This window comes from Cervus elaphus, chromosome 18 (assembly GCF_910594005.1).
Source record: "Cervus elaphus chromosome 18, mCerEla1.1, whole genome shotgun sequence".
NCBI classification, from domain to species: domain Eukaryota; kingdom Metazoa; phylum Chordata; class Mammalia; order Artiodactyla; family Cervidae; genus Cervus; species Cervus elaphus.
In genome coordinates, this window is record NC_057832.1 from 16,880,889 (window position 1) to 17,025,067 (window position 144,179).

The window sequence follows — 144,179 nt, forward strand, 5'->3', positions numbered from 1 at the left end:
GACCTGCATACAGACTTCTCAGGAGGCAGGTAAGGTAGCCTGGTATTCCCATCTCTAAGGATTTTCCACAGTTTGTTGTGGAAAAAACTTACACAATTATGATTTTATTTGAAATTTTAGACATTTGCTTGATTTTGATGAAGAAATACATAGCATCTGACTGAGGTTGAATACTTTGATGATTATATAACCAGGTCACATTTCACCAAATGAGTATAACAACATCTGGCTTCCATAAGTGCACTTTAGAAAACCAAGGGAAACTCAGTTGAAACAAAGACTCAGTAATAAAATAAGAGTTTGCCATTTTCATTTAGTTAAAAATCTCTTCTTTAGAAAAATTTTATTGGAATATAGATGTTTTGGGGAAGGAAATGGCAACCCACTCCAGTATTCTTGCCTGGGAAATCCCACGGACAGAGGATTCTGTTGGGCTTTAGTCCATGGGGTCGCAAAGAGTCAGACATAACTTGGCTACTAAAACAACAGTAACATAGTTGCTTTATAATGTTGTGCTAGCATCTGTGGTACAGCAAAGTGAATCAGTCATGTATTCATTTACACATATGCCCTCTTTTTTGGATTTCCTTCCCACTTAGATCACCACAGAGCCCTGAGTAGAGTTCCCTGTGCTATACAGTAGCTTCTCATCAACTCTGAATATTCATTGGAAGGACTGATGCTGAAGTTGAAGCTCCAATACTTTGGCCACCTGATGTGAACAGCCAACTCATTGGAAAAGACTCTGATGATGGGAAAGATTGAGGACAAGAGTAGAAGGGAGAGACAGAGGATGAGACGGTTGAATGGCATCACTGACTCAATGGACATGAGTTTGAGCAAACTTCAGGAGTTAGCGAAGGACAGGGAAACCTGGTGTGCTGCAGTCCATGAGATCACAAAGAGTCAGATAGGATTTAGTGACTGAACTATGAATGTATATATGTCAACCTCAACCCTAACCCCAACCCTAACTTCTTATGCAGAAAACACACTATGATTTTGGTAAAAAGAGCATTTTCAGTTCTAGTGCCTGAGCACCATTAGAAGAAAATTTGTTTTTGTTTATAGGTGGAGAGGACAGATGTTGGATGAACAGGAATAAAGAGAAAGAAAAAGGCCATCTCTGAACTGTAGAGATTGGAGCCAAGTTGGAAATATCAGCTGGTTTTGCCACAGCTACTGTACAGAACTCCACCCTGGCCTCACATGGTGACTTTATTCCTACTCACACACGTCAAGTGGGGAGCCTGGAGCCAAGAATCGAGGCCCAGTCTGGGAGACACCATGTTTCCTGGCAAGAAATTGGAGAGGTGATCAAGCCTGTCAGCTCTGCAGGGCTGTTGTGTTTAAGGCAGAAGTGCTGATACTACCTGGAAGTGACTTGTTTCCATGTGAACACGTGTACACACACATTTATATATACATTTTCTTTTTCTGACATAAAAAATACACTGGATAAAAGTCGATACTGGTTTGTTGATGCTATTAATTTTGGACCTTTTTTCATCCTTTATATCTCTACAGCACTGTTGAAACCATTTACGACAGATTGAGGCTTGAACCTGTGTGGCTGGGACTCAAACCCAGCCAAATCCCACAGCACCTGGTTTCAGGATCTAATGAAGCTCAGGTTCTTGATGTCTCACGGCAGAAAGAATTCAGTGAGAGACAAAATGATAGGGAAGAAGTGGCTTTATTCAGATACAGAGAGCACACTCCACAGACAGAGTGGGGCCATCGCAGAGGGTGAGTGCGGCCACAAAATGCGGCCTGGCTGGTTTTCACAGGCTGGGTAAGTTCGTATGCTAGTGAGTGGGAGGGCTGTTCAAAGTGCTCTTGGGAAGGGCAGAGATCCCCAGGATTTGGGCCACCGCCCACTCCTTGGCCTTTTAACAGTGCCTTGGAACTGTCCTGGGGCCTCTGGGTGTGCCATCTCACTTGCTGATCCAGGATCAAGGTCTAGTCCTGTCTGCCCTCTGGGCCCCATTTGATTCTCATCAGTTTATGTTGTGGCCTTGGGCTATGTCATTCTTTCAGAAGTTGTGCCCTGCCCCTTTCCCTCCTGTCACACTGTGATTAACACAAAAATATGTTATTAGTTGCTGAACACTGATGCTGTTGCTCCATTAAATTCACAGGTATTCTAATAAAGAAGTATTAGAAGCCACAATTCACATACATAGAAACTCAAGTGCAAGGTCTCCTGGATATGTCCAAGTCATACACCCACTAGAAGAAAGCAGCTTCAGCTTCTTCAGCGTTACTGAACGGGGCAGAGACTTGCATTACTGTGATACTGATGGTTTGCCTTGGACACGAACAGAGACCATTCTGTCGTTTTTGAGACTGCACTCAAGTACTGCATTTAGGACTCTTTTCTGACTATGATGGCTGCTCCTTTCCTTCTAATGGGTTCTTGCCCACAGTAGTAGAGAAATGGTCATCGGAGTTAAATGCACCCTTTCCAATCCATTTTAGTTTGCTGATTCCTAAAATGTCGATGTTCACTCTTGTCAAGAAGCTGAAGTCGAACAATTCTATGAAGACCTAAAAGACCTTCTAGAACTAACATCCAAAAAAGATGTCCTTTTCCTTATAGGGGACTATAATGCAAAAGTAGGAAGTCAAGAAATACCTGCAGTAACAGGCAAGTTTGGCCTTGGAGTACAGAATGAAACAGGGCAAAGGCTAATAGAGTTTTGCCAAGAGAACGCACTGGTCATAGCAAATACCCTCTTCCAACAACACAAGAGAAGACTCTACACATGGACTTCACCAGTTGGTCAATACTGAAATCAGATTGATTATATTCTTTGCAGCCAAAGATAGAGAAACTCTGTACAGTCAGCAAAAACAAGATGGGGAGCTGCCTGTGGCTCGGATCATGAACTCCTTATTGCAAATTCAGACTTAAATTGAAGAAAGTAGGAAAAACCACTAGACCACTCAGATATGACCTTAATCAAATCCCTTACGATTATACAGTGGAAGCGACAAATAGATTCAAGGGATTAGATCTGATAGACAGGATGCCTGAAGAACTATGGACAGAGGTTCATGACATTGTACAGGAGACAGGGATCAAGATCATCCCCAAGAGAAAGAAATGCAAAAAGGTAAAATGGTCATCTGAGGAGGCCTTACAAATAGCTATGGGAAGAAGAGAAGTGAAAGGCAAAGGAGAAAAAGAAAGATATACCCATTTGAATGCAGAGTTCCAAAGAATAGCAAGGAAAGATAAGAAAGTCTTCCTCAGTAATCAGTGCAAAGAAATAGAGGAAAAAAATAGAATGGGAAAGACTAGAGATCTCTTCAAGAAAATTAGAGATACCAATGGAATATTTCATGTAAAGATAGGCACAATAAAGGACAGAAATGGTATGGACCTAACAGAAGCAGAAGATATTAAGAAGAGGTGGCAAGAATACACAGAAGAACTGTACCAAAAAGATCTTCATGACCTAGATAAACACGGTGGTGTGATCACTCACCTAGATCAAGACATCCTGGAATGCAAAGTCAAGTAGGCCTTAGGAAGCATCACTACCAACAAAGCTAGTGGAGGTGATGGAATTCCACTTGAGCTATTTCAAATCCTAAGAGATGATGCTGTGAAAATGCCACACTGAATATGCCAGAAAATTTGGAAAACTCAGCAGTGACCACATGACTGGAAAAGGTCAGTTTTCATTCCAATCCCAAAGAAAGGCAATGCCAAAAAATGCTCAAACTGCTGTACAATTGCACACATCTCACGTGCTAGCAAAGTAATGCTCAAAATTCTCCACGCAAGGCTCAACAGTACATGAATCTTGAACTTATAAGTTCAAGCTGAATTTGTAAAAGGCAGAGGGACCAGAAATAAAATTACCAACATCCATTGGATCACTGAAAAAGCAAGAGAGTTCCAGAAAAACGTCTACTTCTGCTTTATTGACTACCCCAAAACTGTGACTGTGTGGATGACAACAAACTGTGGAAAGTTCTTCAAGAGATGGGAATACCAGACCACCTGACCTGCCTCTTGAGAAATCTGTATGCAGGTCAAGGAACAACAGTTAGGACCGGACATGGTACAACAGACTGGTTCCTAATTGGAAGTACGTCAAGGCTGTATATTGTCACCCTGCTTATTTAACCTATATGCAGAGTACATCATGAGAATTGCTGGACTGGATGAAGCACCAGTTGGAATCAAGATTGCTGGGAGAAATATCAATGACCTCAGATATGCAGATGGCACCACACTTATGGCAGAAAGTGGAAAAGAACTACAGACCCTCTTGATGAAAGTGAAAGAGGAGAGTGAAAAAGTTGGCTTAAAACTCAACATTCAGAAAACTAAGATCATGGCATCTGGTCCAATCACTTCATGGCAAATAGATGGGGAAACAATGGAAGCAGTGACAGTCTTTATTTTTGTGGTCTCCAAGATCACTGCAGATGGTGACTACAGACATGAAATTAAAAGACTCTTGCTCATTGGAAAAAAAGTTATGACCAACCCAGACAGCATATTAAAAAGGAGAGACATTACTTTGCCAACAAAGGTCTGTCTAGTCAAAGCTATGGTTTTTCCAGTAGTCATGTGTGGATGTGAAAGTTGGACTATGAAGAATTGGACTGAGTGCCGAAGAATTGATATTTTTGAACTGTGGTGTTGGAGAAGACTCTAGGAGTCCCTTGGACTGCAAGGAGATCCAACCAGTCCATCCTAAAAGAAATCAGCCCTGAATATTCATTGAAAGGACTGATGCTGAAGCTGAAACTCCAGTACTTTGCATCATCTGATTCGAAGAACTGACTCGTTGGAAAAGACCCTGATGCTGGGAAAGATTGAGGGCAGGAGGAGAAGGGGACGACAGAGGATGAGATGGTTGGATGGCATCACTGACACAACGGACATGAGTTTGAGCAAACTCCAGGAGTTGGTGATGGACAGAGAGACCTGGCGCGCTACAGTCCATGGGGTCGCAAAGATTTGGACCTGACTGAGTGGCTGAACTGAACTGAACTTAACTGAAGTGAGAAGAAAGCAATTCCCACCCCTACCCCACACTCCCCCCACCATGAGCTGGGGGAAGATTGTGACTACTGAGAGAGTCAATTCCTAGGCAGACTGATAAGAAGTCCAGGAGTCTGCAAGGAGAGAGGGGTCTGGGATTCTCAAGGAGGAAGAAAGGATAAACTTTTTTTTTCTCTACCTACCTTAGTCTTAGTCACATAAAATGTTTTTTTTTTTTTTTTTCTTAAGCCCAGAATTGATGATTACAGAACAAACAACTCAGTTTAAACTCTGTACTAAGGATTATATAACAACAATGTATCCTGCTTGAGGACAGTTTCTTCTTCCTGAAAACCTTCTTACTAATCCTAATATTTTAGAATATATATTAGGGGAGTGTGTCTGGTAGGATCTTTCTATTGTTAAGTTCTAATCCTGTTATCCTAAAATGTAAATTGTGGGAGTGGGTTTGGTAGAATTTTTACAACCTTGAGACATTCTATTGATTTATTGTAATAACTAATTTAAAAAGTATATAATTCCCTTACTAAAGATAGTGAGGGGGCACTCTCTGCCCCCCTTCTGATGTCGATGTCAGAATCTTTCTCTGTCCCTTTCACTGTAATAAAACTTCTGCCACACAAGAGCCCTGAGTGGTCAAGCCTGATCCCTGGTCCCGAAGCTAAATCTTCTTCAGCGATCACGAATCTGACTTCATTCACCGTAAGCTATCACTGTGATTTAGGGACATTGCCTATCTAAGCTCAGCTCACATAGGTCATCCTGACTGACTCACATAATGAGTGCCAATTAACGGAAGTCACAAATACTGGAGATCATCTTGAAAAAATTGATTTATTTCTATTGAAGTAGTTTCAGGTGGACAGCAAAGTGATTCAATTACACATACATATATATTTTTCCAGATTCTTTTCTTTTATAGATTATTATGAAACATTGAGTAGAATGCCCTGTATGGGCCTTAACTGGGAGCATGGGATTGGCTGAGTGTACCAGGTGAGAGGCCAGGACCCTTAACTCCTGACCTTTACTAATACATGACTTGCAAAGGCAATGGTCAAAAAGTTTTACAACCCATAAATCAACACCTGCAGGATACAAATTTTGAAGCATTGAAGTGATCAGAAGAGATGATTTCTTGGAAGAAAGTTGCCAGTGTGCTGGGAACCCCTTATCCCCATCACCTGCAACTGGAAAGTGGGAAGCACATTGCCAGTGTTTTAGGGCAAGGTTCCACAACCCCTGGGCAGTGGACTGGTACCAGTTTGCAGCCTGTTAGGATCTGGGCAGCACAGAAAGTGGTGAGCTGTCAGTGAGCCAAGCTTCTTTGCTTCTCCCTGTCCTTTCATTACCGCCTGAACCATTCCCCATCTCTCTCTAGCCCATGGAAAATTGTCTTCCGCAAAACGTGTCCCTGGTGCTAAAAAGGATGAGGACTGCTGTTTTAGGGGACACCGTGAACAGGTGTCAGACTCATGCCTGACAAATATCTTCAGACACGAGGCTTATTGAATGGGTTATGGGAGTTATGTTCTTATCATCAGAGAGTTACAGGAAAAATTCGAGGACCTATGATTGTTTCGCCCACATGACAAGGCTGGCCTGGCCTCAGATTGGGTCTGACTAGTCAGTGGAGAGAAGAGGAAGGTTAACCCGTGATTGTATCTATCGAGTTATTGCTACACTGCCATAGAGACTAGACACCCTTTTATCTCTCTGGCACCTCATCTTACTTTTCACCAGGTAAGGATATTAAATTAAGGATTTAGGATTAAATCTTTTAAATTAAAGGATATCCAAAGAATCATATCTTATCAATGATCTAAGTTCACAGATCAGTTCACTTCAGTTCAGTTGCTCCGTCATGTCCGACTCTTTGCAACACCATGGACTAAAAAGCAGAGACCTTACTTTGCTAAAAAAGGTTTGTTTAGTCAAGGATATGGTTTTTCCAGTGGTCATGTATGGATGTGAGAGTTGGACTATAAAGAAAACTGAGCACTGAAGAATGGATGCTTTTGAACTGTGGTGTTGGAGAAGACTCTTGAGAGTCCCTTGGACTGCAAGGAGATCCAATCAGTCCATACTAAAGGAAATCAGTCCTGAATATTCACTGGAAGGAAATTCGCAGATAGATCACAAATAAACCTACACTGGAGCTGTTACCCAACTAGGTTCGTTTTGCCCCACACGCAACATGCTGAGATACTGAGTCTCAAATGGGGTTTATTCACAATGTGGCCAAGGAGGAGAGGGGAAAACAAGTCTCAAATCTGCCTCCCCAAAGGGCTCAGAGTCTTCACAGGATAACGAATAAAGAAACAGCATGGTTCAAGTATGGGGTGCATGGGGAAAGGTGATTTTAAGAAGATATGGGAAAAGAATCTGAATAAGAATGTATGTATGTATGTACCAGTGAATTACTTTGCTGTACACTTGAAAAACTAACACAGCCTTATAAATCGACTATACTTTAATAAAAAATAAATTATATAAAATGGTGGGGTCTTTCATCCTGCAGGAGGTAGAAGGGGGCAGGATTAAAACCTCAGAGCCTTGGGTTGTTATCTAACTATACCTGGATTTTCATGTTTCAGAGGATCTATCAACTGTGTATCCATTTATTATCTAATTACCTTTTTTACCTGGTAGCTCAGACAGCAAAGAATCTGCCTGCAATGTGGGAGACCTGGGTTCTATCCCTGGATCAGGAAGATCCCCTGGAGAAGGAAATGGCAACCTACTTCAGTATTCTCGCCTGGAGAATTCCATGGACAGATGAGGCTGGCAGGCTACAGTCCATGGGGTCGCAAAGAATCGGACATGACTGAGTGACTAACACTACCTTTTTACCATCTTTTACAATGATATATGTATGACCTTGGAAGAAAGAGGTTTTGGAAAATTTAGTTCATTTTCAAAATTCTGAAAGCCTATTGTTTAGATTACACTACCATTTGGTACATATTATATAATTGTGTGTTGTAAACTGAGTCAAATTCATGACAGAAAATAAAATTGGGACTACTTGTTACCCAAACAGCAGTGTCGTCTTCAGTCAAATATTTCAGAAATAATGTAATACAAAGATATATTTTGGGAGTTTAGGGAATAGGCTCAATAAGACATAAAGGATGCACCAGTGAAGATGGGTACCCAAGTGGAGAGTTGAAACAAACCAGTGATTGAGAAAGAGGCATCAAGAAAGGGTGATAGTTACATCAGGTATTTAAGAAAGACAGAGACCAATATATCTGTGAAACACAGGGAAGGAAAGAGGAGACATGACAGAGAGGTGCCAGGCCTAGATTGTGCATGTCCTTGTAGACCTCTGCACAGCTTGGAAAGAAGAGCTAATGCAAGGTGTTAAGGATAGAAATGACTTGATCCAACTCCTTCTCTGGAGGCGTCACACTGGCTGTGCTGAGGATGGATGGGAGGGGCATGGGTTGAAACAGGAACTACGCACTATTAAGGTCACCTGACAAGGATTAGGATGTTCTGGATCAGGGTGCAAGCTCTGGAGGAAGGCAGAGGTGCTGGGAGTCGGGATGTATTTTGGATATGGAGCCCACACTATTCCCTCAGCCGATGGAGTCAGGAGCAAGTGAGAAAGAGAATGACTGATGACTCCAAGGTTTTTGTCATGATCAGTGGAAGGATGGGGCTGCCACCAAGTGAAATGGGGAAGTCTGAGGGGGAAGCATGTTTGAGAAGAAAAATTGGAATTTTTACCTCTGAACAGGCTGTTTTTGGTTTGTCTACTAGATAACTGCTGAAAATAGAAAATATTGGTCTATGAATCCAAGGTAAGAAAAAACACATAGTGGGAGAGGGAGGTGGGAGGGGGGATTGGGATGGGGAATACATGTAAATCCATGGCTGATTCATGTCAATGTATGACAAAAACCACTACAATATTGTAAAGTAATTAGCCTCCAACTAATAAAAATAAATGGAAAAAAAATAATGTGTTGTGTCAAAAAAAAACACACACACACATAGTGGATTCTGTGAATTATCAACATGAGCAGTATTACTCTAATTATAGAAGCAAAGTAAAATTTACAGAAAGGGGTTTAATCATACATGTATATTCAAATGAGCTTTTGAAATTGATGACATATGCAACTGTCAGAACCCAGATGATCACCTCATGACCTTTTGGGTCTTACCACCCTCCACAGAGGTAACATCCACCCTCAACTTCTAACAAAAGTGATAGATTTGCCTGTGTTTGCATACTTTCAGTACAGAATAGATTTGTATGTGTCTGGTTGCCTATGCTTAAATTTGTGCTTGTTGTAATCTCCACATTGGAGTTGCAGCTTTTTCATCTGCAGTAGTATTCTATTGAAAGAATATAACACAATTTACTTTTTCATTCTATGTTTGATGGACATTTTGGTGATTTCTGAATTTAGATTATTATGACTTCTATAGACGTTGTGTTTACGCTTTTTGGTGACTAGACACAATCACATATACATCTTTTATTGAAAATATAGCTAAGAGTAGAATGACTTGGGGTCATAGAGAAAGAGCATTGCTAATTTGAGGAGATATTGACAAAATCTACATTCAAATGGGTGTATCTTTCCTTTTCTCCTTTGTCTTTCACTTCTCTTCTTTTCTCAGCTATTTGTAAGGCCTCCTCAAATGATTTTGCTTTTTTGCGTTTCTTTCTCTTGGGGATGGTCTTGATCACTGACTCCTGTACAATATCACAAACCTCCATCCATAGTTCTTCAGGCACTCTGTCTATCAGATCTAATCCCTTGAATATATTTGTCACTTCCACTGTATAATCGTAAGGGATTTGATTAAGGTCATACCTGAATGGTCTAGTGCTTTTCCCTACTTTCTTCAATTTAAGTCTGAATTTTGCAATAAGGAGTTCATGATCTGAGCCACAGTCAGCTGCCAGTCTTTTTTTTTTTTTTTTTTGCTGACTGTACAGAACTTTTCCATCTTTGACTGCAAAGAATATAATCATTCTGATGCTTCATTTTGTACTCCAAGACCATATTTGCCTGTTACTCCAGGTATCTCTTGAATTCCTACTTTTGCTTTCCAGTCCCCTATGATGAAAAGGACATCTTTTTTGGGTGTTAGTTCTAGAAGGTCTTATAGGTCTTCATAGAACGGTTCAACTTCGGCTTCTTTAGCATTAACGGTTGGGGCATAGACCTGGATTACTGTGATATTGAATGGTTTGCCTTGGAAACAAACAGAAATCATTCTGTTGTTTTTGAAACTGTACCCAAGTATTGCATTTTGGATTCTTTTGTTAACTATGATGGCTACTCCATTTCTTCTAAGGGATTCTTGCCCACAGTAGTAGATATGGTCATCTGAGTTGAATTCCCCCATTCCAGTCCATTTTAGTTCACTGATTCCTAAAATGTCAATGTTTACTCTTGCCATCACCTGTTTTACCACTTCCAATTTACCTTGATTCATGGACCTTTGAATACAGAGTTCCAAAGAATTGCAAATAGAGACGAGAAAGCCTTCCTCAGTGATCACTATAAAGAAATAGAGGAAAACAATAGAATGGGAAAGACTAGAGATCTCTTCAAGAAAACTAGAGATACCAAGGCAAAATTTCATGCAAAGATGGGCACAATAAAGGACAGAAATGGTATGGACCTATCAGAAGCAGTAAATATTAAGAAGGGGAGGCAAGAATACACAGAAGAACTATACAAAAAAGATCTTCATGACCCAGATAAACACGGTGGTGTGATCACTCACCTAGATCAAGACATTCTGGAATGCAAAGTCAAGTGGGCCTTAGGAAGCATCACTATGAACAAAGCTAGTGGAGGTGATGGAATTCCAGTTGAGCTATTTCAAATCCTGAAAGATGATACTATTAAAGTGCCACACTCAACATGCCAGCAAATTTGAAAAATTCAGCAGTGGCCACAAGACTAGAAAAGGTCAGTTTTCATTCCAATCCCAAAGAAAGGCAATGCCAAAGAATGTTCAAACTACTGCACAATTGCACTCATCTCACACGCTAGCAAAGTAATGCTCAAAATTCTCCAAGCCAGGCTTCAACAGTATGTGAACTGTGAACTTCCAGATGTTCAAGCTGGATTTAGAAAAGGCAAAGGAACCAGAAATCAAATTGCCAACATCTGCTGGATCATCGAAAAAGCAAGAGAGTTTCCAAAAAATATCTACTTCTGCTTTGTTGACTATGCCAAAGTCTTAGACTGTGTGGATCACAACAAACTGTGGAAAGTTCTTCAAGAGATGGGAATACCAGACCACTTGACCTGCTTCCCGAGAAATCTGTAAGCAGGTCAAAAAGGAACAGTTACAATGGGACATGGAACAACAGACTGGTTCTAAATAGGAAAAGGAGTACCCTCAAGGTTACCTTGCTTATTTAACTTCGTGCAGAGTAGATCATGCAAAATACAGGCTGGATGAAGCATAAGCTTGAATCAAGATTGCTGGAAGAAATATCAATACCATCAGATACACAGATGACACCACCCTTATGGTAGAAAGTGAAGAAGAACTAAAGAGCCTCTTGATTAAAGTGAAAGATGAGAGTGAAAAAGTTGGCTTAAACCTCAACCTTCAGAAAACTAAGATTATAGAATCTGGTCCGATCATTTCATGGCACATAGATGGGGAAACAATGGAAACAGTGACAGACTTTAGTTTTTTGTGGGCTCCAAAATCACTGCGGATGGTGACTGCAGCCATGAAATTAAAAGACACTTGCTCCTTGGAAGAAAAGCTATGGCCAGTCTTGACAGCACATTAAAAAGCAAAGACATTACTTTGCCAACAAAGGTCCATCTGGTCAAGGCTATGGTTTTTCCAGTGGTCATGTATGGATGTGAGAGTTGGACCATAAAGAAAGCTGAGTGTTGAAGAATTGATGCTTTTGAACTGTGGTGTTGGAGAAGACTCTTGAGAGTCCCTTGGACTGCAAGGATATCAAACCAGTCCATCCTAAAGGAAATCAGCCTGAATATTCAATGGAACAACTGATGCTGAAGCTGAAGTTCCAATACTTTGGCCACCTGATGCAAAGAGCTGACTCATTAGAAAAGATACTGATGCTGGGAAAGACTGAGAGAAGAGGAGAAGGGGGTGACAGAGGATGAGATGGTTGGATGGCATCCCTGACTCGATGGACATGAGTTTGAGTAAGCTTCAGGAGTTGGTGATGGACAGAGAAGCCTGACATGTAGTCGCAGACTCGGACATGACTGAGTGACTGAACTGAACTGACTGACAGTTTTCCAAAGTGTTTTTACCAATTTATGATTGTCTGCCTTTTGAAACTTAGGTTTTCTAGCCAGAGCACAGTAATAGCTTATAATAGTTTAGTTTGCCTTTCCCTGACAACTAGTGACATTGAGCATTCTGTCACCTGTCATGTCCATATGGATATCCTCTGTTTTGAAGTGGATATCCTTATTTTTAAATATGATATTTTCCCCATTTTTATCCCATTGTCTGTCACCTTCTGGTTGATTTCTAAGTATTTTCTATATATTTTATGTAAATGCATTTTCAGAGTATTACAATTATTTTTCCTGTACCATGGTAGCTTACATTTTGCTTAATGGTTTTTCAATGAAAATAAATCCTGGATTTGAATGTATTCCTGTTTATTTTATTTTGCATGATGACTGGTGCTTTATATTTCCTGTATAAGACATTTCCCCTGCCCCCTTACTTCATGAAGATTGTCTTCTATCTCTTCCAAAATTATTATCATTTTACTTTTTACTTTTAGATTCATAAGCCACCTGGAATGCTATTCTGTAAGGAGTGAGGTACAATGTTAAAAAGGATTTTCTTTCTTTTATTTTTTATTTTGTTAAAAAGCAAAACTTAGCACCATTTAGATATATTTTCCTTCCTGAGGACCAGACTGTCACTTTTGTCAAAAACAGATTATCATATATTCATGGAGCTTTCTGTCTATTCTGGCCTCGGTCTTTTTTTCCAGCTTTGCACCAGGACAAGAGTGTCTCAGTCCTAACTTTACAGCATGCCTTATATCTGTATCTCAGTCCTCAAGTTCAGCTTTGATTCCATAGGATCATTTCTAATATTCTTGGCTCTTTGCATTTTCTTATGGTTATAGGATGACTTTGTGAACACTGATTTTTAAAAAACTTCTGTCACCTTGATAAAATGTACAGCTCAAGTTGAACTTGGTGATGTCTTTATAATATGCTTTTTCCAATCCATAGACATTTTACATTTTAAAATTTACTTAGTAAAACCTAAGTAGCCTTTAGCCTTTTAATTTTTGTTTGGAATCCTTACAGATTTTTAAATTTAATCTATTTATAAATGTGTGTAATGCTATTAATTAATACTCTTTTAATCAACTACAGATTACAGGTCAAGCACAGATCAGTTACAGAATTTAGTTACTTTACTAAATTCACTTATTAACCTAATAATTCAGTGGTGCTTTATTTTGGATTTTCTATATACATGATAATGTCTTCTGCAAATAATTATAGCTTTGTTTTGTATCTTTATACTTTCACCAGTATTTCCTACCTTGATATTGCACCTGATAACATCCAGTAAAATTAATAGTAGAACCATTTTTCTTTTTCTTCAGTCCAAAAATAAAGCTTCCAAAATTTTGTCTTGAACAAGATGTTGTCTACATTTTTTATTTCTTTGTAAATACTTCTTAACAGATCAAATGTTTCCATCTATTTTTAATTTTCTGAATTTTATTTCTAGCTCTTTCATTTTATCAAATGCATTATTCTGCAGCAATTAAGATGATCATACTTTTAAATTATTACATTGATTTATTCTTTTAATATTAAACCAACCTTGGAATATATACTGATTAATCATGATCTATTTATAGTTTTACACATGACTGAACTAGACTTGTTAATATCTTATTTTTTAACATCATATTTATGATAATGAGAGGCATTTTTCTGATTTTTTCCTTTCTTATAATGACTTTATCCAGACTTGATATCAAGTTTACACTAGGTGCTCCAAACAAATTAGGCTTTTTCTAGCTTTACATTCTCTTAGAAAAATTTGTAGGAATTCAAAAACAAAACTACCTGAACATGAGATTTTCTTTGTGGGAAGGTTTTAAATTAGAGACACCAAATCTTTGGTTGACATAGAACTATTGAAATTTTCCATCTATCCTGCATCTGATGGTTATGATTTGAGGTATAAGTATTATTCTAGCAATGCAGTGAGATTTGAGGTTTATTTGTGGTTCTGCCAGAGCTTGTAATACCTGACCTTAACAGGATAGAAAATCACTTGGTGACATTCAACGTTGACTTATAATTAAAAAAAAAAACACTCTGTAGGAACATGGGAATAAGAGACATTTCTGATCCTGATTTAACAATATAAATCTAGAAGAAAATGCCTGCAGTAAATAGCATCATTAATGCTGAATTTTTGAAGCATTAATTTAAGCTAAATACAAGGTGCCTACTCTCATTAAGTTTGTTCAATATTCTACTGAAAATCTTAGACAGTGCAGTTAGGAACCAAAAATACATTTATAAGTTTTGAAAAGGTAAAAAAATCACTGTGTCTATATTATTTATATTCTGCTTATGACAATAAACATCCCCAAAGTCTACAGATAATTATTAAGTATAAGAAGTGAGTTTAGGGAAATTAATGGACAAAGAGTTGTTAGGTAAAACAGATCATTTTTATCAATATAGCATAAACTTAAAACACATATAAGATATATATGCTTATAACATTTATAAAGTTTATAAAACAGAAATAATTATCTAGCAATAAATTTACCAAAATCACACAACCATTTGGAGAAATTGTAAAATATTATTGAAAGTCATCAGACACTTTAATAAAAGCAGAGATAAACCATGGTCATTCATAAGGAAACCTAGCATTGTAAACATTTCTTGTGCAAAAATTAATTTATATAGATTGTTTTCAACTTTTTTGATCTGTTTAGTCCTTTAGCCTCTGCAAAATTATTAAAGACTACAGAGAGCTTTTGTTTATGTGGACTGCATCTCTCAAAGTTGATTTTCTTATAAATGGAATTCAGAAAATTTTATGTATTTTTAGTTTATTTAAAATAACAAAATCATCAGACATAAACATAAATAGCACATATTAATATTTTATAAAAGAAAGCTGCTGTTTCCAAAACAGATATTATAATGAAGAGGGTGACCTCATTTCTCTATTTTTTTAAATATATATAATATCTGACAACAGTTAGCTAGATTATGGTCCTTATTTCTGTAGTCTGTTGTGATGTGTACATGAGTAGGAGAAAGGAGAATCTTGAGGATTCTCTACAAAGGTCTTGGGATGTCTAGTGTTCTTGGGCTCTACATTAAGAGCTGGTCTATATAATCAGTGCATTCTAAAATCCCAAGAAGTTTTGTATATCTGTGTGCATGTTTGTCAGGGGCAGTGGTGGTTATGTATAAGCCAAATAATATTTACTATAAATCTGTAATACTAGGGAAGACCTTCCTGAGTAGTATTTTAGTTCCTTCTTGATGCTATAACAAATTACCTTGAACTCAGTGCCTTAAAACAGTACAGATTAATCATCTCATAGCTCAGGGACAGAACACTGAAATGTCCTTACCTGGCTAGCATCCAGGTGTCCACAGGGCTGAGTTCCTTCCTGGAGGTGCTGAGGCAGATGTGTTTCCATGAACTTCCAACTTCCACAAGCCTCTGGTATTCTTGGCAGGTGCCTCCTTCCCATCCTCAAAGCCAAGGATGACTAGTCAAGTCTCTGAATTCCATCACTCCAACTGAGTTTCACTGCTCACATTTCCTTTTCTGGCTCTGATTCACCTAGGCAAGACTTTTGCTGAAGAAAACCCTTGTATTGAGCCCCAGATTACCCTGGAATCATCCAGGTAATCTCCCCAAGTCAACTCCTTAATTTAATCACTCCTGTAAAATTCACTTTGTAATAAAGATAAGATGATCAGATGTTCTGCAGATTAAGGTGCAGACATCTTTGGGTACCATTATTCTATCTATCAAAAATGAACACAGAAGTGAAAAAGAGTCACAGTAAAAGATAAACAAGGATCCAGAAACAGATCTATGCATATAAATGTATTTCATCTCTGATTGATTACATATAGCAGGGGGGTGTTATGCATATTTCAGTGAATATTTATATGAAATTTGTTATTCATATAAAATTAATTGGATTTGCATCATATCATACAAAACAAATCCTAGTAGGTTTAAAAAATTAAATGTAAAAATTAAAAAATTGATAAATTCAACTACATTAAATTAAAAACTACTCTTAAGCAAGTAGAATTACAAAGACAATAAAAATATAAGTCAAAAGCAGGAGAAGATATTTGTGACCAGTAAATGATTAGTATTGAAAATGCAGGAAAAAAATCATGATTTAGAAAGAAAAGATAAAAAACAAAAGCCCCACAAACCTAATACTAGCTAATTCTAGTGGTATGCTAATAAGCCAGCTTCAAATTAAAAAAAAATACAATAAAATAAAACACTGATTTTTAGCATTGATAATATTCCTGATTAAGTACTCCCAGTATTTACAGTATTTACATCAACAGCGGTTGATTTCAGGGTATCAGTTTGGCATCGTTCAGTGAGCTGTATGTGAACTGTTCCCTCTTACTAGGTTCACGAGTTATAGCACACTATAACACACAGCATCACTTGTTATAGCATCACCTCTTCACTCCATTTTATTGCAAACATAGCATTTTATTGTATGATATTCTGCAACCTGTTTATTCATTCATGCTTCGGGTTTAGGCTGTGTCTACATTTTTGCTGTTCTGAATAATGCTGCTATGAATATATGTGCACATAGACTTGTTTGCATACCCGTCTTCAGTTCTTTGGAGTATAGATGCAGGAGTTTAACTTCAGGGCACTATTGGACTTCCCAGGTGGTGTTAGTAAAGATCCCACCTGCCCATGCAGGTCAGACCTAAGAGATGCTGGTTCAATCCCTGCATGGGGAAGATCCTCTAGAGGAGAAAATGGTAACCTACTCCAGCATTCTTGCTTGGACAATCCCATGGACAGAGAAGCCTGGTAGACTGCAGTCCACAGGGTCACACAGAGTCGGACACAACTGAAGCGACTTAGCAAGCACGTGGTCCTCCTAGTGGCTTCCCGGATGGCACTAGTGTTAAAGAATCTGACTCCCAAAGCAGGAGCCTCCAGTTGGATCCCTGGGTCGGAAGATCCCTTGGAGAAGGAAATGGCAACCCACTCTAGTATCCTTACCTGCGAAATTCCATGGACAAAGGGGCCTGGCCGGCTATAGACCATGGGGTTGCAAAGAGTCAGATACCACTGAGGCGACTCAGCACGCGCACCTTTTTAATAATATAGCCTTCTAACGCGTGAACATGATGTGTTTTTGCATTTAATTAGATCTTGTTTAAGTTCTTTGAACAATGCTTTGAAAGTTCAGCGTAGAAGTTGGTAATTAAGAGGTGGTAAGCAGGTACATTTTGATACTGCAATTCTCTTTTATAAAAATTCATCAGTTTTTTTTTTTCATTAAGTATTCTTCTGGTTGTTGTAATGTTTGTTATCGGAATCCAAAGTGCTGAAAATATTGATTCTAGCATTTTATTTATTTTTGCTACTTATCCATTTGGTTTTTCTGGAAGAACAGTGTTTTGCAGTTTCCTATTCTGCCATTTTTGAATATGTCCCTCTAAAAAAATACTTTAAAGATGAATTCTATTATTACAATTATTTTTAAAAATTTTTTTTTTTCTTTCTTTATTTTTTGTTCAGACATATGGTTTGTAGGATTTTAGTTCCCTGACTAGGAATTGAACCTGGGCCAAAGTAGTGAAAACCAAGAATCCTAACACTAGGCCACCAGGGAACTCTCTGGTTCTCTTTCCTATTCCTTCCTTCTTGAATTACCTATTCAAGTCCTGTGCTCATTTTCTTTTCTTTTCTTTTTTTTTTAAAGGTCTTCATTGAATTTATTACAGTATTGCTTCTGTTTTATGGTTTTCTTTTCTTTTTTTTGGCCACATGGCATATGGGATCTTAACTCTGACCAGGGGTCAAACTTGCATCCCCTGCATTGGAAGGCAAAGTCTTAACCACTGGACTGCCAGGGAAGTCATCTGTGCTAACTTTCTATGAACATTTTGTAGTTAGCATATAAAGAATTCTTATCACTTACCTATTTTGGAAAAACGTTTCAGACTTTTTTGTACATCTTAAAAAGTTTTGCTTATGGTGAACATTTAAAATATAAGATTGTAACTATTAATATTACTCATTTTTCTTCTACGGTATTTGTCTCAAGTGTTATGATGCTTAGAAAGTCCTTCTCTCTCCCACCAGTTGCATATATTATTCTTTTACTTTCCTATTTTCAATTATATGAAAAGTGTGAAAGTGTTAGTAGCTAAGTCATACTCAACTCTTTGCGACCCCATGGACTATAGCCTGCCGGGCTCCTTTGTCCATGGAATTCTCCAGGCTAGAATTGTCCATGGAATTCTACCTACCATGAGGTGGGTAGCCATTCCCTTCTCCAGAATTATATGAAAACTTCAATCCAATTGCAAATTGATTTTCTGTATAGCATATGATATTGATCTAAGTTAATAGTTTTCTTTCAATTGCTTCTACAAGTCTGATTCCTATGTTCTAAAAGAAAAGAAAACACAAAAAACAGGGTCGATAAGCCATGTAGAATATTAACTTTATTATGTACTAACATTTTAGTTGCATCTTTTCTGAACAATTGATTCCATAATAATAATGTTTAAATTTCACACCATTTATATCTTTATAATGTGTTTAAGTATCTCTAATATCTGCTCTACTCCAAACCTTAGTATTCTTTATAAAAATTGTCTTCACCTTAAGAGTGGGTTTGTTCTCCCATATCCTTTTGTCTACATAACATATATATCTCTCCACTTAGAGTCTTTTCATAGTGACTGAAATGGAAATAATTTACAGAGAATTGCATATTCATAATTTGTTGTTGTTCAGTCATTAGATGGTGTTTGAGTCTTTGCGGCCCCATGAGCTACAGCACACCAGGCTTCCCTGTCCTTCACTGCCTCCTGGGGTTGGCTCAAATTCAGGTCCATTGAGTCGGTGATGCCATCTAACAGTCCCATTCTCTGCTGCTCCCTTCTCTTCTTGACTTCAGTCTTTCCAGCATCAGGATATTTTCCAATGAGTCAGCTCTACGCATCAGGTGGCCAAAGTATTGGAGCTTCAACATCAGCATCAGTCCTTCCAATGAATGTTCAGGGCTGATTTTCTTTAGGTTTGACTGTTTTGATCTCCTTGCTGTCCATGGGACTCTCAAGAGTCTTCTCCAGCACCGCAATTTGAAAGCATCAGTTCTTCAGGTTTAGCCTATTTTATGGTCCAACTCTAATATCCGTACATGACCACTGGAAAAACCATATCTTTGACTGTATCGACCTTTGTTGGCAAAGCAGTGTCTTTGTTATAGCTTTCCTTCCACGGAGCAAGCATCTTTTAATCTCATGGCTGCAGACACCACTTACGGTGATTTTGGAGCCCAGGAAAATAAAATCTGTCACTGTTTCCACTTTTTCTCCTTCTATTTGCCGTGAAGTGATGGGACTAGATGCCATGATTTTATATTCATAATAGAAAAGAAACAATTTGCTTTTGTTTAGACATTAAGTGCCATTTTAAATTATTTTAACAAGCAAATTCAAGAAAACATGGGAACTTCACATGCCTCATACATTCTTAAGGAATGTGGAAGTGAGCACAGGAAGCCCTGATTTGTAAACGTGAGTTTACGCTCTGCTACTCAGTGAGAACTAATTGTCTAAGTTCCGTGAGGCTCAGGTTTCTCAAAGGCAAATATAAGGTCTCAACTGGCAACCATAGGCAGCCATGAGTTTTCTTCTCTAATAAAGTTTATTATATGGTGATCAATATAATTCCCTGTTCCATAGAGTAGGTCCTTGTTTATTTTGTATATAGTAATGTGTATATGTTAATCCCAAACTCCTGATTTATCTCTTCCCTCTCCTCTTTGGTAACCACAAGTTTTTTGCTGTCTGTGAGTCTATTTCTGTTTTATGAGTGAGTTCATTTGTGTCATATTTTAATCCACATATAAGTGGTATCATATGGTATCTGCTTTTCTCTGTCTAGCTAACTTCACATAGTTTGATAATCTCTAGGTTCATCCATGTTACTGCAAATGGCAAATATTTTGGGTTTTTTTATGGTTGAGTAGTATTTCATTGTATATATGTACCGCATCTTCTTTCATTCATCTGTCAATGGGCATTTAGATTGTTTCAATGTCTTGGCTCTTGTGGAGTCCTGCAATAACAATGGGTTGCATGTATCTTTTCAAATCGTGGGGTTTTTGGATATAAACCTAGGAATGAAATTGCTGAGTCATATGGCAGTTCTATTTTTAGTTTTTTGAGGAACCTCCATGCTGTTCCCCATAGTTGGTTGCCCCAACTTACATTCCCACAAACAGTGAAGGTGGGCTCCTTTTCCTCCACACTCTCTCTAGCACTTAACCAGATTGATTTAGTATATAATTTATGTCAGAGAATGTTTTAGGCAAACATAATTTTAACAAGGAATATTCATATGGAATGTTGTGTAAAGTTGTTTGGTAAAACAAAATATGCTACGCAAATATAAGGCAATTTCAGACCTCTACAAATTAATTTAAGATCCTGACCTGTCGTATTTACTTCAGTTAAGTTCAGTCACTCAGTCATGTCTGATTCTTTGTGACTCCATGGACTGCAGCACGCCAGGTCTCCCTGTTTATCACCAACTCCCAGAGCTTACTCAAACTCATGTCCATCAAGTCGGTGATGTCATCCAACCATCTCATCCTCTGTCATCTCCTTCTCCTCCTGCCTTCAATCTTTCCCAGCATCAGGGTCTTTTTCAATGAGTCAGCTGTTCACATCAGGTGGCCAAGGTATTGGAGTTTCAGCTTCAGCATCAGTCTTTCCAATGAACACCCAGGACTGATCTCCTTTAGGATGGACAGGTTGGATCTTCTTGCAGTCCAAGGGACTCTCAAGAGTCTTCTCCAACACCACAGTTCAAAAGCATCAAGTCTTTGGCCCTCAGTTTTCTTTATAGTCCAACTCTCACATACATACACGACCACTGGAAAAAACATAGCTTTGACCAGATGGACCTTTGTTGGCAAAGTAACGTCTCTGCTTTTTAATATGCTGTCACATTTACTTGGTACAGGTTTAATGTGTAAAGATTTACTGTTTTTGAGGGTAAAGGGTATGAGGAATGTCTTCCTTGCCTTCCACGGCTTCCAATGAGGGGATAAATTCTCAGGGCACAGTTAGGAGTTAGCAGATTTTTGCAGAAAGAAAAAAAAAAAAAAAGACAAGAAAGGCTTTCTCCTTTTGGTCCTTCAGATACACTGCTGCTACTCCCTGTTGTGGTTTTTGCTTCTACTGTCCTCTGGAATCGCTCTGTGTGGTCAGAGGTATACTTTAAATGAAAGTTTTACAATAGGCAAAGACTGAATAGACAAACATTGAAAATAAGCATGCAAAATTAAAAATTCACTGTGATATTGTGTAAGCCTGAGTGTGTTTGTTGCTCAGTTGTGTCCAACTCTTTGCAACCCATGGATTGAGGCCTGCCAGTCTCCTTCGTCCATGGGATTTTCCAGGCAAGAATAATGCAGTGGGTTGCCGTTCCCTTCTTGGGGCAGCTCTTCCTGACCCAGGAAGATCTCCTACACTGCAGGCAGACTCTTTACCAATAGTGAATAATTATTAAAGATATATTGATGTTATATTATTCAGGCAAGAAACTCTATTAGAAAAGAGTAATCTTATGTTAGATTTTTTTTACATTAAAGTAAAAAATCAGTTTTATTTCTCAGTAGAACTACTTGTATAGGAAGCATTGCTGGTCTTTGACCTCCTTCTCAAATATTCTTTTTCATGGTTATATTTTCATTTTCTTGCTTTGGAAATATAAGTCATAACACTAATCAAGGAACATAGGCAGATTTGTGGTTACTTGAGGAGTCAAATATCCGTATTTACCAGAACTAAGAGTTTTTAATAAAGTTGGGCCTTGAAGCTTCAGTTTCTATGGAACCAAAATTTAATGATAGCAAACCAAATGCTGAGTCATTTACTTGAAAATATAAAAATATAGAAGATATACAGTGCTCATTTTATTATTAATTTTGTTACTCTGAAATAGATCTAGAAATTGTCATTTATCCTATTGCTTTTACTTATTTCCTAATAACTATAAATGAATAAGAATCAAGTGAAAATAGATCTGCATCTTTGATTCAAATGAAAAGATTTTGATTACTTTTTCCTGATCTTTCCCTGGAGTACTCACACAATTTGAATTAAGATTTACATGAAAATAAAAAAGAGACTGAGAAATAACCCCATGGAGTGAATTCCCTGCTTCCCACAGATTAGGGAACCACAGAGATGGCACCTACTACCTGCCAACTAGCTAAAAGGTCAAAATCCCCATTGTGAGCAGACAGGTACTGTGCAGATTTTCTCAGGCCAGCATGACTTGCAAATGAGGCTTCCTAGCAGATCAGGCTGAGTTATTCAACAGCTCTGCTAAGCAGGACTCCCTAAGGACAGAATTGCTTTTAAAGCTGAATCTGGCTTCTGGACCCCTACACTGAATTCCTTCTTGAAGCCAGAGTTTTGCGTGAAGTAGAAAAGAGCATAAATGCTTTGCTAAGTAAAGGGGGCCACGGTGGACTAATGCCCTCAAAACTGTGTGTCCAGACCTGGAGAGGGTAATGAGGAGTTTTACAGGTTTAATTCAAAGAGGGCCTAATCAGCTAGTGGAAATTCTTTTGACTGGTTGGTGGTGAGGTAATCAGGAATCAGTGTCATTAACCCTTTGGTTCCCACAGGTCTTGGGCCTACTTCCCTGTGGGCAACAGTTAACTTCTCCTACTTGGTGGGAGTTTCAGCTTCTGCAGAAGAGCTCAGAGGTATAGTTACGTGAACCCCTTGAGGGAGAACCAGGACCCTGCCCCAAGGCTGCCCTCCTGTTTCTTGGCTGCCCCTCCCTTGTCTCAGGATCCCTTCCTTTCCCTGATTAACTACTGTTTAAACCTGCTCACTGAAACTCGAGGCAGGTCCTGGAGGCTGAATAAAGCCTATTTTATATACTCAAGAAATGGGGGACCCAGAAAGTCTTTTGTGCCCAGGAGCCTCACGGGGCTCAGTTTCACTTTCCTTTCAAATATCTTCGGTGCTCATTTGAGACTAACGTGGAAAACAGGTTGAAATGGCCTCCCTAATATCTAACAGGATCACTCTTCTATCACTATTTTTTAAAATACTGGGTCTTTACATTTATATAAAATGTGTACTGCCTTGTAACCCACTCCCTTTGGTCATTTTGGTTTTGTTTTTCTTTCCAAACAACAAAAGTAGACAGGTGTAAGGGTGATGAGGCCCTGGTGGGACACGTCACACATCCCACCATACACACACACTCATATACACATGTAAGAAAACACTTAACAGAAAAATATTCTGAATTTCATTTATTATTGTATCTATACTGATCTCCAACACTTAGAGACTGTACAGAACTCAGAATTTTCCTCTGAAGAAAAGTGAAGGTGTTTGTAACTGTAGATGCATGTGTTGAGCCTGTGAGGTGCCAGGGGTCTGGGCAGAGGAAATGGTGGCCTGGCCACTTTCTCCCCGTGGCCACTTTGCAAGATGATCGGTGCATATGTGAGTAACCGGGGCAAAGACAGGGCAACGACCTGTGCCTGATCACCCTAGCTAGTGGAGAACTGAGCTGCATATTGTCTCATTTCAATGTTTAATCTCTGTTCATTGTATCACATCCTTCCCTTAAGGTTTTCACGACTTTGCTTATTTCTTTAATCTTCAGAAGAGCTCTCTATCATCCTGATTTTTTATATTAGCAAACTGAGTCTCAGAGCATTATGTACAATGTCTAAGACTAGTTCTTTTTTATTTTTTTTTAAGTTTTTTTTTTTTTTTGATGTGATCCATTTTTTAAAAGATTTTATTGAATTTGTTACAATATTGCTTCTGCTTTGGCTTTTGGCTACAAGGCATGTATGATCTTAACTCTCCAATTAGGGATTGAACCCACACCCCCTGCATTGGAAGGCCATGTCTTAACCTCTGGACCATCAGGGAAGTCCCCAAGACTTGTACTTTTTTAAGTTTGTTGATTCTAGATCTTTAGGTCTTTATACTACATACGCCATACATGTAGTATATGTTTTTAAAAATTAAAATCTGTACTCTTGAAAGATATACTAGGGCACGTTAAAATTTTTAAGTGTTTTTGAGCAAAATTCTATTTGAGTTGGACAGCCTCCAAGCTAACAGAATGGAGTACCAAGTTACTAAACAAAATGAAATGAGACAATTTAGGCAGAAGGGGGCAGAAACAAGGAAGCTATACTCAGTAAGAACAGTGTGTTAGTTGTGGCAGGGTCACCCTCCTTTAGGGGACAACAGTGGCCTGTGAGGCAGGTGACCCCATTTGTGTTCTTGGGGTGATCGTTGATTGGCTGATTTAAGGTTCCATTTCTGGGAGATCCAAACTTCAATTCAGTTAAGTCTCAGCTTTGTGACTCGGGGCTTAGTATAAGTGATTCTTCTGGGGGCCCTTTGTCCTGTTTGTTAACAGTCCAAAGATACTGATTAAGATTAAAAGGAAAATAACCAACACTCCCCCCCCCCAAAAAAAAAACACACAAAAATCAGGTTAATAGGAATCCAAAACAATTGCAGAATAGTGGGGACATAAAAATCATTGCATCCTTGCAAAGTGTTTGTACATAGGAGATGCTCAAAAAAGTTGATTAAAAAGTGGGAGGATGAATTTTTGATGTGAATTTTATTAAAAAAGCAAATTATCTAGATATAGCCATACAAGTTACTTTCCATCAATAAGTTAACATTTCCAGGTCAAGATCCTATAAGTTATACATAGAGCTACAAAAATGTGGTTGATTCATATGTCGTATCTTTGAACTCTAGTAGACAAAGCTGTATGCTGTGTTCAGAGTTTGGAGGAGAAGCAGTTTGCTCAGTTAATTTAGGAGCATTTCACAAGACATTTCCTTGTTAGCATTTTCCCGGGAGTCAGGCTTTGTTTTTCAATATTCGATCTACAAAAAATGCACATATTTTACAGTACATCATGATTCAGGAAGTATATTTTGAAAAAAATATAGAGTTACTTCTTTACAAGTTAATCTGCTTTTACTAAAGCTATGGGGAGGGAAAAATCATCTCACATTCCTTTCCAAATACAAGAATTAATTCATCATAGCCAAGGGTAATGTTTTGAAATTTGTTAACAATGTATCTGTCTCCTGAATGATTAGCATTGTGACCTGGTGAATCTGAAGAGAAGATTCTTAAGCCTTTTACCTTTTAAACATTATGTTTGCATTTATATTCATTTTAACATGATAGTTTGTTTATACAGTACTTTTACTTTTTGTTAGAATACAGGTTGAGGATTTTTTAAAAATACAGTTGAGGATCACACAAAACATTAAATTTTTTTATAATTAATCAAAAGTGAGCATTAGGTTATTGTTTTGTGCTGAATGGCTGACGTTAAGAGGAAATGTTTATATTATGAAAGCAGCTTGAGAAGCTAAAATTAGAAAGGTTGATAAGACAAAAACATTGAAAAATTATTCTGCTAGTTTTTCTTTCTGAAGAGCAAGCTTAATTGTTGGAAGATGACTGCAACTGTGTTCACCACAGTTAAGTAGATGACTTTAAGTCTTTCATTTATAACTCTGACAATAAAATTGAATGAAATATCAACTACCATATTTAGGATTTAATATGTGAGATAAAATGTTAAAGATAATGCCTCAGCAAGATTCAGAATGATGAGGTGCCTAGAATAGTCAAATTCATAGAGTAAGAAAGTACATTGGTAGATGCCAGGGGCCAGGGTGTGGGGAGGTGGGGAGTGCGGATGGGAAATCAGTGTTTAAGGGGGACAGAGTTTCAGTTTTGGAAGATGAAGAATTCAGGAGGTGGATGATGTTGACAGTTGCACAACAATGTAAGTGTACTTAATGCTACTATGATGTAAATGTAGTTAAAACTGTATGTTTTATATTACATGACTTTTACCACAATAAAAAAATTAAAAATTCAGGATGATGATAGAAAGAATAAAGGAGTAAGGAAACATTTTCATGTATACAATTGGGTCATAAGAATTCTTCTGTCATTCACAAGTTTGAAAATGAGTTAGAACCATAAGACGGGTTAATATTTAGAATGAAGATGCAGCAAGTCCCCTACATATGAGCAAGTTCCATTCTGAGAGCGTGTTTTTAAGTCTAGTTTATTTGTAAGTCCAACAAAGTTAGCCCAGGTACCCAACTAACACAATTGGCTATATAGCACTGTAATAGGTTTATAATACTTTTCACACAAATAATATGTACATAAAAACAAACACAAAACATAAAGGAAACATTTCTAATCTTACAGTACAGTATCTTGAAAAGTACAGTAGTATAGTACAATAGCTGGCGTACAGGGGCTGGCACCAAGTGAACAGACAAGAAGCAGACATGAAGTTAGTGACTGCAGGAGGAGGAGGAGGTGGGCGCTGGTGGAGCTGGAGGGCTGTCAGTGACCGGAGACGGAGGGCAAGAAGCAGCGTCGCTCACATCTGATGCTGATGGCACAGGCTCTGGTTCCTTGCTGGATTCAATTTTATCTACCCTCTCGAAAAAAGCAATCCAGTGATGTCTGGGTAGTAGCTCTTTCTTTTTTCTCTTTGTACTGAGAGATGAGCACTGGATTCATCCTGAACCCTGCAACCTTCATGTATTATTCTATGTTCAGGTCCTGTGCATCAGAAACAAACAGGGCCTCCTCAAATAAAGAAAATCTTGCCATTTCCTGCGTCGTGAAGCTCTTCTTAGTAGTACTGGCTACAACACCACTACTCTTAAGCTTGCTTCTGGACGTCCTGAGCTTGAAATAAAGACACTGTACTACTGTACTCTATATATAGGAATGCAAAGTACACTAAAGCACAACCACTTATACAGGTGCTTGCACATGACGATGTATGCCAGACACGTGAATTAATAAAAAAAAATCCAAAAGAACTGAGTTTGGTTCTCTTTCTTAAAGGATATTTATAGCAAGAAATATGAGTAGTTTTTTTTTTTTTTTGGATTCTTATTAAAATGATGACTTGAGCCAACACATTTTCCTTCTCTTTCTCAAGACCTCACTAAATCATAATTAGAAAGTATCTTGAGGCAGAGAGGCTGGGGGGCTGGAGAGGGAATTAGTCAGAAAATAAAAACTGTCAGTATTGATGGGGCAGAAGAATAGAAAAAGGGAGGAGAGGGAGAATCTTAAAAAAAAGCTCAAAGGAGACCAGATAGATCTGACAGCCAAGAGCAACATGTGATCTTTGGATTCTGCATTTGGGAGGAAAAAAACTATAAAGCTGTTAGTTTTATAATGGACAACACCTGAGTATGGCTTATATAGTAAATTAAAATATTGTATGAATCTTGGCAACTATGAGTTAAAAGCGAGATGATTGAATTGAAGTTATATGAGAACACTTCATTTGTCCTAGGAGTTATGTGCTTAAGTAATTAGGGGCAAAGTGATTTCACAATACATATTATGTTGTCTGCGTGCGTGTGTGTGTGTGTGTGTGTGTGTGTGTGTGTGTGTGTGTGTGTGTGTGTATAAAAGGAACATAGGGAGACAGAGAGACGGCAAGCTTGATAAAATAAACATTTCTGATGGAGGTTAGAGAATACAAGTTCTCACTGTGTTATGCTTGTAGATTTTATGAAAGTGTAGTAATTTCCAAAAACAAAACATAATAAAAACACAAAGATGATTGAGCAGCATAAAGAAAAACTGCTCAAAAAAGGAACTCAAAGGAAATAAAATATCCATGCCAGAAAATAATCACATGAGTGATAAACTATTTGACTCTTTAGTAAATACATTTAAATGGCTGTCATATAAGCACTGTTTATTGATTAAATTTTACTGGAAAGGTGTGTATGAAATAAGCAATGTAATAAAGTTAAGCTTTGTCTTTTAAATCAGGACATCAATAGATAACATCTAAAGCCGAAAAATCAAGCCATAGCATAAGAAGTGTACTATTTTGATGTTTGGATGCAACAATTTGGGGCTTCCCCAATGGCACAGAGGTTAAAGAATCCACCTGAAATGCAGGAGATTCAGAAGATCCAAGTTTGCTCCCTAAGCTGGGACGATTACCTGGAGGAGGGAATGGCAACACTCTAGTAGTCTTACCTGGTTAAGCCCATGCATGGACAGAGGAGCCTGGCGGGCTACAATCCATGGGGTGGGAAAGAATCGGACACAACTGAGCACACGCATGCACGTGTGCACTCACACACAGACACACACACACCAGTTTAGAAGAAATAGGAGCAGGGATCAGCACTGCCCTTGTGAATGACCCCTGGGGCAGGAATGCGCAGCGCTGCCTGTGTTTCACCACAAGCCTTTGAGGACAATGATCTTTCCTCTTAACTATGCGCGTGGAGGCCAGAGATTTAAATAATTACTTAAAACTAAAATAAGTTCTCTAGTACTTGAATTAAGCACATGTACATCATTACTGGAAGGATGTGGGGCACTCCATGGAACAACCAAGCCATGAGGAGGGCAGGAACCCTGCCTGAATATGATGTAAATTCACCATCTTCCTTCTCATTATAAAGGCGTTTACTCCACATGCCAGGAAGCACAACCTCTGAATTTCCTAAATTTACATCTTACAGCTTTAACTCAGGCACAAGTCCAAAAGTCCACAGAAACAGTCACCTGACTCAGACCAGGCTTCTACCCTTCCATCAATTCCCTGGGGGTCAGTAGGTGTGTGGAGACAAAGTTGCCTGTTTCTGAAGGAAATATGGTCCAGGAGGGTTGGGGGTCTGAGATTTCACCCCACTGGTTAGGCCACCATGGCCACCATCTCGCAGGTGCCAGAGAAAGAGGGGAAGGGACTAAGGGAATTATTACAGCGAGCTCAACTTTCTATTTTTTTTTAATAGTTATATTGAGATGGAATTAGTAAAAATAAAACGCCATATGATTCATTCATTTGACATGCACAATTCAAGGGTTTTCATGCATTCACAGATATTTGCAACCAGCATAGTCAATTTTGGAATATTTTCATCCCTTCTGAATTAAACCCTGAGCCCTCTGCTGTTGTTAGGGACCATGTTTGGGGATAGTCACTAAGTGTGGGGTGATGCGGGGAGGAACACGGCACTGGATCCATCAGGCCCAGTGTATTGAAGTGGGCTCTCTGAGCAGAGATTCTACATCAGTGTTGCAGCTTTGGGAGTTTGATTGATCGGTTGATTTGAACCTGGACCCAAAAGTGGTCCATAGTGAGCAAGTTATAACTGCTAGAGTGGCCTTTTCTTAATGTAGAGGAAGGGATTCCAAGTCTCAGAGAGAGCAGGATGTTAGGGAGGATTTGTCATTTAAGACCTGCTCCTCTACCCTGGGAGGGTCCAGGGAACAGCCTTCCACTGTGACTGTGAGAAATAAATTTGTGACTTCCGCCACCCTCCATCCTACATCCTCAAAGAGCTCTGTGATAGGTCTTTTATGTAGGAAAAAGTTCCAGATCTTACAGTTGAGAACTGCAAATGCAGTGGAGTAATTGGACCCCAGGTGGCAGGGGCCATGAGGTGGTGGACATACTCGACCACCAAAGGCAGGCATGGTCTCTGTGTGGACACTGAAGTCAAAACAGCAATCACAATGATTGATCAAACAGCGGCCCGAGGGTGCTGCTCTACTGATTGTGATACTGTTCCTAGAAGTGAAATAGAAAGCCTACTGAATTTTTATTTGAGTTGTATAAGCAGAAAAGTTCTAGGTCAAGGGACCAAAAGTATAACTTGAATCCTAAACACAGAGGGTTAAAATTCTGCAGACCCAGAACTCTTTGAATGAAGGGAGGTCAGGTCTCCCCCAGGAAGGACTCTCATGCACTGCCAAAAATGTATATTGTTAAACTTCTGTTTCAGCCTTCCCCAAAGGGACTTCCAGCCATTTATGAAGTAACTGTACATTGGTAAGAAGGGAATAATCAGAACTTTCAGGGGCTCCTGAACACTGGCTGGACTGATCTGAATTCCAAGAGAGCCAAAATGTCCCTGTGGCCCACCAGTTGGAGGAGGGACTTATTGGTGTCAGGCTTAACCCCCAGGGAGCCCAGGGAGCCCTACAACCCATCCTGTGGTTGTTTTCTCAGTCTCAGGATGCATTATTGGAATAGAAATGCTTAGCAGCTGGCAGCATCTTCACATTTGTTCCTTGACCTTTCAAGTGACAGATATTATGGTACAAAATGCCAAGTGGGAGCCCTGAGAATGGGCTCTACCCAAGAAAATACTGAACCAAAAGCAATGTCACATTTCTGGGGGGGTTGCAGAGATCAGTGCCCCCATCAGGAAATTGAAAGATGGAGAGGTGGCGATTCCCACCACATCCCCTTTTGACTCACCTATTTCAGCCTTGCAGAAGACAGATGGGTCTTGAGAGTGAACGTTGATTGTTGTTAGATTAATCAGGTGGTGACTTCCATTACAGCTGATGTAACAGTTGTTCTTGAACAAATTAACACACTCCCTGGTACCTGGGGTTTAGCTATTGACCTGCAAATACTTTTTTCTCCATACCTGTCAATAGGAAATATCTGAAGCAGTTTGCTTTCAGCTGGCAAGGCCAGCAATACACCCGCCCTGTCCTACTTCAGGGGAGTACCCACTCTGCAGGCCTATGTCATCATGTAATTTGCTGGAATCGTGATCAAATGTCCCTTTTACAAGATACCTTACTCATCCATTATGTGGTTGACATTATGCTGATCGGATTTAGCTGGCCAGAGTAGCAAGAAATGGGCCAGAAGGGTAGGAAGTACATCTGATGATAGCTCAAGGCATGCAGTGGTGTGGGGATACCCTTTTTAATGCAGAAGATAAGGGGTTGTCTCCAGCCTCTCCTACAACCAAAACAGAGGCAAAATACCCAGTGGGCCTCTTTGGATGCTAAAGGCAATCTATTCCTCTTTTGAGTGTGCTATTCTGGCCAATTATCATATAACATATAATGTTATCCTTTTATGACATAAGATGGCTGAACTTTATATCATAGTGTTTAAATATCACTAACTGTACATCATTATATGTCAGTTAGGGATATCAAAGAGAAAACATCTCTCAAAGATGTTACCTCCTTTGAGGAAGGGATTAGAGTTTTTGAGTGTATACAGGATTGTTATATCAAGTTTGGAAGATCTTTAATCTTGTTACTGTCTCTACTCAAACATTAAGTTTCATTTAAGGAGATGTGCATGGATACCAAGTTGACAAAGAGTATTCCTGTGATGATTAGCTTGATGGGTCAATTTGCCTGAGTCACAAGGCATTTGGTCAAATACTCTGTGTGTCTGGGGTGGTGGTTCTGATGATATTAATATTTGAATCAGTAGTCTGAGTAACGCAGACTGCACTTCCTAATGCAGACAGGCCTTGTCCAATCAGTTGAAGGACTGAATAAGACAAAAAGGCTGACCATCCTACAAGTAAGAGGGAACTACTTCAGCCTGACTGCCTTCAAGCTGAAACGTGAATTGTTGTTGTTGTTGTTTTTCTTTTTCCTACTTTTGGATTCAAATTGAAATATTGGCTCTTCCTTGGGTGTCCAGCCTTCTGGCATTTGGACTGGAACTTATACTGCTATTTATCCTGAGTCTCCAGTTGGCCCACTACAGACCTTGGACCACGTGGGCCAGCTCCTTACAATAGACATCGCTCTGTCTCTGTCTCTATATATCATTCTCCTCATGCTCAGTCACTAAGTCGTGTCCAGCTCTTTGTGACCCCATAGACTGTAGCCCACCAGGCTTCTCTGCCCATGGGGTTTTCCAGGCAAGAATACTGGAGTGGGCTGCCATGACCTCTTCCAGGGGATCTTCCCAACTCAGGGATTGAACCCATATCTCCTGTGTCTCCTGCATTGGCAGGCAAATTACCACTGAGCCACCTGGTAAACCACAATAACCTGCATGCCGCTGTGCTCTGCTCGGTCACTCAATTGAGTCCAATTCTTCGCTATTGCATGGACTGTACCCCGCCAGGCTCCTCTGTCCAGTGGGATTCTTCAGGCAATAATACTGGAATGGGTTGCCATGCCCTCCTCCAGGGGATTTTCCCAACCCAGGGATCAAATACACGTCTCCCGCATTGCAGGAAGATTCTTTACCATCTGAGCCACCAGGGAAGCCCAAGAATACTGGAGTGGGTAGCCTCTCCCTTCTCCAGAGGATCCTCCGGACCCAGGAATCAAACCAAGGTCTCCTGCATTGCAGGTGATCTTTACCAGCTGAGCTACCAGGGAAGCCCAATAACATGCATATATATCCATATATACTCCTCCATTCATTTATTTATTCATGTCTTCTATGTAGAGGACATGCAAATTTTTATTCAGAATTATTCTTAGGTACTCGATCTTGATTGATGAATTTGTAAATGATTTTCTTTTTCTAATTTCAGATCTAATGCTTTAAAAAGCTGATATAATGGATATATCATTATATCTATTATATATACATATATATATATATATATGCATACATTTATGCATATAATATAGAGATGGGAACACCAGACCACCTTACCTGTCTCCTAAAAAACCTATATGCAGGTTAAGAAGTAACAGTTGGAACCTGACATGGAACAATGGAGAAAGGAGAAACGGAAAAAATTGGAAAGGAGAACAAGGCTGTATATTGTAACACTATTTATTTAACTTCTATGTAGATTAGTACATCATGCAAAATGCTGGACTGGATGAATCACAAGCTAGAATCAGGATTGCCGGGAAAAATAATAACCTCAGATATGCAGATGATTCCACCCTAATGGTAGAAAGTGAAGAGGAACTAAAGAGCCTCTTGATGAGGTGAAAGAGGAGAGCGAAAAACTTGGCTTAAAACCCAATATTCAAAAAACTAAGATCATGGCATCTTCTTCCATCACTTCATGGCAAATAGGGGAAAAAGCAGAAACAGTGACAGATTTTCTTGTCTTCCAATATCACTGTGCACAGTGATTGTAACCATGAAATTAAAAGATGCTTGCTCCTTGGAAGAAAATCTATGACAAACCTAGTTAATAAGTTAATTTATACCATTAAGCCTTTTCCAAAGAACTAACTCATAGCTTTGTTGATTTTTCAACGTTCTCATTTTTCTACTAATTTTTACTCTTACTTCTGTGTTTCCTTTCTTCTACTTTAATTGAATTTAATTTGTTATTTATAAATTAGCTTATGTGATCTTTCAGCTTTTTAGAAAATTACTGTTTAATTTTCACACTTTTAGAACTCTCCTAGTTTTCCTTTGGTTATGGATTTCTATCTGCTTTACTTCCACTGTAGCCAGAAAAAAACCCTCACTTTATTTCAATCATTTGAAACCTGTTGTAACTTGCTATAAGGCAAAAAAAATGACTAGTTAGTAAATATTTTATTTTTACTTGAAAAGAATGTGCTTTCTGCAGTTATTCGTTGAAGTGTTCTACATATATTGAGTCAATAAAGTTTGCTAAATCTATTCTTTATTGTTTCAAGAATCGATTTGCTTCTTAGCTTGTTGTATTTCTGAGATAAGTATGTTACATTTTTGAGTGATGATTATGGATTTTCTCATTCTACTTTACATATTTTCAAGCCATGTTAATAGTGGTGGGAATTTTAAGATTGCCATATTTTCCTATTTAATTGATAGGCTTAGTACTATGACTTAAAATTATTTATATTGATCTAATTATACCAACTTTTTTTGGTAGTTCAGCTGGTAAAAGAATCCTCCTGCAATGCAGGAGACCCCAGTTCCATTATTGGGTCAGGAAGTTCCCCTAAAGAAGGGAATGGCTACCCACTCCAGTATTCTTGCCTGGAGAATTCCATGGACAGAGGAGCCTGGCGGGCTACAGCCCATGGGTCACAAAGAGTCGGACATGACTGATTGACTTAAACTTTTACCATTTGACTAATGTTAGTGCAAAATAACCTTTTTCAAACTTTATTTAAATGTATCTTTTTTGAATATCATATTGTCAGGTTTTATTTTTTAATGTAGGTTATTGTCTTTTAACTGGAGTTTTTTTTATGTTTGAGTTTACTGTAATTACTATTATCATTGAATTTAAGTCTACCATCTCACTATTTTTACGGTCATATAAGCCATTGTTGCAGAAAGTCTAAATAGCATTCATTTTTTAAATAATTTTAAGAGAATATCACCCAGGGGTACAAAATTCCTTTGCAGTTGACAGAAAGACACAGCTTCTCCATTCATCCCCATCAGGGGCCCACCTGAAAGACTGCCATCTTTTTCTACTTTGGTCTGCTCTGGGTTCTGATAGTAAAAGCGAAAGGCATTCAGTCGTGTCTGACTCTGCGACTGCATGGCCTGTACAGCCCACGGAATTCTCTGACTCACTCCCATCCTGAGATCTGGCGCTCTGCGAGTCTTGATTCAGTGCTTCTGTGTTTTCTCTATTCCCTCCCCTGGATGGCTCCTGAGTTCTAACTGCTGCTCACCAGAATTGTGAAGACACAAAGCTCTCTGCTCTGCTGGTTATTCCTTGTCCAGGCTTATTTGCTTCATGACCTGGGAAGATGCAAGTGCCAACACTTCACGGAGAAAACTGGGGGTGAGTGTTGCCGTCACTTCTTCCCCTCCTTCTGCCTGGGATCCCAGCCCCTCGCCAACGATCTGCCTTAAGAGTCCAGTGCCAGTGTGTTTTCTATTCTGCTTTTATGAGATTCCCCAGAGCTCCCAGAGATACTGCGACTTACCTGCCACTTCTGGATGCTCTCCTTACACCAAGAATTGCACATGATCAAAGGAACAAACAGTAGACAAAATGCTTCCTTTCTGTCCACATCTTTGCTTCTTAGGTCCTGGGTGGTTTGGAAGTACTCCAATATTTCAAACAGATGTTTGAAAGTCTTATCATGCCCATGTATCATGCTCAACAGGACTAGTGGTCACAGCATCAAGTTAGCATAGAATTCTTCTTGTGGTTTAGTGTTCATTTTTCTTATCGGTCATGAGTTTGAGCACCCTTCACATGTTCATTTGTCATCCATGTACCTTCTTTTTTGGTGCAAAAGTTCAATATTTCTTGTCTATTTTTCTCTTGGGTTATTGGTCTTTGATGACTAGTTTTATAGAAGTGATCCGTATGTTCTGGACATAGCCGCTGATGGTTGTGTGACTGGTAAATATATTCTCCCAGTCTTTGGCCTGTCATTTCTCTCTCTTAATGATGGATTTTGAATAACTAACTTTCTTAATTTTAGTGAAGTCAGTTTATATTTTTCCTCATGATTTCCTCAAAGAAAGGCAACACCAAAGAATGCTCAAATGACCACACAATTGCACTCAGCTTACACTCTAGTAAAGTAATGCTCAAAATTCTCCAAGCCAGGCTTCAACAGTACAAGAACCGTGAACTTCCAGATGTTTAAACTGGCTTCAGAAAAGGCAGAGGAACCAGAGATCAAATTGCCAACATCTGTTGGATCATTGAAAAAGCAAGAGAGTTCCAGAAAAGCATCTATTTCTGCTTTATTGACTATGCCAAAGCCTTTGACCGTGTGGATCACAATAAACTGTGGAAAATTCTTAAAGAGATAGGAATACCAGACCACCTGACCTGCCTCTTGAGAAATCTGTATGCAGGTCAGGAAGCAACAGTTAGAACTGGACATGGAACAACAGACTGGTTCCAAATAGGGAAAGGAGTACATCAAGGCTATATATTGTCACCCTGCTTATTTAACTTTTATGCAGTGTACATCATGAGAAATGCTGGACTGGATGAAGCACAAGCTGGAATCAAGATTGCTGGGAGAAATATCAATAACCTCAGATACGCAGATGACAACACCCTTATGGCAGAAAGTGAAGAAGAACTAAAGAGCCTCTTGATGAAAGTGAAAGAGGAAAGTGAAAAAGTTGGCTTAAAACTCAACATTCAGAAAACTAAGCTCATGGCATCTGGTCCCATCACTTCATGGCAAATAGATGAGGAAACAATGGAAACAATGACAGACTTTATTTTTGGGGAGCTCCAAAATCACTGCAAATGGTGACTGCAGCCATGAAATTAAAAGACACTTATTCCTTGGGAGAAAAGTGATCGCCAACCTAGACAACATATTAAAAAGCAGAGACATTACTTTGCCAACAAAGGTCCGTCTAGTCAAGGCTATGGTTTTTTCAGTAGTTATGTATGGATGTGAGAGTTGGACTATAAAGAAAGCTGAGCGTGGAAGAATTGATGTTTTTGAACTGTGGTGTTGGAGAAGACTCTTGAGAGTCCCTTGGACTGCAAGGAGATCCAACCAGTACATCCTAAAGGAAGTCAGTCCTGAATATTCATTGGAAGGACTGATGCTAAAGCTGAAACTCCAATACTTTGGCCACCTGATGCAAAGAACTCACTCATTTGAAAAGACCCTGATGCTGGGAAAGATTGAAGGTGGGAAAAGGGGATGACAGAGGATGAGATGGTTGGATGGCATCACTGACTCAATGGACATGAGTTTGAGTTGGTGATGGACAGGGAGGCCTGGCGTGCTGCAGTCTGTGGGGTCACAAAGATTTGGACACAACTGAGGAACTGAAATGTATGGAACTGAGCATTTCCTCTCTTGGCACCCAGGGAATATTTCCCTATGCCAAGATTTCAGAGATTTTAAAAAACATTTCAAAGAATTTTTAGTGTTTTGGAATTCACATTTAGATTTAAAATCCATTCATATCTATCTTCTTATCGTGTGAACTATATATCAATTTTCATTAGTTTCTATGTCCAACTGACTGGATAACATTGACAAAAAAAATATTTCCTCAATTTCTCTATTATCTTATTTTGTTTTCTATATCTGCCTTATAATTGCCTTAGAAATTAAAACTATCCTCCTGATTTACCACCCGCTGCTTCATACACATCCTAGTGGGAATTTTCTTGAGATTATACTGAATGTTAGTTTAATTTATAAAATACTGTCACCTTTACAACACAGATCCTTCTAATCTGTGAACAGAGTATACTCCTCCATTTCTTAGATCATCTTAAATTTTGCTCAACTCCTTTTATAGGGCAATGTGCAAACAACAGCAAGATTTGGTTAGATTTATTGACGTTTATTTGAGCTTTTCATGCTATTTAAATGTATAATTCTAAAAGGTCTATGCATGTAATGACAGTTTACCCTTTTCAATATTCATATTAATTTTCTTGACATTGGGCAAGGGCTTTCAGCACATATTAAATAGAGTAGTGATGTCAATATTTTTGCCTTATTCCTCCTAATCTCTTAGGAAAAGTTTCAATCATTATTTTACATTTTCAAAGTGAATAAAAATCTGCTAATATATTAGGTTTAAATTGTATGCTGTCTGTGTCAATAACACGAATCCAATAGAGAAATGTCTGATACAAAGTGACATTAGTTCCTTCTCATTTTTATACCTCATCAAATGCCTTTATTAGATTCTTAAGTTATTCTATAGTCCCAATGTATATTTTGATTCTTTTCCCCCAAATCCTATAACTTTGCCTTGTTTAACTTTGGACAGTTTTCTTCTCCAGTTTATAATTGTTTATTTTAGCTTTGCCCTCATGGTTCTACTGTCTAGAATTTCTTTAACCTATGAGTAATTTTTTCTCGCTTTATTTTCTGCATCATAGCTTCAAGTATCTACCTGAGTAAAGGTGTGATAAATAGAATTTATCTGTTCTGGCATGTGTAAATATATCTTTATCTTGGCTTCAGAATGTGGGTTGTTCGGGTGAAGAATCCTATGTTATAAGTTATGTTTCCTGAGAATTTACACACTCCTCCTGTGTGTTCTAACACACAGAGCCGCTGGTAAAATAATTGAAGTTAGGCAGCCATTTAGTCCTTTGGGGTGACCCATTTTGTTTCCAGGAAATTTGCAGGATTTTCTCTCCATCTTTTATGGTTTATAATTTCATAGTTATAAGTACATAATTACTGTACTCATTAGGAAATTTCCATCAAAAACTTCTATGTTTCAGCTCTGAAAAACTATCTTCTATAACACCTTTAATAATTTATTCTACCCCATTTGCCATGTTGTCTCCTTTTGGGAATCTTATTAATCAGATGATAACACCAGATCAATTCTATTTGGGTTATTTTATTTTTAAAAGAAAAATTTTATTTGACAATTTATATTTACAGCTATTGTAAAGATAGCACAGAGTTTCTGAATATCTTGCACATGGATCCCCCGTGCTTAACATCATGAGATATTATGGTATATTTATCAGAAGCCATGAACCAAAATTGATATATTAAATAAATCTATCATTTACACTAGGGTTCACTCTATGTTGTCCCATTCTATGGGTGCTCAAATATATAATAGGTTTTTGTTAAATTTTTTTTTTTTTTAGTATTTTCTTATTTTCTGGTTCTACAAGATCCTCTACGTAATCATCAATGAAAATGGCAGAGTAAGGGGCTGCAAGTCAATCCCTCTACAAAACAATGAATAAACTGGCAAAATCTATTAGTATAAACCCTCAGATCTTTAGAACTCAATCAAAGTGTTATAGCAATCAGGAGAACACAAAGAAGGAAGAACAAGAACAGCAAACAAGCCGTGTATAAAGCAGGGAGCTTGTAGTGTTTCAGCTGAGGTGGGGCAGGCCGTCTCTCCAAGGCTCAGTGTGGCTTTGAAAACGGCCACCCGTGTTTTAGTGCATGAAGCTGTCACTTAATAGAGCAGAGCAGACCTTCTTCTCAAAATACTGTTGTTATTTATCTTGACCTCAGGCGTCCTTGTAGAACTGTTTGTTTCAAGAGACCTGCCTTTATTTTGTATCACTCAGGACTTTCCCAGGCTGATTCATCTATCCAGGGATATTTGTTTGAAACATTTAAAGGAAAATGTATTAGCTGCTGCCACCTGGGGATAGCAGTAGTTAATTTATAGGGAAAAGGAGCCTACCTGTAAAATTTTGGAGGAAATGCCGGGGGACGAGAAGCTCTGGGAAATAAAAGCTTTGAAAAGCTCCCACCTTTGCCTGGAAACTGGAGGATGGTGAAGTCTCAGGCTGTGCGTGCACCTGGGGGGATCTGAGAAGCCCTCGTGTGCTGAGTCATGGCTCTTCGTGTGCAAGAGGGAGGGCTAAGGCAGGGACGCAAACTGCTGACTTGAGTGTTGAAGGCGGCCAGACGCACATGGATGTGAAGTCGCTCCGTCGTGTGTGACTCTGCGATTCCATGGAGTGTAGCTTACCAGCCTCCTCTGTCCATGGAATTTTCCAGGTGAAAATACTGGGGTGAGTTGCTATTTCCTTCTCCAGGGCATCTTCCTGACCCGGGGAACCCACAGCCATCCCTGTGAAACCTGGGATTTTTTTTTTTTCTGTTAGATTTTTTCATGTGTTTCAGGAAATTCTGTCAAACACCCAGCTGACCTGTAAGCTAATAGAGACCTCAGTGGCCACATGTGACAAAGAATACAGGTTTTACAAAGCTAGGTCATAAAAGTTACTAAATAAACAGATACTAAGTCTTGTAACCAACAACATCCTCTGGTGAGAAGGTAGAATTTTATTTCTAGAACTGGCACATTAACAATATCCAAAATGTCTAGTTTTCAGCAATTTCTTTTATCATATAGTGATTTAATTTTCTTTTTAACAAATTTTATTGAAGTATAGTTGATTTGCAATGTTGTGTTAATTTTGGCTATATAGCAAAGTGATTCAGGTCTATATAAATATATATACTATTTCATACTCTTTTCCACTATGGTTTACCTCAGAATATTTAATATAGTTTTCTGTGCCACACAGTAGGACTAATTGTTTATCCTTTCTATATATAATAGTTAGCATCTGCTAACCCCAAACGCCCAGTCCCTTCCTCTTGCACCCCTCTTCTTGGCAATCACAAATCTGTTTTCTATGTTTGTGAGTCTGTTTCTAATTTTTAACAAATTTTTTGAAGCATTCAAAGAAACAAGAAAAACATGGCCGATGCACAGAAAAAAAATGAATAGAAGCTGTCCTTGATGAAGCCCAGATATGGATTTATTAGACATGAACTTTGTGAACTGTCTTAAATATTCACAAAAAACTAAAGCAGTTATGGATAAAGAGTTTTAAAAAGTTAGGAAAATGATGTTTTCCCAAAAGAACAATATCAATAAAGAGATAGAAATTACATAAAAGAAACCAAATAACAGTTTTGGAGTTGGAAAGTAGTATAACTTAAATGAAAAATTCACTAGAAGGATTCATAATAGATTTAAGCAAGCAGAAGGAAGAAACAGTGAATTTGAAGAAAGGTCAATAGAGATTAGTAGGCCTGAGAAGCAGAAAGAAATAGTACAGCAAAAGCAAATAGGGCCCATCCCTATGGGATGACATTAAATACACCAATGTACATATAATTGTAATCTCAAAAAGAGAAGAGTGCAAGAGGCTGAAAGACTATTTTAAAAAAATAATGGTCAAAACTTCCCAAATTTGCAAGGCTGTTGCCCAAGTTAAATCCTGTAGTTAATAACGGAGTCCATCAGGACTGCCTGATGAAAGCTCAGTACAGTAAGTCCCCAACATACACGCCTTCAAGTTGTGAACTTTCAAAGATGTGAACACACATCTGGTTCCAGCAAGGAACCAGAGCCTATGCCATCCATGTCAGGGGTGAGTGTAATTGCAGCTTGCCCCCTGCCTCCTCTTACTAACCATTCTTCAGTTCTGCCACCTCCCACATCCTCTGTCCTCCAGTCTGTAACTCTTCTGGCCTGAAATTCGCTCAATGCCAGCCCCTGTATGTCAGCTATCGTCCTACACTACTGTACTTTTAAAAATAATTACTGTATGATTAAAAATGTTTTCTTTATTTCTGTGTTTGTCTGTCATGTATTATTTACGTGAAAAGTATTACAACCCTATTCCAGTACGGTACCGTATAGCCGATTGCGTTAGTTGGGTATCTAGGCTAACTTTGTTGGACTTAGGACTTTCTAATGGGCTCTTGAAATGGAGCTCATTCATATGCAGAGGACTTCCTGGACAAGCTCTGGACCCTGAGCCCAGGGGGGCTTCCTGACTGGTGATCACGTGGCCACAGCGGGGTGCGGGTGGGGAGAAGCACCCCGATCTCACGGAGAAGGCGCAGAGGTTCCGGGTTCAGAGTCCTCCCGGAACTCACATTGCGTGTCTCCCATTTGACTGGTCCTGTGTGTGTGTGTGTGAGCTAAGTCGTTTTAGCTGTATCTGATTCTTGGCGACCCCATGGACTGTAGCCCTCCAGCCCTCTGTCCATGGGATTTTCCAGGCAAGAATACTGGAGTGGGTTGCCACGCCCTCCTCCAGGGGATCTTCCTGACCCAGGGATCGATCCCATCTCTCTGATGTCGCCTGCATTAGCGGGCAAGTTCTTTAGCACCAGTGCCGCCTGGGAAGCCCTGACTTGGATCCTTTATAGCAAAGCTGCAGTCATACATACGGTACTTACCTGGATTCTGTGAATTGTTCCAGCTAATTGTCAAACCTGAGGGGGTTGTAGAAACTCCGTGGAATTGGTTTCGTTGGTCAGAAGTGTGAGTGGCTTCACGATCCCTAAATTTCTGGCCACAGTCTGAAGTGAGGTCAGTCTTGTGAGGGAGCTGTGGGAAACCCTTGGGTCTAGAGCCGCTGGTCAGCAGTATGAGTGGGCTGGAGATCGCGGAGCTTGTAGCATCTGAAGTGAAGGCAGTCTTATTGATTAGGTCCTTTACACTGTAGGGTCTGACACTAATTACGGGGGGTTAGAACTGGAATTGTGTTAAAGCAGTGCATCATGCTAACCACTAGGAGAAAAAATAGCATGAGAAATAAGGACAGCATCAAATGGAATACTAGAAAATATCTAAAGACACAACACACACACAAATCAATTAAAACACACATAATGTAGTGGAGGAATTAAGGGTGTAAGTCAGAGAAAGCAAACAGCTAATTGACAGAAGTAAGCACTTCCTTTTTAGTAATTACATTAAATGAAAAAAAAAACGGATTAGGTATTTCAATTAAAAATGCAGAATGTGGCAGAAGTTATTAAAAAAAAAAAAAACCATAACACAAATATATGTTATCTAAAAGAGATTCATGTTAGGTCCAAAGACACAAATAGCTTGACAGGACAAGAGATATTTAAGTCTGTAAGTAAAATCCTGGATTGTCTGTTTCTCCTTTGATTCTACTTTTTCCTTCAGATATCTTTAAGCACTGATGATAGGCATAGATGCATTTACAGTTGGTCTGTTGTGGGGGGGACTATTTAATTACTACAACAGCCTTCTTTGTCGGTAATAATTTTCTGTTGGTTCCTTCTGGTTTTTTGTCCCAGTCTTTTTCTCTCTGCTCACTGCTGAATTATTTGTATAAATCTGGGTTGTCATTTCTTTCCTTTCAGCAATTAAAGAATATCCTTTCTCCCCTCTGGTTGCCATGTTTTCTGATGGAAATATGCAATCATTTGAACAGTTGTTCTCTACAGGAAATGTAATTTATTTTAATCTGGCTGCTGTCAAAATCTTCCTTTATCTTTAATTTCCAACAGGCTGATTGGTGGGTTCCTTTGTGTGATTTCTCTTTGAGGTTCTTTGGCTTTGGAAATACAGGTTTGACTTATATTGATAGTTACATCTCTCCCATCTCCACCTCTATCTGCTGGATCCTTGTGTCTAAATTTCCCTTTTTTTTTTTTAAATGATGTCACTTATCCCTGGACATTTTTAGAGAAGCTTCAGGTTTACAATGAACTAATAGGGAGATACAGACACTTCCTACATACCCCTGGACCCTCACAAGAATAGACTCCTTCATTATCAACATTACTAATTAATCACCATCATCATGGATGATTTTTTTTTTTTTTTACCAAGGATGAATCTACATTAACACATCTTAATCACACAAAGTACATAGTTTACTTTAGGGTTCAGTGTTGGGGGTGTGTATTCTACATGTTTGGGTGTATAATGACATATATCCATCAGTAAAAGATAATACAGAGTATTTCCATTGTTCCAAAGATCCTCTGGGCTCTGCCAATTCATCTCTCCTCCTCTCCACTGCTGACAACTACTAATCTTTTTTCACTTGTCTCCACTGCTTCACCTTTTCCAGAATGTTAGGTAGGTGTAACTGTACAGTATGCAGCCTTTTAAGATTGGTTTCTTTCACTTAGTGATATGGATTTAAGTTCCTTCCATGTTTTCCCATGCTTTGATAGACCATTTCTTTTGAGTGGTGAATAATATTCCACTCTCTGGATGGGCTGCAACTTATTTATCCACTCACACACCAAAGAAAATGTTGGTTGTTTCCAAGTTTGGACAATTGTGACTAATATGAACATCCATATGCACATTTTTGTGCGGACATAAGTTTTCAACTCCTTTGAGTAAATATCAATGGGTGCAATTGCTTGATTGTATGGCAAGCATATGATAGTTTTGTAAGAAATAACCAACTGTCCTTCAAAATAACTGTACCATTTTGTACTCTTCTGAGCAATTTTAAAGATGGCAGAGTAGAAGGATGTGCACTCATCTTCTCCTGCAAGAACTCCAAAATTGTAACTCACTGCTGAACAATCATTGACAGGAGAATGTTGGATTTCACCAAAAAAAAGATGCCCCATGTTCAAGGGCAAAGGAGAAGTCCCAACAATATAGTTGAAGGGGCGAAATCACATTTAGAATCAAACCCAATCTACCTGCCAGAGATGGTCAGAGGGCTCAGACAAAACCTTGTGGGCACCATGAACCAGAGACCCCACAGAGACTGAGTCAGACCTGCCTTTGAGTGTTTGACTGTTTCCTGCAGAGGCATGGGTCAGCAGTGGCCTGCTGCAGAGACAGGGGCTCTGGCTGCAGCAGACCTGAGTCATGCAGCATGTGGCATAAGCATCTTGGAGGAGGTATCCATTAGCCCTGCCACAGAGCTGCCTAGGAGACGACCCACAAAACAATTACACCAAAGAAATTCCCACACTGTTAAGAGAGTTCTAGGACCCACAGCAGTTTTCCAAATCTGGGGATCCAGCAAAGGGACTGAGAACCCCAAAGGAATTTGACTTTGGAGGCCAGTAGGAACTGAACTGAGGATTTGGTTACAGAACTTCCACAGGACTGGGGAAACAGACACTTGGAGGGCACAAACAAAACCTTATGTGCAGCAGGACCGAGGAGAAAGGAGCAGTGTCCCCATAAGAGACTGAGCAAGACTTGCCTGTGAGTGTCCAGGAGTCTCCAGTGGAGGCATGGGGTGACAGTGGCCTGCTGCAGGGTCATTGGCACTGAATACAACAGTGAGTGCACAAGTCCTTTTGAAGGAGGTCGCCCTTACCTTCATTAAGCTTACCATAGTTTGGCCTCAGGCCCAACAACAGGGAGGGAACACAGCCTCACCCATCAAAAGAAATGTGGATTAAAGATTTTCTGAGCATGGCCCTGCCCATTAAAACAAGACCTAGTTTCCCCCACAGTCAGTCTCTCCATCAGGAAGATCCCATATACTTTTATCCTTATCCATCAGAGGGCAAACAGAATGAAAATCACAATCACAGAAAACTAACCAAACTAATCACATGGACCACAACCTGGTCTAACTCAATGAAACTATGAGCCATGCTGTGTAGGGCCACCCAAGATGGATGGGTCATGGTGGAGAGGTCTGACAAAATATGGTCCACTGGAGAAGGGGATGGCAAACCACTTCAGTATTCTTGCCTTGAGAACCCCATGAACAGTATGAAAAAGATAGGACACTGAAAGATGAACTCCCCAGGTCAATAGGTGCCCAATATGTGACTGGAGAAGAGTGGAGAAATAACTCCAGAAAGAATGAAGAGGCAGAGCCAAAGCAAAAACAACACCCAGTTGTGCGTGTGACTGGTGATGGAAGTAGCGTCCAATGCTGTGATGAATAATGTTGCATAGGAACCAGGAACGTTAGGTTCATGGATCAAGGTAAATTGGAAGTGGTGAAACAGGAGATGGCCAGAGTGAACATTGACACTTTAGGAATCAGTGAACTAAAATGGACTGGAATGGGTGAATTCAACTCACATGACCATTATATCTACTACTGTGGGCAAGAATCCCCTAGAAGAAATGGAGTAGCCCTCATAGTCAACAAAAGAATGTGAAATGCAGTACTTGGGTTCAATCTCAAAAACGACAGGATGATCTCTGTTCAAAATTCCAAGGCAAACCATTCATTATCACAGTAATCCAAGTTTATGCCCCAACCGGCAATGCTGAAGAAGCTGTAGTTGAACAGTTCTGCAAAGACCTACAAGACCTCCTAGAACTAACACCAAAAAAAAAAAAAAAAAAATCCTTAACATCATAGGGGGCTGGAATGAAAGTAGGGAGTCAAGAGATACCTGGAGTAACAGGTAAATTAAGCCTTGGAGTACAAAACGGAGCAGGGCAAAGGCTAACAGTGTTTTGCCAAGAGAACGCACTGGTCATAGCAAACAGCCTCTTCCAACAACACAAGAGATGACTCTACACATGGACATCACTAGATGGGCAATATTGAAATCAGGTTTATTATATTATTTGCAGCCAAAGATGGAGAAGTTCTATACAGTCAGCAAAAACAAGACCAGGGGCTGACTGTGGCTCAGATCATGAACGCTTTATTGCAAAATTCAAACTTAAATCGAAGAAAACAGGAAAGCCCCTAGACCATTCAAGTATGACCTAAATCAAATCCCTTATGATTATATAGTGGAAGTGAGAAAGAGATTCAAGGGATTAGGTCTGATAGACAGAATGCGTGAAGAACTACGGATGGAGATTCATGATATTGTACAGGAGGCAGTGATGAAGACCATCCCCAAGAAAAAGAAATGCAAAAAGGCAAAAGGGTTGTTTGAGGAGGTCTTACAAATAGCTGAGAAAAGAGAAGTGAAAGGCAAAGGAGAAAAGAAAGATATACCCATTTGAATGCAGAGTTCCAAAGAATAGCAAGGAGAGATAAGAAAGCCTTCCTCAGTGATCAATGCAAAGATAGAGGGAAAAAATAGAAAGGGAAAGACTAGAGATTTCTTCAAGAAAATTAAAGATACCTAGGGAATATTTCATGCAAAGATGAGCACAATGAAGGACAGAAATGGGAGGGACCTAACAGAAGCAGAAGATATTAAGAAGAGGTGGCAAGAATACACAGAAGAACTATGCAAAAAATGATCTTAAAGACCTGGATAACCATGATGGTGTGATCACTCACCTAGAGCCAGACATCCTGGAACATGAAGTCAAGTGGGCCTTAGGAAGCATCACTATCAACAAAGATAGTGGAGGTAATGGAACTCCAGTTGAACTATTTCAAATCCTAAAGATGATGTTGTGAAAGTGCTGCACTCAATAAGCCAGCAAATTTGGAAAACTCAGCAGTGGCCACAGGACTGGAAAAGGTCAGTTTTCATTCCAATCCCAAAGAAAGGCAATGCCAAAGAATGTTCAAATACCACACAATTGCACTCATCTCACATGCCAACAAAGTAAAATTAAAAATTGTCCAAGCCAGGTTTCAGCAGTACGCAAATCAAAAACTTCCAGATGTTCAAACTGGATTTAGAAAAAGCAGAAGAACCAGAGACCAAATTACCAACATCAGCTGGATCATTGAAAAAGCAAGAGTTCCAGAAAAATATCTACTGCTTTATGGACTATGCCAAAGTCTTTGTGTGGATCACAGCAAACTGTGGAAAATTCTTAAAGAGATGGGAATACCAGACCACTTTATCTGCCTCCTGAGAAATCTGTATGTAGGTCAAGAAGCAACAGTTGGAACCGTTGGACATGTAACAATTGACCAGTTCCAAATTGGGAAAGGAGTATGTCAAGGCTGTATATTATCACCCTGCTTATTTAACTTATATGCAAAGTACATCATGCGAAATGTCTGGCTGGATGAAGCACCAGCTTGAATCAAGATTGCAGGGAGAAATATCAATAACCTCAGATACACAGAAGACACCATCCTTATGATAGAAAATGAAGAGGAACTAAGGAGCCTCTTGATGAAAATCAAAGAGGAGACTAAAAAAGCTGGCTTAAAACTCAACATTCAAAAAACTAAGATCATGGCATACAATCCCATCACTTCATAGCAAATAGATGGGGACAAAATGGAAACAGTGACAAACTTTATTTTCTTGGGCTCCAAATTACTGCAGATGGTGACTGCAGCCATGAAATTTATAATAGATGCTTGCTCCTTGGAAGGAAAGCTATCACTAAGCTAGACAGCATATTAAAAATCAGAGACATTATCTTGCTGACAAAGGTCTGTCTAGTGAAACCTATGGTTTTTCCAGTAGTCATGTATGGATGTGAGAGTTGGACTATAAAGAAAGCTGAGCACTGAAGAACTGATGTTTTTGAACTGTGGTATTGGATAAGGCTCTTGAGAGTCTCTTGGACTCCAAAGAGATCCAACAAGTCCATCCTAAAGGATATCAGTCCTGAATATTCATTGGAAGGACTAATACTGAAGCTGAAGGTCCAATAATTTGGCCACCTGATGCGAAGAACTGACTCATTTGAAAAGACCCTGATGCTGGGAAAGATTGAGGGCAGGAGGAAAAGGGGACAATGGAGGATGAGATGGTTGGATGGCATCACTGACACGATAGACTTGAGTTTGAGCAATCTCCTGGTATTGGTGATGGATAGGGAAGCCTCGTGTGCTGCAGTCCATGGGGTTGCAAAGAGTCGAACACGACTGAGTGAATGGACTGAACTGAACTGAACTAAGCAATGGATGAGAGCTCTTATTTTCCAGCATTTGGTGTTGTCAGTATTCCAGGTTTTCCAGATTTTGAATATTCTAAAAGGTGTATAGTGATAACTCACTGTTGTTTTAAATTGCATTCCCTTGATGACATCATATGTGGAGGATCTTTCCATGTGCTATCTGCCTTTTGAATATCTCCTTTGGTGAGGTGTCTGTTAGTTGTTTTTGGCCTACTTTAAAATTGTTTTTAAGAGAAATATAGTTGATTTACAATGTCGTGTTAGTTTCAATTGTATAGCAGCATGATTCAGCTCTTTTTCAGATTCTTTCCCCTTATACATTATTGCAAAATATCGAGTATAGTTCCCCGTGCTCTCCCGTAGGTCTTTGTTGGTTATCTACTTTATACATGGTAGTGTGTATCTGCTAGTTCCATACTCCTAATCCATTCCTTCTTCCCACCTTTCTTCTTTAGGAACCATGAGTTTGTTTTCTATGTCTGTGGATGTTTTGTAAATAAGTTCATTTGTATCATTTTTTGATTCCACATACAATTTATATCATGATATTTGCCTTTTTCTCTGACTTACTTCACTTAGGATAATGATCTCTTGATCCATTCATGTTGCTGCAAATGGTATTATTTCATTCTTTTTTATAGTTGAGCAATATTCCATTGTATATATATATACCACACCTTCTTTATTCATTCCTCTGTCAATGGACACTTAGGTTGCTTCCATGTCTTGACTATTTTTAGTAGGGTCATTCATTCCCTGATTATTGAGTTTTAAGAGTGTTTTACATTTTGAATAGCAGTCCTTCTATCACCAAGTCCATCTTAGGGATGTCTTTTGTAAATATTTTCTGCTAGTTGATGGTTTGTCTCCTCATTCTCCTGACACTTTCTTTCAGAGTAGAAGTCTTTTATTTTAATAAAGCCAAGCTTGTTAATAGTTTTGTGGATTTTGATTCTGGGATTGTATCTAAAAGGCATCACCATCTCCAAGGTCATCTATGTTTCTTCCACATTGTCTCCAGGGACTTTCTCTAACATACCTTGTAATACAAAATTTTTGGTGGTGAGTTGTTTCAGCTACTACATAATTGAAACTTAGTTAATTTACCTTTGTTTCTGAAAGATATTTTCGGAGATAATTCTGAAGTTTCTTTCTGTCTTAGAATTTTAAAAATGTTGCGCCGCTCTCTTGCTCTCTTCTCACTCGCTTTGTTTCTGAAAATCCTGCCATCTCCCACACCCCACCTGTACCTCTGGCTACTTCATAATTTTCTCTTTATCGCTGATTTCAAGCACTTTGATTATGATGCATCTTGGTGTAGTTTTCTATATATTTCTTATGCTTGAGTTTTGTTGATTTTCTTGGAGTTGTGGGTATATAACTCTCATCCAATTTGAAGTAATTCTGCTCATAGATTTTTTCAAATATTTTCTCTACCCCTGTCCTTTCTTCGTGGGCTTCAATTACATGCATATTAGGCTACTGAAAGATGTGTCATAGCTTACAAATGTTTTTTTTTACATTGTTTTAAACTATTATTTCTCTCTCTTTCATATTGGATAATTTTTATTGCTATGTTTCCACATTCACTAATTTTTCTATCTGTGATATCCACTCCACTGTTAATCCAATTTGGTATGCTTTTTTTTTAATCCACAAAGTGCAATTTTCAGACCTAGAAGTTTGAAACAAATATTTTATATTTTCCATTTCTTTGCTTAACTTTATAACATATAGAATAAAGTCAAAATATCTGTGTAGATCCTTGTCTATTGATTCTGACATCTGTCAGATGTGTTTGAATTGATTTTTCTCCTCATTATAAACTACATCTAAAAATTTCTTTTCATACTTACTAATATTCAATTGGATGTTAGAAATGATAAATATTACCTTGTTTTATGATGCTTATTTTTGTATTCCCACATGTGTTTTCAAACTGGGATCAGGGATATAATTAAGTTACTTGGAAACAGTATAATCTTTTCAGATCTAGTTTTTAATAATTGCTAGGTGGGACCACACTCTCAGAGGAGGGAGAAGGATTCTCCACTCCCAAACGAGATGCATCTGGGTGCTCTTCCTGCTGTCCCATGAACCTGCTTGGCATCACACACTGTTCCCTCTCATGGTCTCAGCAGCTTCTTTCCCCAGACTAGGGTATTTTTCTCAAACCACATGTGGTCAGCACTGAGGGGAATACTCACAAGTGTGGCTTCTGGAGTTCTTTCTTCATGCAGCTCTCTCTTCCACATACTCTCTTACAAAAGAGAGACCTCAGGAGGTCTCTCTTGAGTCCCGACTCTTCCTTTAACTCAGAAAGTTTGCTGGACTTGGTCTGCCTCTGCCTAACCTTTACCTTTTCTCCCAAGATCACTGGGCTACTGTGATGCTCACATCAGTACTTAAACATCTTTAGGGGTCACTGCCCTTTGATGCCTCATGTCTAAGGTCTTGAAACCACTGTTTAACTTTTGTCCAGGATTTTTTCACTTCAGGAGGAACATTAAATCCTCTCTCTGTTATTTCACTTGGATTGAAAGTGTCTCCCTGATTTCTTCTTATTAAAATTGTAGTTTTACATTGCTGATCAGATTTGCTTATCTTTCTACAACACACACACAGAGGACAATATTTCTACCTATGGGGAGTTGTCAACACCCTTCATGAAGGTTGCTAAAGTGATACCTATCAGGGTTCTTGGCCTTCCCAAATCAATAGAAATCGATCAGAGACCAGACAAGAACAGACAGGAAATTCAAGCAGGGGTTTATGGGGGGCTCTGTTGCAGCAGAGCAGGGAGCGAGAACAAGTATCCCTACTGGCTCCCCGAAAGGAGGATGGTGAGCTGTTCCTTACAGGGGGTGAGGATAGGGGTGTGTCCAGGGGTTGGGCTGAAGGGATGACTTAAGTGGCCACCCCTTAGGTGGTGGTGCTGTACAAGGAACATGCACAGTACCCTGATCTTGCTCTGGTTCTTCAGAAGTGGCAGTTGGGCTTTTTGCTCTTTTTGTATTTTGTTGTCCATAATTTGTCCCCACTGCACATGCACACTGTTATTTTTAGTCTCTCATAGTTTCTTTGTATTTTGTTGCTGGATGAGATATTTATCCAGGTGCAAGCACTGAAGCAAAAGATCCAGGTCCCAGGTCCCAGCCCGATTCAAAAACACTTTGTGGATTACATACACATCTTCTGAGCATTCATGCATTTTCCTCAGTGCCTACATACCCTTTGAAATGGTGAGTTTATACCTAATTTTAAGTCTCAGTTTAAATAATCTCTTTCTGGAAAACTTCAATGACTGTCAAAATGAATTAGGTGGTCTCCTTTATAAAATTCACACCCCCCTGAGCTTTCTCTGGCACGCCACGAATCACACTGAATTGTCATTGCTTGCTTAATTTTCCATCTAAACATTAAACTGTGATTTTTATCACTAGTGTGGCTGGGAATTTTCACTAATGCAGTCTGCTCACCTAGCGCAATTTATAAAGCATGACAAAAGTTCAGAAATACTTCTTGAATCCGTGGATGTCTGAGAAGTGTTTCTTTCTTTCTTTTTTTTTATTTGAAACATTACAAGTATGTCCCTACCCAAGAAGTAAACTTTGCCACATAGTTTAATGCTTGGAGGTGTCAGTAAAAACCTTAATTCACTCAACTGTATGCTTCAGTTCAGTTCAGTTCATTTCAGTCGCTCAGTCGTGTCTTTTGTGACCCCATGAATCGCAGCACACCAGGCCTCCCTGTCCATCACCAACTCCCAGAGTTTACTCAAACTCATGCCTATCGAGTTGGTGATGCCATCCAGTCATCTCATCCTCTGTCCCACCCTTCTCCTCCTGCCCTCAATCCCTCCCAGCATCAGGGTCTTTTCCAATGAGTCAGCTCTTCGCATGAGGTGGCCAAAGTATTGGAGTTTCAGCTTCAGCATCAGTCCTTCCAAGGAAAACCCAGGACTGATCTCCTTTAGGATGGACTGGTTGGATCTCCTTGCAGTCCAAGAGACTCCCAAGAGTCTTTTCCAACACCACAGTTCAAAAGCATCAATTTTTTGGCACTCAGCTTTCTTCACAGTCCAACTCTCACATCCTTACATGACCACTGGAAAAACCATAGCCTTGACTAGATGGACCTTTGTTGGCAAAGTAATGTCTCTGCTTTTTAATATGCTGTCTAGGTTGGTCATAACTTTCCTTCCAAGGAGTAAGCGTCTTTTAATTTCATGGCTGCAGTCACCATCTGCAGTGATTTTGGAGCCCCCCAAAATAAAGTCTGACCCTGTTTCCACTGTCTCCTCATCTATTTCCCATGAGGTGATGGGACCAGATGCCATGATCTTAGTTTTCTGAATGTTAAGCTTTAAGCCAACGTTTTCACTCTCCTCTTTCACTTTCATCAAAAGAACTGTGTGCTTAAAAAGCCATTTTTGGAATTGAGCAAAATCAACTGATTGAGTCCTTAACATTCACACTCACACTATTGGACAACATAATTTTTTAGCCTTTTTCCTAATTAACCCTTTCAAAGCTCCGAAGAAACTGACTAAGCATTTAGGAGGCAGAGTTTATTTTTATGTTTTAGTCCACATTGGATGATTCAGCTGGAAATCAACTAATTCAATCACTGTACTTTAAATGAATATAGGCTCTGATTTCTGGATGATGTTATTATAAATACCAACCAAATACAGAGTGAGTCATAATATTTCCAAGGTATTTAAGCAATCAAGTCCCAGAGGCAGCAGGAAGGAAAGTTATGTGATATAATGCATCCAGGACACAGTTGTTATTGAAAATGTGATTTCTACTTCAGTGGTGCATTTTGAGGATGCTAAAAAAGTTGCAGTGAAAGTTTAAGAAAATAATCACATATTCTGAAGGTCAATAATAGACAGAACAGATTCTTTTAAATAAATGCAAGGATGTAAAATTGATCCTCAGCATAGCAGAAGTGTCATGTCAGTACATACGCACTAAAAGCATGCTGGGTGCTTGTGCTGTGTCTGCATCTACATGTTGACTGGTATGGATGATTGGCTGATAGAAGGCCACTTCCAAGTTCAAAGAGGGGTTGAATAAACACTAAGTCCCTTTCAGATATTCTTATTTCAGGACTGAAACTGCCAAAAGGTAATCCTGCTTTAACTGAGTAACTCTAACAAGGCAGTTAGTATCATATTTAACTTAAAATCAGGAAACATCATACAGAGTTATGACGTTCAAAATCACGTATGCCTATTTTACAAAATAAGCCTCATCATTCATTTTGGCCATAATGGATACATTTTTTAGTTTACTTTTAACAGGCAAACATAGGGAAGCTGCCTTAAAACAGAGCCACTGGAGAATTTGGAAGTTTAGAGGATACTGCTATAGATACCGACCCACCTCCCCACCTCCACCCCACTGCAAGCCTGTTGAACGGTTATGGGTGCAGCCATGGTCTTGGAACTTTACTTAGAGCTCCTTAGAGCTCCTTTACTGGAAGCTTCTCAGGAAGTTGACTGTGGAGATGCTAGAGGACCAGTCAGTCAAAGGAAGAAAGGCCTCCAAAGACAGATTTTAAGGATTTCTGAGAAGTTTCAGTCATACATATGCTTTTTTCCCTTTCTGTGTAATTTGAGTTTTAGTAGTTAAGATTTCACAGTATAATGGAAATAGCAAACTTTCTCAAGCTCCAGCCTCTATCCTATATATCTCTGATTAAGAGTGACAAGAAAAGGTTGTTTTTAATTTTGTCATTCCCAAGTGACAAATGTAGCAGCTTTCGTATCCAATGCATCACCTTGAATTCCCCTTCCTAGACTGCATCCAATCTTCCTATTACTCATAGCCGTAGACTTTCTATAGCAAGCCAGCCCATTTGAACACTTACAAGCCTTGCAACTTATGGATAAGCCAAGTGAAAGTCATGTCCAATGGGATGGGCCAGAAACCTTGAGGGATAAATGAGGAGAATTCTAAGAGCAGAGTGCAAGGGAAAATGCTAACAGAAAGGTAACTCTGAAGCTAATGAAAGAAAATATGGACAGAGCTCTCAGATGAAGGAATTAGATGACATTCATCCCAAACGCCACTGAGAAAATGGCACTTGTCCAATTGCTGAAATCTCAGATATGGCGACTTTGTCTTGCCAGTGGCCACTTGTGTGGTGCATCAGAAAGACATGTGAATAAAAAGCCATGTTTGTAAAATGAGCTCTGCTTTGCCCTGAATTCCAGTGGTTTATCCTAGATGGCATGGAAAACTTGTTTTGACTAGCTGGTGATCTGGTGACTTAAACTACCAAGAACAAGATAAGAGACTCTTTGAGCCTCCTTTTTAAAAAATTAAATTTTATGGGAGTATAGTTGTTTTGTGATGTTGTGTTAGTCTCTGCTATACAGGAAAGCGAATCAGCTATATGTTTACATATTTTCCCTCTGATCTGGATTTCCTTCCCACGCAGGTCATCACAGAGCGTTGAGTAGAGTTCCCTGAGTGATTATAGCAGGTTCTCATTAGTTATCCATTTTATACACAGTATCAATTTGTTCTATGTCTATATCCCAGTTTTGGTCTGTAGGATCTGAGTATTCTGAGGATGAAGCTAAATGCCTGTATGGAAAAGCATGGCAATCAAAAGGTGAAAGACAAGGTTGACCTCAGAGACTTAGAACAGAGTCAGTCTCTTCTGCCCACGGAGAGGCCCCTCGAAGCAGATGAATGCCACACCTCCCTCTTGGAAAGACGGCAGGAGGTGATGAGGAGACCTCAAGGGTTAGAGTCATCCTCCATTGTTCAGAATCTTGCGCCTCACACCCTGAATGAATAAAATATTTTCTCTCAACCTGAATTTCCACATGATGTGTAGGACAGAGTCGTCTTTGAATCCTGCTCAAAACCTTCAAGTCTGTTTTGTCACTTTGTTATGTTCAAAAAGATGATATGTGACTTTCATGCTAAAGTAAAATAAGCAACTGTCAGAGATTTTGCTCAACTCATGAATTAATGAGGGGAATATGGATGAGGTAAATACCAGTTCAGATAGCATTTGAGAATCAAGATATATAAAGGTAATTTAGCTGATGACTGGATAAAGCAACACAAGTTAATTTGTGGCTGTAAGTCACACTACTTAGGGTCATACATGTTCCATTGGAGAGAAATTATTTACAACTGCAGTGGATAAAAACCTACAAGTTATTCTCTGCCCTTGCTTGCATGTATGCTAAGTTGCTTTAGTCACGTCCAACTCTTTGCAACCCCATGGGCTGTAGCCTGCCAGGTTCCTCTGTCCATGGGATTCTACAGGCAAGAACACTAGAGTGGGTTGCCATGCCCTCCTCCAGGGGATGGTCTTTGACCCAGGGATTGAACTTGTGTCTCTTACGACTCCTACACTGGTAGACGAGTTGTTTAGCACCAGCTAAAGTGGAAAGCCCTTACTCAGTCGTGTCCGACTTTGTGACCCCACTGACTGTCCTCTGTCCATGGAATTCTCCAGGCAAGCATACAGGAGTGGGTAGCCATTCCCTTCTCCAGCTTCTGCCCTTATGAAATCATAAAGCAACCCATTGTTAGAAAGGCAACACCAGTCAAGCACTGAAGAATATCCAGATATATCTTTTGCCTATTTTCAAGTGTCTGATGACTTTTCTGATGACTTAGGTATAACCATTCAGTTTGGAAGCTTGCACATGGTGGAGGCAGCCCCAGGGACCACAAGACAGTAGGTTATGTGCTGACCCTCACAAACTGTTTATTCCTCAACACGTAAGCTCACCTCCATTGGTGAGGGGACTGTGCCTCAGAGAAGTGAGGCAACTTATTCATAGATTCTTTGGGTTGGGAAAGATAGGGTTCTAATTGAAGAAAAATCTTTCCAATTCCAGAGTCCTAAGTGTCCTCGATCACAACCTCCTGCTTCTCCTCAGGAGATGTGTTCTTTCATCCTATGTGACATTCATCTGGAGAATTTCCCTTGGATCCTGCATGATTTGGAGCATCCTTACCTTGTACTCGGCCTATGTTCTTGTTCAAATTGATGCTGACCTTCTAAACACTCTAACCCTCAGCTTTTGCTTATCTTGGAGGAGAATTCAAGTATTCTACCCAAGCTTCCTTCACTCCGCTGCCTCAGGGAAATCTTCTGGGAAGTAAGAGGTGACGGAACTGCTCCAGAAGTGAAAGCAAGTTGACCTGGGGACACATCCCTGTAATTGCTGTATTGGTGAATGCAGTATAGTGTCTGCTAGGTGGAGGTGAGTCATCGATGGGATGTGTTTAGCTGTTTAGCATGGCTCAGGATAAACACACCTGGGACTATGGATGTTTAAGGCATAACAGCCTGAAAAATGCCACGCAAGCTAGATGTTCAGTTCAGCTCAGTTGCTCAGTCGTGTCTGACTCTTTGTGATCCCATGAATCGCAGCACATCAGGCCTCCCTGTCCATCACCAACTCCCAGAGTTTACTCAAATTCATGTCCATCGAGTCGGTGATGCCATCCAGGCATCTCATCCTCTGTCACCCCTTCTCCTCCTGCCCTCAATCCCTCCCAGCATCAGGGTCTTTTCCAATGAGTCAGCTCTTCGCATGAGGTGGCCAAAGTATTGGAGTTTCAGCTTCAGCATCAGTCCTTCCAACGAATACCCAGGACTGATCCCCTTTAGGATGGACTGGTTGGATCTCCTTGCAGTCCAAGGGACTCTCAAGCGTCTTCTTCAACACCACAGTTCAAAAGCATCAATTCTTCAGTGCTCAGCTTTCTTCACAGTCCAACTCTCACATCCATACATGACCACTGGAAAAACCATAGCCTTGACTAGACGGATCTTTGTTGGCAAAGTAATGACTCTGCTTTTCAGTATGCTGGCTAGACTGGTCATAACTTTCCTTCCAAGGAGTAAGCATCTTTTAATTTCATGGTCACAATCACCACCTGCAGTGATTTTGGAGCCCAGAAAAATAAAGTCTGACCCTGTTTCCACTGTTTCCCCATCTATTTCCCATAAAGTGATGGGACCAGATGCCATGATCTTAGTTTTCTGAATGTTGAGCTTTAAGCCAACTTTTTCACTCTCCTCTTTCACTTTCATCAAGAGGCTTTTTAGTTCCTCTTCACTTTTGTCATAAGGGTGGTGTCATCTGCATGTTTGAGGTTACTAATATTTCTCCCCGAAATCTTGATTCCAGCCTGTGCCTCTTCCAGTCCAGCATTTCTCATGATGTACTCTGCATATGAGTTAAATAAGCAGGGTGATAATATACAGCCTTGACATACTCCTTTTCCTTTTTGGAGCCAGTCTGTTGTTCCATGTCCAGTTCTAACTGTTGCTTCCTGACCTGCATATAGGTTTCTCAAGAGGCATGTCAGGTGGCCTGGTATTCCCATCTCTTTCAGAATTTTCCACAGTTTATTGTAATCCACACGGTCAAAGGCTTCGGCATAGTCAATAAAGCAGAAACAGATGTTTTTCTAGAACTCTCTTGTTTTTTTGATGATCCAGCAGATTTAGCAATTTGATCTCTGGTTCCTCTGCCTTTCTCAAACCTTTTCTTGAACATCTGGAAGTTCACGGTTCACGTATTGCTGAAGCCTGGCTTGGAGAATTTTGAGCATTACTTTACTAGTGTGTGAGATGCGTGCATTTGTGCGGTAGTTTGAGCATTCTTTGGGATTGCCTTTCTTTGGGATTGGAATGAAAATTGACCTTTTCCAGTCCTGTGGCCACTGCTGAGTTTTCCAAATTTGCTCGCATATTGAGTGTGGCACTTTCACAGCATCATCTTTCAGGATTTGAAATAGCTCAACTGGAATTCTATCATATCCACTAGCTTTGTTCATAGTGATGCTTTCTAAGGCCCACTTGACTTCACATTCCAGGATGTCTGGCTCTAGGTGAGTAATCACACTATCGTGATTGTCTGGGTCCTGAAGATCTTTTTTGTACAGTTCTTCTGTGTATTCTTGCCACCTCTTCTTAATATCTTCTGCTTTTATTAGGTCCAAACCATTTCTGTCCTTTATCGAACCCATCTTTGCATGAAATGTTCCCTTGGTATCTCTAATTTTCTTGAAGAGATCTCTAGTCTTTCCCATTCTGTTGTTTTCCTCTATTTCTTTGCATTGATCGCTGAGGAACACTTTCTTATCTCTCCTTGCTATTCTTTGGATCTCTGCATTCAAATGGGAATATCTTTCCTTTTCGCCTTTGCTTTTTGCTTCTCTTCTTTTCACAGCTATTTGTAAGGCCTCCTCAGACAACCATTTTGCCTTTTTGCATTTCTTTTCCATGGGGATGGTCTTGATCCCTGTCTCCTGTACAATGTCACGAACCTCGATCCATAGTTCATCAGGCACTCTATCAGATCTAGTCCCTTAAATCTATTTCTCCCTTTCACTGTATAGTCATAAGGGATTTGATTTAGGTCATACCTGAATGGTCTAGTGGTTTTCCCTACTTTCTTCAATTTAAGTATGAATTTGGCAATAGGGAGTTCATGATCTGAGCTGTAGTCAGCTCCTGGTCTTGTTTTTGCTGACTGTATAGAGCTTCTCCATCTTTGGCTGCAAAGAGTATAATCAATCTGATATCAGTGGTGGCCATCTGGTGATGTCCATGTGTAGAGTCTTCTCTTGTGTTGTTGGAATAGAGTATTTGCTATGACCAGTGCATTCTCTTGGCAAAACTCTATTAGCCTTTGTCCTGCTTCATTCTGTACTCCAAGACCAAATTTGCCTGTTACTCCAGGTCTTTCTTGACTTCCTACTTTTGCATTCCAGTCCCCTGTAATGAAAAAGACATCTTTTTTGGGCATTAGTTCTAAAAGGTCTTGTAGGTCTTCATAGAACCGTTCATCTTCAGCTTCTTCAGCGTTACTGGTTGGGGCATAGGCTGGATTACCATGATATCCAATGGTTTGCCTTGGAATTGAACAAAGATCATTCTGTCATTTTTGACAGTGCATCCAAGTACTGCATTTCGAACTTTTTTGTTGACCATGATGGCTACTCCATTTCTTCTAAGGGATTCCTGCCCACAGTAGTAGATATAATGGTCATCTGAGTTAAATTCACCCATTCCAGTCCATTTTAGTTTGCTGATTCCTAGAATGTCGACATTCACTCTTGCCATCTCCTGTTTGACCACTTCCAATTTGCCTTGGACCTAACATTCCAGGTTCCTATGTGATATTGCTCTTTATAGCATCGAACACTACTTCTATCACCAGTCACAGCCACAACTGGGTATTGTTTTTGCTTTGGCTGTATCCCTTCATTCTTTCTGGAGTTATTTCTCCTCTGATCTCCAGTAACATATTGGGCACCTACTGACCTGGGGAGTTCATCTTTCAGTATCCTATCATTTTGCCTTCTCATACTGTTCATGGGGTTCTCAAGGCAAGAATACTGAAGTGGTTTGCCATTCCCTTCTCCAGTGGACCACATTCTGTCAGACCTCTCCACCATGACCCATCCATCTTGGGTGGCCCCACACGGCACGGCTTAGTTTCATTGAATTAGACAAGGCTGTGGTCCTGTGATCAGATCGGCTAGTTTTCTGTGAATATGGTTTCAGTGTGTCTGCCCTCTGATGCCCTCTCACAACACCTACTGTCTTACTTGGGTTTCTCTTACCTTGGACGTGGGGTATCTCTTTACAGTTGCTCCAGCAAAGTGTAGCCGCTGCTCCTTACCTTGGATGTGGGGTTGCTCAATAGTTAGCTATAAATAAATTAAGTGTAAATTGAAAATATTTCATAACTCAGATATCTCCCATTGGCCTATGAATGGAGCCACTTATATTATTTAGAGCCAACACATGTTAAATGGGCCAAGTGTATCCAACCTGCTGAGAAGAGATTTAGAGACTTGTGGTGACAGTCTCAGACTGATTTCTTCTTCACTTGCCTCCTGGTTACTTGCCTGTCCCCTTGAAATTATGGATGGCATTGATGCTGGGAAAGAATGCAGTTTGTCTGAGTCTTATTTGACAACCCTATGCTCACTTATCTCAACCATTTTCTGGATTTGGCTCAGGAGTCTTTGGGTCCACCATGCACAGTTGTGTATGCTGGGTACTGCACAACTCTAGACAGGCCTCTACGGCTGTAGTCTGTGCACAGTCCACTCTGCGCAGTGCAGTGGGTCACTGTGTAGGGTGCATCCCTGGTAGACCAAGGGAAAGGACTAGGCTATAGAAGTCCCATATTACTCATTTCCTTTGCCATTTTATAACAATTCAGGAAAAATGTCACATTAACAAGAAAAGTGCTTAAAATATGAAATTAACTCGGTTGCATGATGTGATATGTGCAACAAGTTATGGTTCTTGTGGGAAACTCTGTAATTGAATTATAAAATGTGTTATGTTTAATGTTTTCACATGAAGAATCACTTTTATTAGGGATAATTCCATTCTGGGGAAACTCACTAATAGGTTCATTACCTGCCTCCATCAGTTTCTGAGACAAATCATATGCTACTGAAAAAGCATTGATAACAAAGAAGAATGTCATACAAGGAACAATAAATACCAGCATTATCTGAAAGGGGACAGCTCCTGATGTGAACAGTAAGTCAGTACTTTTTTTTTTTTTTAATGCGGAGGCCAGAGAGAACACATTTTAGATTTTCAGGTTCAAAGTATCTGTCGCAACTACTCACCTCTGCCTGTGTAGTGAAGCAGTTGTGGACAAGACAGATATGAACAGTCATTCCATGAACTCTTTGCTTATAAAAATAGGCAACTTGTTGGTTTTTTGAATGCTAGTCTAGATCAAAGTGTGTATCTGCTGATAGAAGGCCAAGTCAGAACCTAAGGAGCTGGGGATAGGTTTCAACTTACAGGGGTTACTCATGGGGTTGCTCAAGTCACGTATATGTAGACAAACGGAAATTTCTAAACCCCATGGGTTCTACACTGTGCCGGGAGGACGACTCTGAAACTGTCTTGGGCCTCTGAGCAGACAGTAGTTTGCTGGGGTAATATCAGACGTCACCTTGGGGCGTGTTCCATCCTATCTTTGTAAGTCTTACATGGCATTAGAGAACAGAGCCCATGTTCTACTTACCTTAAATCCCTTTGAAAGGTCAGTGTTTCATTTTATCTTGTTGACTGTTGAGTGTGTGTGTGTGTGTGTGTGTGTGTGTGTGAGTGTGTATGTCAAATCCAGTTCATTAAAGTGGTGCTTGTCAGAACACTGGGGGTGAAGACGTAGATTTGGGGGCTCCCGGGGATCTGGCACTATGGTTGTTCCTAGCAAGTGGCAGGAGGTAGACCTCTCATGGGGAGATTCTGGAGATTGATCCAGAAACAAATGATCATCCAGAGTCTTTGGGCCTGAGCTGGAAGTCTAGGTCCCAGAGATAAGCAGCAAGTCTCCTTCAAAGAAAGGAGAAATGTACTTTACAAAGTTTACAAAGAAATGTAAATGAAGGTAGAATTAAGATTCAGAAATAGGGAAGAAGTAGATCAAAGGGCTCCTGCTTGAAGACAAGAGAAGATGCTCAGTATAGATGGCAAACATGTCTTGGTGTTTGTAATTTTTTAAATTCATGTGTGTGCATGGTGAACATAAAAGTATAGGAGTTATATCCTTAAAGAAGGGTGTTTGTGGCTTGAGAATAACAGTCAAGACATTATAATAACAAGGTTCTTCATTTCCAAGTGTCTTCTATTTCTTTTCGTTAGTTTTTATTATCTTGCTTTACAGTTGCAGAATGGGTTTTAACAGTGGAATGAGTTCATGTAGAGCACAGAGGTTATTTAAAACTAACAGGACACTCAGCCTCTTTAATTCACAGTTGTTCTCGGCCCCTTTGCCTGTCACAAATCTGGCCTGACGTCCACTTCTATGCAACTGATATAAGTGCAGTGTCTTCAGCCCCTTACACATGGACAATGGTAACAGCTACACACGTGTTGCCAGGTAAAGCATATTTTCTCTCCCTTGCATGATCCACGTTACCACATGTTGTCATCAGCTTTCAGGTGTCTTAATTCAAATTTTTATGGTCTTTTTGTCTACTTTAGCACAAGTAATAGAGTGATAACCAACTTTTTTTTTTTTTCTGAATGGGAAAATTCTACATTATGCTTTGTTTTAATGTGATGAGTAGCAATTCAGATCCGTTCCAGAATTTCAGTTGATAAGCATTCTTAAGGGAAAAAAAATTAGCTTAAAAATGTGAACTCATCTGGCTTCCCAGAATGACTTTCAAATGAAAAGCACTTCCTCTGAGTAATTGGAGAGCTGTTGTGGTCTTCAAGAAGTAGCAGGAGTCGAGGCAAAAATGAGAAAGCCTCAATACTTCCAGGGGAGCTTAGGTCAGGGAACACAGGCTGAGGGTCAAATTGTTGTGCATAACGTGCTTTCTACACAAATTCCTTCCCATAGAATTTGGGTTATGCGAAGAGTACAAGTGTCATCTGAGGAGGCCAGCTGTCTTCCTAGGCTCTGCCATTTATAGCAGCCCCATGATCTGGATTCTGGTTCCCAGCTTTGCAGTTTCAGCAGTTTACATTTTAAAGACACCCCGAGTTGATCACATGCAGGAAGAAAAACAAATGCTGAGCAAGTACCAAGAGTCTGGTTTATAAACCAGAGGCCCATCTGTCAAATGAGACCAGGAGATGGGAGTTATACCTTCCCAGATATAGGGGAGCTAGGTCTCCTATCAGACAGAACCTTCTCTCCTATCTAGAAAGCTGGCTTGCTTGTCCTATGAATGTGGAATCACAGAAATACAAATAGCGGATATCAATATTAACCAAGTAGCTACCATATGTTGGGTGTGGTATAAATGTTTTATATTTCAGATCTTATTAAAACTCCTAATGACCTATAAGTTAGGTTCTATTACCATCTTTGATTTCTAAAGAGAAAACAGGCTTTCCCAGCCAGAAGTGTCCTAGCTAGTGAGTGGTGGGCTTGGATTACTCCGTGCAGTCTGGCTTCAGATGCTCTTAGCCTTTTTTTTTTTTCCATTTATTTTTATTAGTTGGAGGCTAATTATTTTACAATATTGTAGTGGGTTTTGTCATACATTGACATGAATCAGCCATGGATTTACATGTATTCCCCATCCCGATCCCCCCTCCCACCTCCCTCTCCACCTGATTCCTCTGGGTCTTCCCAGTGCACCAGGCCCGAGAACTTGTCTCATGCATCCACCCTGGGCCGGTGATCTGTTTCACCTTAGATAATATACATGTTTCGATGCTGTTCTCTCGAAACATCCCACCCTCGCCTTCTCCCACAGAGTCCCAAAGTCTGTTCTGTACATCTGTGTCTCTTTTTCTGTTTTGCATATAGGGTTATCATTACCATCTTTCTAAATCCCATATATATATGTTAGTATGCTGTAATGTTCTTTATCTTTCTCACTTACTTCACTCTGTATAATGGGCTCCATTTTCATCCATCTCATTAGAACTGATTCAAATGAATTCTTTTTAATGGCTGAGTAATATTCCATGGTGTATATGTATCACAGCTTCCTTATCCATTCATCTGCTGATGGGCATCTAGGTTGCTTCCATGTCCTGGCTATTATAAACAGTGCTGCAATGAACATTGGGGTGCATGTGTCTCTTTCAGATCTGGTTTCCTCGGTGTGTATGCCCAGAAGTGGGATTGCTGGGTCATATGGCATAAATCACAGGAGGATCTTCTATGACCCACCTCCCAGAATATTGGAAATAAAAGCAAAAATAAACAAATGGGACCTAATGAAACTTAAAAGCTTTTGCACAACAAAGGAAATTATAAGCAAGGTGAAAAGACAGCCCTCAGATTGGGAGAAAATAATAGCAAACGAAGCAACAGACAAAGGATTAATCTCAAAAATATACAAGCAACTCCTGAAGCTCAATTCCAGAAAAATAAATGACCCAATCAAAGAATGGGCCAAAGAACTAAACAGACATTTCTCCAAAGAAGACATACAGATGGCTAACAAACACACAAAAAGATGCTCAACATCACTCATTATCAGAGAAATGCAAATCAAAACCACAATGAGGTACCATTATACGCCAGTCAGGATGGCTGCTATCCAAAAGTCTGCAAGCAATAAATGCTGGAGAGGGTGTGGAGAAAAGGGAACCCTCTTACACTGTTGGTGGGAATGCAAACTAGTACAGCCGCTATGGAGAACAGTGTGGAGATTTCTTAAAAAACTGGAAATAGAACTGCTCTTAGCCTTTTAAAAATTATTTTTTATTTAAGTAAAGTTGATTTACAACTGTTGTGTTAATTTCTGCTGTTCAGCAAAATGATGCAGTTATACATAAATCTACATTCTTTTTCATTTTACTTTTCACTGCTGTTTATCACGGGATGTTGAGTATAGTTCCCTGTGCTGTACAGAAGGACGTTTTTCTTTGCCCAGTCTATAGATAATACCTTACCAGACCCACTCAGCCTTTAATACTACTGCAGGTCCGCACAGACACCAAACCTCCGGTGTGACACTTAATGAGATTCTCTTCTGTATTCACCAGACCAGGTGAGGTGTGGAGTCCTAACTGCACTTTAAGATGATCTCTGGTTCAATCATTTGGAAATCACACATTTTCCAGTAAAGACAATACCATTTCATATACATAATTTGTTCAGTTCATTTAATGCAAATGAATTCAGCTTTAATTGAATGTATGTTAAGTGTTGAAAATCTGCTATACGATATTTCATCAGATTTGCACAAAAACCCAATCATTTTCTTTTGACATGTAAAAAATTTATGCTCAGATAGCTTGGTTAATTTTTTCCAAAATTAACAAACTGTGTTACAAAATATCAGAAGGAAACCTTTGGAAAACAGAAAAACCTGGTTCCAATCAAGTTGCTGCCTCCTTGATGCTGGGTGATTTATAACCATGGAGGTAATATCAAAACCTCACAGAGGTGTCATCAGGACAGAAGGTGATTATTCATATGAAAGTGCTTTTTAAACACTAGACAGTTATTCCCAGAAAAACAGCTGAAGAAAAATGATGCTGCCATTTTGGCCTGTTGGCCATCATTCAAAACCAAGAAGGATGAGAATGAGGAATTCAAACTCCGTCTTCAACAGTACTAGGAAACATCCATAATCCTGAAACACTACCTATGAGGATAGACTGGCGAGTGGACTGAAGTTCAGGCAGGGCAGTGGGAGGTGCCAAACCCACAGAACAGGACAAAGTGCAGAGTCCTGTCCTTCTAGGAAACAGAGTGGCTGGCTACAGAGAGAGCCTCTCCTCTTAGGCTTGGTGCTGTGGGCTGGGAGAAGAACGGGGTTTACACAGCTCAGCCATCCTTATGGGCTCCCAAGAGTTTCTGCCATGCTGCACCATCTTCCACGCAGACTCTGCAAATGCTGGATCCTGGAAGCCCTATATTCTCTGTGAATAATGATCAAAAAAGAGTCAAGAGGTGCATCCATGGTGTCGTGTGTCACCACTTTACTCCTTTTTCTGTCTTTACTGGAAAACGTGTGGTCCTTTTATATATTGGTCTTTTTATATGTTGATGGGGATTGACTGGGCATGGGGTCTCCTTGGAGGGTGATGAAGATGTTCTGGAATCAGAAAAAGGTGCAGTTGTCCAACTTTGTGAGTGTACTAATACCATGGACTTGTACACATCAAAATGGTTAATTTTGTATTGTGTGAATTTCGCCTCAAAACAATTGAGGGTATAAGATCAGTATTATGATGATCAAAAGCAACAGACAAGAAAAACACATGCCAAAACCCCAGTACAATGATAACAAAAATGCAGAACAAACTGTTGACAGAAAACTATTCACCAGGAACAATGCCTTGAGGAAAAAAAGTGATAACATATTTTGCCGTGAATTCAAAGATTTCAGCTAATAATTATGACTGAGACTAAAATATTAATGACGCCTATTATTAAAGCCATGCAAAATATTTTGGTTATGTAGAAATTAAAATGGTGTAATATAATGATGGCCAGGGATGGTCAGAAACCAGTGGGCATACTGATCTGATTTTCCCACTTTCTTCCCTATAAGAGAAATCTTGCTACCAGAAGAGACATTTTTGCCGTGAGTTCAAACTTTTCAGCTAATTAACCCCATTAAAAACAGATTTTGTAAAGACAAAAGAGCTAGCAGAGAAGATATTACCTAACAGAGTTCAGGAAACAATGAAATTCCCGAAAGTCAAAAGTCAACTTGTGAAAAGTCTACCATGTATTGAATAAATATGCTGATCAAGCAAAGTCAGATAACTAGAATATCTGAATGGATATAATTGTACCAGTCAGGGATTCTAGGACTGGTAAAAAACAACAAAAAACCCAAGAAACTAGACTTCCAATGCTGTAGGAGTTCAACAAAAACTCCAGGAAAACAGACTCCTATAGACTTAATTAAGACAGACCGCAGATGAGTCTTACACATTTGGCTAAGAATTTTTAGATGCCACTAATCTAGAAGAGTAGATGGTATATTTACCTTGAAAATTCACTGTGAGAGAGTGGATCTATGTATTTAAAGATAATTAGAAGTCAGATTTCAAATATATTCCCCGGTGGTACAAACAAAACTTTGAAACACACACACACACCAAAATATGGCATCCAAAAACAACTTGTTGAGATTTTACCTGAAAGTAGGAGAAATTGCACAAGACAACAGATATTTGGGTCCAAACTATTAATGGAACCTATTATCAAGGTCACCCAAAATATTTTGCTTACATACAAAATAAAATGGTGTTTAATAGCAATGGCCAGAGATCGTCAGAAACCTGTGGGCACACTACTCTGCCTTTCTCATTTTTCTCTCTGCAGGAGGGATCCTGCCACCAGGAGAGAAATTTTCAAAATTAGGCCTTGGCATAAATGACATATGGAATGATATAAAAACCTACATAGATACTGTTTGGCCAAATAGTTGGACCTCAGTGATCCTGAAGCATAAGGATCAGGCAGAGGGCTATGTATCACTAATTACAGTGTTCTTTAGGAGGCAGAGAGTCTATAAATAAAAGCTAAAATGTAGGGAGGAATGTACGAAGTTGGGCAAAGTTAGTAGATTCTTCTCAAATAGCAGGTAGTGCAAAAACAAATTTTTAAGTGACCTGACTGATTGTGTGAGAACAGAAATAGACCTTGATCCCCTAAAGAAAACCAGTTATTACACTGGCGTGTCAAAAAATTAAAGAGCAAATATTTAACCCAGCAAAGGAGAAAGTGAGTTACAAGTAAAGGCTCGGGCTTCAGTGGGTATGCAATTGCAAGTGAGGATAAAGTTAATTAAATTGTTCGATGATGTAGAAGGTGTGAAAAATCAAACTTCCAGGTTTTTAGTAGGACCTTAAAGACATGGACAACCAGAGGAATACATCATATGAAACGATTAAGTCTTCATTCAAAAGGAATATTGTGTGAAGAGAGAATGCCATCAAACAGCTGGTCAAAGAAGTTGACTAAAGCTATGGCTGGACAAGGTGAAATAAAATGGAATAGATAACCCACATGTAGGAGTTCATAAATGAAGCAGAATAAAAAAAAAAATAGAAAAGTAAATCTGTGATGCTAAGATAAATTATCAAATACACCTAGAAGTAACTCTGGAGGATAGTAAAAATGATCACACATGGCATTCCTATTAGACTATAATGAACTAATTATACTTGGCACTGGACTTCAGATAATAGGAAGTAACTTCTACTGTAGAAGTAACTGGATTAAACTTGGAAGGAAGGTTTATGGATATACGCAGTAAGGAATGATTCCTGCAAGTGATTTCTTGCCTTAAAATCACCACAAACGTGGTCTAAGAAACTGTGAAAGCCTTACTTTTCCAGATGAAAAGCAACCCCTGGCCCCAATCAACATGAAGTGTTGGAATATAAATGAAGTTATGAATACGATGAGAAAGGAGCAAAGGTAATATCATCCCAGTGAACAGACAAACTGGCAATACTAAGAGGAAGTCTGGATTGTCCCCAAGTTATCTTTTTCTACCATAAGACAATTCTTTTTTCTGAAGAAATGAAGTGAGTGTATGAAATAGCCTCCTCCTCACTTATATCAAGGAAGGAAACAGTGTACATAATAAGATGAGCATCCTAGAGGAGGAAATCCCAGAAAATATTAGGGAATACTGAATACGCAAATGATTAAAGAGTCCTGACAAAGATATAGACTGAGTGTAATGGGTGAATTTACTTCGCCTTCATTTTGATTACTGGAAAGACTAGATAAAATTAAAATCATTTTGATATTGCTGGCTTAATCAAATATATTCTTTTTCTAGGTACAATGACAGTAATGTTGATAATGACAGGCAGGAGAGAGAACTTTTAAACTCCACAGATAGAAAGCATGTGCTGTGTGTGGTCCATTAGCAAATTTAGATGGAAAGGAAAATTGATCTAACAGAGATGATCATGACACCCCACTATTAAAGATGTGCTGCCAAGAACTGTATTGCAGTCTAATTTGTATATGCAAAGTTACCCATGTAAAATGCCACTTAGTGGTTTTAGGTATACTTACAGTATGCCAATGCAGCAGATGTAGGAGACAAAGGTTTGATCCCTGGGTCGGAGGAAGATCCCCTGGAGGAGGTCATGGCAACCCACTCCAGTATTCTTGCCTGGAGGAACCCATGGCAGGCTACAGTTCATAGAGTCGCACAGAGTTGGACATGACTGAAGTGACATAGCAGGCAGGCAGACAGTATGCAACCCTTCTCATAATCTAAGTTCAGAATATTCTCATCATCCCTTAAAGAACCTTTTGCCTGTTAACAGTCACTGCCTGTTCCCCCTTGTTGTGCCCTGCATCCCCTCCCTCAGCCCCAGGTAAACATTACTCTATTTTACTTCTATGGATTTGCCTACTGTGGATATTTAATATAAATAAAATCATATAGTATGTGATCCTTTGACACCGACTTTTTTCACTTTGAATGATATTCTCAAGACCCATCTATGATGCAGCATGTATCATCTCTCCAATCCTTTTCATTGCTGAAATTATTCTGTTCTATGAATGTTCCACAATTTGTTTACCCAGGCATCAGTTAAAGGTGTGTATTCGAGGCTGTACATCTTCCAAAGCTTTAACAATACAAAAGAGTCTAACACTTTACTCCCAGGATGTGCCAGTAAATAATCTTCATTGTATGATAATATAATAGGACTTAAGGATGAGATGTGTTGGTGTGGGTTATGTTATGTGGAACTGAATCTCATAACACTCTCTCACTCTACATGTTAATTTACATATATAAATATGTAAGTATATATGTATATAAATATGCATTTGTTGTATTTAAAACTGAATTTTCCACCAAAAACTATAACATTGCTGATAAACATGCTTTTCTGTTGTTGTCTGTTGTTTAGTCGCTAAGCCGTGTCTGACTATTTGTGACCCCATAGACTGTGATATACCTGGTTTCTTTGTCCTTTATTATCTCTTGGAGTTTTCTCAGATTCATGTTCATCATGTTGGTGATGCAATCAAACCATCTCATCCTCTGCCACCCGCTTCTCCTTTTGCCTTCAATCTTTCCCAACATCAGGGTCTTTTCCATTGAGTTGACTCTTCTCATTAGGTGGCCAAAGTATTGGAGCTTCAGCTTCAGCATCAGTCCTTCCAATGAATATTCAGGGTTGAATATTCATGCTTTTTTCTGTTTGAATCAGTCAACTCAAAGTTGTCCATGAGTTGTCATAAATGTGCTTTGGAAAATACAGACAGATTCTGGAATGTATTGCTAAATATTTGTATACCTTTTAACGAGTCATAAACCCAATTGTGCAGTGAATTACACAGCACTGGACAAGAGCAACTCTGTGACTGTAGCAACTGTGGGCCAATGGAATGCACTTAAGGAGCCTGGGACCCCTTCGGTCAGTGTGTGAGCCCAGCCTTTCTCACTGTGCTGGAACCTTGGATCCCTGTATCTCCCAGTGTGCTGGGCTGGCTGCAGGGAGCCACATGCTGACCACAAGATGGTTTTAACCCCTCATGATGACATCCATCATGTGGGGCCAAGTAGATGGCTGATAATGAGAAGTGGGAAGTAGACTTTTATAGTGCACATAATTTTGTATATTTTGCACTTTTCTATGAACATGCAATATATTTTATTTTGAGTGTCTATTTCAGGTCATAAAAAGTAACATAAGTTAATTAAATATTGAAGCAAACCAAATTTCAAGAACATTTCCCATCCTGGTGTTAAGAACTGAATGGGCGTTAGCATAATATTTAATTTTTTCTTTAACCAGTTTGGGTGGCAACAATTTTATGGGAACAACTTGGACCCTAGAATCAGAGAATCCTAGATGTAGATCCCAAATGTATTGCATAACCTTGGGTAAGTTTTAATATCTCTGAAACTTTCTTTCTTTCTTTTTTTTAACCTTGTAAAATGAAGACAATGATTCCTACTGTAGATGGTTGTTGTGAGGCATAAGTGTATGAATCGTTACAGTACAATGTCTGATACACAACTGATAATCACTAGACTATGGGATTTTCATATTCACTGTTAAAATGAAAAGTTTAAGTTCCACTGATCAGGAGAAAGACTTAAAGTTTGAGGTAACAAGAAAAAGTGACTTGAAGACAGCAGGTGATAACAGGGTAAGTGAAGAAGCTTTTTCAGTCAAGGGAAGAAAGCTGTTTAGAGATCAGTATGCGCTTGGGATTCCATGGTGGCTCAAATGTTAAAGAATCTGCCTGCAATGCAGGAGACCCAGGTTCAGTCCCCAGGTCAGGAAGATCCTCTGGAGGGAGGCATGGCAACTTGCCTGGAGAATCCCATGGACAGAGGAGCCTGGCAGGCTTCAATCCATGGGGTTGCAAAGAGTTCCGTGTGACTATGTGACTTTCCCTTTTTCATGCACTAGGAAGATGAGATGTACAATGCTAGTCAGGAAGGAGCATATGTTTCCTCTTAGGAGTTTCGGGTTATATTTCTTTGTTAGTTTGTTGGTATAGCAGCTTCCTGTCCCTGTCCTGATATGATGCTTTTAATTACACCCAAGGCTGTCCTGTGACAAAAGAGGAGTTCCGTTCTTTGGATTGATGTTCAGTGTTCACCTGGCTAAAAACTGTTGCTGATGGATGTTCTTAGATGACCTGAACAAGAGACAATATGCCAGAGTGACTTTGGGAGCATGCAACCAGGGTGATGGACCTAGTTGTCATTGTGAACTGTACTGTCCCTTTATGAGATGGAGAAATGAGCTCAAAGGAAACCTGTGAAGGTTTGTCAGAGGGTTCAGTCCATTATGTGAATGTCGGTAAACTTGATGGGTTCCCACAGATCTCTTGGGAGTTCATTTTTTGTCATCCTTTTTTCTTGGTTTTCCTCAGATTACATGATCTCAATTTGCCTGTTTCCTGACTCTTCTGCATATTCAAATTTCCTGTTAAATCTCTCTAATTTCAGTCATTGAACTTTTTAGTTCCACAATTTCCATTTTGTTGTTGTTGTTGTGATTTCTATCTCTTTATTGAGATTTTGTTTGGTGAGACATCATCTTAGTCTGTTTTCAAGTTTTGAGCATATTAAAGACAGTTGCTTCAAAGTTTTTGTCTGATAATTCCAATATCTGGGTTCCCTCATGGGTAGTTTCCATCAGTTTATTTTTTTCCTGTGATTGGGTAATACTTCATTGTTTATGTCCATGCCTTGTATTTTTTGGTTGAGAAGTGAACATTTTCAACTTTATATGGTGACTCTAGCAATAAGCTTTTCCCTCTCCTGATGCTGCTTGATGTGGGTTGTTGTTTGCTTGTTTGGTGGGTTTTCTGAACTAATGTCATAAAGACTGTATCCTTCATCTGGAATGGGCACTGAAGCCTCTGTTCCATTAGCTAAGTGGTCCTTGAGTTTTTGACAGAAATACCTCAAGCCAAAAGTGAAATACTGATCCCAGCTTTGCAACTTGTCTTTGCAAATGTGGACACTCCTTCTGCATTTGGTCTGACAACTTACAGCTCAGTTTCAGCCTTCACGTATTGATTGTACAAAGCTCAATCGCTGGCCAGAGGTGAAAGCTTGGTGTATTTTCTGTATCCAGCCTTGGGTTCACATCTGGTCTTCTAGATTCCCTTGTATATTTGTTGTTGTTGTTCAGTTGCTCAATCATGTGTGACTCTTTGCGACCCAGGACTGCAGCACACCAGGGTTTCCTGTCCTTCACCATCTCCCGAAGCTTGCTCAAACTCATGTCCATTGAGTCAGTGATGCTATCCAACCATCTTATCCTCTTTTGGAAGCTTATCAGAGTCCTTGTCTCTAGTGAATCTCCTTTTCTAGCCTGTCCATATGAGTTTTTGGTCTGTCTACTGCTTGTCTGTCATCCTTTGCCCAGGTGACTTTCACTTTTGCTGTATTCATTTTTAAATATTTTCAGCCAGTACCACCTGGGAAGCCATTATAACCTGAGAAGGTTCTGAAGGCAAGTCCTTGCCCTGATCCATCTGGTGGCCTCACACAGGGAAAACCACAAAACGTCAGTTCTTCAAGGCCAAGGTCCATCTGTCACCCCATGGCATCTGGAATCTGCACCAGGAATTCAGTCACCGTCTCCATGACCACCACTTAGCAGAGGAGTGAGGGACAGCACATGGCAAAGCTAGGATGCCACAGTGCTGTCTTACAGAATTTCAGCAGTTGCTATCTTTATTGCATCCTGCTGATTGCCACAAATTTATATTAGACTGCTGAGTTTTAAAAAAGTTGCCTCCGACAGTTTTGCCAGCTTAATCACTGCTTTGTGGAGGCAGTTTCGGGATTTCCAGTTTTGCCGTTTTGAGCAATGCTGCTCTCTATGTGCCATCTTTTAAAGCCACTCTAGACCTTAACAACTCCATGGTCCATTTCAGTGAGTCCATTCAAGGAAAAGTTTAATTTCCAACCTGATTTTCCAAACTCTTTGACCCTTAATTTTGCCCCACTCTCCCACCTCATCTCACTTTCTTCTAATATTCCTTCTGTTATTACATTTGAACAAATATACTGTGAATTTCACAATTTATAGTTTTTCTCATGTGGGTTTTTTTTTTTTTTGCACAGAATGCCTTTTCTCACTTAATATTTGTTTAATATGAATTTAATGATCCACATGTTCAAAAGTGACCTTTTCTTGGAAGTATCTCCTGGTAGTAAGTTTAGGCATATAATAATTCCTCCCTCTGTTTTTCTTCTTTTGTGCAGGATTTTGTATGTTAGAAAAGCAAATAACCACATTCCAGTGGAACAGATAACCGTGAAGATTGCTGTTCATTGTCTTGTATTACACTGACCTCCTTTGCATTTGACCCACGAATCTTATGTTAAAATTTTGTTATCAATCTCCTCAAACATTCTTTGGATTGGTTTTAATCTTTTATATGTTTCCTCGTTAATTAGTAGATTGAATAGAATTTTTATATGTTCCTTTTATGTTTCTATATGATTTTATATTTTATATAAAAGTGTAAAATGATATTATATGAGACAATTTTATGTGAGATCATAATTTGACCCCTTAAAATGGTAATTTTATAGTTTTTGAGGTACTATGAATTGTCCAAGCACTTTCACTTGACCTGTTGTTGAAGAATTGAACTTCATGGTTAGTAAAAGCTCAAGCATATAATTTTTAGACTCCCTGAGAAAATCCCAAATGGCAATTGAAATTTAACTTTACTGACTAGCTAAAACTTTTTGCCTTACATGTTTATGTTTTTGTTTTGCTTTTGAGTTTACACAGTCAATAAATTATACCATTAAAAGTGCATTTTGGGAACTTATGTTTATGGACTAATCATTTGGTGATGTCTGATATGTGATGGATGATGGTGTTGGTGGTTATTTGCTAAGTCATGTCTTACTCTTTTGACCCCCAAGGACTGTAGCCCACAAGACTCCTCTGTCCATGGGATTTCCCAAGCAAGAATATTGGAGTGGGTTGCCATTTCCTTCTCCAGGGACTCTTTCTGACCCAGAGACTGAACTCAGATCTTTTGCCATGCAGTCGATCTCCTGCTTTGCAGCAGATTACCGACTGAGCCACCAGAGGAGCCCACGTGATGGATCATTAGTAACGATTAAGCATGAGGTGGTAGAGAATCTAGTTTGTTTTCTTGCTTAATATTTGTTTATTTATAAGATCAAGTCAATTAAGAGTTATATACTCAGTTTAAAGGACAGCATGCTTTTGAGATCTGAACTGGTGAGTTTTTTAATATGTATTTATTGGCTGTGCTTGGTCTTTGTTGCAGAGCACAGGCTCTCTGCTGCTGAGGCAGGCTTTCTCTAGCTGCAGTGAGTGGTGGCTACTCTCTAACTAGTGTGTGGGCTTCTCGTTGCAGGGCTTTTCTTTTTGTAGAGAACAGCCCCTGAGGCATAAGCTCAGTAGTTGTGGCCCACAGGCTTAGTTTCCCCGTGACATGCAGAATCTTCCTGGCCCAGGAATCGAACCCATGTCCCATGCATTAGCAGGCAGATTCTTAAGCTCTTGATCACCAAGGAAGCCCCATGGCCTGGTGAATTTTTATGTTTCTATGTCTAATTTTGTGCTGTGGCTATGATATACCCCTGAAGATCTAAGCCCTTGGTGTATCTGATGTCCATGTGGTTGTAAATAGGAATAGCCTTTATCTCTCATGGGTGAGTATAAAATATTTTCTTAACTCTAGAAGCTATTAATAAAGTAGATTTTGTCTATTGAATCAGAGAAACACTGTTCTTATTGGTTTATGTAGAAAAATAAGAGCCTCATTATTTTTTCCGTCTTATACATAGTATACAGCACAGGGAACTCAGTTGTCTGTGGTGACCTAATGGGAGGCAAATGACAAAAGAGTAGACACATGTATAAGTGTGGCTGACTCACTTTGCTGTACGGAAGGAACTAGCACAACATTGCAAAGCAATTATACTCTACAAATTTAAAAAAAGAAAAAGAAGGACCTATAGAAATCAGATTTTCCCAAATTTTACAGAGTTAGAAAACTGAACTTCTGTCACTTTAAAATTTCTAGATCAGAAATATTTTAAATATCCAAATTTAGGGGACTTCACAGATGGTCCAGTGTTTGAGAATCTGCTTTCTGAGGCAGGAGACATGGGTTCGATCCCTGGTCAGGGAGCTGAGTTCCCTCATGCTAAAGGGACAACTAAGCCCTTGCACCACAAGCGCCGAGTCGATGCCCCACAATTAGTGACACCTGTGTGCCACAACGAAGAACTGGTGCAGCCAAATAAAAAGATACATATTTCTTAAAAACGAAAAAAAATCCAAATTTACATACTTAAGTTGAGGCATTCACAAATCAACTTGTTTAATACTCTGAATTAAAAACAAGAAACAGTTTTTTGTGATTTGCCTATGATAAAACAGCAAATTCATTTTACTATGTTGAGTTTGCTTTCATATAAAGATAATAGTTAATCATTACTTCTTCAATTTCTTATGTTGGTTTACTAATCAAATGAGATAACATTACTCCTCAGTTCAGTTCAGTTCAGATGCTCAGTCGTGTCCGACTCTTTGCAACCCCATGGACTGCAGTACATCAGGCTTCCCTGTCCATCATCAACTCCCAGAGCTTGCTCAACTCATTTCCATCGAGTCAGTGATGCCATCCAACCATCTCATCCTCTGTTGTCCTCTTCTCCTCTTGCCTTCAATCTTTCCCAACATCAGGGTCTTTTCCAATGAGTCAGTCAGTCGAAGGGACTCTCATGAGTCTTCTCCGACACCACAGTTCAAAAGTATCAATTCTTCAGCGCTCAGCTTTCTTTATAGTCCACCTCTCACATCCATACATGACTACTGGAAAAACCATAGCATGACTAGATGGACCTTTTGTTGGCAAAGTAATGTCTCTGTTTTTCAATATGCTGTCTAGGTTGGTCACAGCTTTTATTCCAAGGAGCAAGTGTCTTTTAATTTCATGGCTGCAGTCACCATCTGCAGTGATTTTGGAGCCCATAAAAATAAAATCTCTCACTGTTTCCTTTATTTCCCCATCTATTTGCCATGAAGTGATGGGACCAGATGCCATAATCTTCATTTTTTGAATGTTGAGTTTTAGTCCAGCTTTTTCACTCTCCTCTTAAACTTTCATCAAGAGGTTCTTTAGTTCTTCACTTTCTGACATTAGGGTGGTGTTGTCTGTGTATCTGAAGTTATTGATATTTCTTAATTAAGAAATTAAGATATTTCTTAATCTTGATTCCAGCTTGTGCTTCATCCAGCCCAGCATTCCTCATGATGTACTCTGCATAGAAATTAAATAAGCAGGGTGACAATATACAGCCTTGACGTATTCCTTTCCCAATTTGGAATCAGTCTGTTGTTCCATGTCCGGTTCTAACTGTTGCTTCTTGAGCTGCATACAGATTTCTCAGGAGGTAGGTAAGGTGGTCTGATATTCCCCTCTCTTTAAGAATTTCCCACAGTTTCTTGTGATCCACACAGCCAAAGGCTTTGGAGTAGTCAATAAAGCAGAAGTAGATGTTTTTCTGGCAGTCTCTTGCAGAACAATACGCCTAGATACATTTTAATTTGTTAAAAATTATAATTTACACTTGACTAAACTGAATGAAAATTTTTATCGGTGTGTTAATATTAGCTATTATGTCTAATTAATTATGAATTTCAAGATCTTTAGGAACTGTCTGCCCTATACTGATATTGAACTGAGTTAATTAATGAATATTTTAGGATACTTAGATTATTTCTCTATATGATTGATGCTGGCATATTGATCAATTAACACAACTTAAGCTTATGTACTTTTGTTTTTCTTATTATATTTTATATACAGTCTTTGTGGGTCAAGTTGACTTTTTTTTATTTAAGTAGTCATCAAAGGCATATATGTGGCTGCATAAAACTTTTGTACTTTGATAAAACGCATATAAGTGACAGATTGTCCTCTATTATCTTCTTCCTAGTTTTATCTGTGGTAGAGAAAATTTTACTTTGGGTAATAACTTTTATTTATATAGAGAACTGAGTTTTTAAGTAGTATGACTGTGGCTGAAAAATACAGTTTCTTATCCAGGATCATGTATGCACTTTTGTTTTCCATTAAAATAAGGAGAATAGCTTTTTCCAATGCAATAGTAGTTTGCTACAGAATATAAACCAAGAAGAAAAACTTGAGGAAGTTTAACAGGTTGTAAAAGTTTTGAGGACAGTGAATTTTATTTTCATAGTTTTATAATATGTGAGTCTGAAAATAAACTATCAAATGTGTTAGAAATGTTTGCATTTTTTTGTTTTCTAAATTTTTTCATTGTGCACCTATAAAAAGGCCCTAGTGATATGTTTGTGTACCTACTTTCTGTGGTATGCTATTATTATGGCAAAAATATTCATCAAATCTTTGTTCTATATTGTATGTACAAACTACATAATTTTGCTTTCTTTAATCTTTACTAAAATAATACATTGATACCAGGCTTCCCTGGTGGCTCAGACAGTAAAGAATCTGTGTGCAGTGCAGGAGACATGAGTACAAACCCTGGATTGGGAAGATCCCCTAGAAAAGGGAATGACTACCCACTCCAGTAACCTTGCCTAGAGAATTCCATGGACAGAGGAGCCTGGCGAGCTACACTTCATGGGGTTACAAAGAGTCAGACAGGACTGAGCGACTTTCACTTTCAGGTTTTCATCATAATACATTGGTAAGAGCTATTCAGTCTTGTTATCAAACAGATTTCTGCTTTCCTCTCATGCTTGTCTGGGGCTCTTCTGTGTATTATAAGCCAAAACTTTTAAATTTGTGAAACTCTAGCTACCAACTAAAATTTAAAGACAGGATTGCTGGAGCCCTGTGGAAGGGAACTGCCAGGGATTCTGAACTTCTGATGCTGCTTCAAAAAAATACACAGTAGAATCTATTTATTAAGTTAATTTGCTAAATATAATTTACTTAGAGAATTTTCAGAATGAGCTAGCCAGGATGTCCCAGTAGCAGCAGAGGTACCTCATGAAAGCAGACTATTGACCCCAAATCAAGAAAAATAACTAGTTTCATGTAACTGAATGAACTGATGAAGGAAATTTAATTATAGCTATTTGCTTGGAGTGTTACTGATGCATTTTAAGAGCTTTATTGAGATGTGACTTACATACCTGAGCTTGAGTTATCTCTTTAGATTCGTCTCTTTCTAGACATTTGATATAAATGAAATTGTACACTGTGTGGCCTTTTGTTTTTGGATTCTTTCACTTTGCATGTTTTGAGGCTCATCCATGTTGTATTATGTTATTAGTAGCAACAGTTTTTCTGTTGTTTGATAATAATCCACTTACGTACATAGGCCACATTTTTTTTTTTTAAATCTATCATCCGAGTGATAGACATTTGAGTTTTTTTCCACATTTTGACTGTCATGAATACACAAGACTTCATGTAGCTATGTATTTCCATTTTCCTTCAATAAATACCTAGAAATGGAATTACTGGATTGTATTATATGCTCATTTTTTAAAGAAATCGCCGAACAGTTTTTTCCTAAAGTGGAAATAACATTGTATGTGGCAAAGGGTTTCAGCTTCTCCACACGATCCAGAACACTTGGTGGGTGGATCTGTTTGATAACATTCTTCTAGTTCAAGTGTCACGGTGTCTCATTCGGTTGGAATTTACGTGCCTAATGACTTGTGACACAGAGAACAGAAGACTAAGTGACTGGAATAGTGAAAACAACTTTGAGATAAAAAAAGAAGATAGGTGGAGGAATCACATCACCCAATTTTAGGACTTAACTCTACAGCTGAAGCAAGTAAACCAGTGTGACTTGACAGAGGGCAAAACACATAGAACAAAGGAACAGACAGAAAATCTAGGAGGAGACTTAACATGACCCAGTGGTTTTGAGAAATTTGCAAGAGCCACTTACTGGGGTTGGAGCAATTGGACAAAATAGGATAAAAAAATCTCAGTGCAATTTTCACACTTTCTTAAAATTCACTGAAAATGGATTATAGGTCTAAGTGTGAAACACTACAAAAACTTCACAAGAGAACAAAGGAGAAAATATCTGTGAACAAGTTTAGACAAAGGGTTCTTAGATGTGATTCCCAAAACCCATAAAGGAAAATAAATTATAACTTAGGCTGCATCAAAATGAGAATCTTTCGCTCTGTGAGACACTGTAAGAAAATGAAAGTCATGGACTAGAAGAAATTATTTGAAAATTGCATCATCAGGCAAGGAATTTTCACCTAGAATACATAATGACCATGCTAAATTCAATGGTAAGAAAACAAACAGTCCAATTACAAAATTTCCCCTACTACACTTAAGTGACACTTGAACAAAGAAGATACATAAACAGTAGATGAGCACATGAAAACATGCTCAACATAATAAGCCATTAGGTTAAGTGTGATTTAAAATCATTGTCAGTTAGCATGCACATGCATTAGAAGGGCCAAACAAAACAAAACAGAGCAAATCAAAAGAACAGTTATAAAACCTAAGGAGAATGTGGAGAATTGGGTCTTCCACGGCCACCCACCCACCCCACTGTTTTTTCAGAAACATCAAATCATACAGTCACTCCAGAAAGTAATTTAGAATTTTCTATAAAACAAAATTAAACTAAGCTCATCATATGATATAGCAATCACATGCCTAGGTATTTATTTTAGAGAAATGAAAACTTAAGTTCCTTTAAAAACCTGCCTATGAATGTTTATAAGCATCTATATATGTAATAATCAAAAACTGGAAATGACCTAAATGTTTTTCAGTGGGTGAACAGATAAAGAAAGTGTGGTATCTTCCTACAAAGGAATACCACTCTGCATTAATAAGAGAACAAGCTATGATACACTTAACAACTTTTATGGATCTCAGAGGCATTATTCTGAGGGAGCAAAACCAATATAAAAGGTTAGATGCTATATGATTCAATTGATACAAGATTCTCAAAATCACAAAAGTGTACCGAGCAGAGCAGTAATTTTGTCAGGAATTGGGGAAAGAAGCAGAAGATGTGGCCATAATGGGTAGCACTGGAAGATTTCTTTGTGGTTACTGAACAGTTTTGTTTTGGCTGTGATGGTATTTCCATGAATCTATCAATGTAATCAAACTCCATAGAACTATACACAACAGTGACATGAAAGTTGCTCTGTCGTGTCCAACTCTTTGTGACCCCATGGCCTATACAGTCCAAGGAATTCTCCAGGCCAGACTGGAGTGGGTAGCCTTTCCCTCCTCCAGGGGATTTTCCCAACCCAGGGATCGAACCCAGGTCTCCTGAATTACAGGTGGATTCTTTACCAGCTGAGCCACAAGGGAGGCCACAAGGGAATACATAACAGAGTTCTATGGAATTTCCAGTCAATCCTAAGGGAAATCAACCCTGAATAGTCATTGGAAGTACTGATTCTGAAGCTGAAGTTCCAATATTTTGAGCACCTGATACGAAGAGCCATCTCACGAGTAAAGGCCCTGATGATGGGAAAGATTGAAGGCAGGAGGAGAAGGGGACAACAGAGGATGAGATGGTTGAATGGCATTGCCGATTCGATGGACATGAGTTTGAGCAGTTTGGGGAGATGGTGAAGGACAGGAAAGCCTGCCATGCTGCAATCCATGGGGTCACAAAGAGTCGGATATAACTGAGCAACAGAACAACAACAACATACACACAGAGACTTACAAAAGAAAATGAGCACATGCAAAACATGATAAATCTGAATAAAATGTGTCATCTGCTTAATTGTGTCATGCCACTATCAATTTCCTGGTTTTCATAATAGACTAGATTTATGTAAAGTGATGATGCTGTTAAAGTTGCTGCACTCAATATGTCAGCAAATTTGGAAAACTCAGCAGTGGAAACAGGACTGGAAAAGTCAGTTTTCATTCCAATTTCCAAGAAAGGCAATGCCAAAGTATGTTCAAACTACTGCACGATTGCACTCATTTCACATGCTAGCAAGGAAATGCTCAAAATCCTTCTAGCTAGGCTTCAAAAATACGTGATCTAAGAACTTCCAGATGTACAACATGGATGTAGAAAAGGCAGAGGAACCAGGGATCAAATTGCCAACTTCCACAGGAACATAAGAAAAGGCAAGAATTCCATAGAAAACATCTACTTCTGCTTCATTGACTACAATAAAGCCTTTGACTGTGGGGATCACAACAAACTGTTGTAAGTTTTTAGAGATAGAAATACCAGACCACCTAGAAGGAAATGGCAACCTACTCCAGTATTCTTGCCTGAAAAATCCCATGGATGGAGGAGCCTGGTGGGCTAGAGTCCATGGGGTCACAAAGAGTCAGACACGACTGAGCGACTTCACTTTACCTGCCTCATGAGAAACCTGTATGCAGTTCAAGAAGCAACAGTTAGAACAGGACAGGGGACAACCAATGGACTAACTCAAAATTGGGAAAGGAGTATGTCAAGGCTGTTTATTGTCACCCTGCTTATTTAACTTACATGCAGAGTAGGTTTTGTGAAATGCCAGGCTGAATGAATCACAAGCTGGAATCAAGATTGCTGGGAGAAATATCAACAACCTCAGCTATGCAGATGATACCAGTCTAATGGCAGACACTGAAGAGAAACTAAAGAGCCTCTTGATGAGGGTGAAAAAGGACAGTGAAAAAGCTGGCTTAATACTCAACATTTGTAAAACTAAGATCATGGCATCCAGTCCCATCACTTCATAGCAAATAGATGAGGAAAAAGTGGAAACAGTGGCAAATTTTATTTTCTTGGTTTCCAAAATCACTGAAGATGGTGACTGCAGCCATGAAATTAAAAGATGCTTGCTCTTTGGAAGAAAAGCTGTGACAAATCTAGACAGAATCTTAAAAAGCAGAGACATCATTTTGCTGACAAAGGTCCATATAGTCAAAGCCATCATTTTTTCAGTAGTCATGTACGAATATGAGAGTTGGACCATAAAGAAGTCTGAGTCCAAAGAATTGATGCTATCAAATTGTGGTACTGGAGAAGGCTCTTGAGAGTCTCTTGGACTGCAGGGAGTTCAAACCAATCAGTTGTAAATGAAATCAACCTTGAATATTCATGGGAAGAACTGATGCTGAAGCTGAAGCTCCAATATTTTGGCCATCTGATATGAATAGCTCACTCTTTGGAAAAGACCCTGATGCTGGGAAAGATTGAAGGCATTAGGAGAAGGGGATGACAGAGGATGAGATGGTTGGATGGCATCACCAACTCAATAGACACGACTTTGAGCAAACTCCGGGAGACAGTGAAGGACAGAGAAGCCTGAAATACTGCAGTTCATGGCATCTCAAAGAGTCAGCCACAGCTTAGCAACTGAACAACAACATGTAAAGCACTGCCTTTAGCAATAAGTTTACAGACTTCTTTCTACTTTTTTTTTTTTTTTTTGGTATCTTCTTGTGAATGTACTATTATTTCAAAATAAAAAGTTAAAAGAAAGAAAAATCTTTTAATAAAAATGTTAGCTATTTTTTCTAGTGTGGTAACATAGTAAATTTTAGTGTGGAGATGTATTTCAATTTTTCTGTATTAGATATATATATTTTTTACAGTAAGATTGAGTTGGTGAGAAAAATAAAAGAAAGCACCATTTGCCAAAGAAATGAGCAAATGTAACTCTGGTTCACGAATCAGTGTTTTTTGAGATTAATTTCTAGGAATTTATCTTCTGAATTCAAATTTTCTACAATATACTCTATTTCTTGTTGCAGTTTTTTAAGCTCATTTCAGAAAACTTTATCATTTAGTTTTGAAATATCTCTTTGAGCTAAATCATCTTCTAGAAGATGCCAAAATTCAGCAGGTTAACACTATTTCAGCCGAGGAGACATGTGACAAGGTGTTTTCTCTCTGAAGCCTTGGGAATTTAGCTTATGGATTGTAGACTGAACTTTATTCTCCTTTTTCGTTGCTGAACTCTCCTCCATTTTCCCAAACTGAAGCCTCCTCAAGAGTGATACTTTCCAGGTTTTCCTAAGTAACCAACTGGAAGAAAAGTGAAGAGGAGTCCTTTGTCTGTTTTTTTGAGGGCATGATTACTAATTTATAGTGAAGGATTTCTAAGACTGTGCATGCGTGCTAAGTCACTTCAGTCTTGTCTGACTCTTTTGTGACCCTGTGGACTATAGCCCACCAGGCTTCTCTGTCCGTGGGATCCTCAAGTCAAGAATGCTGGAGTGGGTTACCATGCCCTTCTCCAAAGGCTTCCCTATGCCTGCTTATACAAAGCTTATTTTAGTTTGAAAAGAATGGAAACAGGTTTCTACATATCTAGATCCCTGGGCCAATTGCAAATTAAGGATATTTAATGCCACTCTTCCCTCAGGTCTCCAGCAACTCTTTCTGCGTGGAGTGGGAGGAGGGGGTGTATAGACGGGAGATTCAGGAGAGGACCCTCAGGGTTAAGAGCAGTCTTAGATCTCTGATGATAGGGGTGGGGCTAGGCCCCTCAGAGAGAAGACATTTTTGTCCCAGACTGAAGGGTATCGCTTGATGGCCTATGTCATCCCCTCCACCCAGGGTCCAGTCTGTTTCCTGTATTTTCCTGTCTTGGTGGGTCTGGCGCTTAAGTGAGAGGCTGTCTTGTCTTTTGTGGAGCTTTTTAAAAAATTAATTAGTTAATTATTAATTTGGTTACATTGAGTCTGATTTGTGACATTGGGGGATCTTCATTGTATCCTGCAGGATCTTTATCCCAGCTCAGGGATTCTAGTTGTGGCACACAGGCTTCAGTAGTTGTGACTTAGTTGATTCGCAGCATGAGGAATCTTAGTTCCCTGACCAGGGATTGAACCCATGGCCACTGAATTGCAACGCAGATTTGTATCCACTAGACCACTAGGTAAGTCCCCTTCATGGAGTTTTAGAACCATCATTTCAAAGAGGGATGAGGAAGTGATCCCAAAGGGAAGTCTTCAAGAACCTGCTGTTCCCTACAAAACACTGTTGTCCATCATAGGGCTTTGCCAGCAAGAAGCACAGCCCTGTCTGCATCTAAAGCTCAAGATTGCCTGCTGAGGGTCCAAAAGCCCGTGTCTATCCACCAAAGCCCAGTTTTATCCACTAGGTTTGTTCCAGTGGAATAGCGTTTTTCTTTACTAAGGTCTTTCCCATGAGAACAGTATCCCTGAAACTTGAGGTTTGTTAATGAAATATTTCCAAAACTCAGATTCCATACATGTATTTTATACGTGAAACAAGCTAACTGTTGGTTACATGTGTGGTGAAGAAACAAGACCATGGCTAAGATGCTGTGCCTGCAGATGCCCGGTTCTGTCCTGGGCTCGGGATGGGGTGTGGCGCTGCCGGGCAGTTTAACCACCCTGGAAATGTTGCCGCACTTCAGCCCAGAAGGACTGACCACCGTCAGCAAAGCAGTCCTTTTGCTGAATGGAGGCTGACCTCACCTCTAATCTCTGAAGAGACTTGGTTTTTCTCTTGAGTCATTTGCCCTGTAACCACACCTTAATATTAGCTGTGAAAGGAAGCTGGAGGAAAAGCTCCCAAACAATAAAAGTGGCATTTCCAGTTAATATCTCAAACAAAATTTACTCACTTTCCTTCGCTTAACAACCTGACAGTAATAAGGTAGACTGAAAACCGGCATAATTCCAGTTCAGTAAAAGTCAAAGACAGAGACTAAGTGGGGTGTTAAGGCTGTAACAGTCAGACCTGTTTTTTAATTGCTTTTATTTCTATACAGTCTTTAAAGGTTACTTTCCATTTATAGTTATTGAAAAATACTGGCTATATTCCCAGTGTTGTATACATCTTTGAGTTAATCTCACACCCAATAGCTTTTACCTCCCCCACCTCTATATTGCACCCGCCACCCACTGCTAATCACGTTTGTTCTCTATATCTGTGAGTTTGCTTCTTTTATATTATATTCACTATTTTTTTGTATTTTTAAGATTCTGCATATGTGATATCACACAATATTTGTCTTTCTTTGTCTGATTTATTTCACTAAAGCATAATGCCTTCAAGTCTATCCATGTTGCTGAAATATTCCGTGGTATATATAAACCATATCTTTATCCATTTATCTGTCAATGGACAATTAGTTTGCTTCCATATCTTGACAATTATAAATAATACTTCTATGAAATTGAGGTGCACGTATCTTTTCAAATCACTGGACATTTTTTAGATATATACCCAGCAGTGGAACTTCTGAGTCATAAGGTAACTGTTTTTAATTTCTTGAGATGTTTCCATACTGTTTTCCAAGTGACTGTGCTAAATTAACATTCCCACCAACAGTGCAGGAGTGTCCCCTTTTCTCCATATCCTAGCCAACATTTGTTATTTGTAGACTTTTTAATGGCAGGCATTCTGACTGATGTGAGGTGATAACTTATTGTGGTGTTGAGTTGTATTTCTCTGATGATTAGTAATGTTGAGCATCTTTTCACATATCTGTTGGCCATCTGCATTTCCTCTTTGGAAAAAAATGTCCATTCAGTTCTCTTGTCCATTTCAGAGATGGTTTTGAGGGTGGGGAAGCTGAGGATGCATGAAACCTCTGTAGATGGCCTATAAAAGTGAATTGAGGAAACTCTCTACATCAACAAGCTGTACCTAGTTTGGAAAATCAGCTTGGACTGTGCTGGGTATCTTTCAACCTTCTTTGATATGGAAGCTGGGATGGAAGATGTAAATGATAGTCATGGCATGTGTTAAAAAGCAAGAAGTCAGGTTGTCAGTATGAGAAAGTTGGGGAGATAAAGATGGGTGACAATCAGTTCTATAGCTCATTATACTGTTCAGCTGGAAAGAGATAAATGTTACATCCCTACCTGAATGACTTAATGAGCCTTGTTGGTGGCCATACATGGGTTTAACTGGCCTAAAACAGACACATAACTGGGATCAATGAGAAAGGTTTAGAGAAGAAATCTAAGATGTCTACTAATAAATGCACTTTCCTATTTGTGCCTTAGATTATACTTAAAAAAAAAAATAGCTACCCAAGAAAGAATAATATTCATCCAAATCAGTAACTAGTGTGGGATCTATGTGAAGAACATATTTATGCAAGTTGAATCATGAAGAATCAGCACTGTGGTTTCCTCCAGGACACAAGCAGACCAGAACTCTCCCCACAGAGGATCCAGTAAATTCCAGATACTCAAATATCAGGTACATTTATAGAAATGAACCCTAATAAACATGACTTTATGCCAGAAAGGCATGGCATCCCAGAGAGAATAACCCCAAAGTATAGCAAAGTATTTAATACTGTGATGGATCAGAAGGTTAGAGTAGAAACTTCCATAGACATGTCATGTAATGAAATTGTCAGATATACATAAAACAGAAGTTCTAGGGGAAGACAAAGTGGAGAAAGGGACAGACACTCTAGAAAGTGCTTGATTTTAATGACTGAAAAATTATGATTCTCAAGTTTGAAGAAACACAGTAAATGCTGAATGGATTAGTGTAAAGGTAATCTATACCTAGAAATATCATGGACTGCCAATGGACCACTACAAGCAATAAAAGTCTTAAGGACGTCCACAGTCTTTAAACAAACAAAAAGCAGTGGGACACCAAAGCCAACAAAAATGATTACATTCTTCTCAAAGGAAAATAATGCCTGATTAATATAATGATATTTTCAAAGTGATGAGGGAAAATATTTACCATTTTGGAATCTGTGCCCTCCTAAAGTATGACTCAAGAGTGAGGATGGAATAAGGGCTTTCCCAATGTTGAGGAGTCTATAATCCCATTCACATGCTGTGCAGGATAACATTTACTCAAATTCAGCATTCATTCCCAGCCTTCTTTTTTTCCCTTTGGTTTTAAAAGTTGCACATATAAAAATGTCTGCAAAAGTTAAAAACTATTTTTTCATAAATCCCTGGGAGCTGGCACTCTGGATGCAATGTCAATTGTGCTGAGATCTACTCACCTGAAATCTTCAAAGAAGAAGAGATGAGAGTCACTTGCCTGTCAGACCTCCAGGGCATGATGCTTGAAGAGGCTATGTTCATCCACATACACCCTGAGTGACAAACTCCAGGTTGTGGGGATGGTTTTGTGAGTAACCAAAGCAGCCCTATCCTGACATCTAGGTGGTGGTGGTCATGGTGAGCTCTCAACTTATTTCAGATCTTCATTACAACTGTCCTAGATTCTGTTGACCGATGGTATGACTATCTCATGTTACTGTCAAATTTTAGAATTCTGTGAGCCATGGGGAGTGAATCTTATAGTCACAACAAACAAATTATCGGATTAGAAGAGAAAAGAAAGAGAAAGGCACTCAACTAAATTAATAAAATCTTGCAGAATTCACTTTGGCTGTCTGAGTCATGTTTTACTCATATTGTCAACAAATACAATAAAGAAAACATCTACTAAATGCACACTACTTACATAAAATAGAATTGATGCTTTTGAACTGTGATGTTGGAGAAGACTCTTGAGAGTCCCTTGGACAGCAAGGGGATCAAATCAGTCCATCCTAAAGGAAATCAGTCCTGAATATTCATTGGAAGGACTGATGCTGAAGCTGAAACTTTAATACTTTGGCCACCTGATGTGAAGAACTGACTCATTGGAAAAGACCCGGTTGCTGGGAAAGCTTGAGGGCAGGAGGAGAAGGGGACAACAGAGGATGAGATGGTTGGATGGCATCACTGACTAGATGGACATGAGTTTGAGCAAGCTCTGGGAGTTGGTGATGGACAGGGAGGCTGGTGTGCTGCAGTCCATGGGGTTGCACAGAGTCGGACATGATGGAGCAACAGAACTGATGACTGAACTGATATAAAATAGATAACCAACAAGGACCTGCTGTATAGCATAAGAAACTATACTCAATATTCTCTAATAACCTATAAGGGAAAAGAATCTGAGAAAAGAATATATATATATGTATAACTGAACCATTTTGCTGAACCCCTGAAAGTAGCACAATATTGTAAATCTACTATACTTCAATAAAAAATTTTTAAAAAACAGATGTAATTTAGCATGTATATACACCAGGGTGTGCCCCAAAGCTTGTGCCATATACTGGTATACATGAACTCAAGGTATCTTCTGAAATTAAAGTCTATGATTTCAACGGCTCTGATGTATCATTTTATGAAACTGCTTTACCAATGTTCTTATTTTACTCCTCTGCTGCCAAATTAATTTGTTATTTCTTCTGCTGAAGCTGATAATTGGAAGGATGTCTTTCTTTTGAACTTCTGAGACATAAACTGTATTTCTTAAGTCACTTGTGGATGCTTTTGAAAGGTAACATCATCAAATTATAAACTGAGTAGAAATCATATAAAAATAAAAACAGCAGTGTTCCTCCTTTATACTATGTCTTACTTTATCTATTTTACTCAAAAGAGGAATAAAGCCTTTTGGAATGAAATGGCAAGCTGCATCTCTTTTCACTGCAAATTTTTCACTGCAAAATTCTACGCTATCATTTCTTCTCAGGATTTTTATCATTTTTTTTGTTGTTGTTGTTGGAATGGGTCCCACTGACTTTCAACAGTCATGGGTATTCATAATCTCCTCGGAGGGAAGATTCACTTCTGAAAAATCACTATCATTATTCCAGCATCAAACCATGTCAGGCTCAGAATTACCAACTAGCACATTTTTCCCAGGTTCATTCTTTGCTCTTCTCCACAGTCCCATCTCCAAATTACCTGTACTTTTAACCTGGGATGTGGTGAAACCATCAGGAAACAATTTACCATTTGCTTCTTTCATGAGATCTGGAAGAAACCATTGCAGGGGAAGAGAGGTATCAGAGTTGAAGTTGTTTTTCGTGTGTGTAGTTTCTTTGTTTCAGCTGAGTTAAGATGAGGAGCTGAGGATCTGGATCTGAGGACTTTTCCTTGGGAGACAGAGCCTGCTCTGGGAAACTGGTATTTGGGGATAAATGGATCAAGGCAGGGGAATGGACAGAGGTTTGCCGAGAGATTTGTTAACAAATCATTGTGTGACAGTCCATAATTAGTTATTGATATATGTGAATCTATAGCTTCCCTGGAGGCTCAGCAGTAAAGAATCTGCCTACAGCGCAGGAGATGCAGGAGACAGGAGTTTGATCCCTGAGTTGGGAAGATCCCCTGGAGAAGGGCATGGCATGCGGTCAGGGTTACAAAGAGTTGGACATGATTGAAATGACTGAACGCACACACACACACAAGGTATTTGATTGAGCCTCACCATAGTCATTTGAAATGGACGTTGTCCAAATTTTATACTTGGAAAAGCCTGAAAGAAATTTAAGAACTTGTCCAGGTAAGCTGTGGGGCCTGGCATTTTAGCCTAGGTTTGCGTTGCTTGTTCTGTATTGATAGGAATGGAATCCCCAGTATGCAGACCCAGAGTTTAACAAATCCTGTGGAAGATGCAACTTGTGGGTTGTCTCTGGAAGTCATTCATGTCCAAAAATAAAAACAAGAAGTGAAAACTTAAACAACCACAACAATGAAGACATCTACCACTGCTGCTGCCACTAGACAGTGGAAAATTAAGCTGGAAGTAAGCTGTGCCTCGGTTGTAAAAATACAGCTTTCCTTAAAGAGAAACCTTTGTCCTCAGCTCCTGTGGGGTGGTCTCTCGGCCCTGTGATATCCTGCCTGGTTTGTATGTTTCCTTGGGGTCTCTGGTCCCTAAACAGTGTAACACTGATTTATAATGCAGGTTTGGACCATCTACATTTTAGGCATCTTTTCCTTCTTTTTGGCTACTACTCTAATCTGTGTTCTTTGGCTACAACAAAACCGTGACTGTAGGTACACCACTTTTCTGAGTTCTTTGTTTTCTAGCAAGTATCAAATTTAAAGGAGATAGTGAGACATCATCCTGAAAGTTTATCCGGCTGGTCTGAAATGAAGTGGCCCTTTGGGCCCCTACCCCAATCCCAGTCCCTCGCTGGCTGGACTGTGAGGACTGTTCCTTCACGTGTTGTTTCATTTCACTGCTGCTGCTGAGGCTCACTGTGGCTTCCTCTTCTTCTTCTTCTTTTTTTTTTTTTGGCATTCTTGCAACTGGAGGAAAGTTGCCCCAGTGGTTCTGAGGCTAAATGTACCCCCAACATGTGGGTTGAGCATGTATCTTGGTCTTTTTACAGCTTTCTCTATTCTTCAGAGCCCTAGGAGAGAAGTAGGAAAAGTGAATCGAAATACACTAAATGAAATACTCTTGATCAATGAACACATGAAGATACTTTAAGCCACGGGCATCCAGTACTTAGCATTGAGGCAGCTCACGTCATGGCTACAGCCTGGTCATCATGCAGTTACCTTCTTCCACCTGCTGAGGGTTTTAGTATCTGTAAGACAGCTCAAAGGACATAGCTCAGAATATCATCTACAACTCTTGAGGAGGAACTAAAGGTCCTTGACTTTGCTTAATGACTAAACAATCATTATTTTGTCCTGTCGGCTTGCCTTTGCTTCTGCATTTTATTTATTTTTTTTCCATTTATCTTTATTAATTGGATGCTAATTACTTTACAATATTATAGTGGTTTTTGTCATACATTGACATGAATCAGCCATGGATTTACATGTATTCCCCATCCCGATCCCCCCTCCCACCTCCCTCTCTACCTGATTCCTCTGGGTCTTCCCAGCACACCAGGCCCAAGAACTTGTCTCATGCATCCAGCCTGGGCTGGTGATCTGTTTCACCCTTGAAAATATACATGTTTCGATGCTGTTCTCTCGAAACATCTCCCACAGAGTCCAAAAGTCTGTTCTGTAAATCTGTGTCTCTTTTTCTGTTTTGCATATAGGGTTATCATTACCATCTTTCTAAATTCCATATATATGTGTTAGTATACTGTATTGGTCTTTATCTTTCTGGCTTACTTCACTCTGTATAATGGGCTCCATTTTCATCCATCTCATTAGAACTGATTCAAATGAATTCTTTTTAATGGCTGAGTAATATTCCATGGTGTATATGCACCACAGCTTCCTTATCCATTCGTCTGCTGATGGGCATCTAGGTTGCTTCCATGTCCTGGCTATTAAAAACAGTGCTGCGATGAACATTGGGGTGCACGTGTCTCTTTCAGATCTGGTTTCCTCACTATGTATGCCCAGCAGTGGGATTGCTGGGTCATATGGCTGTTCTAATTCCAGTTTTTTAAGAAATCTCCACACTGTTCTCCATAGTGGCTGTACTAGTTTGCATTCCCACCAACAGTGTAGTAGTGTTCCCTTTTCTCCACACCCTCTCCAGCATTTATTGCTTGTAGACTTTTGGATAGCAGCCATCCTGACTGGCGTTTAATGGTACCTCATTGTGGTTTTGATTTGCATTTCTCTGATAATGAGTGATGTTGAGCATCTTTTCATGTGTTTGTTAGCCATCTGTATGTCTTCTTTGGAGAAATGTCTGTTTAGTTCTTTGGCCCATTTTTTGATTGGGTCATTTATTTTCTGGAATTGAGCTGCAGGAGTTGCTTGTATATTTTTGAGATTAGTCCTTTGTTGCTTCATTTGCTATTATTTTCTTCCAATCTGAGGGCTGTCTTTTCACCTTGCTTATAGTTTCCTTTGTTGTGCAAAAGCTTTTAAGTTTCATTAGGTCCCGTTTGTTTATTTTTGCTTTTATTTCCAATATTCTGGGAGGTGGGTCATAGAGGATCCTGCTGTGATTTATGTCGGAGAGTGTTTTGCCTATCTTCTCCTCTAGGAGTTTTACAGTTTCTGGTCTTACATTTAGATCTTTAATCCATTTTGAGTTTATTTTTGTGTATGGTGTTAGAAAGTGTTCTAGTTTCATTCTTTTACAAGTGGTTGACCAATTTTCCCAGCACCACTTGTTAAAGAGGTTGTTTTTTTCCATTGTATATTCTTGCCTCCTTTGTCGAAGATAAGTTGTACATAGGTTTGTGGATTTATCTCTGGGCTTTCTATTCTGTTCCATTGATCTATATTTCTGTCTTTGTGCCAGTACCATACTGTCTTGATGACTGTGGCTTTGTAGTAGAGTCTGAAGTCAGGCAGGTTGATTCCTCCAGTTCCATTCTTCTTTCTCAAGATTACTTTGGCTATTCGAGGTTTTTTGTATTTCCATACAAATTGTGAAATTCTTTGTTCTAGTTCTGTGAAAAATACCGTTGGTAGCTTGATAGGGATTGCATTGAATCTATAGATTGCTTTGGGTAGTATAGTCATTTTGACAATATTGATTCTTCCAATCCATGAACACGGTATGTTTCTCCATCTGTTTGTGTCCTCTTTGATTTCTTTCATCAGTGTTTTATAGTTTTCTATGTATAGGTCTTTTGTTTCTTTAGGTAGATATTCTCCAAAGTATTTTATTCTTTTTGTTGCAATGGTGAATGGAATTGTTTCCTTAATATCGCTTTCTGTTTTCTCATTGTTAGAGTATAGGAATGCAAGGGATTTCTGTGTGTTAATTTTATATCCTGCAACTTTACTGTATTCATTGATTAGCTCTAGTAATTTTCTGGAAGAGTCTGTAGGGTTTTCTATGTAGAGGATCATGTCATCTGCAAACAGCGAGAGTTTCACTTCTTCTTTTCCTATCTGGATTCCTTTTACTTCTTTTTCTGCTCTGATTGCTGTGGCCAAAACTTCCAAAACTATGTTGAATAGTAGTGGTGAGAGAGGGCACCCTTGTCTTGCTCCTGATTTCAGGGGAAATGCTTTCAATTTTTTACCATTGAGGGTGATGCCTGCTGTGGGTTTGTCATATATAGCTTTTATTATGTTGAGGTATGTTCCTTTGATTCCTGCTTTCTGGAGAGTTTTAATCATAAATGGGTGTTGAATTTTGTCAAAGGCTTTTTCTGCATCTATTGAGATAATCATATGGTTTTTATCTTTCAATTTGTTAATGTGGTATATTACATTGATTGATTTGTGGATATTAAAAAATCCTTGCATTCCTGGGATAAAGCCCACTTGGTCATGATGCATGATCTTTTTAATATGTTGTTGGATTCTGTTTGCTAGAATATTGTTAAGGATTTTTGCATCTATGTTCATCAGTGATATTGGCCTGTAGTTTTCTTTTTTTGTGGCATCTTTGTCTGGTTTTGGAATTAGGGTGCTGGTGGCCTCATAGAATGAGTTTGGAAGTTTGCCTTCTTCTGCAATTTTCTGGGAGAGCTTGAGTAAGATAGGTGTTAGCTCTTCTCTAAATTTTTGGTAGAATTCAGCTGTGAAGCCATCTGGTCCTGGGCTTTTGTTTGCTGGAAGATTTCTGATTACAGTTTCGATTTCCTTGCTTGTGATGGGTCTGTTAAGATCTTCTATTTCTTTCTGGTCCAGTTTTGGAAAGTTATACTTTTCTAAGAATTTGGCCATTTCTTCCAAGTTGTCCATTTTATTGGTATAGAGCTGCTGGTAGTAGTCTCTTATGATCCTTTGTATTTCAGTGTTGTCTCTCGTGATCTCTCCATTTTCATTTCTAATTTTGTTAATTTGGTTCTTCTCCCTTTGTTTCTTAATGAGTCTTGCTAATGGTTTGTGAATTTTGTTTATTTTTTCAAAAAACCAGCTTTTAGCTTTGTTGATTTTTGCTATGGTCTCTTTAGTTTCTTTTGCATTTATTTCTGCCCTAATTTTTAAGATTTCTTTCCTTCTACTAACCCTGGGATTCTTCATTTATTCCTTCTCTAGTTGCTTTAGGTGTAGAGTTAGGTTATTTATTTGACTTTTTTCTTGTTTCTTGATGTAAGCCTGTAATGCTATGAACCTTCCCCTTAGCACTGCTTTTACAGTGTCCCATAGGTTTTGGGTTGTTGTATTTTCATTTTCATTAGTTTCTGTGCATATTTTTATTTCTCTTTTGATTTATTCTATGATTTGTTGGTTATTCAGAAGCATATTATTTAGCCTCCATATGTTTGAATTTTTAATAATTTTTTTTCCCTGTAATTGAGATCTAATCTTTCTGCACTGTGGTCAGAAAAGATGACTGGAATGATTTCAATTTTTTTGAATTTACCAAGGCTAGATTTATGGCCCAGGATGTGATCTATTCTGGAGAAGGTTCCGTGTGCACTTGAGAAAAAGGTGAAGTTGATTGATTTGGGGTGAAATGCCCTATACATATAAATTATGTCTAGCTGGTCCATTGTGTCATTTAAAGTTTGTGTTTCCTTGTTAATTTTCTGTTTAGTTGATCTATCCATAGTTGTGAGTGGGATATTAAAGTCTCCCACTATTATTGTGTTACTATTAATTTCCTCTTTCATACTCATTAGCGTTTGCCTTACATATTGCGGTGCTCCTATGTTGGGTGCATATATATTTATTATTGTTATATCTTCTTCTTGGATTGATCCTTTGATCATTATGTAGTGTCCTTCTTTGTCTCTTTTCACAGCCTTTATTTTAAAGTCTATTTTATCTGATATGAGTATTGCGACTCCTGGTTTCTTTTGGTCTCCGTTTGCGTGAAATATTTTTTTACAGCCCTTCACTTTTAGTCCGTACGTGTCCCTTGTTTTGAGATGGGTCTCTTGTAGACAGCATATATAGGGGTCTTGCTTTTGTATCCATTCAGCCAGTCTTTGTCTTTTGGTTGGGGCATTCAACCCATTTACATTTAAGGTAATTATTGATAGGTGTGGTCCCGTTGCCATTTACTTTTTTGTTTTGGGTTCGCATTTATACAGTCTTTCTGTGCTTCCTGTCTAGAGAAGATCCTTTAGCATTTGTTGAAGAGCTGGTTTGGTGGTGCTGAATTCTCTCAGCTTTTGCTTGTCTGTAAAGCTTTTGAATTCCCCTTCATATCTGAATGAGATCCTTGCTGGGTACAGTAATCTAGGTTGTAGGTTATTCTCTTTCATTACTTGAAGTATGTTCCGTGTAGACAGGAGTTTTCTGGTGTTCTCAGGTTTTGGGCTTAAGTCTCCTGCCTCTGGATTTCAGTTTTATTCCTCCAGTAGTCTCAAGACTTCTCCAACTATACAGCACTGATAATAAAACTTCTAGGTTAATGGTGAAAAGATTCTTCACCGTGAGGGACACCCAGAGAGGTTCACAGAGTTACATGAAGAAGAGGAGAGGGAGGAGGGAGATAGAGATGAGCAGGAGGAGAAAAGAGGGGACTCAAGAGGAGAGAGACAGATCTACGCAACTCTGTTCCCAAAGTGTTCTCCATAGCCCAGACACCCACAGAGATTCACAGAATTGGATTGGGAAGAGAAGGGGAAGGGAGGAAATAGAGGTTTTCTGAGGTAGAAAACGGAGAGTCAAAAGTGGGAGAGAGTAATCAACACAGTCCTGAGTAAAAATGGGTACTGAATATTGGATTCTTAAATGTCCAAAATTGATATCATATACTGAAAAACAAAGATTAAAAATCTAGAGTAGAGGTTAGACTCTTAAAAATCAATATTAAAAACAAAAACAAAAACACAAAAAAATTTAGAAATAGATATGAAGTTTGGTTTAAAAATATGGCTTCTTTTTTTTTTTTTTTGCAAGGTTATAGTGAAATGAAAATGAAAACTAAGGAGTAATAGAGGACTTTAAAAGAAAATAAGAGAAAAAACTAAAATGGAAAAAAAATTTTTTTTCCTCCTTTCAAAGACGATGGGCTGCTTTTCTGGGCACCTGATGTCTTCTGCTAGCGGTCAGAAGTTGTTTTGTGAAGTTTGCTCAGCATTCAAATGTGCTTCCGATGAATTTGTAGGGCAGAAAGTGGTCTTCCCATCCTATTCCTCCGCCATCTTGGCTCCTCCCTCTGCTTCTGCCTTTTCACACTTCTCTGATTAAGCTTATTCTTTGGCTAAATGTTTTTCTACAGACAAAAGGCAGGCTGAGGACATGAGCAGGAAGGACCATAGGCTCCTGCTCCATTTCAGTGTCACTAAGATTTGGGGGCTAGTTAGTACCAGGGTTTCACATCCCCTGAAAGAAAGGCTGATATTACCAGCTTGAACATGTCTTGGTAGAGTCTAAAATTTCAGTGCTGTCACTGTCATTGATAGCTCTCTTCAGACTTCATGTGTTCATTGAAAAAACCTAATCAAGAATAATGGGTATCAGTACTTACAACAATTCTAGTTATAAAAGTACTACCCACCCAATACTGGTCAAATGTGGCTTAGTCTACATGCAGCATAAGCCAATAATAAACCAAAGGTGACTTTGAGAGACACAGTCATCGTGTTGGCTGATTAGAATAAAATGTGCCAAGTGAATCAGCATTTCCAACAAAGAACACACATTTCTCATCTATACAAAAATATATATATATATATATGAAATTCAGGAAGGAACAGTTATGAATAGCTCACCACAGAGTTCAAGAAATGGTTAAGAGGACTAAAAATGCAATTACATCAGATATTTTGAAAGGAGGACCTCACATATTATAGAAGACACATTTTTGAATTAAAATGTAAGTTTAGAATGATCCTGTCTTTAAAACATCATTGCTATTGGGCCATTCAGTTTTAACTCTTAGAAGACAATTTTTTTCCTTTAATAACAGCAGGGGAAGGAGATGGTGGGCTGAATAGAAAAAGCAGTGTTGACATATATACACTATCATGTGTAAAATAGTTAGCTAGTGGGAATTTGCTGTGTAACACGGGAGCTCAGCCCAGTGCTCTGTGATGGGGTAGAGTAGGGGGTGGGGGCGGGGGAGGAGGGAGGCTCCAGAGGGAAGGGATATATGTATACTTATGACTGGTTCACACTGTTATACAGCAGAAATCAAGGTCACATTGTAAAGCAATTATCCTCATTTAAAAATTATTAATTCCTCACTTAGTAAAATAATCAAATCCTGAGGACCTCTGAGTTCCCAAGAGTCTTCATCCCATGGACTTTCCAGGAGGTGGGTAATGCAGAATCCACCTGGCATATCCCAGAGGTCACCTCTCAATCTCCCAAAGTCAACATTCAACACACGTGACTATTCCTATTTCCAAGTTAGAAATCTGCTGTCCAAGCTTAATAGGCTCAGGGAAAAAAATTTTATTCACACCTACACTTTACAAAATTGATTCTTACGTAATTTCATAAAACAACAGAAGACTGGGAGATGTAAAACAACCTGAATTCTTAATACTAAAACTTGGACTTTGCTTTCAATTTCCCCAGCAAACAGACCAGTTACCTTCAGTGTGCCATCTTGCAATTCCTCAAGCTATTCAAGAATTTTCAGGGACCACAGAACCCTGGGATAGTAGTAAAGGAATCTGTTTCCAGTACCCTCTACCGATGTCACCATACTGGCTTTCAAGAGCACGTTTTAAAGTCATGTCAGACTTCCTAGCTTTCAGGATAGATGAAGTAGTTGTCAAGGGAGCACAAATGAACGGGAAAACAAAACCAGCCTTCTTCTGAAACAAAGTTAACTCTGATCTGATCTAATTGTTTAACCAATAAGATCAAACTTTGGAGATTGCATTTTATTGTCTCTGATTGCTCAGACATGGTAAAGAATCTGCCTGCAATGCAGACCTGGGTTTGATCCTTCAATTGGGAAAATCCCCTGGAGAAGTGAATGGCTACCTACTCCAGTATTCTTGCCTGGAAAATTCCATGGATAGAAGAGCCTGGAGGTCTACAGTCCATGGGGTTACAAAGAGTCAGACACGACTGAGTGACTAATACTTTTATTACAGACATTTTCAATATTTTAATTAAGCTGAGCTCACACGTCCAAAGATTTAGCAGAGAGGAAAGCGTTCCTGGGCACCCAAGGGCTGACAGTGCTCCCACGTGGGTACTGTCTCAGGCTGGAAGCAGCCTTCACAGGCCACCCTGAGACTAGGACCAAGTCAAGACCTCCCAATTTTCATATCATCTGCACACAGACATAAACCCTGCAGTCACACAAAAATGGCCAAACTTCTGCTTTCTAGCTAATGTGAGCAACTCTTGTTTATTTATCCATCGCAGCTTTAACTTGCAGCTCATTCCAATATCTTTGTGGACAGGACTTATTAAAATGTTCAGTCACGGACTAGTCTGTTTCCTGGCTCCTCTGTATGTCTCTGTGTCCAGCCGGGTCAGTATCGGTGTCGGTTAGAGGAAACCAGAGTCGGGAGAACAGCCCCAGTCTGCTGTGTTTGTATCCAGCTGCCCCTGTCTGTCTGTGTGTCCCTGAGACCTGCCCTGGGCTCTGTCTGCACTTGGGGTTTGCCAGGTTCTTTGTTTTGGATGATCGGCCTTTGGCCAAGCTGTAGCGACGCAGAGTTGCAGGAGCTATCTGTTTGCAAGTGGCCCAGTTCCCCTGGAACACCTCAGAGCTAAGCACCTACCTCTTTCAGTTTTGAGGTGATGTTGGCTCAGACACCTCTCTCACTGGGACAGTCTCACCAGGCCGCTTCAGATAGCAGGGCAGCTTTGGGCATGAACAAGAAGGTTCCTTTAAGAGGTACCTTAGAGAAAAACTAGAAGAGCCTCACGAGATGATCATCTTGTTTATCTAAAAGGGACATCCCTTTCTGTACTTGGAGGAAATAATAGAGCTTTCTAGTGGTGTAGAACGATCAAATTGCCAAAAGCCCAAGTTATGTCGAAACCAGTTGCATATTACCCACTTTTCTTGTATGTTTATATCACCATTTCTTTTTCTTACATCTAAACATTCTTCCCAGGAACACAATTAGCCCTTTAGCAATGATAATTGTACACTTGTCACCTTTTCATCTTATTTTCTATTACTCTTCCTTTTTTATTTTTCTTCTCTTGAGAAAATTTTCCACCGGGGAAAGATTGATCAAAAATAAAAGAATTCTTTTGAATCAGTTCTAATGAGATAGATGAAACTGGAGTCCATTATACAGAGTGAAGTAAACCAGAAAGATAAAGACCAATACAGTATACTAAGGCATATATATGGAATTTAAAAAGATGGTAATGATAACCCTATATGCAAAACAGAGAAAGAGACACAGATGTACGGAACAGACTTTTAGACTCTGTGGGAGAAGGCGAGGGTGGGATGTTCTGAGAGAATAGCATTGAAACAAGTATACTATCAAGGGTGCAACAGATCACCAGCCCAGGTTGGATGCATGAGACAAGTGCTCGGGGCTGGTGCACTGGGAAGACCCAGAGGGATGGGATGGAGAGGGAGGCGGGAGGGGGGATCGAGATGGGGAATACATGTAAATCCATGGCTGATTCATGTCAATGTATGGCAAAAACAACCACAATATTGTAAAGTAATTAGCTTCCAACTAATAAAAAATAAATGAAAAAAAAAGAACAAAAATAAGTCATTCACTCTTTAATGTATATCATTTATGGCCAGTAGTTAAAAATATCTAAAAGAAAGAAAAAAGTCATTATGCTATATTTCTTTTTGTGAACCCTTAAAAGTCCTTTTACAAAATAGCCTTTGTTGCTAAAGTCATGAGCTTAAAAAATAGACTTGTTTCTAAGATAAAAGATAAGTTTGGGATGAAATTAAAATCTTCAAAAATTAGTTTGCCATGCAAAAATAATGTGCATATAATATTTTGGTTTATATAAGACCACCATTAAGCATTTTCCTGATTCAAACTTACTAAAATTCCTACATAAGTTTTATGAGTTAAACATTTTTTCCATAATTTCTTTAGAATTGAATATTATATGCACAAAATTGGATTCTGCTAAATGCAATGATAATAGATGCATTTTTACAGAGTTTAATTGTATAGTATTCTCACCATGCAAAAAGATCATAACAAGGGACTTCCCTAATGGTCCAGTGGTTAAGACTCTGAGCTTTCAATGCAGGGGCCACAGGTTCAATCCCTGGTCTGGGAACTAAGATCCCATGTGTCACAGAGTGAAAGTCAAAAAGATAAATAAAATAAAATAAAGAAGGTTACTCAAGAAATATTTTTTAAAATCCATAACAATTTAGTGTATTAACTAAACTTTAATTTCCAGATACTTAGTTAACTTTCAGGCTTCTCTGGTAGCTCAGCTGGTAAAGAGTCCACCTGTAAAGCAGGAGACCCCAGTTCGATTCCTAGGTCAGGAAGATCCCCTAGAGAAGGGATAGGCTACCCACTCCAGTATTCTTGCTTGGAGAAAAACCAAGGACAGGGGAGCCTGGAGGGCTTCAGTCATTGGGGTCGCAAAGAGTCAGACATGACTGAGCACAGATAACTTTCAGAACTTAGATGAATTATTAAGTTAATTAAATAATCTCTGAACAAATAGACATTTTCTAAACAAGAAATAAGTACAAAACACTAATTTCTAAATATAATTTTAATTGATCTTATTTCTTAAGATGGCAATAGATTAACCATATACCAAATGCCTCCTTGCTGGCTAGGGATTGAGGTTCCCTTATGGCCCTTGGTAGTTACTTTCAGGTTCTTGCACCAAGGAATCTACTTACCAACCTCAATCCTCTCATTTCTTTTATATCTGCCATGGTCTGCATATGTCCCTCCAAAAATTCATAAGTTGAAGCCTAACCCACAAGGTAATGGTATTAGCAGGCAAGATGATTGGGTGGTGCTTAGGTCATGAGGGTGGACCCCTCACAACTGGGGTTAGTGCCCTAATAAAAAAGACATCTCAGAGCTTTTTCACCCCTTCTTCTGTGTGAGGACACAATGAGGAGTCAGCCTTCTGCAGCCTGGAAAGTGGCCCTCACTTGATCATGCTAATACAGGATCACTGACTTACAGACTCCAGAACTGTGAGGAACAGCTCTCTGTTAAGCCACCAGGTATGTTGCCTTCCATTACAGTAGCCTGAGTAGGGGAAGACGCTGACCTCTGATCCTCTTCAGAGGACTTGACTGATGAGGCCAGGCCCATCCACACTGAAGGGCAGGCTCCCACACAGGTGTGCAGCCCAGGGGAGCAGAGGTGATGAGGGCCACTTTGGAAGGTTACTGATGACCAGCACATAAGTGGGAACAATAACTATCCACAAAACCTTTGTTTGCAGGACTCCAGATCCACACGCTCCCCTCTTCTGTTCTCAGAAGTTCTAGACCCGGATATTGTCAGGGAACTTTTCTTACTCCAGTCTTCAAGATGCAGTAGCAAGACATGTCCACCTAGTTTCAAAACTGTAGCACCAAGAGGAGAATGTGTGTAAACCTCTGATTCCGGTCTGGGATTTTTCACTAAACTTAAGAGTTTTCTTTGCAGATGGGACCTGTGAAGGAGACATCTATGGACAGAAAACTTTCAGCATTATTTTTCTTTTTTTACATAGTAAATACCTGTAGCCTTTATTATGGTTATTTTTTTGAGCTATCACCTAACCTCCACTCACATTGCTTATTTTTCTTTAAAAGTAGTCATCATCTCATCAATCATTGCATGATTCCTTAACCTCTATCAGGGGACTATTCATGTCCCACAGATGCAGATTCTTTTGGATAATCCTGATTTCTACATATGGAAAGTTTACACTTACAGAGAAAAACTAAAACATGTTAAGAGGTTATACTACCAATTATACTACCAGGCATATCTAAATTTGTCCTTGAAATAAAAGTATTTCACAAAAGTAGATCAGTTTAGACAGTTAAATTAATTGACTTTGCCCAGATCTCCTATCTGACAAAAGATAAAAGAGCAAATTTTATACTAATAGGAGGTATATGATCATGTATTATTCCAGGAATTTGAATTTCTTTAGAAACAAACATTTCCTGATCACTGCTGGCACCCGTATCAAATGAATCATGTGTGCCTGCTGTCACTTCAGTCATGTCCAACTCTTTGTGACCCCATGAACAGTAGCCCACCAGGTTTTTCTGTCCACGGGATTCTCCAGGCAAGAATACTGGAGTGAGTTGCCATGCCCTCCTCCAGGGGATCTTCCTGACCCAGAGATCAAACCTGCGTCTCTTAGTCTATCTGCATTGGCAGGTGGGTTCTTTACCAGTAGCACCACCTGAGAAGCTCCGAAATGTATCATAAGTTACAACATCTTGAGAGGCTTTGCTATTAATTAAGGAGATAACCATAATAAAGGGAGAGGTTAGCAAATATGCTTTACAGTCTTACCTGCAGTAGCAGAAAAAATGTGAACTTGACATTGATCCAATATTGATCAGTGAATTTTAAGAAATATGGATAGAGGTGGTTTTCAGTACAGGCCCATCTGCCAATGGTACAGTCCTGTCAACTGTACCCACTGGACACAGGCTGAAATTAATGCCTGGGGGCCATTTTGATCACTTCCAAATGGGCTATGACTCCATTCTGATTCTTGTTGTTTAGTCTTTAAGTGAGTTGCTTCTGTTGCTAGAAAATGATGACTATCATAGTTATAGACATCAAAAAAATTAAAACTCGCTCTTCTTTTTCCAATTGCTGCATTCCAATTTTTCTCTCCAAGGGCATATATTTTACTGGTACTGTATCCAGCTGCCCTAAGAAGCTGCCTTTCATGCTCAGATTTCTCCTTTCAGTCCACAAACTCAGGTGGGAAAGAGAGAGAGAGAGAGAAACTGGGGGAATTATAAAAACCAAAATTATTAAAGCTCAGAATCTTTCAAAATCTCAAAAGCCCTCAAACCCTAGGTTCCACCTGATAACAATCTTGGGAGTCATGCAATATTCCAGGGTTAATACCAGTAGGTGCATTCTGACTTTCTGGAACACTCCACACGTGGTTTCCTTATAAACTAAAGTCTGAGCTTTGGTTTTCTGAAAAGGACAAAAGAGAAACCCCAATCTTGATATAAGTGGAGAGGCCTTATCCCACACTTTGAACTGACAGAGTAGCAGATCTCCAAGGCACTGATCCTTGAACTCATATTTCTTAACTTAAAGGGCCAATACCAATGCATCTTGACCATCTGCTACCATTTCGTCTGGATGTCCTAAATTGAGGGCTTTTAGGAATCATCCCAACCATGCTGATATATACAGCTGCTACCCAAACAGTGGAACAAAGCATTCATTAACAAGTAGATGATCTATACACCAAATGATAGAACAGGAATAATTTTCTTATTCTTCAGTCCCTCTCCTCTGATGTTGATCTCACCTGTTATTACAACTCAATACTCTCTGGAACTGAAGCTCTCCACTGGGGACAGTTTTTTCTCATAGGGGGCATTTGGCAAAGTCTGGAGATATTTGTGATGTCACAACCAGATGCAGGAGAGCTGCTAGTAATGTCTAGTGGGGAATGACCAGGCATGCAACTAAACATCCTAAAATGCAGAAGAGGGCCCAAAGACAAAGAATGTCTAGCCTGAAATACCAGCAGTGCTGAGGCTGAGAAACCTGCTCTAGAACGCTGACATCATACCCCTTGTCTTTTCCTTACTATATTTAAGTTATTGTTTAAATTCTTATATGATTTTAGATTTATAGAGTATTGAATTCTGGTACAGAGAATTTCTGTAGGTCATTCCCATACTTCTTCTTTGCTAACATGATTATAGAACACTTATCATGTTAATATTAATATTAATTTTGGTTAATATTGGTTAATATTAAGATATTGGTTAATATTGGTTAATATTAAGATTTTGGTTAATATTAAGATACAGAATCTACTGGAATTTTACCATTTCCCTACTAATACCCTTTTTCCCTTGTTTTAGAAAAGGCAGAGGAACCAGAGATCAATTGCCAACATCCGCTGGATCATCAAAAAAGCAACAGAGCTCCAGAAAAACATCTATTTCTGCTTTATTGACTATGCCAAAGCCTTTGACTGTGTGGATCACAATAAACTGTGGAAAATTCTGAAAGAGATGGGGATACCAAACCATCTGACCTGCCTCTTGAGAAATTTATATTCAGGTCAGGAAGCAACAGTTAGAACTGGACATGCAACAACAGACTGGTTCCAAATAGGAAAAGGAGTACGTCAAGGCTGTATACTGTCACCCTGCTTATTTAACTTATATGCAGAGTACATCATGAGAAATGCTGAGCTGGAAGAAGCACAAGCTGGAATCAAGATTGCTGGGAGAAATATCAATAACCTCAGATATGCAGATAACACCACCCTTATGGCAGAAAGTGAAGAGGAACTAAAGAGCCTCTTGATGAAAGTGACGGAGGAGAGTGAAAAAGTTGGCTTAAAGCTGAACATTCAGAAAACTAAGATCATGGCATCTGGTCCCATCACTTCATGGCAAATAGATGGGGAAACAGTGGAAACAGGGTCAGACTTTATTTTTTTGGGCTCCAAAATCACTGCAGATGGTGATTGCAACCATGAAATTAAAAGACGCTTACTCCTTGGAAGGAAAGTTATGACCAACCTAGACAGCATACTGAAAAGCAGAGTCATTACTTCGCCAACAAAGGTCCATCTAGTCAAGGCTATGGTTTTTCCAGTGGTCATGTATGGATGTGAGAGTTGGACTGTGAAGAAAGCTGAGTGCCAAAAAATTGATACTTTTGAACTGTGGTGTTGAAGAAGCCTCTTGAGAGTCCCTTGGACTGCAAGGACATCCAACCAGTCCATCCTAATGGAGATCAGTCCTGGTCGTTCATTGGAAGGACTGATGTTGAAGCTGAAACTCCAGTATTTTAGCTACCTCATGTGAAGAGTTGACTCATTGGAAAAGACCCTGATGCTGGGAGGGATTGGGGGCAGGAGGAGAAGGGGACGACAGAGGATGAGATGGTTGGATGGCATCCCAACTCAACGGACATGGGTTTGAGTAAACTCCGGGAGTTGGTGATGGACAGGGAGGCCTGGCGTGCTGCGATTCATGGGGTCACAAAGAGTCAGACAAGACAAAGCGACCGAACTGAACTGACCCTTTTTCCTTTTCCATCATCCCATCCAGGACATCTTTTGCATTTACCTGTCAGTCTCCTTATTCTCTTCCAATCTCCGTCAGCACCTCAGTATTTTCTTTTACTTCATGACCTGGACATGTTTGAACAGGACCTTTATCTTATTTGGGTGGATGTTCTCAATTTGAATCTGGCTGATATGTTCTCATTATTAGATGGAGGGTTATGCATTACTGGGAAGGATCCCATAGCACTCTTCTCAGTCCATGGTTCTTGGGTACATATTCTTAGTTTATGTTTCTGTTCAGGTTAATCTTTATCACTTGGTTGTGCTGTCTTATTCATAAGTAAAACTGTTATATTTATGTTAGTGTGGAATCATAGATATTTATATTATTCCTTTGTTTAAAATGCAATATTTATTTAATTTTTGCTCAAGTCATCCTAATTTGAGCCCATGGAGTTTCTTTCAAATTGGCTTTTCAGCCTGTCTCTTTATTGTTTTTGCACTTTCTTTCTTTATAACGTGTAAGATACTTCAAGCTCATCTTGCTTCTCCCCTATCTCAATCCTGGAATCCTTTCTACCTGAAGCCCTAATTCTTCTGATTAATGAATGTTATTTAAAACCAGTATCAGGGCATGAGATATGCTCATAGTCACTGTAGTGTCATAGCCCTTTTTATCAGATGGAAGTAGGGAACATATGTAAATATACTAATACACAAATACACATACATTTGTATTTACTTTTAGGCCTTTACCAGTATCTTAATTTTTGCATAGGTTTAAAGTATAAGTTGAAATCTTTCCTTTTTATTTATTACATATGGAAGCCCAATTATCTAAGTACCAGTTTAGTGGAAAGAGTTTATTTTCTCTCCTTTGAATTGCTTTTTTCACTTTTGCAAGAAATCTGTGGCATAGGTTTATTTCTAGCTCTCTGTTCTGTTCCATTGAGCTATATAACTATTCCTATACCTTAACCAACACCACAGTGTTTTTAGTTACTCTACTTTTGTAATGAGTTTAGCAGTCAGAGAAGGTGAGTTCTTCAAGTTTTCTCTTTTCCAAGATTGTCATGGCTCTTCTAGTCCCTTTGCTGTTCCATACACACTCTAAAATCAACATATTACTATCTGTGAAAATCCTGCTTGAATTTTGATTGGAATTACATTGGACCTTAAAACTCAACATTCAGAAAACTAAGATCATGGCATCCGGTCCCATCACTTCATGGCAAATAGATGGGAAAACAATGGAAACAGTGACAGACTTTATTTTGGGGGGCTCCAAAATCACTGCAGATGGTGACTGCAGCCATGAAATTAAAAGATGCTTGCTCCTTGGAAGAAAAGCTATGACCATCGTAGATAGCATATTAAAAAGTAAAGACATTACTTTGCCAAGAAAGGTCCATCCAGTCAAAGCTATGGTTTTTCCAGTGGTCATGTATGGATGTTAGAGTTGGACTTAAAGAACACTGAGCATCAAAGAATTGATGCTTTTGAACTGTGGTGTTGGAGAAGACTCTTGAGAGTCCCTTGGACTGTGAAGTGATCCAACCAGTCCATCCTAGAGGAGATCAGGCCTAAATATTAATTAAGGACTGATGTTGAAGCTGAAACTCTAATACTTTGGCCACGTGATGCAAAGAACTGACTCATTGGAGAAGACCTTGATCCTGGGAAAGATTGAAGGTGGGAGGAGAAGGGGACAACAAAGGATGAGATGGTTGGATGGCATCACTGACTCAATGGACATGAATTTGTGTAAGCTTTGGGAGTTGATGATGGACAGGGAAGCCTGGTATGCTGCAGTCCATGGGGTGGCAACGAGTCGTATACAACCGAGTGACTGAACTGAGCTGAACTGACATTGGACATTTATAACAAATTAGAGGGAGGAACTGGCATCTTAGAAATTTTGAGTACCCATGAATATTGTATGCAAGTGAAAATGAAAGCCGCTCAGTTGTGTCCAACTCTTTCCAACCCCACAGACTGCACAGTCCATGGAATTCTCCAGGCCAGAATACTGGAGTGGGTAGCCTTTCTCTTCTCCAGGGGATCTTCCCAACTTGAGAAATCAAACTCAGGTCTCCTAAATTGCAGGTGGATTCTTTACCAACTGAGCTATTGGGGAAGCCCCAATAACTTTCCCTTTATTTACATGTAGAATAAATACATGCAACTTTTGTGTTATAGCCATTTTCTTCTCAAACATTAATATCGGACTTGATTGGACTGAACTAATAACTTCATTTATAATCATAGGCAAATAAAAATAAAAGAAATCTTTGGAATAAAGCATTGAATTTCTATTTATTATTGGCACACAAATTGGGAAGAGAGGGAAGTTGATTTCAGTCTCAGGAACTGGAATTATTTTTCTTTGCAAAAGCTTTTAATCCATGGGTATAAATGTTTTTTCTTGCTTCAGTTGTCCACCTTAGTCAGGGCAGATGTAAAAATGCAAACGAAGTGGAAGGGAAGAGAGACATTTGTGTAATCAGCCTTAAAGTACTAGCTTCCTTTGCCTTGTTCCTATAACAAAGGTCTTCTTAAAAGATAGATTATATCTGTTCTTGCTTCATTTCTTTGGTATATATTGCAAAGTATAGATGTTGTTTTACTTATTAGAAAATATGAATCACTTGTGTAATCTAGAGCTTGGCCTTTGTATACCTGTTGGTAATTGGTAGTGACTGTGCAAAAACAGCCCCTTGTGTCCATAACATCATCTGTTTGTTACCTCCTCACACTGTTATCAGTAGAATGAATTCATGCATGGTGACTGTAAGTGGACAGAGCCATGCGCTGCACAAAATTCAGTGACATATCATACAGCCCTGAAGGACACTAGGTTCCATTATACCCAAAAAGTCTTTAGACCAAGGATGAAAGACATCTTAACCTCTTGGGAGCCTAATAAATGTGAAATTCAACTAGTGATAACCTGAGTGTACTTTCTGCAGGCAGCTGGCTTGAATCTGGGGCATTGTGCCCCTCCTAAGTCACTGACATAGCGATATAACAGGGATTTGGTGTGTCCATCTGAGTTACATGAGTCATCTAGGCAGAATCCTTTGGCATTTAGCAAACTCAGTTAACTGGATTTGTGCTGTTTTCTTTAATACTACTCTCTCCTCAATGGAAGCATAAATTAGGAGCAGAAGGGGTTAAAAAATGGAAACCAGTTAAATTTTTTTAAATCAGAAAAATTCATTCATAGTTGGCATTTTATGTACCTTTGATGTGGTGATGTTCAAAAGAATTTGGACATCCTTGTATCTACAACTTTTACATGCATAATGACTAATTTTATCTATGAATTTTTAATTAAATAATTATTAAAATATGCATGTTATTGGATTATCTAGGAAAATTTTAAGCATAAAGTAGATTTAAATAGATACAAACTATAAAGTTATAGCTTTATATATAGCTATATGTGTTAAATTTAGAAAGCTTATTTAAGCTCTTGAGAATAAATTGTTTCTTGACTATGAAATTAAAATACTCGAGCTTGAAATTAAATATATCATCACAGATAAGTAGATTTTAAAGGTGACTGTTTAACAAACTTTGTAAATGGGACCAAACATTATTCAAATGCTCATTTGAAGTGATTGCTAAATGTGCAAGAGTATAAATAGAATATTTTGTAAGTTGAAAACAAAATATTAATGAAGATCTAGTGTTTTGCAGCTTTAATAGTTTGCATACTAATTGTTTAAAATGCAAATAAAGCTCTGATTAGACTTCTCTGTATTATATTAAATTATTAAAAATAATTCTCAAGGGCATACAGATCCTACAACATAAGTAAAGAACTAAAGAACTAAAATAGATGTTCTGCTTCCCAAAGTCTGGGAACATGGTCAGAAGTTTTCACATTTGAAAATGGTCTAATTAATTACACAAAAAGATTGTTTTGGTGAAAGGTACTTACGTGAATAAAGGATTTATATAATCCTAGTAGAGAATGTGTAGTAAATATTTTGAGTCAGACATTGTATTAAGAGCAGGCATCTATGTTTGCAAAGCTTCAGGACAACTGTAAGGATGTGGATATTATTATTTTTCCCATATTTCAGATGACAGACAGAAGTCTAGTAGGGTTAAGTAATTTTCCCAAAGACCTACAGCTCGTGGAAAACAGAGGGAGCTTGCAAAGTGATGAAGACACAGCAGGTCACATCATCCTATCAAGAGCAAGGAGGCGCCTCTCACAGATGAAGAGGCCCAGACTTCCCCTCTACTTGAAGCTGGAACCATTGCACTCCTTGGACACTAGCACTCTCATTGCTGAACGACAGTGTGTACCTAGCATGCTGATGGGGCAGGATATGCGTTCAGGAGAGCTCTGTGCTCGTCTGTTCTAGTTCCTGGTCTAAGATCTCCCACTCTTCCCAGTAGAGAGGGCTGGTGGGGGCTCCTCAGAAGGAGTTCTGAGACACCAAGTCCAGCAGTGGGAGCATCCCTTAGTCTTGGCTGCAAGAGTGTGGTCTGAGGATGAGTGCCCACGTGCATTTGTCTAAGGGAAGGTTTGCGATGAGAGCGCGACTCGTGCACAAGAGACCCAGCGGCCTGAGGCCCAGTGAGAGCCTTGGAGTCCTAGGCTGGAGCCTAGAGGCCTGAGAATCCAGAGAAGATGGGTAACCGGGAAAGCAGCAAGCAGAATGGGATACATTGGAACATCAACTGATGCCTGCTTTTAGGAATTTCAGAAAGCACACTTTCTCAGAGCATTAGATTCACTAAAGTGGTGGGAAGTGAGTGGATGCGTCTCCCCATTGCTCCCAATGTCCCCCACAAGTCAGAGCACCTATGCTTTCCCAGAAGGCTCCCCGTATCTTCCTCTGGACTTTGAGCTTCAGATTTGGGAGTGGGTATTTCTTCATGAGACACGCAGACAGCCTAAGTCCTTGGGCATGAAAAGATCAAGGGCTATTCGAAGCAGGGACTAGTGAAGGGAAAAGTCATCAAGAGACGCACTGAGGTCAGCTGGCCAGGTACTGTTTAGGGGCAAAGCAAGATGGAGACTTGTAATGAGATAACTTTCCTTGAAATTAAGGGTTGGTTGTCAACCCTTATTCATCCAATCAACCGTTCATAGAACCTCACTCAGGCCCACATCCAGGTGCAGGCAAGCTGAACAGTGGCTGCTGTGAGCCTTGTCCTTTAGGAAGAGTCTTAACAAACCTCTCAAAGGTCCTGGGAAAACCCACCTGACCCCTGTCTGCCGGGCCTGTAAATTACTAATCATGGGCCTCTAAACTACTCAACATGACACTACTTTTCTTTACAGGAGGGAAGCAGAGCCTTGCACCGTGTGTCCAGACAGCTTACTTGGCCTGTCGTGGCAGGCAGGCAGTGGGTGTTGGCAGGGGGCAGCGGCTCCACAGTTGCATTTTGCAGGGATACAGTGGTGCCTTCTGCACGGAGAAGATTCCATGTCCTCCTTCCACCGCCACACTGTGAGTGCCCCTCACTGAAGCCCCCGGGATCATATGTATCTCACTCACAGTGGTGACAGCAGGTGCCTGGGGCTGGGTTTCCTCCTTCCAAGGTGGGGGAGGCAGGCCCTTCCTGAGCACAGCCGCGGCCTGTGAGTCCCGCAGAGCAGCTAAGCAAGTGTGTGTGTGTGTGTGTGTGTGTGTGTGTGTGTGTGTGTGTGTGGAGTGGTGAGGTCATTGGCAAATGTGTCAGGGGCTTGTTATGGGGGTCTGAGACCAGACTGGAGACAAGCGTTAATGATATTTGGAAAGGGGAAAGCAAGAATCCATAGTTAATCCCAAATTCCTAAATTACCCCTCCCACCTTTCCCATTTTATAACCATAAGCTTGTTTTCTATGTCTATGAGCTTATTTCTGTTTTGTAAATAAGTTCATTAGTATCATTTTTTAGATTCCACATATAAGCAATATCATATGCACAATACTATGTAAAATAGATAACCCACAAGGGCCTAATATATAGCACAGGAACTGTAATCTATATCTTATAGTAACCTATAAGGGAAAAGAATATATATATATGTAGATAGATAAAGAACATATATACTTATATTTATATGTATAACTAAATCACTTTGCTGTACCCCCCAAACTAACACAACATTGTACATCAGTTATACTTCAATAAAGAAATACAATTTTAAAAAGTAGTGACTAAAAACAATCGGGATCCTAGCACGATTACTGCAGGCCTGGCCAGGTCTACCAGGGACAAGGGAACGGGAAGTGGATTCCTTGCATTCCTAGGATGTACTGTGTGCAGTCAGACCATGCAGGAGTCTCAGGAGAGGAGAGGTGTGGGTGTGGTGAAGGAATTTTGTGGAAAGCTTTAACTTAGTTTGCTGTGTGAGCAGAAGGACATCTGGGGTGTTGGAAAGGATGGAGGTGCTGACCACTGCTTCCGAGAGAGGAAGGAAGAATTTGACCCTACTCTGGGGCCCCTCTGCTGCTCAGAGATGTTGTCCCTTCAAAACCTTCCCAAAGGGCTCTGTTACCAGCCTCCTCTCCCAAGTACAATGGTAGGCATCCCTCCACCTGATGCAGGCAGGCAAGGTGCTGTGTGTGAGCCAGCTGGACCGTTGAGAGGGATGCCAGCCAACCTATTGCACCAGCTCCTGGCATTGGAGACCTCACCCCTTTCATCCTGTCCTGCTTGGCGGGGTTCCTGAGTGATTGATGTTCACGCCTCTTGTAGAGGATATTTGTTCTCCTGACCATCTTCCTTTTAGGAAGAAAAAACAAAAGTGATTCTCATTTGACTCATGCAATGTCTTCATTCTCATCTCCACACTTATCTAAATCCTATGGACTCATCCTTAGGAGCCCCCTGATATTTCAGTTGGTAAAGAATCCACCTGCAATGCAGAAGACCTGGGTTCAATCCCTGGGTTGGGAAGATCCCTGGAGAAAGGAAAGGCTACCCACTCCACTATTCTGGCCTGGAGAATTCCATGGACTGTATAGTCCACAGGGTGGCAAAGGGTTGGACACAACTGAGGGACTTTTACTTCACTTCCTCTTAGATCACAAAGCTCATCATTGAGGATACTTGAGCACAGAACATAGGATTGCAAAGATGGCCTTGCTCTATTTTTAGCTTTGTCCAGAGCACCCTTCCCTCATTACCAGTCACTGGGAACAGGAGTCTTGGTATAGGTGAATTTTCCCAGGCATCTTTTTGAGGTGGAGAGATCTCCACCAGACTCTGTTGCACATCTACCCGGCAATATTGCACTCAGCAAATAGAGAGGGGATGCTAGGTGTCCAGCTTGTGAGTGAGACCTAGAGCTGCCTGGTCCTCCAGGACAATCCCCCAACTTCTGGTTGCAGGGGGTGGACCCCAGAATGACCGCTTCAGGCGATCATACCAGAAAGAATAGTGTGAGCCTCCGTTTAGTAATACATGTTACTGAAGCCAATCACAGGTTGGGTTCTATATCCATTTTTTTTTTAATTTGTATTGGAGTGTAGTAGATTTACAGTGTTATGCTAGTTTCTGCTGTATAGTAAAGTAAATCAGTTACACATAAGTGACAACTGGCAAGACTGATATATTCTGCTAATGGAAATGATATGGAAATGACACCATTTCAAAGATCAACATTTTCATATGCAAAATATATCTATGTCAGTGTAAGTGAACTTTAATTATTATTCTTTTTTCTCCTCCATACCTATTTATCCTTGCCATTTAGGGATGCCATGTTCTTTAGCTGTGTGTAAAGTCTGACTCCTTTCTCCCTGGCACCATACTAACTGCCAGCTCTGTTCCAACTGTACAATATCTATATGCAGGTTTTGGTGTGCTTCTTATTGAAAATGGCTCTCTTTTCCAGCTCCTGAAGTTTTTAGAATAAGAAGTTGCTCTCACATCCTTTTATTTGACATTTTAGACCTACCATGTCTGCATACTAGTCACAAAAAGTCTTGCCCCTTAGAAGATGAGGTGCTTGAAAGCCAAAGGAAACAAGGGCAGAAGCAAATTTTCTCTAGACACACTCAGAGAGAAGATGGTTTTAAAGCAATGTCTTTTGATATATCAGAGTAATATGCAGGTTCTCTTTCTGAAAAAAAAAAAAAAAAAAACATAGTAAAAAGCTTTGGGGCAAGGGAAACAGTCATCTTGCTTATGAAAACCTTTAGTTTTAACCTTAAAATCTTTTTTGCTTTCCATTCACATGACCTTAAGAGCTAGATGGGACCACAAAGGCCACCTAAACAGTTTCCACAGAAGCAGAGTTCTCTTTTATAATGACTGCTGAAAGATTACTGATTCATCCTCATTTTAGCACTGGAAATAAGGAGCTCATAAGTCTAGGAACTGACACATACTACTCCTGGACAATGCTTATTATTCAAAATGTTTTTTCTTATCTGAAGATCAAATCATTTCTTTGAAATTCCCACCACTTTCCCCAATTCTACTACAGAATGAAAGAATCTCTTATTTCCCCCAAATAAGTCCTTCGTACATTTGAAGACAAGTTTTATAAATTCCTAAATTATTTCTCCTGTGATATACATTCTAAATATATTCTTTCATTCAACATTTATCCAATACCTATCTTATATTTCAGAATCACATGCTTGTTGCTGGAGACAGAGGTGAAGGGAATGACCTCTGCATTTGGTCTGTCAGGGGAGATGCTCAGAGAGAAGTGAAGCATTGAATGAATATAATACACACACACACACACACACACACACACATACATATATATATATATATTCTGACTCTTTGTGATATTATGGACAGTAGCCCATCTGGCTCCTCTGTCCTTGGGATTTTCCAGGTAAGATTACTGGAGTGAGTAGCCACTCCCTTTCCCCGGGGATCTTCCAAACCCAGGGACTGAACCCATATCTCCTGCATTGGCAGTTAGGTTCTTTACCACTACCACCATCTGGGAAGTACATGTATCTATGTGTGTGTGGGTGAGGGGCGTGGCAGAGACAGAGAAGCGAGCAAATAAATAACTTGTGTTGTGGAGGTCAGGAACAAATAAACAGAAGTCCTGCAAGATAAATCCTGATGGATGTGTAAGAGCTTCCCAGGTATGTAAGGGAAAGTATGGCCTTCCTTCTAGCAGAGGTAAAAATCGAATGCAAAGGCAAGAGTAAATGAGACCATGTGTCAGCCTGTCCCAGACCGACTGACACCAAGGTACTCAGGAAGCTGTGGCCCGTGTTGATGAAGGACACAAAGCTGGAATTGAAAGGGGGGTGGGGCTTGGATCACAAGGCACCTTGATTAACTCCACTGTACACATTATGAGGACCACTGAATAGTTCAGGAAGGCAGAGGAGTGATGAGGCTTATATTTAAAATCTAATTCTCCTTGTGAAGCAGATAAATTGGGACATACAAGTGTAAGCCCAGGCTGCTATATAAATCAAGGAAAAATCCATGATGACCCAATGATGCCAGTGACTCTGAGAATACTGAAAATACTGATTGCTCTGAGGCTAAGTCTGTAGAATTCAGTAGTGTAAATAAGCAATCAGGAAAAGAGCAAAAAAAGATTCAGCAGAAGTAAGCCAGAAGATAAATCAATCATTTGATAAATCATCATGATGAAACAACTATGTTAACACTGTTTGAATAAACAAAAGAGGTTTATCATGTCTACAGGAAACCTAAAACTATAAAGATTGGCTAACATTTTTAAAATAATTATATAATACATCAATAAGTAAAAAATTCAATAATTGAAATTCAAAAGTTGATATTTAGGTACCTTGCAGATTTAATACAGTAACAGAGAGAATTCATGAACTGGATGATAGATGAGGAGAAATAACCCATATAGAGATAAAGAAATAGAAAATATGAGAGAAATATTAAGAGACCTGGAAGATAAAGTAAAAAGCTTGAGTATACCTCAGAAATGAATTCTGGAAGAAAAGAGAAGGAAGTAAATGGAATTTATATATAGAAATACTATCTCTAGAAGTAAGAAAAAGACAGTAACTTACAAGTAGAGAAAAGAGCATAATCAGGAATAATTTTCTTCTATATTCTTCATAATTCTTGGTCATATTTACAAGGAGAAAAGGCATTGATTCAATGTATAATTTGACATGTTAAGTATGAATGCTATAATTTCTAAGTGAGCAATCAGAAATATACTTAAATGCAGAATCAGAAGAAGAAAAACTAGCATAATCAAGCTTATATCACACAGCTTATATGATTAACTGAACAGGATAGGAAATGTAGTTTTTAAGTGATAGGAAGAAATTTCTATGCTAGTGATGATTGTATTAAATCTAGGGGAGAAAGTTTCACAACATGCTCAAGGGGCGCTGACATGAACTCTTCAAAACTGGACATTATTTACTTATCCAGATGAGAGGTAGAATCTCACAGTTTAGAAAGATAAGAAACTAATGTTAGGAGTTGAACATTTCATCCAGTAATAACTGTGATCAAGGAAGTAAAAATAGTTCAGATGTGAAAATAACCCAAGAATATCAGAAAGAATTCAGTGTTTTTACCAAACAGATATTTTTGTTTGTTTAAAATAAATAGATTAATTTTTAATAGATTCCCACCTTATTCAACATCATACCACTTGAGAAATGACAGGAGACAAACATATTCTGTTTGTGAAATAGATAAATTAATTAGAGAAATTATATTTCCAAGTGTTTTCTTCTGCAAGTACCCTCCTCAGCCATACAGCCCTCTTTACTGTTCTGTGTGCATCTTTATACTTACTCATTTCTCATAGGTTAATAATTCCTAAGGTTAAACCTCTATTGTGTGCACAGTCACTGTGAGCCCTGTGTCGAAGCATTTCTCAGCCAGAGCTCCTTCAGACTGGACACGTCTCTGCCTCCCAAGTTGTGTAAGCACGGGACACAAAACATTCAGTTCCTTCTGTTGGTCCCCTCCCTGACATGTTGACTTTCCGTCCTGAGATTTCCTTCAATATCACCAAGTAGCCATTCTAGAAGGAAAAGACCTTTAGCAAAAAAGACCAAAAGAACAAGACAGGACATGAACCATGGGGCTGGGAGAGCAAATAAGTAACAATCTTTGGGTTCCAAGTGATGGATGACTTGACTGAGGACGGCAAAGGGGATGAAGCAGCTTATTTAATGCTCTGTTGGTAGTCCCAGCAAGGTTGGAGGTGAGCCATCAGTGGAAAATCAGATGATCAGAGCAAATGTATGCGAATTCTCCAAATCGCCAAGTTGAAACTATTGTCCAATGTTGCAGGTAGTTATTCAAAAGAACAGGGTGTACAAGTGTGGACTAATTAAACAGTATTTTATCCATTTTTTAGAATAAGTCATGCTTAACACAATGGTCTACTCCCATGATTGTGATTCCAGTCTTAAAGTTCAATTATATCACACAGTAGTCTGAAGGTGGTTACAGGTGAACTAAATAGCCACATCTTCAACAAGTATTTGAAAGCCATTTTACTCTTTGGTCCAGTGGGTGACATTGATCAACTATTGCTCCAAAGTTAAAAAAAAATGTTTAGCAAAATTTATCACATAGATAATAAAGCAATGTTAACTCTAAGTATATTAGTTTAAGATTTCATATTTTATATTTTAGAAAGACAATTGTCTCTGCAAAATAAGTAACTAAAAATAATAATAATGCTAAGCTTTTGAAAAAATTGTCAGTTCTGCAGTATATTTGCCTATTGCCTGACTAGTAAATATTGGCAACCTAATCAATTCACACATCAGCCTAAGAGGAAACATCTCATTTGGCTAAATCTATTGCCTGATTCATCAAAATGAAAGACCAATTTACTCACAACAGTTAATCCATAATTTGACATAGGTATTTCCACATTAATAGCCAAAGGACATAAAAAGATCTTATTAGAGAAAACAAAACACAGTTAGTTTAAATCAGCTTAACACTTTAACACTGGCTGTCAGCTGAAGATTTCACTAAAGTTCCTTTAACAACAACATGGATAACTTTATGTGAATTTATTCAAAATAGGATAATTTGGGAGATTATAAAGAGGAATCCTATGAATTTTTAAACAATCTTATACTATAATATAATAATATGTTAAACAATGTAAAGTATAATATAGGATATAATGCATAAAACATACTATTATGTATTATAGTTACAGTATGATATATTTGCATGTTAATAAAATATGTGCCATCACAAAGGATATAAATATATTATACATTAACATTTATATTTCAATTCTATTCCTTCCACAATGTATTCAACAACAAACTTAACAAGCATAAAGATTTGGTTTTGTTTTAGCAATGAGAGACCTAGAAGCAGAATAATGATTTTGTATTTTCAAGAGACTTTGTTTAAACAGCAACACCATGAATTTATGGTAAAATAAAATATATCACAGTCTTCCAAATCAGAATGCCTCTGATTATAGTCCTCAGGAGAAAATTGTGAGTTGTGTTTTGTTATTTCCATTTTACAGGAACGTTCAGAGGAGTTAGGTAACCTGTGTGAGGTCACACAGTGCCATTTAAACAAGGAACGTATTGACAGCCTGGTGACTGTGAGAAACCAAGAGACAGGGTGTCTTTCCACAACCTCAATTTTTAATGCAAAAGACACCAAGAGAGATAGAAACTCCCAAGAAGATCAATGACGAGGAGAAAAGGGAGATTCTCAAAAAGCGCAACAAAGTCATCTCCTCTCCGGGCAAGAACCCAGATATTGCTGAATCAGTTGTCTCAGGAGAAAAAGCTGGAGAATGGTGGCAACCTCATCACCCCCAGGAGTGTCTGAGTGTCGGGGCAAGTCTCAGGGCTCTTTGCACCCTGGAGTGTTCCATCTGTAGCTGCTCCCTTAAAACCTACTCTTGGAAGTTATCCCAGAAGTCAAAGGAGTATGTTCCACTCAGCTGGCCACAGTCTCTTAGACAGACCTAAATTTTAAAACCATAAGTTGAGAGAAGCTTAAACTATATTTAAGCTAGAATATGAATTTCTGGACACTTTGAATACTTGAATAGGTGCTAAATGAAATAAGTGAATCCCATAGCATGTATTGGAATTGAAGCCATTGCAAAACACAATTTATATCCTCTATGGAAAACTAGAATCACAAATAAATAAATGCAGGTGAAGATTTTGAACAATAGAGAGGTATGTAACTAAGAGAATAAATTTCCCCATAATTAGGGTTAGGATTAAGAACTGGATAAGTAACAGCAGCATCTTTTGCAAATGCTGACTTTGTAACAGAACAACAACAAAAAAAAAACAATTTTATATAAGACAGGTGCCACTTGTCAGGACATGGTAAAAAATAAATTACTAAAAAGGAAGTGTTATAATATCCCTTTGACTCACAGGCTGGGACCTGATGGAAGTGAAACACGAATGGGAGAATGTTGATCACTGGAATGTTAAAACCCTCTTGCAACCTTGAGGACATTACACTAAATGAAACAAGCTGGTCAGGAAAGGATGAGAACTGTATGATTCCACTACGAGGAAGTCCCTGAAGCAGTCATATTCACAGAGACAGGAAATAGAATGGTGGTTGCAGGGGCTGGGAGGAGTGGGGATGTGGGCAAAGTTTTAGTTCGAGAAGAAAAGTTCTAGAGATGGATAGTGGTGATGGTTATGCAACAACGTGAATGAACATACTTAATGCCACAGAATTGTACACTTAAAAACTGTCAAATTAACGTATATATGTAGAATCTAGAAAAGTGGTATTTGTTGTTGTTCAGTTGCTAAGTCATGTCCTATTCTTTGTGACCCCATGGACTGCAGCATTCCAGGCTTCCTTGTCCTTCACTATCTCCTGGAGCTTGCTCAAGCTCATGTCCACTGAGTCAGTGATGCCATCCAACCATCTCATCCTCTATTGCCCCCTACTTCTCCTGCCTTTAACCTTTCCCAGTATCAGGGTCTTTTCCAATGAGTCAGTTCTTCATATCAAGCAGCCAAAAAAAAGTGATCCTATCTGGAAAGCAGAAACAGGGACTGAGATGCAGAGAACAAATGCATTGAATCAATACCAAGGGGGGAAGGGTAGAGTGAATTGGGAGATGGGGAGTGATATATGTACACTATTGATGCTATGTATAAAACAGATAACTAATAAGAACATACCGTAGAGCACGGGGACTCCACCTAACGCTCTGTGGTGGCCTGAACGGGAAGCAAGTGCAAAGGGGAGGGGATGTGTGTATAAGTATGGCTGGTGCATTTTGCTGTGCAGTAGACACGGACACAATATTGTAAAGCAACTATCCTCCAATAAAAATTAATTTAATAAAGTGAAAATGGTAAATTTTATGATACGTATATTTTTTTTACCAGCATTACCACCACAACAGAACCCAACAACCCTAATGCTGGATCAGATTTACTGACTCACAACGACGGCAGAGTCAGAACAACCTGTTTGATGTTATTACTTCCTATAAAGCACATGTATTTGCCCTGAAGGGAAGCTTCCATTCAATTTTCACAACACCTAACAAGAAGCCTTCTTCCTAAAGTAGCAGCTCATTACACGGTTTTTCTTTGTTTGCTGCTTTTGTGATTGAAATGAGCTTGTCAGAGGAAAAGCTATTAAAATCTTTACACCAAGCATTGTTTAATTTTCTCTCTTCACAAATCGAAGTGATGACTAATACTCTCTTGCTAATGTGTCTCACCAACTATCCAATACTCATTTATTTAGAAAAGTAGGGACATGCACTTATGACATGGAAGTTTGGGAAAGAGGATTCATATAAAATAATAGAAACCGAATAACAAATATCAAAATGTTTTTACTTTGGGGGACCACATCATTAGCCAAAGTAATTAGAACAAACAACTTTAAAGTAGCAATTACTATGCTACCTATTTTCAGTGGTTTTTGGAATTTATTAGATGTCACATGGAGGAAAAGCATCAGGTCTCTTCACTTAGCTGTTTCCCTTCCATCTACCACATATCCAATTGATAAGCCGCTTGAAATAGAGAAAATACTGCAGATGTGGCCACCTGCCTGCTCCATACATGCTTCATCATTTGCTAACAGAAGAAATGGGAAATCATACATTCTGTCCCCAGAAATAATCTAAAGCTCAGCTTCCTTTGCTTTCTGTGTCTCTGATATATCCACTCTAAAGGGATAAGCACGGATTTTTTAACCTGTCAAAGAAATGAAGGATGACCTGACTACCGTTTCAGAAATCCCTTTTATCTTTAAAGTTTATTTCAGAGTCTGGGAGCAAGTTTTGAACATTATTCGGAAGAGGGGACAATCAGGCAGTGATCTGTCCTGGAACTAAGTAAAAACGATAGCAGCAGAAATTCTCCTAGGCCCCTGCAGAGCCTCAGCTCCTCTGGGCTCGGTGAGACCGAGCCGGAGGCTTGAAAGCACATGCGCCCAGGGAGCAGCCGGCCTCACGCACAGTGTTCCAAAAGAGAACTTTCCTAAGCTGGCTCTGTTCACCTCAGGGGCTGGAATCTCCACTGAGACATTCTGTCCTACTATATCAATAGAGCCCGACCTACAGGGATCCTGTACTTAGGAGCGGATGAAGACCTCAGGTGTGTGAAGAATGACTCAGCTCACACAGTGATGAGAGGTGATGCGCTCTGCCTGTACCAGCATCCAGAGGCTGAGTCATGCACAGTGCATTCTGGGAATCTCCAATTTTCCCTTTAATGATGATGATAATAGAACTATATATTACTTAATGAATTTCTTTTAAGGCACTGAACAAAGAAAGTGGTACCTGAGATAATATTGTTGCCTATTACTCAGGATACCACTTTGAAAACAAATCATAGATGAAGGCATCTGAGGACTGACCAAATTGGGGAGTGAGAATGGTGTGCAGAGGAAAGGGTCCAGGCTGGACCAACACAAAGTTCTGCCATCCTGGGGCATCATCAGTCCTGGGGAGACACTTAAAATACCAAAGCTAACGAAAGTTCTTTGGAAGGCAGATGTATAGGACCAGTCCCAGACCCATCAGTTATACAGTGAACTCAGATGTTCCCAGTTGTGAATCTGAGTTCCTTCTGTGACAGAAAGAAGGTGTTGAATACTGAAATTTTATATATGTGTTCATTGAGGTGACATATTCAAAGGGCTTAACAGACACAGTGATTCTCCATGGAAGTTTAACTCAAAGAATAATAACAATAATACTAATGATAATGTTATACAATATCTAGTCATAGCCTCACAAATCATGACATGGGAGTTTCCATCAGCACACTCAGAGAATTTCAAACCTTCAAAATTCAATTCACATTCATACATACCTAGTGATGCTACTGCTTCTCTGAAGCTTAGATGATAAAGAATCTACCTGCCAGTGCAGGAGACCCAGGCTTGAGAACTGGTTCAGGAAGATCCCCTGGAGGAGGAAATGACAACCCACTCCAGTATTCATGCCTGGAAAATCCCATGGACAGAGGAGCGTGACAGGCTACAGTCCTTGCGGTCACAAAAGAGTTGGACACAACTGACGGACTAAATCACCACCACAACCAAATGGCATTATGTTACATAAATATAATAGTTGACGTTGGACAGTATATTTTGGAGAAGGGCTAACCCTGTCTGAACAGTATGAAAAGGCAAAAAAATAGGGCACTGAAAGATGAACTCCTCAGGTCAGTAGGTGCCCAATATGCTACTGGAAGTCAGTGGAGAAATAACTCCAGAAAGAATGAAGAGATGGAGCCAAAGCAAAAATAACACCCAGTTGTGGATGTGACTGGTGATGAAAGCAATGTCTTATGCTGTAAACAGCAATATTGCATAGGAACCTGAAATATTAGGTCCATGAATCAAGGCAAATTGGAACTAATCAAACAGGAGATGGCAAGAGTGAACATCAACATTCTAGGAATCAGTGAACTAAAACGGACTGGAATGGGTGAATTTAACTCAGATGACCATTATATCTACTACTGTGGGCAGGAATCCCTTAGAAGGAATGGAGTAGCCGTCATAGTCAACAAAAGAGTCTAAAATGCAGTACTTGGATGCAGCCTCAAAAATGATGGAATGATCTCTGTTCATTTCCAAGGCAAACCATTCAATATCAAGGTAATCCAAGTCTATGCCCAACCAGTAACGCTGAAGAAGCTGAAGATGAATGGTTCTATGAAGACCTACAAGACCTAGAATTCACACCCCAAAAATATGTCCTTTTCATTAAAGGGGGCTGGAATGCAAAAGTAGGAAATCAAGAAACACCTGGAGTAACAGGGAAATTTGGCCTTGGAGTACAGAATGAAGCAGGGCAAAGGCTCATAGAGATCTGCCAAGAAAATGCACTGGTCATAGCAAACACCCTCTTCCAACAAAAGAAGACATGAATCTACACATGGACATCACCAGATAATCAAAACCAAAATCAAATTGATTATATTCTTTGCAGCCAAAGATGGAGAAGCTCTGTACAGTCAGCAAAAACAAGACCAGGAGCTGACTGTGGCTCAGATCATGAACTCCTTATTGCCAAATTCAGACTTAAATTGAAGAAAGTAGGGAAAACCACTAGGCCACTCAGGTATGACCTAAAACAAATCCCTTATGACTATACAGTGTAAGTGAGAAACAGATTTAAGGGACTAGATCTTATAGACAGAGTGCCTGATGAACTATGAATGGAGGTTCATTACATTGTATAGGAGACAGGGAGCAAGACCATCCCCAAGAAAAAGAAATGCAAAAAAGTAAAATGGCTGTCTAAGGAGGCCTTAAAAATAGCTGTTAAAAGAAAAGAAGCAAAAAGCAAAGGAGAAAAGAAAAGATATGCCCATTTGAATACAGGGTTCCAAAGGATAGCAGGGAGAGATAAGAAAGCCTTCCTCAGTAATCAGTGCAAAGATATCAAGGGAAAAAATAGAATGGGAAAGACTAGAGATCTCTTCAGGAAAATTAGAGATACTAATGGAACATTTCATGCAAAGATGGGCTCAATAAAGGACAGAAATTGTATGGACCTAACAGAAGCATAAGATATTAAGAAGAGGTGGCAAGAATCCACAGAAGAACTATACAAAAAAGATCTTCATGATGCAGATAACCATGATGGTATGATCACTCACCTAGAGCCAGACATCCTGGAATGCAAAGTCAAATGGGCCTTAGGAAGCTTCACTACAAACAAAGCTAGTGGAGGTGATGGAATTCCAGTTGAGCTATTTCAAATCCTAAAAGATGATGTGGTGAAAGCGCTGCACTCAATATGCCAACAAATTTTGAAAACTCAGCAGTGGCCACAATACTGGAAAAGGTCAGTTTTCATTCCAATCCCAAAGAAAGGCAATGCCAAAGAATATTCAAATACCACACAATTGCATTCATCTCACATGCTAACAAAGTAAACCTCAAAATTCTCCAAGCCAGGCTTCTAACACTATGTGAATTGAGAACTTCCAGATGTTCAAGCTGGATTTAGAAAAGGCAGAGGAACTAGAGACCAAATTGCCAACATCAGCTGGATCATTGAAAAAGCAAGAGAGTTCCAGAAAAACATCTATTTATGCTTTATTGACTATGTCAAATCCTTTGTATGTGTGGATCACAATAAACTGTGGAAAACTCTGAAAGAGATGGGAATACCAGACCACCTGACCTGCCTCTTGAGAACCTGTATGCAGATCAAGAAACAGCAGTTGGAATTGGACATGGAAAAACAGACTGGTTCCAAATAGGAAAAGGAGTATGTCAAGGCTGTATATTGTCACCCTGCTTATTTAACTTATATGCAGAGTACATCATGAGAAACGCTGGGCTGGAGGAAACACAAGCTGGAATCAAGTTTGCTGGGAGAAATATCAATAACCTCAGATATGCAGATGACACCACCCTTATGGCAGAAAGTGAGAAAGAACTAAAGAGCCTCTTGAGGAAAGTGAAAGAGGAAAGTAAAAAAGTTGGCTTAAAACTCAACATTCAGAAAACTAAGATAATGGCATCCGGTCCCATCACTTCATGGCAAATAAATGGGGAAACAGTGGAAACAGTGGCAGACTATATTTTGGGGGGCTCCAAAATCACTGCAGATGGTGATTGCAGCCATGAAATTAAAAGACACTTACTCCTTCAAAGGAAAGTTATGACCAACCTAGGCAGCAAGTTAAAGAGCAGAGACATTACTTTGCCAACAAAGGTCTGTCTAGTCAAGGCTATGGTTTTTCCAATAGTCATGTATGGATGTGAGAGTTGGACTATAAGGAAAGCTGAATGCCGAAGAATTGATGCTTTTGAACTGTGGTGTTGGAGAAGACTCTTGAGAGTCCCTTGGACTGCAAGGAGATCCAACCAGTCCAATCTAAAGGAGATCAGTCCTAGGTGTTCATTGGAAGGACTGATGCTGAAGCTGAAACTCCAATACTTTGGCCACCTGATGCGAAGAGCTGACTCATTTGAAAAGACCCTGATGCTGGGAAAGATTGAGGGCAGGAGGAGAAGTGAACAACAGAAGATAAGATGGTTGGATGACATCACCGACTCAATGGACATGAATTTGGGTAAATTCTGGGAGTTGGTGATGGATAGGGAGGGCTGGCATGCTGCAGTTCATGGAGTCACAAAGAGTCAAGCACAACTGAGTGACTGAACTGAACTGAACTGAAACAAAACATAAATATAGAAGTGATTACAAAGGTTGGGGTGTGCCTGGAGGGGGAGCTGGTGTTGGTGTAAGTCACGTTCAGGAGGATAAATCTGCTCGTAAAGTCCTCCTGGAATTTCAGTTGTAACATCCAGTAGCCACCATGGGCTAGAGTTTTAGCATTCAGTTGAAGCAGTAACTAGGAAGCCTGGAGACTTCACCGTCCCTCCCAAACACAGTTCATGCTTTTATGTTTTTATATTTCATCTATTTTGTGTTTTCAAATCGCAATAAAACAGGTGATTTTATCTGGGTAGAGTAGAGTGAGCTCCTAGAATCCAAAGAAAGAAACTCCGGGAAGGATTTGTAGACTTACATGCTGGGCTTCACAGTGGTCTGGATGGAACACAGACTCTCTCTACACCCATTCACTATTTCTATATCTGCTTCCTGTTTCCGTGAGGTCATTAGAATCTTCCAAGATTACTGTTATTATTAATTTGATGTCAAGACATTGCAGATTTATAATAAGAAGGACAATGTGGCATTTTTGTCATGAGAAACACACAAACTAGCAGAATAGAATAGAGGGAGAATTCAGAAGCAAACTCACAAGTAAGGATAATTGAGTTTTGATAAAGGTCCAAAGCCAATTCAGTGAAGAAAATATGGTATTTACAACAAATGTTGCTGGAGCAATTGGATTTTCATAAGCAAAGAAACAATGAAGAAGGAGGAGGGGGAAGGGAGAAGGAACACATATACACACACATAAGTAGGTATTTTTGTTGGTCCCATGGTCATTCACAAAACTGGTAAAAACAACCCTCCTTAATCGTTGATCAGAATGAAATCTCCACTCAGGTCCAATGTCTAGGATTCTAAACTCACCTGCAGTTAGTTAATAGTTCAAAGTTTAGAAATCAGGACACCAGAATTATGAGCATGTCCCTAAATCTTCCTCTCTACTGCTTCTTTTAGCCAAGGTAATTAAATTTTTCATGGAGTCTGTTTATGCATGCTATGAAGAAATAACACAGGTTAAAATTTAAAAAGAAATCAGTCATTTATGGGAATTACCCTTCATAGAAGGAAGGGAATGCAAAGATCTCTTTGTGGGGACAAAGGAGACTTGTCTATGGGGGCAAAGGGTCCAGTGAAGAGGATGGGGCTGGGGATCACGACACTGGACAAGCAGGGAAGCAAGACATGAAACCTCAAAGCTGCAAACTTCAAAAAAACCACCATTTAGAAGGCGTACTAATAAGCCCTGGACATGGAGGGACTGAACTCAGAGCCAGGCCAAGGGCCACTGATACAGGCATCTTTCCATGTGTTTCCCCGTGAGCTTGAGTCAAGAGCTAACATCACTGTCAGACTCTGTAAGGATTCTCTGGGATCTCACTCACCCTTTCAATCAGTCAGTTGGTCAATAAATATGTATGATGCTACCACACAGAGCATTACCTGATTGAGGTGCTGAGATTTTCAAGGGTTTCAAAACACTGTTCTAGTTCTTAAGAATATTAAAATCCAAGAAAAATAAAAGAGTTATAAATAAACATACTACATTTTCAGCAACAATTATTTGCAATCTCAGATACAGAAGGCACCTTCATGGTCATATAATCCAAAGCAGTTTTTAAATTGTGTGGCTGGTGAGGCGTTCACCCAGGGGGTGTTCAAGATGATACTTTCTGTGAGAAAAGAGACTATCTGCTTCTGGTGCTTTTTTTGATGTGGTCCTCTAGTTGTGTATTGGTGCATTTTGCAATCATTATAATATTTTGTTGCAGACACACACACACACACAAGATAGGTGTCTGAATCTGTGGAAAAGGGTGCTTCATTTCTTTAATTTTTTTTTATTGTGGTAAAAGTTACATAATGTAAAGCATACTGTTTTAACCATATTCAGCTGATGGTTCAATGACACTAAGTATATTCACATTTCTGAGCAGCCCTCACCATCATCCACCTCCCGAATTTTCCACCTTCCTAAACTGAAACTCTGTCCCAGTTAAACACTAAGTCCTCATCCCCGTCCCCATCCCATCCCCACCTCCTGGCCCCTGGCATCTACCAGTGTACTTTCTGACTCTATGAATTTGACACTTCTAGCTACCTCATATAAGGAATCAAACAATATTTGTCTGTACCTACTGTATAATGGAATCCATTTTTAAAGTTAACTTAACATATGTCCTGTGAGCAGATTGTACTTTGCTTTTCCCCCCTTTTTTCTTCTTTTCTTCTCTCATTAGTTATCTATTTTATACAGAGTAGTGTATATATATCAATCACAATCTCCCAATTTATCGCAACTCTGCCTTTCCCCCCTTGGTGTCTGGGCATTTGTTCTCTATGTCTGTGTCTCTTTTTCTGCTCTCAGATAGATCCATCTGTACCATTTTTCTAGATTCCACATACATGCATTAATATACGGCATTTATTTTTCTCTTTCTGACTTACTTTACTTTGAATAACAGTCTGTAGGTCCATCCACATCTCTACAAATGGCACAGTTTCGTTCCTCCATTGTATATATGTACCCAGGTATGCTTCATTTTTAAAGTTTGAAGGCCACATATATGCTTTTACTTTCACTAACACTTTTAATGTTTTATGTTGCTAGGTTGCCCCGATTCTTTGTGATCCAATGAACGGCAGCATGCCAGGCCTTCCTGTCCTTCACCATCTCCCAGAGTTTGCCCAAGTTCACGTTCATTGTATGAGTGATGCCATCCAGCCATCTAACCCTCTGACACCCACTTTTCCTTCTGCCCTCAATCTTTCCCAGCATCAAGGACTTTTCCAATGAGTCGTCTGTTCACATCAGATGACCAAATTACTGGAGCTTCAGCATCAGTCCTTTCAGTGAATATTCAGGGTTTATCTTCCTTAAGATTGACTGGTTTGATCTCCTTGCTGTGTTCAAGGGACTTTCAGGAGTCTTCTCCAGAACCACAGTTCGAAGGCATCAATTCTTTGGCATTCTGCCTCCTTATGGTCCAGCTCTCACAACTTTACATGACCACTGGGATGAATGTTAAATACTACAGCTTTAAACAAACACAATGCAGACTGTGATTAAAAAAAAAAAGAGAAGTTACAGTGATCAGTGATCATTTCTGACCTTTAGGGAGCCTTCTCATGAAGATATGATACATGAAAAGTCTCCAGGATATATACCATTTTCCAGGAAAATTATATTTTTCTACAAATTTTCTCTTTCTTCTATTATAGTCTTCTGTCCAAGGGGAAATGAGTTGAATCTGGTAGAGACTTAGAGAACTCAAATCCCTTCTGGATGATCATTTGTTCCACCCTAAGAGGCTCATGCATTTTGTTAATGATCTGTTTTATAGTCTTATTTATGGTGAAACCATAATTTTATCTCCCCCTCTATCAGTCACAGTCATTACTGTTATTACTAGTATTATTACACAAGTTGGTTTGCACAGCACCTCGGGCGTGAGCAAGCACTCCCTATGGTGACTATTGTTACTATTGTTGAAATGTCATTCATAAGCAGTGGGCAATTGTTCCGCTTTTGTTAAAGCCAACAGGTCATTTTGTAATTCCCAGCAATTTATGATACTGCTTTTTTTTTTTTAATGACTTTCAAGTACTCCTAAAGCCTATTCACAGTTCTCTAATTCCACCTGGATTAGTTCTTTAAAAAAAAAAAAACAAAAAAACCCAATAATAGATAAATCTCTCTTTTTTCAGATTTTCTTGATTATTCAAAGTTTGTCACATATACCATCTTGTTGAACCCTCATGGCAAGCCAAAATCATAGGGATCATTTTCACTTTACAGACAAACATTGAGGCCCATGATTTCATGTATCTTTCCTGAAGTTACAGGGCTACTAGGTAATGGAGCCAGGATATGGATATTCATTGAGTCTGAATCCAGAGATCGCACTCTTTCCAAAAAAAAATTTTTATTTTGTACAGGAAGTTCCCTATATATGAAGAAGTTCCATTCCAAGAGCATGCTTTTAAGTCCAATTTGCTCATAAATCCAACAAAGTTATCCTTGGTACCCAACTAATGCAATTGGCCATATAGTATTGTACTATGATAAGTTTATAATACTTTTCACACCAATAAGACGTAAAAAGCAAGCACAGAAAATAAAGAAAACATTTCTGGTCTTGCAGTACAGTGTGTTGACATGTACGGTAGTACCAGCCACGTCACTGCTGCTCTTATGCTTGCTTCCGGACACCTGGGCTTGAAGTAAGTACTGCACTCTGAACAGTCACGAAAGGTTCACAAAAGCACGAACCCTCGAAGAGTGTGCACACACAATGCACGCCAGACACGGGGACTGATCTTACGGGATTAGACATTTGACAGCACACCTGCAGCTTTCAGATGCGTATTAGGGGACTCACTGCACAGCTGATTTGCGATGCTGTGTAGCTCCAGGCTCACAGCTAAGTGGGCCAGCCACACACGTATATATCCACTCCCCTTCAGGTTTTGCTCTGATATAGGTCACCCTGTACCACGCAGCAAGTCTTTGTTGGCCATTATTCTTTACTCAGTAGTATGTATGTATCAATCTTTAGAAAATTTTTCTAGTGTGAGCAATCCTAGAATCTTGATGTTACATTTTTGAGGAACCTCCAACTTCTCTCCCATGTTGCATCTTTTATACCATCATAATGACACTTTTGGTTGTTTCCTACCTCTGAAAATTGTTTTCTTTCACAGTTTCCTTTCCAGTAGTAAAGTTTATCTTTAGTAACAGGGTTTTGTTTTGTTTGGGGAGGTTTTTCTGGCTCTCAGTGTCCCTAAAATTTAAGGTATGTGTTGGCTCATATTTAGCCTGAACCATCTTGAGTACTAAAGTAATTTGACCTTTTATCCCAATGATTTTTCCCATCTTTTTTTAAAGCTACCAATTGGTTTTTTAAATGATGCATTAGACATACTCAGGCCTTTAAGAATTTTTTTCCACTTGTCTATTAATTTTGAGTAAAAGATAGATGCTATTTCTGTTCCTGCTTTCAGCTGAACTTCTGTACCTTCTCTTGTCTAGGTATGATCTTCTTGTAATCTTAGTGCAAATTTATAAACCATAATGTTCTTCATTGTTTTAGAAATACTTTTTGGACAGAGTGATAATTTTGCAAATATTATGCTGCAAATAAATTATTCTCTCTTAAGCACAAATGTGATAATCTGTTTCTGCATAAGAGAATCTACTGGCTCCTGAAGACCTCTCACACATTCTACCTCATCCCTACCACACACTTCTTATTTGTACATCAGATACACTGAATTTTATGCCAAACACTTTATTTTCAGCATATTATTTAATCCTCACAAAAGTATTTTCAATTAGCCATCATTTCCCTATGTGATACATGAAGATATTAAAAATCAACAGCTTGGAAAATAATACATGACAAAAATGCTGGGATGTCTTCTGCATTTTCTGGGTCTTCTCAAGTTTAATTATTTTCACATTAAATTACACCAGGAAGAAAATGAAGCAGTGGGCAGGGTTTCCAGGGTGGTGATGTAAGAACTTACAGGAATCTATTCCTCCAATAAAAGCAATGAAAAATATCAGAAAGTATCAAAACTAAGTTTATTCAGAATTCTCAGAATTAGCCACAGGCTTGAAACCATTTGAAGGGCTTTTACTTCAGGAAAACTTCAACAGCTTGGTAAGAACAACCGGGTGTGGCCCTGCAGCATGATCCTCAGAGTCACAGCAACCCTGCAACCTCTAGAGAGTGCCTGCAGGGGATGATCCTCACAAAACCCATCAGCAGAGCACTGCCAGTGTCACAGCTCTGAAGAAAAGCCTTATCTATAGGGCATTCCACCTTATTTTTAACCTTGTATAGTTGTTTGCAACTGCCATCACAGATTAAATAAGGGTTAAATCTGTGATAGCAGTTGCAAGCAAAGCCTTAGCCGTAATTTTTTCATGTTGATTTTGGGAGAAAGAGATCTTCATAGAGGACTACATACAGTTCTGATATATTGTAGTGGATCTAGAAGGCCCTGAGTAGAACAGAACATACCTAAGATAGACTGAGCAGGCCCCAGTCTTTCACCTGTCTGATGTATGGTTTTTTGTAAGCAGAAACGAAGAACAAGGTGAAATTGTAAGGTGAATGTCCAAGGCATGCCTTGACACATGCATAGATCTCATGCTTATGTCTGGAAAACTTATTTGTTTAAGAGATTTAGGGAAATCTCTGTGGCAACCCACTCCGGTACTCTTGCCTGGAAAATCCCATGGACGGAGGAGCCTGGTAGACTGAAGTACAGGGGTTCGCTGAGAGTCAGACATGACTGAGCGACTTCACTTTCACTTTTCACTTTCATGCATTGGAGAAGAAAATGGCAACCCACTCCAGTGTTCTTGCCTGGAGAATCCCAGGGATGGGGGGAGCCTGGTGGGCTGCCATCTATGGGGTCGCGCAGAGTCGGACACGACTGAAGCGACTTAGCAGCAGCAGCTCCCCTTTTAAGGAAAGTTATGACCAACCTAGACAGCATATTAAAAAGCAGAGACATTACTTTGCCAACAAAGGTCCGTCTAGTCAAGGCTATGGTTTTTCCAATAGTCATGTATGGATGTGAGAGTTGGACTGTGAAGAAAGCTGAGCATTGAAGAATTGATGCTTTTGAACTGTGGTGTTGGAGAAGACTCTTGAGATCCAACCAGTCCAATCTAAAGGAGATCAGTCCTAGGTGTTCATTGGAAGGACTGATGTTGAAGCTGAAACTCCAATACTTTGGCCATCTGATGCGAAGAGCTGACTCATTTGAAAAGACCCTGATGCTGGGAAAGATTGAGGGCAGGAGGAGAAGGGGACGACAGAGGATAAGATGGTTGGATGGCATCACCGACTCAATGGACATGAATTTGGGTAAACTCTGGGAGTTGGTGATAGACAGGGAGGCCTGACGTGCTGCAGCCCATGGGGTTGCAAAAAGTTGGACACAACTGAGTGACTGAACTGAACTGGCCATTTATTAGCTGAAACAAGCCAATTGACTCAGGTGAAAGTGAAAAAAAAGTGTTATATGAAGAAGACAGATACAAAGTACACCACAGGGAAAGAGACTACAGAATTAGTCCATGGAATTGACTAAACAAACAGCAGTTTAGAGTATGACAACAAGAAATATGTAATAAATCAAATCCTGTGGGAGAGGGAGAAATCTGATTTCCAGAGTTGTCACCTTGTATGATCTGAAAAGTCCAGTTTTAAATAATACATTCTGAGCTATGCAAAGAAGCAGGAATCAAAAGAAAACTCTCTCTTCAGTGATCCACGTTGGACTGACTAGAAAATGACATTAAATTAGCAATTATAACTGTGTTCTATGAACTAAAAAGAGGCATGAATAATTAAAAGAATGCATGCCAGCAATGTCTCACCATATTAAGAATATTATTAAAGTGATCAAAATTATAAAAAAAGAATCAACTCTAGCTTAGATATTTGAAAAATGCATAACAGGAAATGAAAAAGTTACTAGAGGGGACAACACATTTGATTCAAAGAAACAATCAGTGAACTTGGAGGTGGGTTGATTGGAGTTATTTAATAAGGAACAGAGAACAAAAGCAATGAAAAAGTATAACTAGAGCTTCTGAAACTTTTGGAAGACTGTAAAACACAACAACATAAACATAATGGGAGTCCCAGAAGAAGAGAGAAGGACAGAAAGTATATTTCAAAAAACAAACAAGAAACAGAAAAAAATCAAGATTTTTTTTAATGAAAAACATTAGTCTATACACCCAAGAAGTCTATACACTCAGAAAACTCTAATTGAATAAACAGATATATCATTGCAAATTTTTTGAAAGGAAAATACAGAGATAACCTTGTGAACAGCAAGAGAGAAATAATTCATTGTGCACAAAGGATTGTCAATTAGGTTAAAAACTGACTTCCCGCCAGAAACCATGAAGACCAGAGGGCCGTAAGATACCATATACAAAGTCATACAAAGAAAAAAAAAGAATCAGGAATTCTATATCAGCAAACAAATTATTTTTTTAAAAAAGTGAATTTTCCTCCAGTAAACCTGTCCTGTAAGAAATATTCATCAACTGATGAATGGATAAATAAAAGTGGCATATCCACACAATGGAATGTTATTTGTTCATTAAAAAGAATTCAACACTGATGCATGCTACAAGGTGAACTTGGAAAAGATAGTTATATGAAGAAGACAAATACAAAAATACATACATTGTGCAATTCCATTTACAAAGTGTGTAGAATAGGTGCATCTATAGAGACAGAAACAAGGTCAGTGCTTACCTAGAGGTAAAGTTGGGAAGGAGAAAGAGTGACTACAGAGTGGCTGGGATTTTCTTATTGGGGTGAAGAACATGTTCTAAAGATAAGTTATAAGGTTGGATAACTGTAAATATTCTAAAACCAAACAATTGCATATTTTTAAGGCATGAATTTTATATGTGAATCAAATGTCAGTAAGCTTTCCAAACACACACACACACAAATCAACACCATAGAGATGTTCAGGTTTTGAAAGGAAGCAGTAAGCTGCCAGTTTTCAGTAACTTACATTAAATTCCCGAGTTTGAAGACTTCAGTCACTAGGACTTCTTAGATACTCTCTGCTCTGATTAGAAGAGCTTTGTAAGTCTTGTAAGTCAGAAAGAGGAGGGGTGAGAGTTTCCTCTCAGTCTTATCAAGTCAGTCTACCCAGAGTCTGAATCACTCTCTTCCCTGATGTCGGAAAGTTATCCCTGGAATCACTGCTTTTGGAAACATCTCAAATAAATTGTGTAGAATGGCTCAAGTAATGGTTGCTTCTGTGTGATCCAAGCCACCCAGTGACTCCGCATCCACACAGTGTGAGCTAAACCCAGGGAGCTGGGGGCACAAATCCCCTTCCACCCCTTTGCCACCTTCAGAGTCAGAAAGTTCAACACCTGATGGGTCCATTGGGGAAACAGGTATCTAGTTCCATCTTTCTTCAAAGAGAAAACTGGTATCTAGAGAGGTCATTTTTTAATCTGGCCCCTGAGATTTTATTACTATTGGAGTATAGAGTACATTGTATAGTTGAAAGGACTAGAAGAGCAAAGTTTGAGCATCCTTCATTTAACCTTAGTGTGGTCAATGCTGGCTTCCTTTCATCTCTATTTTTAATTCCTGCTGTTGCCACAAAGTGGCCTTTTGGTGGCTGATGAGTCCTGGAGAATAAGAAGCAGAGGCAGCAGAAATGATGATATCATAGAGCATGCTTGGTGATGGCACCCCTTCCTCAAGGTTGGGAATCATGGGACTTACCTGGAGTCCGTGAGACACCAGCTCACTAACTACTGGGTGTAAGAATCCAAAAAGTTTCCCTGAGAAGCCAAGAAGAAATATACGAAAACACAGAACTCAAATATTAATCCAAAGGGTGTTCTCGATAACTGATGTCAGAGCAGCAGTAGGTGGAGATGACAAAAGAACAGGCCCTGGCGGACTGTGCTTGGATCTTGCAGAACCAGAGACAAGACGCTGGCCCTGAATGTGGAGGATGAAAATGCTCTTCTTGAGATGAGTGGGTTCCCAAGGGCTGTAAATGCTGCTTCAGTCTCTGATGGAAGTTCCGCTGCTGAGCAGGACTGTCACAGGTTGTGGGTTGCGGATGGCAGGTGTGATTGGAGGTTCTTCCCTCAGGGTTTAGATTTCAACCTAAGAATAAGACTAACCATTGTCAACTAAGACTGACTCTGGGGAAATTGGCCAGGGTTAATATCCTAGAAATCTATTGCTATGTTTTAATTATTATCATCCTTTCTAGTTTAGCTTTCCACTTTCTAGTTTCCTGGGGAAAATGGGCAAAGTACCACTCCAATATTCTTGCTTGGAGAATCCGCAGGAACAGAGGAGTCTGGCCTACTGCAGTCCATAGGGTCGCAAAGAATCAGGCGTGACTGAAGTGACTTAACACGCATGCACTCATCTTTGTTTCCAATGGTCCTAGGGGGGAAATGTGGGTGCCAGCTCCAATGGTGAAGAGAGTAGAGGATGTATCCCTGTCAACATCCTCAGGGATAAATATTCCAAGGGCTGGAGTGAACAGTGGTATTTGTACCCAGAAGAGAAGCAGGAATATTTCAGAGTTCTGCCTCAGAAGGTGAGTCCTTCACCTGGCCGCCCATGAAGAGAATTAAGCTTTGAGAGTGGAGTAAAAAATTGTCAACTCCAAACTCTTCCAGTGAGAAAACAGAAGGAAAAGAACCGAAGATTCAGGATGCTATGTGATTTGCTGACACCTGCAATACTGGGTATTGTCATTATTTGGTCACCAAGTTGTGACTTTTTGTGACCCCATGAACTGTAGCCCACCAAGGTCCTCTGGTCTATGGGATTTCCCAGGCCAGAATACTGGAGTGGGTTGTCATTTCCTTCTCCAGGGGATCTTCCCAACCCAGGGATCGAACCGAAGTCTCCTGTATTGGCAGGAAGATTTTTTACCACTGAGCCACCAGGGAAGCCCAATACTATCTGTACTACATGTTTATTGATAGGATGCCTAGTTCAAGAGACAGTCAGGTGGGTTATAACTGCCAAGTATCCCTGTCTTTAGCATGTCCACGACTGATCTGAGGGTGGGAGAAGACTTCACCCCAGGGAAAACGCCAGAGGTGTGGGCCTGTCCTTCACTCCCTTTCTGTCCACTTAAAGCCCCCCGCCCCCACTTTCTCCACAAAGTCAGAATCTATGCTCTGGAAACCCCACCTTTCTGAACCACTGTACCAAGGCAGAGTGAGAACTCGTTTCTTCTTTCCACAATCACACACCAAGGCCTGTGTGAGCACTTACTGATTTTTACCACTTTATTTGTCCAGGACAGTGTCGTGTCTGCAGAGCAGAAAGAAGGGGAGAGGAGATTGTTTCAGTTATCTCAAAAAAAAAAAAAATGCAGCTTTGTAACAGTGGGAGATCTTACGTTTCTGACCGCATAAGGGCACTAGATGAAAAGAGATTTAGACCACTCACTTTTTCCCAGGACATGGCACAAGAGGTTCACTGATTATGCATCTCAAGTCATTTTTTGTAACCTTGTGGTTAATAAAAATTCTCCTTAGTGACCCTGAATGTTAACTCTTAATTTTAAGTATGCTGGGATACATTTTTCTCTTTGTGTTCATGCACAGGCATCTTAAAATCCCAGGAGGGTCTGTGTCAGAACCTCAAGTCGCATGCCACTTAAGACAGAATTAAGCTGTGTTATTCTAAAGAAATACTTTTACACATATCTGTTTTTCAATGAGCTATGCTTTGACTTCTATGAAGGTCTTACTTAATATCTTGCAGCAGATGATGACCTTGTTCAAGAAAAAGTAGAATTTGATTCTTTAAAATCACTAGTGAGGGAAAATCACATTAAATTAGGACCTGATATCACCTCTGCTAGTGTTGTATCTTTTATTACAACATCATTAGAAAGAGCAAACATTTTCAGTGATTTTAAATGGATAAGGTGGCCTCTATCATCTTTTCCAACTGTATTATTTGATTCAAATCTGTAGCAAGCACATAATGGAATTCCATTGATTAACATTTTAAATGATGTTATTTGTATGACAACTGTTTTTCCCTAGTGGATTATCATAATTTGGAGGTTCTCTTTTCATCTGTTCAGCAACACTAATTACATGGCCACATGTGGAAAGAGATGGCATCATGACCAGGTAGTTATCAGGCTAGGTTGATGTCCAAGAGCAAGTGGTACAGGTAAACGTCAGATAACCAAGGTCTACAGCAACTCAAATGTGCCACAAAGTCTGTGGTGGCCATAATGGGGGCGGGGAGAAGAGATGAAACAGAGGAAAGCGTGACGTCAGGCAGGTGGTAGTTATCCATATCATTCTAAACTGGAAAAATAGAAGATTAAGATTCAAGGAGGGTGGTCCGATGGCTAAGGCTCCAGACTCACGATGCAAGGGGGCTGAGTTTGATCCCTGGTCAGGGAACAAGATCCCACATGCTACAGCTAGAGATTCCACATGCTGCATTTGATGATCGAAGATCCCACGTGCAGCAACTGAGACCCGATGCAGCCAAATAAAGGTAACTTTATAAAAAACAAATAAAATTAAAAACATTAAATGATCTTTAAGAAAAGAGATCCAAGTATTTGAATAGGCATCGCCATCAAGATGAGTGATACAGACTGTTGAGTCACCACCAATAGTGGTCTGCAAAATGAGGGCTCTACATGAAACTCAATGACTTCTTTTGTTTAACTTCATTCTTTTCAAATCTATTATTCATAAATGTCTTGATTTTCTTAAACAATTTTATTAAGGTATAATTGCATAGCATTTAACAAAATCTGTTTTAAGTGTACATATAGTTCAATGAGTATTAAGAAATATATGGTAGGAGTCACCATCGCCGTCGAGAAGTGGAATATTTCCCTCACTCCAAAACTTCCCCTGTGCCTCTTCCCAATCAATACACATCTCTTGCTAACAGACTAGACTGCCTTTTCTAAATATCACACAAGAGGAATAAAACGTGTGCACTCTTCTATGTATGGCTTCTTTCTATTGGCAGAGATATGAGATTCATTCATGTTATGATGTCAGTAGCTAGTTTATTTTTTATTGTTGAATAGTACTCAAATGTATATAGGGTATAGATATAGTATTGAAACTACATTTATCCAGTTCTCTTATACATATCAAAATGTGTTTACCCACATTTTGGACATTGAGAGTTTCTAGTTTTTGTCTATTATGAATAAAGTATAATGTTATGTATGTTTTTATTTCTCTTTTCACTGTTGGCACATTAGCATTTATTATTTTTAAAATTATATATATGCTACATACTGTCTTGTATATTATATTTCAAGATTAAATAGATATAAAAATATATGGTAAGGTTGGCAATCTCTTAAAAAATTAGCCTGTCTGGAGATATATTTGTACATGAATATATAAGTTTGAACTGCTTATAATTTGTCAGAGTCAAATTATCTACAAAAGATACACAAATTAGAAACAAAAGATAAATTATCCTTGTTTTGATGTTTTTATTTCTCTTGAGTATATATTTAGGAGTGGAATGGCCTGGCCACATGTTAAGAATTTATTATTTTTTAATTGTCAAATAATTTTTCCAAAGTGGCCAGACTCATTAGTGATGAAATGAGAGTTCTTGTTGTCACCAGCAATGTAGATGGCCTTTTAAAATGCAGACATACTAGTAGTGCGCCGAGGAATCTCACTCACTGTGGTTTAATTTGAATTCTTGATGACTCACAATGTTGAGCTTCTTCACGTGCTTATTGGGCATTCACAATATATTTTGTGAAGTGTTTGCTCAAATTTTTGCTTACATTTTATTGGCATTATTATGAATTTGTAAAAGTTAATTTTTATCACTTTTATAATTTATAAATACTTTCTCCTTGTCCGTGGTTTTTCTTCTTTAATAGTACCTTTAAAAGTGAAAGTGTTTTAATTTTGATAAAGTTTGTCTTAGTTTTTAATCATGTTCTGTTTTATTGTGACCTGTGTTAGACATATTTGTCTAACCCAAAGTCACAAGAATTTTCTAACTGGTTAATGGCTACCTATATTCTTATTCTTGTGGAAAGTCAGATAGCGTAATAATTTGGCGGTGATTGGTTGTATTTATTGCAAATAAGTTCTCACTCTTAGTGGCTTAAATTTTCAACCACTTAGTGACACATTTTGACAAGGAATTTTTTCCAATGGAGTATAATTTATAAATATTTTATTTTCCTACTGGCACTTCATTTTTTTCTGTTTGTGAAATCTACCCAAGATCTTGTATACATTCATTTATGTTATATTTTCTAAGCTTAACGTCATTTTAAAGCACCCCAAATTCATTTTTTGTAAGGTATGACCTAGAGTCAAGTTCTCTGTTGTTCTTTCTTGTCTTTATTTTACCTTTATAAATGTCTTGAAGTTTGGAAAAGTTAGTTCCCCTACCTTGTTCTTTTTTTCTTTTATCAAGATTATCTAGGCTTCTCTTGATCTTTTGCATCTCCATATAAACCTCAGAATCAGTTTATCTATTTTAACAAATAGCTACTCATAATTTTTTAATTTCTTTTAATTTTATAAATTAGTTTGGTAAAAATTGTATACTGTACTCATATTTTGTTTATATTTATTATTCTATGTTTAATACTTTTATGTTTTTATAATGACCAATTTTATATTTGTGTGTGCGTACTCTGTCGTGTTCGACTCTGCACAACTCCATGGACTATGTATAGTCTTCCAGGCTCTTCTGTCCTTGGAATTTTCCAGGCAAGCATCCTGAAGTGATTTGCCATTTCCTCCTCCAAGGGATCTTCCCAACCCAGGATTTGGATCTGGGGGTCTTGCATTGCCTACATTGACAGTCAGATTCTTTACCACTGTGCCACCTGGGAAGCCCTTACTTTACATTTATTTTTTGTTCAGAAATACAGGTTGAATTTTTATATCAGACTTATATCCTGCAACCTTGCTCACCTCCCATATTAATTTCAAAATCATCATGCATTCATGATGCATTCATGAATAATGATAGATACACTTAATTATGTCCAGTTTTCATGAACATTGCATGATTATCTTTCTAGCTTCCATGGCTAGTATGTGAAACATAATACTGAATATAAGTGTGATGGTGAGAATCTGTGTTTCACTCTTAATCTCAAAGGGAAAGCTTTCAACATGCCATCAGTATAATTACTCTAATAACTATAGTTTTTTGGTCCATATCCTGCATGAAATTAAAGAAGTTCATTCCTACTATTAATTCACCAACTTATTTTCTAGCCTGAAAGGATGTTATGTTTGTGTGATGTGGTTGGTGCAGTATTGTAGGGTACAACGTGGTGTGTGCTGCGTGCGGCTTGGTGCTATGTGCGGGGTGGTCCTTGCAACACGGCGCGGTACGCTATGTAAGTGCAGCGCTGGACCAGCATCATACATAGGACACGGTGAGTGGATGGCTGCCCTGCTGGAAGGGCTTCCCTGATGGCTCAGTGGGTGAGAACCTGCCTGCAATGGAGGAGACACAGGTGATGCAGTTTCAATCCCTGAGTCAGGAAGATCCCGTGGAGGAGGAAATGGCAACCCATTCCGGTATTCTTGCCTGGGAAATCCCATGCACAGAGGAGTCTGACAGGCTACAGCCTGCAGGGTTGCAACGAGTCGGAGAGGACTGAACGACTAAGCATGCAGGCACCCTGGTGGACTGTATCAAACACAACTTAGACATCAGCAGGTTACGACAGACCCTTCTGAAAACAGAAAACCAGAAACTAGAAACTCTCCTCAACAGATCTGATGAGGTCAACACACCTTCTGTACCAAAACCAAACCAGAAAGGAGACCTTCAGGCCAAGCTCACTCATGAAGACAGATGCAGCGTCCATCTATCAACACACCACAAACCAAACTGAGCATTCAGCAGAGAGCTGATATTTGTAGTAGCCGTGTTATTACATGTTAAGTAGTGCAGTTTTCCCTCCAGGTAGCTTTTACATTTTTCCTTCTATCCTGTTCCACCTTGTAATGCTTGCCATGAACACTCCTGCTACATTCAGAGCTGCCTAGAGCGCCCCTGACATGGACATGCAGACTTGCCTTGTCCATGGTCCTTGGTACTTCCTTGAACACCTCGGTTAATTGCCAGTCCTGCCACCAGAATGTAAACACTACAAAAGAAGGAGTCCTGCTCACTAAGGACCCAACAGTGGTTAGAACGTGGTTAAATCAAGAAATCAAAATCAAAAAAGGAAAAAAAACTCCCCCCCCAAAAATATAAACAAACAGCAGCTTAAGCCCAGAAAGGAAGGAACCTCAAAAATTGCCTCAGTGGTTCCTGAAAAGTCACTTAAGGTAGGAGCCAATCTCTGCCTGGTCCTGTTGCCCCGGATGGCTCACAGGCACTGAAATTTCCCGAAGCATAGGGTGCCTTCTGGAAGCCTGCGTGAGGAGAAACTATGCCATGTTCTACACTTACGGAGCAATGCCTCCCATCTCCAGTCCTCCTCATCCCACTCCCTGTGATGCTGGATCTTTGCTCACTGGCCCCGAGCAGCTGCTCTGGCCCAGGGTCTGCTGGCGGTCTTAGCGAAGGTTCTCTCGAGTTTTGGGAAACTCTTCCTATCAGGGAGGACAGGTGGGCTCTTTACTTTCTGGAGGCAAATCTGCATGACAAGCAGCAAATTGTGTGCCTAGTGTTTCTGCTATTATTGATTCCATTTTGTCTGCCTCAGGATATTAAAATTCCAAACTCACCCTCAGTTCAGTTCAGTCACTCAGTCGTGTCCAACTCTTTGTGACCCCATGGACTGCAGCGCACCAGGCCTCCCTGTCCATCACCAACTCCCAGAGGTTACTCAAACTCATGTCCATTTGAGTCAGTGATGCCATCCAACCATCTCATCCTCTGTCATCCCCTTCTCCTCCCACATTCAATCTTTCCGAGCATCAGGGTCATTTCCAATGAGTCAGTTCTTCCCATCAGGTGGGCAAAATATTGGAGCTTCAGCTTCAGCATCAGTCCTTCCAATGAATATTCAGGACTGATTTCCTTTAGGATTGACTAGTTTGATCTCCTTGCAGTCCAAGGAACTCTCAAGAGTCTTCTTCAACACCACAGTTCAAAAACATCAATTCTTTGGTGCTCAGCTTTCTTTATAGTCCAACTCTCATATCCTTACATGACTACTGGAAAAACCATAGCTTTGACTAGACGGAACTTTGTTGGCAAAGTAATGTCTCTGCTTTTTAATATGCTGTCTAGGCTGGTCATAGCTTTTCTTCCAAGGAGCAAATATCTTCTAGTTTCATGACTGCAGTCACCATCCGCAGGGATTTTGGAGCCCCCCAAAATAAAGTCTCTCACTGTTTCCATTGTTTCCCCATCTATTTCCCATGAAGTGATGGGATGAGATGCCATGATCTTAGTTTTCTGAATGTCGAGTTTTAAGCCAACATTTTCACTCTCCTCTTTCACTTTAATCAAGAAGTTCTTTAGTTCTTCTTCCCTTTCTTCCATAAGGGTGGTGTCATCTGCATATCTGAGGTTATTGATATTTCTCCTGGCAATCCTAATTCTAGCTTGTGCTTCATCCAGCCTGGCATTTTGCATAATGTACTCTGCATATAAGTTAAATAAGCAGGGTGATAATATACAGCCTTGACGTACTCCTTTTCCTATTTGGAGCCAGTCTGTTGTTCCATGTCCAGTTCTAACTGTTGTTTCCTGACCTGCATACAGGTTTCTCAGGTCAGGTGGTCAGCTATTCCCATCTCTTTCAGAATTTTCCACAGATTTTTATGATCCACCCAGTCAAAGGCTTTGGCATAGTCAATAAAGAAGAAGTAGATGTTTTTCTGGAACTCTCTTGCTTTTCCAATGATCCAATGAATACTGGCAATATGATCTCTGGTTCCTCTGCCTTTTCTAAATCCAGCTTGAATATCTGAAAGTTCACGGTTCACATATTGTTGAAGCCTGGCTTGGAGAATTTTGAGTACTACTTTGCTAGTGTGTGAGATGAGTACAATTGTGTGGTAGTTTGAGCATTCTTTGGGATTGCCTTTCTTTGGGATTGAAATGAAAACACCTTTTCCAGTCCTGTGGCCACTGCTGAGTTTTCCAAATTTGCTGACATATTGAGTGCAGCACTTTCATTGCATCAACTTTCAGGGTTTGAAATAGCTCAACTGGAATTCCATCACCTCCACTAGCTTTGTTCCTAGTGATGCTTCCTAAGCCCACTTGACTCACATTCCATCGTGGTTATCTGTATCATGAAGATCTTTTTTGTATAGTTCTTCTGTGTATTCTTGCCACCTCTTCTTAATATCTTCTGCTTCTTAGGTCCATACCATTTCTGTCCTTTATTGAGCCCATGTTTGCATGAAATGTTCCCTTGGTATGTCTAATTTTCTTGAAGAGATCTCTAGTCTTTCCATTCTGTTGTTTTCCTTGATTTCTTTGCATTCATCACTTAGGAAGGCTTTCTTATCTCTCCTCTCCTTCAGCACTTTGCGTTCAGATGAGTTTATCTTTCCTTTTCTCTGTGTACTGTAAAACTGAATTTGAATTCTTTACATAACTCTTCAGTAACTCTTTCTTTCTGCCCATCTTGCCCTCCTATGTTCTGAAGTATAATAAATCTGACTCCAGAATTTTGTATTTTCCTCTCTTCTCCTTACACAGATATGCATAGATAGTTATTTTAGTGTTCTCTACAAAGTGGTCAGCTTGTTCCCAAAGGATACTTTCAAGTTTTCTTTTTTATTCTGGACATTTCACTTAGCCTAAGTATTGTATTTTCTCTTTTGCCAATCATCTAAAAACAGCAACAAAGTAATTGTTATTCTTTGTGTCTGAGCACCATTTTGCAGCAGAGAATTTGTGCATAATGACAAGAACAAAACAAAATGGCAGTTAATATATGTACACACAAATACACAGACATAAGGTCAGGACTCATGCTTGTATCAACTTATTTAACTTGCTTATTATTGGATCATATTGTGTTTATGGGGAAGAGTTCATGCTTAGTTGTTCATTTGTCTCTGACTCTTTGTTACCCTGTGGACTGTAGCCCCCCAGGATCCTCTGTCCATGGGATTCCCCAGCTAAGAATACTGGAATGGGTTGCCATTTTCTTCTCCAGGTGATCTTCCCAATCCAGGGATCAAACCTGCATCTCCTGGTTCTCCAGTATTGCAGGTAGATTCCTTACCTGTTGAGCTATCAGGGAAGCCCACTGAGAAGAATATGTGTACCTAAATTATGATTATCCAAAATGTCAGCTATATGCTTCTATAAACAAAGCTTTCATCATGGATTTGAATAGGGCAAACACATACGTGCCCTGCAGGGCTGTGACTCTCAAGTTGTGGATGGGCCAACAGCATCCGTGTCTGCTTCTGAGAAATGCAGACTCTCCGGTCCACTCCAGACCTACTGAGCAAGGATCTCTGGGGTTGATGCCCATGACTCTGTCCTTCTAGGTAGTTTGAGAACCACTTCTCTGGAGAGGTGACTGGTGATTGACACTGGCTGTGTCATTCAGGGGCCTCAGATTACAGTTTCCAACTCACAAATCCTCCTCTCTATGCACTCACCCAGCTCACATTTGTTCTTGCCCTCAAAAATAAATCACAAAACTAGAACACATTGCCAACCTCATGCTTAAATGCAGTGACACAAGCTCTAGCACTTTCCTCCATCTACCTGGAACTCCCACCACACAGGTGGCTCGCAGGCTCTGAAGTCAGAGGAAAACCTCCTCCAGCCCCATTCCTACTCTAGCGGGGGGCAGATATTTGCTGAGACTCACTTTTCTCATCTATAAAATGCTGACATCACTTCCTACCACACTGTGTTCATAAAGTTAACATGAGAACTCCAATAAAACATGGCCTGGTGCTAACTTCCTAACTGGGAACCATTACGAGACATACAGAAAGTGATGGAATCAAGCGTTAGTCCAAATGCCAACTGGGTTTAAGCAGTGGCCTTAGCACACGGCATTCAGCACAGAGCCTGGCACAGGGTATGTGGCTGATGAGGGGCAACCCCACCACTGGGCTTCCCTGGCAGCTCAGCTGGTAAAGAATCCACCAGCAATGTTGGAGACCTGGGCTTGATCCCTGGGTTGGGAAGATCCCCTGGAGAAGGGAATAGCTACCCACTCCAGTATTCTGGCCTGGAGAATTCCATGGACTGCATAGTCCTTGAGATCACAAAGAGATTGACACAACCGAGCAACTTTCACTTTTACTTTCAACCCCATGACTTAGTTGCCCAGAAGAAACCCCAGGGAAAAGAGGGTGGATCCACTCTACTTACCTGATTCCTGGCTGCTGGTGGTCACCATTTTA